This window comes from Manis javanica, chromosome 9 (genome assembly GCF_040802235.1).
Source record: "Manis javanica isolate MJ-LG chromosome 9, MJ_LKY, whole genome shotgun sequence".
NCBI lineage: Eukaryota > Metazoa > Chordata > Mammalia > Pholidota > Manidae > Manis > Manis javanica.
The window spans coordinates 31,148,336-31,292,514 of NC_133164.1; the positions used below are offsets into that span (position 1 = coordinate 31,148,336).

The following is a 144,179-nucleotide window of genomic DNA, read 5'->3' on the forward strand; positions in this document are numbered from 1 at the left end:
TTGATTTTTTTTCTGGTGGTGTTTTTGTGAGTCAGTATTTATTTTCATGGATGCATTTAAAGGCAACTGTCATCTAAAACATTAGATAGAATGCCATAAGTAGGTGATGCGACACATGTTTTATATGAACAGATCATGTGGTACAATTTCCTCCATCCTTCTAAAGTAGGTTTATGAATATGATCTGCAGCCAATGGGTTTTGTTTATTCCAATATTGAATATCATTATTTTTACATTCATTGGTTTTCTATTTTTCTTTGATTTCTCCTTCTGCCAAGTGATTATTTTATTAGTCACACCAGGTCAGAACTAAAAGTCTTTGTTCAAGTTTATGAACTTTACAATGACTTTTTCAGAAGCAACATCTGGCTATAAGAAGGACTTCACAGACAGCTGTAATGGATGCTGTACAAAGTGACAGCAGGTTATTGTGAGTTCAAACTGCTGTAGGGCTCTGCTAGTACTGTGATTTTCTCTTCTGTACTTGTGACCTACTCTTTAGCTGTCCTTCTGATAAGCTCTAAGCCATTCCTCTAATGATGATGGCTTACAATCGGAAAACACTTTCTGTGGCCTAATATGGTCTTATGCCAAAAAAATTTAATGTTGATAGTACCTCATTGATAAAAAGATGACTAGTATTTGTAACAGTTTATTGAAAATATATGCTTCTGGCTTTTGGTAATGGGAGACTAGCATATATCAGAATAATCCTCCTGCCACTGGCAATTATCATCTCTGGCTAAAATATAAAACACAACTGTTTGAGGTACTAAAGGTCAATCAAAAGCAGGCAGAGAATGGAGAAGATATGATCTTTGAAATAAGGGAAATAAATTGGGTAAGATATATAATTTTCTGGCTTTTCCTTTTTGGGCAGTCCCCTGTCCATGAGCATGTGGAGTCTAGAACTCAATCACAAATTAGAAGTCCTCCATGCTGAGAAGCCAGAGTCAGAGTTCAGGACTGACAAGGAACTGGGAATTAGAGGAAGAAATTCTGTAAATGAAGCCATCACCAATGAGAGCAGATTCTCAAATCTGCACACAGGCTACCTTCAGATTCTTAGCTAACTCCTAAACTGCACAAACGAGAAGTAAGAATATAATGTTTCCAGTGGGAATCAACTGCCGGATGTCTGAAAGAACTGAGCAGATTTCAACATCTACCTGAATATGACAATCAAATCCTACTGAGACGACAGGACTTAGTGGACATCTTGAATTTTCTATTAAACCCCAGAAGGGCTACCCCCCATAGGAAGAAGAATCACAAACTAGAACTAAGATTAAAACTGAAATAGATCCACCCTAACAAATATCAAAATGAAGACCAAATATTGGCAGAATCAAGACGATCCACCAGTGATTTAACTGCCTACTAAAAAAAGAAAACGCTCAATACTCTAAAGGCAGCTGCAGACTATAGACTCTCTATAATGTATCATTGTGCACAATGCCTAATATAATTGTTTTAATTATTAAATGTGCATTAAAAATTAAATAATTATTAATTATTAAGATTTATTAAACACAGGAAAATGTGACTCGTAGTCAAGAAAAAGATCAATCAATAGAAACAAACCTAAAGATCACTCAGGTGCTGAAATTGTTAATGAAAGGCTTGTTAGTCAAGATTAAAGGACCCTCAGGAAAACAGATGAAGAGATAGGTAATTTCAGGAAAGATGTGGCAACTCTGAAAAAAAAATGTACACCTAAAATTTAAAAATACAATATTTGGAGTTTAAAAAGCATATGGGATCAACAGCAGATAAAGCAATGCAGAATAAAGGATCCAAAACTTGAAAAGAGGTCAGTAGAAATTCGTAAAACTTAAGCATGACAGCAAAATATCAAAGAAAATTGAACAGTAATAATAAGTTACATGAAAGTGTCAAGTGATCAAACACATATGTACTTAGAGGCCCAGAAGGAAAGAAGGAAGAGATGAGGGAGAAAAAAATACATGAGGGATTATTAGGCAAAAATTACCAAATCCGATGAAAAACATTAACACATAGATCCAAAAAGTTCACCAAACCCCAAATGGAATGAATTACAAACTTAAGCATGTCTGTTGAAAAGCAATGACAGATTCTTGACAGCACCCAGAAAAAAAAAAGACATACTACATATACAGGGGAACAACAAAAAGAATGTATTTGACTTGTGACCAGAATCAGAGGAGGCTGGAAAGGAATGGAATGGTGTTTTGAAGTGCTGACATTAAAAAAAAAAAAAAACAATGTATAAACTTACAATTCTACATTCTATAAATATAACCTTCAAAAATAAAGGTAATGAAAAGAAAACTTCATGAGAATGTAAACTGCTGGAGCCACTATGGAAAACAATATGGAGATTACTCAAAAATTAAAAATAGGACAACATATGATCCAGCAATCCCACATCTGGATATATAACCAAAGGAAATTAAAAAGGACCTTGAAGAGATATCTGCACTCCCTTGTTTTCACTGCAGCAGCATTCATAATAGCCAAGATGTGGAATCAACCTAAGTGGCCATCCATGGATGTATAGACAATGGAATATTATTCAGATATGACAGAAGGAAATCCTGTCATCTGTGACAATGTGGATGGAACTTGAGAGCATTATGCTAAGTGAAATAAGCAAGACAGAGAAAGACAAATACTGCATGGTATCACTTATATGTGGAATCTTAAAAAAAAGTCAAATGTTTAGAAACATAATAGAAGAGTGACTGGGGCGTGGCAGAAATAGAGAGGTGGGTAAAAGGGTACAAACATCTAGCCATAAGCTAAGTAAGGTCTGAGGATATAATGCAAAAGATAGTGACTATAGCTGATTACACGGTATTATGTAATTAAAATTTGCTAAGAGAGTAGGACTTAAATGCGCACACATACACACGAAAAATGATAAAATGTGAGGTGATGGGTGTGTCAACTAGATGGTGGGAATCCCTTCACAGTGTATATGTGTATCAAATCACCATGATGTACACTTTAAATATCTCACAATTTTGTCAATCATACCTTAATAAAGTAAAAAAAAAAAGAGAAATTTTTTAAAAAACGAAAAGGGGAGAAAATTTGTTGCCAGCAGATCTATCTCACAAGAAAAGCTAATGGAGTTTTTCGGGCTGAAGAGTAATAACACCAGATGGAGATTTAGAATCACAGAAGGACCGAAGAATACATGAAATATAAGTTTGTGGGTCAATATAAGACTATTTTTCCTTTTTTCTAATTGTCTAATAGATAATAGGCCATTAAAATAAAAAATAATTATTTCTAGATTATAATTTATTGGGAGCTTACTTTGTACCAAGCACCACCCTGTTTTACAAATATTAATTTATATAATCCCCACAATAACATGACAAGATGCAGAGAAGTGTAGGAACTAGACCAAGGTCAGAGTTAGTAGGTATTTAAAAGTATAATGGTTAACATATGGGTTCTGGAATTAAATAGACTGGGATTCAAATGCTGTCTTTCCATTTACCAGTGTAGTATATTTGGAAAATTTACTTAATGCTCTCAACAGTTTCCCCTTGTAAAAATATGCATAACTCTGTCTTCTAAATTGTGAAAATCGAGTGAAATAATTCATGTAAAGAAAAGTATCCCAAAGCTAGACACCTAGGAAGCTCTCCACAAACGATAGCCATTATTATTATGTGATCTGAGATTGGAACTCAGCACTGTGGGCCCTAAAACGCCCATGTGACCTTACCCAGTGCACATATACCTCTTTTTCTTAGTGGACAACTCTACAGCATGAAAAATGAAAGCAAAACAAAAACCCTTCCCTATCAGGGAATCGAGATACAGAAAACACAAATGTCCCTGCCAAGTTAAAGAAAGAAAAAGATCTGCTACTTTTGTTGATAGAAGACATCTGTTTTGAAAATTGCTAAACTCAAGGGTGGAAATATTTATTTTAAATACCTTTAGATACTCAAGATTCCATCTCACACAGACTTTCATGATTTGTTACAGCAGCACATTTTTCTGTACCAACAAAAACACACACACCATCACCAACGATGTGCATCTCAGAACATGAACATTGATATCAAGCACTTGGAACTGTTTGGGGTGAAAGAATTTTCCTTGCTCTGGCTATTTACGTTTAATTTTTTTTAAGCCAAATCACTCTGATGATCCAATAAAATTACCGTTTTGATGTATAGGTTATTATTTTGCTTTCTTTCCGTCCTTTTGAAAGGGTCATAAGCAGCAAGAAAGCTTCCTATCTATGAAATGCATATCTCCGTATCAGGCTCCTAAAAATTTCTTTCTTGCTATTTGTGAGATTTTTTTAAATGGCTGAATTTCAGGTCCTTAAATAATTAAGACCTTAATTTGTTCATTCATTTGTTTACTGAAAAGTTTTAGTGAGAATCTACTATAAGCCAGGCACTGTGTAAGCTGTTATGGGACATACACAAAAGATGAGACATCCAGAAATGACCATCTGGGAAAAGGACTCAGAAGAGTCTGCAAGTAATGATATATATTCGTGTGACAACTTCTGTGATAAGATAAGGACAAAAAGCAATTGAAGGACAGAGAAGAATTCTAGATTGGCCTCACAGTGGACTGAGTATTGAAGAATATAGAGTTAATCAGACCTTTATTCAAAAAATAGTTAAGAAATTCAAAATATAAACACACTAAGATCCTTAAGGAGCACATGGGATAATGTCATAAACCTAAAGCAACATTAAAAGTGTCTAGACAATGGACTTGACAATGATTTTTTTGGATGGATAACAAAATCAGATACTTTTCATCAAAAAAGATACACAAACAGCTAACAGATAGATGCAAAGGTGATCCACATCACTAATCATCAGTGACACAAATCAAAACCACAAGGAGGTGTCACCCCACACTTGTTAGAGTGGGTGTTAAAAAGAGCAATAGCATAGAAGTGTTGGTGAGGATACAGAGAAAACTGTTGGTAGGAAGGTAAATTGATCTAGCCACTGTGGAAAACAGTCTGGAGGTCCCTCAAATATATTAAAATAGAATTATTGTTTGATCCAGCAATCCTACTCCTGGGTATTTAAGAGGAATTGAAATCAGGACCTTGAAATGATTTCTGCACACCCATATTCATTGCGGCATTGTTCACAATAGCCAAACTATGTAAGAAACATAAACGTTCATCAAAGGATGAATGGGTAAAGAAAATGTGATATACAAATCTCTAGTTATAACATAAATACTAGGCATGCAATGTACATGGTGACTATAGTTAACACTGATATATATGATACATATGAAACTTAAGAAAATAGACCCTAAGATTTCTCATCACAAGGAAAAAAATACATACATACATATATTTGTATCTTTATGAGATGACAGATGTCAACTAAACTTACTGTGATAATCATTTCCTTTTATTATGCAAGTCTAATCATTACTATATACCCTAAACTTACACAATGTTGTATGTCAATTATATCTCAATAACTGGAAAAAAAATAGAACTACTATATGATCCAGCAGTTCCACTTCTGGGCATTTTTCCAAAGAAAAGGCAAATAATAACTGGAAAATATATCTGACCTTATATTGGCAGTGTTATTTACAATAGCCAAGAAATGGAAGAAACCTAAGTGTCCATTGGTGGATGGATGGAGAAAGAAATAGTGGTATAGAAATAGAAATATGTAGGGCTATTATTCAGCCATAGAAGAGATGGAAATCCTGCCATTTGTGACAGTGTGGATAGATCTTGAGGGCATTATGCTAAGTGAAATAAGACAGAGAAAGACAAATACTGTATGACCTCACATGTGGAATCTAAAACAAAACAAACAAACAAAGAAAATTCTAAAACTAAAATAAACTCACAGATACAGAGAACAACACACTGGTGATTGCCAGAAGTAGGGAGTGGGTGTGGATAATATGGTGAAGGTGGTCAAAAGGTATAAACTTTAAGTTACAAAATAAATAAGTCCTGGGGATGTAATGTACATCAGTATGACTATAGTTAATAATACTGTATTGCATGTTTGAAAGTTGCTAAGAAAGTAAATCTTAAAAGCTCTCAAGACAAGAAAAAAAAGTCAAACAACATATGGTAATGGACATTAACTAGACTCACTGTGGTGATCATTTCATAATATACACAAATATCAGACTGTTATATTGCATACTGAGAGCTAACATAATGCTATATGTCAATTAAGTGATACAATGCAACATTATTCAGCCTTAAAAAAGGAGGAAATCCTACCATTTTTGACATAGACATGGAAGACAATGCTGAGTAAAATAAGCCAGTGACAGAAGGACAAAATGTTGCATGATCCCACTCTTGCGAATAATCGAAAATAGTCAAACTTACAGAACCAGAGAACTGTGGTTTCCAGGGACTATGGGGAAGAGAGAGATGGAGAGGCATTGGTCAAAGGGTACAAAGCTTTCAGTTATGTAAAATGAGCTAAGTTCTAGAGATCTACGGTACAACACAGAGACTAGTTAACAACACTATACTGCATACTTACAAATTTGCTAGGAAGTTAGATCTTATGTTAAGTGTTCTACCACAAAAGAAAAAAAATACGACTAATAAGTAAATCAAGGGAGAGGGAGGAAATTTTTGGAGGTAATGAATTTGTTTAAGGCCTTGATCATGGTGAAAATTTCACAGGGTATTCTGATCACCAGTGCGATCAGGTTGTATATATTAAATATGAATATATTTTTGTAGGTCAATCTGCCCTCAATGTTTAAAAAAATAAAATGCAAAATATAAAAGTAACATAACTTATATTAGATGTTAAACACAGCAGTCTTAAAATTTAGCCTTTTCTGTGTTCATAATATTTTGCCATAGCAGTCAATAAATACATAAGCCAAAAATAACAATAATACTGATATGTTTAATGTATATTTTCTGTCTGAATTTCTTCCAATATTAAAAAAATAGAGTACATCATGAAGTAGCTTTTGGCATCAACTCAGTAACATACATTTCATAAGACCAGATTAAATCAAACAGCTTTAGACAAATAGAGATAACCTGAATTAACAGTGTAGTTACTAGTAGACAAACCTGTCACATATTTCTGTTTTCCTTTTGTTTAACGTAGAAGGTACTTTCTGGTTTTACCTTGGCACCAAATATAAAATGGCCTCATGTCCTATTTACTTACTTGGAATCTATTTCTCACAAAGGACATGCTGCTTAAGAAAACAGGTGTTTCAGCACAACGCCTGGGAGGCATTATTTAAGTTTAATGTGATTTGCTTAAAGAATTAGGAAAAGTATGAACACCTTGTTCTGACACAGGTTAGTAGATGATATTTACTTGGATTTAAATAAATGATGATTTGTCATAAAAAATACCCATGACTCTTACATGAATCCGTTTAAACTTGCTAACTCTTTGAAACCACAAATGACATCAAACTATGCTTTGGAGTTTGGGGGCTTTGAGAATACAGGATAAAATGTAAAGAAAATCATCTGGATCTTCTTAGAGTAGAATTCATTTCTCACATAATAATAATACTAATTATAATAAACGGCATGGGTATTTGGAGTGTTGCTTTTTTTTTTCTAAGGAAGAATGAGAAAGAAAAAGCAACAGTTTGGTAGAAAATATTTTTGCCCCTTCCAAAGCAGGTGGGAAGCAGCGATACTGCCAAAAAGTGCAAATCTCAATGTTCTGCTTAGTTCATCTTGCTGTGAACCCAACTAGAAAACTCAAGACAGTGTCATTAACCTCTGGATTATCCAGTGTGGAGTGCACTTCAGGGAGAAACCTTAAAAGAAAAACAAGCCTCTCTTGCTCTTTTTTTAAGTAACAAAGAAAAATCAAGCACTGTGCTAGGACTAAGCTGAAATGATAGGTAACAATTTAACAGCCTGAAGATCTGAAAGGCGGACAATGGCGCGTTCAGGCTGCCGGAGCTCACTTCTGTGGCAGAGGACCGCACTGATCCTTGTTTGATGCTCAGTGTGAGAGGAGGTGCTAAGCTTAACTGTAAATCCTGATGACTTGGAAGATCGCCTTCCTTGCTGGGCATCTTCTCAACTACTATGATTAACCCTGAAATGGACCCTCTTAACTCCAGAACAGGGGCGCCAATGGGACTGCCTGCCCCCAGGCCCCTCCCAGCCCACATGTGGACTTGAGCAGCTTCAGGAACAGGGCTCTCTGTTTTGAAGCACCCTCTTTCTGATAAGGCCAGTGACGTTTAAAGTGTGTCTCATTTACTGTCAGGCTTTACTATCTCCTGTTTTTCTTTTTTGGTTGGTTGGATTTTTACTAAAGCTCAGATCTTTAAAAATAAATGCTCAAGTGGCTAGAAACATATTAAACAATTGGTTACATTCTTACAAATATAATGGGTAATAGCAATAATGACTGATCAGCAAAAAGAAATGTGGAATAATTTTTATTTGCTCTGAGTAAAACTGTCTGATGTTAGGATTTGGCATTTCCTTGTGGGAAACCAATTCTGGGGATGTTCTGCCAAGATAAAGGAAGGAGGAAATAAGCACCACACCCCAGTAAAACTATATGGAGATTTAAAAACATTTTTAAAAATAGCCTGTCTGATGATAATCAATTGAACTTGACTATTTCCTAATCCTACTGCCGTGAGGTGTAAGTTTCCAAATTTATACAACTATCATTCTGACAATAGCCCCATTTCTTTCCTTCGAGGTTTCCCCAGTCCTGCTCCTCGCTCTGCTGTGAGAGGCAGGATCACCCCAAGGAGTCCCACAAAGCTGCTCTGAATCAGGGTCGCAAGTGTACGAAGAGCGCCAGTCCTGTCTTCCGAACCCTTCCCTAGAAGTCTCTCTTATTTGAGCCTCATACTTAGTTTAAACTACTCTATGAGCACTATGGTAAGAAGAGATTTTTCCTTCTGCAGAAGAATCACTTATAATTTTGAGAAGATTTCCTAGTTAAAGCCACAATTACTAGTCTTTACATCAGCAGAGAAGTGATATCCTGAGTCTCAACTGGTAACAACCCATCCTGTCACAAATGTAAATCACAGATGAAGGGCAAGGGGAACACTGATTACCGAATTTGCCGTTGCCAGTTTCCCTGGACCGATGTTGATGGGCCAAAATTATATTCTGAAATTTTGCAAAGCCTCTCAGGATTGCTTTGCAGTCCTAGTCTCAGGTGTACACCTTTATAACAGGTCTAAAAGTACTAGGTAGTTTGAAAGCTGATTGATTACCAAGGAAGGCACATATCTTTTCTGATCAAAATTTCTTACAATTCTTTGTGAACAGAGTGAGAAAAGGTATATTACATGATTTTGATAAAATGGGAGAAAGAAATGGAATAAAAGGGTTTGATATTTTTCTCTTATATAAATGTAAATGAAAGCCTAGCTTATCAATTGGGCCTTGGTAGTAAGTCATTACCAACAGGGGCCTATTTGACTGAATTGGACCCAGTCTCTTGGTCAGCACAGAATTTTTCTTGCGGCTGCTCCATGTATATATTCACGTACTGAATATTTGAACATACATTATGTGTGAATCAGTGTGGGTTTTCCAGGAGTAGGGAATACCAAGATGAAAGAGAGAGTGTGTTTGTCCCCAGCCAAAACTTAAAAATCTATCAGAGTTATAGAGTAAATGATATTCATAAGATTTCTATTACAACACCGTACCTAGTCTGAGTTCTTGCCTCAACTTTCATAAGCTAGTCCTTCACAGAAATATGTTAATTAGGCATATGTTTAGAAGTAGATTATTATATTAATCATCTGTAAGAGAAAATTTATTTTGCACATGGAATAAACATGAGCTAATTCAGTTTCTTATGCATTAGGCTTAAGGAATAAAAACAGTTTAAAAGCAGGATGAATTCTAAAAGAACATAATGATGTATTCATATAATATTTTTTCAATAAAGTAAATATTACTTGAAACGTACACTTTATCTCCACTGACTCTAGCATAGAAATCTTATATTCTACATTTATTGGTGCTCATTATTCATGGAACAATCTTTTCTATCAACTTGACGATTTGGCAATCATATCATGTGCCAGAACCATGCTGGGTGTTTCAAGGTACAGAAAGGCAAGTTAACACATAGTCTCTTACACACGGAACCAGGACGACCATAGGGAAGGATAGCCCTGGGAATGATTACAACAGGAAAATACAGTTTAGAGCAGGGAATTTTTGAAATAAAAACTGAACATTGGATAAGGTTTATAAAGAAGAAACTAAGCCACAGGAAACCAAACTCTAGCAAAATCTTGAAGGTAGGAAATTGAGGGAAAAAATTGTCCAGGTTTGCTAGAACTAAGGCTTTTAGAAATTTACATCTACTTGTAAACATCAAGAAAGCTCACTCCCCACCTAACATGGTAATGATTGTAGTTATAGTAATTTTCATAGAAAATAATACATGAAAACAAAGTTACTCTAAATTCTCTCTGGAATACACTTACCATAGCATCTCTATATATTTGAACAATACAGAGGTTAGAAGTACAAGCCAAGGTATTTATTCAGTTTTATATGAAGGTATATACATGGATTCATGGATCAACTGGCACAATAATTTGGTACCCCAGGGCATGTCTCTTTGGCTCTCTGTTTAGAAACCACTGGTGTTACATATGGTGGTAACAGAGGGCAAGGCTGGAAATGTAGACTAGGATATTATTATAGGAGGATGTTGAACAGAGGACTATAAAGTTTGTTCTTGATTTAGAAGAAGGTATTTAAAAAATTTAAGCACATAGTGACATGATCTCAAGTGTGGATTAGGAAAATTAATTCAGTTTGATATTAGCTCAAGGACCAAGAGCTTCTCTGTCATATTCACCACTGGACACACAATGCCTAACAGAGCCTGGATCCTAACAGGTGTTAGTTTTCAAATTTATATGACTATCAGCTGACAGATATTTGTTAAATAAATGAATAAACAAATGAATGAAATCAATCCTGATGGCAGTTTCAAAAAGTACAGGGAGGTAAAATATGTCAAGAGCCACAAAGCAACCAAGGAGGCTGAGAATAGAAAATCTCAACATCAGAGTGTGAATAGTAAGCCGTCTGATATGAACTTCAAAGGACCCTTCCTCCAAAAGGCCAGAAATAATGGCCAGTCTGAGTAAGCTTAAAAAAAGACACATAATGAAGAAGGTGGAGGACACAAAATTATTTCAGGAAATCTGATATCCCCTTTAAAGAAGACTTTGACATTGTCTATCCTATGATAGACATTCATCCTACAGCTCAGCAGTTCCAACGGCAGAACTAGGGAGAAGGGGTTTCTCACAACCAGGAATACAGAGATGAACATTATCAAGGTTTCTGTCCCAAATCATACTTAGGGGGTGATAGGGAGAGTTACTTTCAAATGTTCTAGGAAGAAAAATTATTTTGTACTATTTGCCCGTTTTCTGAGAGGCTGGGATTGTTCCAATTTTTTAAAAAATACCATTAAAAATGTTTTTAAATAAAAAAGGAAGTTGTAAAAAGTATTATGATATCAATAAAAAATACCTAGAGAAGGGCAAGTACCTGAATGGGAGGCATTGTTAAATGTGAGGTTTTGTTGTGCTTTTCGTCTTGGTTCTGGTTTTTAGAATTAGGAGAATGTTGGTACATTTATAGGCAGGGAGACAAAGATCAAGTTAGAAGAGAAATACAACCGGAACCTGGTCTAATAAATCCATCAATCCAGTACACTAAATTTTGAAGAATAGTAGAAACAAAGTAATTGGCAGAGTCCTATAGTCTCCTCTTTTGCCATCAGGAAAATGTAGTGCAAATGACTCAGATCAGGAACATACACCCTTTCACCTCAGAGAGTCTCTAGAATGTATTAGTAGGCAGACTGCAGGTCTGGACACAACAGCTGCTAGAATTTCTTGGGCCAGTGTCGTCAGTACTCCTGCACCTCCTTGGCTTCTACAGGAAGCTCTGGTTTAGCCTTCCTCCCAGTTACCAACACACCAAGGCAGGTCTTAGTGGCAGAACCATTGTTATGTATATCAATAGCATCGTGTTTATGCTCATCAGTGTGTTATTACTACTTATCACACTGTGTTCCTGTGAAAAGTTCCACAGTAATTAGGGGCCTGCTACTACGTGTTATCTAAATAGGGCTCAGGGAGATGGGGGAGGTCTGTGCCTATGGGGTACAATAAACAAAGCTACATAAGAAGTGTCTCTAACTGATTAAAGGATGAGTGCCATCTCAGGAGATGAAATGAGCAGGGCTGTAAGCTCTTTAAGGAAAAGATTAATATTTTTTGGTCCATCATAACCTCCAAAACTATTGTGGCTGAGTAAATAATATCATTCCTATCACTGGTATACAACCATTAATGGTGGGGTTCTGTGTAACTCCGTTTGATAAAACAAGTTGGCAAAGCAGCATAACAAGTAGACTAGGGAACCCACTCCATAGATGACATAAATAACATTTTATTTTTCTGGAAAAGATACATAATATTACATTATAATTATAGTCTTTAATTATCACAAAGAAAATCTGAGATGACGGAGAGGGCAATTTCCAGGTCTTTCTTAAAAGAGAGACAACATGTAGAGGGAAGATCATGGGGCTTGGATTGAGACAGAGCTTCTCTTTCATCCCAACTTTGTGACCTGAAGCCCTCTAGTAACCTCATTTTCTTCTTCTGTAAAATGGAGCTAATGGTACCTTACAGGGTTTTTATAAGGATTAAAGAGAATATATGTAGAATATTACTCTTACTTGCTTACCCACACCCAAGTATACTGCTCATTAGCTAATTCTGTTCTTTATATTTACTATATGAAAACTACATTCTAATTTACTAAGTCCCTAATAGAGTCTTACAAACATTTCACAACCATCCCAAACAAGCAAACATACAGATGAAAAAAACAAACAAACACAGGCTTAAAAGCTGTTTAAGGTGGAGGTTTCTTTCTATAGTTTTTTTTCCCGCCATTCCTTAACCTCATAAAAAAAAAGGAACTATATTTTATTGGGAATGGAGACTAGGAAGCTTTAATTTCAGTGAAAGATAACCAGATTAAAGAGTTAGGTATAGAATCTATCTCCTCCTTCCTTAAGATATTAGAGCATTAAGAAGTGTCTAAATAAGCAATCAGAAAAAGATTTATATTCAATTATGACAACATACCCATATTTTGTAATTCTATTTCTATTATATTTTATATACATATTTGTATAGAGTGATTTTTTTCTTTTTCTTTTTTTTGCCATTGCCCATTAAGACTTTATTTAGAGATTTAGAGTTTTAAAGAAAGAAAATAGGAGATGCCAGAGAGTTGTGGTGTGGGCAGACCTAGAAGGAGTTGCCAGCAGGGTGATTTTTTTTGTCCTGCTTTACCTGGGACACTTTCAGTTTATTCTTGTTATTCTGGTTTAATTATTAATAGTCCCTACAATCTTTTCACTTTTAAAGGTTCTAATTTGGACAATAAAAACAGTCATCCTATGAAAAGCATTTTACACTTGAATTTTCCTGAGACCCTAGGTTAGATGCAATGCAATAGAAGGTTTGAATATTTTACCTTCAACTCCCATAAATTCTATACATCACCACCTATGCTGTAAGACGTTCTCCCGGGAAATTTTCAAGTTAAGATTTTGTTAACTTGACCTTAATGAGGTCATAATATACCAAAAGAGATGAAGCAAAAAAAATTTCACAGGACCAAGGCACCCGTGCCAAGTGCCAGGTAGGCAGGGCTCCTGGTGGCCAGGGCAGTACAGACAGCTTGGGACATGAAGTACACTCATACCATGCCAAGGACTTTTTGGAGGCTCCTTCCAAAACTGATAAAAAAGATGAGAGGAATTTGATTGACTGCAAAGTTATTTTTTTTAATCTAAATATTATGGATTTTTCCCCCCAAAATGCTGTCAGAATTAAAAATTTGGCTTATCAGAGTTAGAAATCTAGCTTAGTTTGAGCATTTTGAATTCTGAAGTCCTGCATCCTGGAGATGAGTTCACTGCATAGAATTAAAAAATGATGTGACATGGAAAATACCCAGTGTCTAGACTGTTCTTCCTTTTCCCTCTACGTCCCTCCTCTTCTCCCCTCACAAGTGTATCTAAAAAATTTATAATATTTCCAAGAAAGGGAGAGAAACTAGCATTATGCTTTTGGCCACTAAATACTGATATTCCTAGACTAATTCTAGCCAGTGAGAAAATTCAAATCAAGTATTTTTGTAACTTAAGTAAGTTATAGAAACAATAATTAAGGTAATTGAAATATTAGTTTATGAAGTGTAAATACACTAGTTTTTGTTATGATGTCACTGTATCACTTCAAATGGAGTTTTAAGCATTATGATTTTCAATATTATTTATTTACTCAACCTTACCTCTACTGTACTTATAACTCACCAGGAAGACAAAATGACTACCTTGGCATGGAATAAAGACAGAAAGAATAGGTGGCTGTCAATGCCAAATACGAGAATGTAGATTGTTAAGTCTAATGAGTCATAGGAAATTATAATCACAAAATAATTGTGAATTGCAGATTTTTTTGTCTTTTGTCAACTTGCCACAAGTAAATCCCCATGAATAAAAAATTTTGAAAATTCTATGCTTAAAAAATATTCAGCCTCAAGTCCTCTAGTAGTTCAGAGACCATTCTGTTATTAATCTATTAATATTTTCCATTACTGAGGGTACAAGGAGGGTAGTGCATATTTATTTCTTCTTAAAAAATAGTTTAGAAGGCCTGACTGAACATGACACACAAAGGCAGAAATCATTATGAAAAAGATCGATAGGTTTGACTACATAAGAATGAATTCTTCAGGAGAACAAAATCCACCATAAACAAAACCCAGACACAGAATATGTAAATATAAGGTGGACAAAAGTTCACTACACTTCATACATGAGTTCTCAAAAATTAATTAAAAAATGGACAAAATATTGAAAAGGGAATTTACATCCAAATAGAAAATAAGAAAAGATATTACCTCATTGATAATGAAAGAAAATCAAATTAATATAACAATGGGATACAGTGGTTTCACATAGCAGATTGAGAAAGGATTTTTAGAGTGATAGTATCTATACTGATGAGGATGAAGAAAACAAGTCCCTTTTATACAAGGATGTTGAGAATGTAAAGCAGAAAAACTGTTGTAGAGAGAAATATGGCAGTATGTATTAAGAACCTTAGCGATGTACAAATCATTTGACATGGAAATTCTCCTTCTAAGGATTATTCCTTAGGAATTGATTGGAGAAGAGCACAGGGTATTATATATAAAGATATTCGCCACTGGGATCCACACATTGTTAGAAATTAGAGTCAACTGTCTATCATTAGCTAAATAAATATGATGCATTTGTAGATGGAATATCATCCATTTATTAAGGATATAAATTTATATTTATTGACAAAAAGGCTGATGTGCATTTAATTGAAAAAAGCTAGTTATAAAAAAAATGTTTATAGTAAGATCCCATTTTTAAAAAGAATATACACCAAAATTATATCAACAATCATCTTCCAGTGGTAGGATTATATAGAATTTTTACTTTTTCCTTTATATGTCTATATTCCCTAAATTACTTACAACCAGAATAAAAATAATAAAGCTATTTCCCACTATGAAGGGGGAAAGGTCATTGTAAGTAATTTCTGGCCATTTTCAATTAGGTGGATGTGAAATTCTCTATCCAGAAAACAGACATATTTATATCCTAATGAAAACCTAAAATGGAAAGTGTGCTTCACACCTGAAATTTACAATGATAGGGGAAAATTTTTACAAACAGAGGTTGTGACCTTTACCAACAGAGAAGGGTCATGTGAAATGAAAAGTCACATTTGTTAAGGTGTAAAGTGGCTTCGGGGGTGGGGCAGTCCCTATGAAGCAGTCCTTTTGGAGGGGAGGTTTCCTAGTATAGCAGTGCTGTTATTCCAAAAGTTGGTACCTCTTGATTTTATTCTCAGCCCTATTTCTTCTTGCATACCAGCACAAAGTGAGTCAGAACCAGGAGAGTAATTGGAAGGAATTGGGAAAGAGGGAAATGGTAGGGACCATGAGAAGACCTTCCTGACCACAGCTTGGACAACAATGCTATCAGGTCCATAAATTTGGTGCTAACTTTGTCTATTGAAAAATCATAAAAATGAGCCCAAATGTCTTTCCTTTTGCTCCAAGTACAAATTTTAAGTAAAAATTTAACCAGGAGGGGAGAAAAATGAGCAAAATAAATACATGTAACTAGCTAACTCCCTCACAAAGGAGCCTTCAGTGTTCCTACTCAGCTTAAACATAACTCCTGGCTCTTCTACTGAAATGATTCATTAAAAAAAAAAGCTAAATATGTTTTCTTAAGAAGCAAGTCAATGTGTCAGAAAAATATGATTGTCCTAATCCAGTTTAACTTTTAACCTCAATAAATAAGCAAAAGAAGTTTGCAACCTGAACATTTCTTAGCAGTGAATGTTTCTCTTCCTTCTTACCCTGAAGAGTTTTTCTTTTTTATCCTGGGGATAAAGGGATATTATAATTCATCAAAATTTCATCCCTACAGGAATCTGGACACCCCAAAAATATGAGCTAGTGAAAGAAGTTATGAAACTCACTTTCACAAATATTTTTTAAAAAGGGGCAGGCACCCATTTGGACATAACCTGGGGTGAGTGCAAAAGAATAAAGCAGGCCCTCTGGAAGGCTCTCTGTCCCAGAACAAGAAACAGTGGACCGGGGGTCAGGACTCAGGACTCCACCAGTATCAACCAGTTATGCAATCCACAGCGAGTCCCTTCACTGTTCCAGGACTCTATAAGAAATAGAGAACAGACTGGTGTTTGCCAGAGGCAGGGTATTGTGGGTGTGTAAAAGGGCTGATGGGGGGTCAAAAGGTACAAACTTCCAGTTATAAAATAAATAAGTCATGGAATGAAATGTACAGCATGGTGACTATAGTTAACAATTCTATGCCCCATACTTGAAAGTTACTAAGAGAGTATGTCTTAAAAGTTTTCATCATAAGAAAAAAAACGTTCTAACTATGTATGGTGACAGATGCTAACAAACCTTATTTTGGTGGTCATTTCATAATATATACATATATCGAGTAATTATGCTGTACAACTAAAACTAATATAATACTGTATGTCAATTACATTTCAAAAAAAACCCCAACAAACTCATAATGGCATTGACATAAAAAAATGGTAGACTGAATAGTTTTATTTATGTCTTATAGTTCAAATATATGATTACTTGTGATACATTACTAATAAGAGTAGGGGGATTGGTACAAATCAACATGTATGGAATGATACCATTTTTGTAAAATAAAGCAGAAATGCACTAATAAAACACAAACTTATATAGATAAGGCAAAGGCTGGAATTAAATTCAACAAAAATCACAAGATTGTAGCTTACTATAACTCTTCATACAAGACCTTGGTCAATATAATATTGCAGGTAGTGTCTTCTACCAATCTGTGACTTGATTTTTTTAGTCTTCTAATGTTGCTTTTTGATGAACAGCTATTAATTTTAATGCGGATCAGTTTACTATTTTTTTTTATTTGAATTACAGTTTCTTTCTGTCCTGTTTAAAAAATCTTTGCTTACACCAAGAAATGAAGCTATTTTTATATTCATCTTTTTGCATCAAGTCATTCAACCAGTGGACCAAGGGAAGTATAAACTCAAAGAGTCATAAGGTGACTTGCCTTGCTTTAAAATACAATGTCCATGAAGGAAGTCAGGAAAAATTAAAGACCTGTGTTCCATTTTTTCTCTGCAGATGACAACCGATAAGACCCCTGAGAAGTTGATTCTGTCTTTCTAGTAAACTCTCTGAATTGCACCCTGAGTCAATGGCAAATTCCCCTATTTGTCAACCTTTTTTCTATATGCTCTCTTGACTCTCTTAAACCAACTGCCACCCTACCTATCAAGGGGATGGGTATTTATTAGGTTTTATAGAGTCCTGAAATGTATACAATTTAGGAAGCCCATTTAAAGAAAAGAAAATAAGTAAAATAACATCATACAAAATAACTGGGGCAATGGGTGTAAAATGACAAATATAAAATGCCCAAGCTTTTGTGCAAAAAAGATGACAGTGTGAGAAGTAAGGCAGAAACCTCCTCCTCCCAAAACCACATATAACATGAAAATACAGTAAATACAACTAATCCTGAAAGAGTGACCTGAAGACTGAAGAACAGAATGCCTACATCTAGGAAAAGAGAAGAGATCATAGAAAAGGGTAAAGTAGCAAAGCCACAATCAGGTGGGAAAAGGCCCTCATTCCACCCCAGCTCACAGGTGGCAGGAAGAGAAACAGAGCAGGGAGGGAGTAGAAGCCCAGGACTGCCAAACACCAAACCCAGCCCTGGAGATCTGTGCTGGGAGCACAAACCCACATTACATGGTGCTCTGCAGATTAGTGGGGTTGGAAAGCAAAGAAAGGCAAAATACTTGGAGAGACTGAGATTCCAGCTGCTTGTGGAGAACAGGTACCTGCAAGCAGTGGCTCCAGAACAAAAGAAAGGTGGGAACTCTGAAAGACTTCCCAACAGTAAGAGGGGTGCTAAAGGGACAAAGATTACACAGAGCTTGCGGCTCAGGAGAAAGGACAGGTGGACAAAATCATCCTGGCACACTCAGTCCAGTAGGTTGGAAACTTTTCAGGAGTTTCAGCCACTCCATCCCCCTGGCTGGCAATGCAGCCCCAAGGCCCCCCACTGTGACACACAGCCTGCCGCTCCTTCCTCCCAGCAGGCACTGGTCCACACTCCTGCTGCCCCCTGCCATCATGTCAGGCCAGCTGGAGGGAGGCCCTGCATAGGGCAGCTACAGGGGCATAATGCAGAGGCTCCTCCCTCCATGCTTGGCCCACTGAACCTGGCAGTGGAGGCAGGCACTGCAGTCAGAAAACAGGAAAGAGCTCTTTACTCCTGGAAAGTGCCAACACCACTTGCCTGTGATCCCCGCCATTGCTACAGGTACTCTGCAGCTCCAGAGAGTATATCTTTTGTGCACTAGAGGACACTGCATACACAAAGTTGTTGTTCCATATGAATCATTAGAAATATGAAATGGCAAAAAAATTTTGTACAAACAAGAATCCAACAGACACCAACAGAAAGAGGGCTAAGTGAAAATGAAATCACCAATCTCCTTGATAAATATTTCAAAATAAAAATCACAAATATGCTCACGGAACTACAGAAAAATATTCAAGATCTCAGGGAGGACTTCAAGAAAGAGAGAGAAACTTTGAAAAATACAGTATCTTAAATGAAGCAAAAAGTGGAGGGATTTAAAAGTAGATTAGATAGGTAGAGGAGATGGTAAATGAAACAGAAATTAGAGAACAGCAGAACAAAGAAGCTGAGGCACAGAGAGAAAAAAAGACCTCTAGGAATGAAACAATAATAAGAGAACTGTGTGACCAATCCAAACAGAACAGTATTCTCATTACAGGGGTACCAGAAGAAGAAAAGAAATAAAAAGAGATAGAAATACTCTTTGAGAAAATAACTGTTAAAAATTTCCCCAATATAGGAGTAATAGGAGTACCTAAGTACATGAAACAAATATTATCAGAATTAAAGGGGGAAATGCAATGCATTTCCTTTTAGGAGACTTCAACACTCCACTCACTCCACAGGACAGATTAACCAGACAGAAAATAAGCAAGGATACAGAGGTACTGAACAATTCATTGTAACAGATGGACCTAATAGACATCTACAGAACACTCCACTCAAAAGCAGCTGGATACACACTCTTCTCAAATGCACATGGAATATTTTCTAGAATAGATCATATAATAGGCCACAAAAAGAGCCTCAGTAAATTCAAAAGGATTGAAATTATGCCAACAAGTTTCTCAGACCACAAAGGTATGAAACTAGAAATAAATTATGCAAAGAAAACAAAAAAGCCCACAACGCATGGAGGCTTAGCAACATGCTCCTAAATAATCAATGGATAATGACCCAATAAAAACAGAGATCAAGCAATATATGGAGACAAGTGACAACAATAACTCAATACTGCAATATCTGTGGGATGCAGCAAAGGCCATGCTAAGAGAGAAGTATATTGCAATATAGGCTTACCTCAGGAAAGGAGAACAATCCCATATGAACAGTCTAAACTCACAATTACAGAAACTAGACAAAGAAGAACAAAGCCCAAAGTCAGCAGAAGGAGGGACATAATAAAGATCAGAGCAGAAATAAATAAAATTGAGAAGAATAAAACAATAGAAAGAATCAGTGAAACCAAGAACTGGTTCTTTGAGAAAATAAATAAAACAGATAAATACTTAGCCAGACTTATCAAGAAAAGAAGTGTATACACATAAACAGAGTCAGAAATGAGAAAGGAAAAAATGACTACAGACACCACAGAAATATAAAGAATTATTAGAGAATACTATGAAAAATTATATGCTAATAAATTGTATAACCTAGAAGAAATGGACAACTTTCTAGAAAAATATAACCTCCCAAGACAAACAAAGGAAGACACAGAAAATCTGAACAGACCAGTTATGAGCAATGCATTTGAACTGGTAATCAAAAAACTACTGAAGAACAAATCTCTGGACCAGATGGCTTCACTGCTGAATTTTATCAAACATTTAAAGAAGACCTAATGCCCATCCTCTTTAAAGTTTTCCAAAAAATAGAAGAGGAGAGAATACTTCCAAACTCATTCTATGAGGCCAGCATCTAATACCAAAACCAGGCAAAGACACCACACACACACACACACAAAATACAGACCAATATCCCTGATGAACATAGATACAAAAATACTCAACAAAATTTTAGCAAACAGAATTAAAAAATTCATCAAAGAGATCATCATCATGACCAAGAGGGATTTATTCCAGGGATGCAAGGATGGTACAATATTAAAAAACAATCGACATCATAAACCACACCAACAAAAAGGACAAAAACCATATGATCATCTCAACAGATGCTGAAAAAACATTTGAAAAAATTCAACATGCATTCTTGACAAAAACTCTCAACAAAATGGATATAGAGAGCAAGTACCTCACATAATAAAGGCCATATATGACAAACCCACACCCAACATCGTACTTAACAGCAAAAAGCTGAACACTTTTCCTCTAAGATTGGGAACAAGACAAGGATGCCCACTCTCACCACTTTTATTCAACAAAGTACTGGAGATCCTACCAATGGCAATCAGACAACACAAAGAAATAAAAGGCATCCAGATTGGTTAGAAGAAGTTAAACTGTCACTCTTTGCAGATGACATGATATTGTACATAAAAAAACTCTAAAGAATCCACCCAAAACTACTAGAACTAATAACTGAATTCAGCAAAGTTGTAGAATACCAAATTAGTACACATAAATCTGTGGCATTCCTATACACTGATGAACTAGCAGAAAAGAAATCAGGAAAACAACTCTATTCACAATTGCATCAAAAAGAATAAAATCCCTAGGAATAAGCCTAACCAAGGAGGTGAAAGACCTATACCCTGAAAACTACAAGACACTTATGAGAGAAATTAAAGAGGACATCAATAAATGGAAATACATCCCATGCTCATGGATAGGAAGAATTAATATTGTCAAAATGTCATCCTGCCTAAAGTAATCTACAGATTCAATGCAATCTGTATCAAAATACCAACAGCAATCTGCAATGAACTGGAACAAATAGTTCTAAAATACATATGGAACCACAAAAAGACCCAAATTGCCAAAGCAATCCTGAGAAAGAAGAACAAAGCTGGGGGAATTACACTCCCTCACTTCAAGCTCTACTACAAAGCCATAGTAATCAAGACGTTAGTACTGGCACAAGAACAGACCCATAGATCAATGGAATAGAACAGAGAGCCTTGATATAAACCCACACATATATGGTCAATTAATACACAATAATGGAGCCATGGATATACAATGGGAAATGACAGCCTCCTCAACAACTGGTGTTGGCAAAACTGGATAGCTACATGTAAGAGTATGATACTGGATTATTGTCTAACTCCATACACAAAAGTAAACTTGAAATTGATCAGACCTGAATGTAAGTCATGAAACCATAAAACTCTTAGAAGAAAACATAGGCAAAAATCTCTTGAATATAAAGATGAGCAACTTTTTACTGAACTCATCTCCTCAGAAAAGGGAAGGCAAGGGAAACAAAAGCAAAATGAACAAATGGGACTACATCAAGCTAAAAAGTTTCTGTACAGCAAAGGACACCATCAGCAGAACAAAAAGCATCCGACAGTATGGGACAATATATCGGACATATCTGATAAAGGGTTAACATCTAAAATATATAAATAATTCACATGCCTCAACACCCAAAAACCAAATAACTCAATTAAAAAATGGGTGGAGATCTGAAAAGACACTTCTCCAAAGAAGAAATTCAGATGGCAAACAGGCACAGGAAAAGATGCTGCACATTGCTAATTATCAGAGAAATGCAAATAAAAATCACAATGCGGTAGCACCTCACCCCAGTTAGGATGGCCAGCATCCAAAGGAACAACAAATGCTGGTGAGGATGCAGAGAAAGGGGAATGCTTCTACACTGTTGGTGGGAGTGTAAACTAGTTTAACCACTGTGGAAAGCAGTATGGAGGTTCCTCAAAAAACTAAAAATAGAAACAAAATTTGACCCTGTAATTTCACTCCTAGGAATTTACCCAAAGAAAACAAAATTCCTGATTCAAAAAAACAAGTCTACCCTCACCCCTCTGCAAACAGAAGTGGTATTCTCTAGTCAATACTGAGTATCGTTTCCAAAATCAGAGATATATCTTTTTCTTCATTTTACTCGTTGTCTGAGCCTATGTCCACTCCCTCTTAAGAAAAAAAAAAAAAAGCTTTATTTTCTTGGTTTCCATGACACTTCTCTCTCTTTGTTTCCTCCTGCCTCCATGGCCATTTATTCTCTCATTCTCCTTTGGAGACTTCTCCCCTTCTGCTCATTCTCTAAATATGACAGCACTCAGGCCTCATCCTGCTTCCTGAGCCTTATTCTACTGAAGTGATTTCCTCCAAACATATGACTCTGAATGTCACTTATATGCATATGATCACAAAATGTGTGTCTCCATCATTTCTTTTTTTTCCTTGGTATCATTAATATACAATTACATGAGCAACATTGTGGTTACTAGATTTCCCCCATTATCAAGTCCCCACCACATACCCCATTACAGCCACTGTCCATCAGCAAAGTAAGATGCTATAGAATCACTACTTGTCTTCTCTGTGCTATACTGCCTTCCCTGTGCTCCCCCCAACTATTATGTGTGCTAATCATAATGCCCCTTCCCCCCTTATCCCTCCCTTCCCACCCATCCTCCCCAGTCCCTTTCCCTTTGGGAACTGTTAGTCCATTCCTGGGTTCTGTGATTCTGCTGCTGTTTTGTTCCTTCAGTTTTTCTTTGTTCTTATACTCCACATATGAGTGAAATCATTTGGTATTTGTCTTTCTCTGCCTGGCTTATTTCACTGAGCATAATACCCTCTAGCTCCATCCATGTTGTTGCAAATGGTAGGCTTTGTTTTCTTCTTATGTCTGAATAATATTCCATTGTGTATATGTACCACATCTTCTTTATTCATTCATCTACTGATGGACACTTAGGTTGCTTCCATTTCTTGGCTATTGTGAATAGTGCTGCAATATTTACAATATCATGCATTTGTCTTTTTCAAACTGGGCTCCTGCATTCTTAGGGTCCACCATTTTTTATTCCAAATCTCCAGATGCATATTTATCTGTATTAGTTTCATGGAGCTTCTGTAACAAAGTACCACAAACTGGATGGCTTAAAAAATAGAAATTTGTTGTCTCACAGTTCTGGAGGTGAGAAGTCCAAAGTTACAGTGTCAGCAGGGTTGATGCCTTCTGAGGGCTGTGAGGAAGAATATGTTCCATTTCTCTTTCCTATATTCTCACAGCTTTAGGCATTATTTGGCTTGTAGATAACATTCTTCCTGTGTCTTCGTATCATCTCCCCTCTGTTTTTGCCTTTATGTCCAAATTTCTCCTTTTAATAAGGACACATTCATATTGAATAGGGTGGGCCCTAATACCTCATCTTTACTTGATCCTCTGTAAAGACCCTGTTTCCAAATAAGGTTATATTCACAAGTGCTGGCACTTAGGACTTCAGCATCTTTTGGGGGTACACAATTCAATCCACCACAACATCTAACTGCTGCCCTGATACTCCTCCTGGATGGGAATGTCAAACTTAATATGTGCAAAACAAAAATCTTGATTGATGCTTTGGCCAACAGAGTTTTCTTTAGGCTTATTTACTTTAACAAGTAGTACCACCGTCTACTATCTTAGATAACATTCTTCATGATTCTCTTTTCCTCATGCCACACAGCCAATACCTCAGTAAAGTAAGATAGCTCCATCACATGCTCTGAATCTGTCCACTTCTCTCTACACTACCATTTTGTTCCAAGCCACTGTCATCTCTTACCTGCACCATGGAAATAGCCACCAATTTCCATTCTTGCCTCTCTACAATCTAGAATCCATCCTGTCACAAGGAAGTTTTGTCTTAAATTTCATTTATTTTTGGTCAAAGTAAAATATACACATAATTTTTAAATATATGATAGTTTAAAAACTTCAGTGAAAAATAGCAATTCCTGATCTCTCCTCTTCTTATTCCTAACTTCCTTGTTTCCTTTGAGTTTGCATCCATATTTCTAAATAATATGATTGTTATTTCTTGATTTATGGATTTATTATCTATTGGCTTCCTTTCATGGTTGATGAAAACTTACCTCTCCTATACCACCATTGCCCACTTCTCTTCCCTTATTTATCTCAGAATAGGAATACTACTATTTTCTTATTCAATTTATCAGGGTTTTCATTATTTTGTTGTTTAAGTGTATATTAATTCTAGAGCTAGGTAGTCCCTTTTCATGTGTTTTGTGTTTTACTTGTGGATGTAATTTTTATGAGAGCTTGGATAATTCAAATGTCAGACAATAGTTTTTATTTTATCTTCAAACTTAATCATTTGAATGGGTATAAAATTCTAGGTGAAAATAACTTTCTTTGGTACTCTGTAAGCAGTCTTCCATTGCCTTTTGTCAGTAGCATCATTACTTTAGAATAGTTTAATGGTATGTTAAACATTGTTCCTTTGTGACCTGTTTTTTTTCTCTCTAGAAGCTTCTAGAAGCCTCATTTCCATGGTGCTCTTCTATATCATAATAAGGTCTTGAAGTAGGTCTCTTATTCATTCTCCTGGGAATTCTGTAAACTTCCAATCTAAAGATTCATATCCTCTAATTGGAGGAAGTGTTTTTATATTATTTCTTAATGTCTTCTCCTAATTCTTAGATCTCTCAAATACTCTGAGTTAAATGATATACACCCTGATCTTCCAAGTCTTGTTTTTCCTCTTCTTTTTTTCCATCATTTTTTTTGGTCTACTTTTTGGAAGATTTCTTCAACTTTATTTCCCAACTATTTTCTTGTGTTTTTCATTTCATCTAATCTTTTATTTGTTCCTTTCTTGTTTCCTTTCTTGTATTAGATATGCAATATTTTATCTTCTTAATGACAGTAAAGATTAAAAGGTAATAATTATGGTGTTCTTTGATTTACCTGTTTCTTCCAGGATTTTCTTCCATGTTTGTCTTTAGCTCTCTTTCTACTGGAGAAGTAAATTGGAGGTCTTTCTCAAATGTCTGATTATTACTATTATTATTAATAATAAATATAATGTATTATTATATAAACTAGATATGGTTTATATTTAATAGTGCTTAGAAACCATATATAGTCCATGATCAGGACTGATCAAGTGGTGGGCTTCACTAAAGGGCAGATAATCAGGGAAGTATGTGAATGTATGTTCTGTGGGAATTTTCAGGTCCTTTTGAGAAAAGTTTCCTACAGTTTCTTGCCTGTTGGCATATAGACCAACATTCATACCATAAGCAAGTAAAAAGGAATGGGAATCACACTTTACTCAATTTGCAGGCTTTAAATTTATATTCATCCCCACACTGCACATACCTGTCCTTCACTCTGCTATGTGCCGCTGATTTCTTTGCTCCTCAAGTTCAGATTCATAAAATGCACACTCTTTGCTTGCTACAGAGGACATCATCTTGATGCATGACTGGGCATGGGCATCTTGGAGACTAACAGTTTCATATATTAACTTTCATCCAATCCCTTTATTTCCAGACCTTTGCCTTATTCCACCCTCTGTGCTACCTCACGACTTCAAGTCCTAGAAGTAGGAATTGACGCACTCCTCTTTGGTATTCTCTTCACACACACTTTACATTATAAATACCTGCTTCTATCTAAGTCACTTATCATTCCTCTGTCCATCTGTTTCCATTTTCCAAAAATATGTGGTAATGTTTTAGCTCCTGCTGTCTCCTCTTCTTCTATCATTGTTCTTATGCCTTTTTTATTCCTTTATTATTATTTCAGCAAAGTCTTTAAAATAAAAGGAGAAAAAAACATGTGGTCAATCATTCATCCTTAACATTTTTAACCAAATTAATGTTTGAATTCTCCAATTTAAAATTGTTTAAAATTCTCCAGTTAATTTTTATCACATTCAAAATAAAATCCAAATACATCACTATGGCCTTCAAGGCTCCGTGTGATCTGATTCCTTGTATCTTTCTGCCCCATCATTTACCCACCCCCTTTTATTTACTACACTCCCACCACACTGACCTCCTGTCTGTAGTTTAAAGGCTTTGTCCTCAAGTCTTCACATGGCTTGCTTCTTTTTGTTATTCAGAGTTCAGCTTAATATCACATCTTTAGAGAAACCTTCCTGACTTTCCTTACCCAAAGTATTGCCCCTTTGGCACACTATTATATCAATTTATCTTGTTTTTAGAATATAATTTTTCTCATATATTATGTGTAAATCAGTTTATTGCCTATATCTTCACCACTAGAATGTAAGTACAAAGGCTTTACCAAGCTTGCCTACTGCAGTGTCTCCAGTGCATGACATGCCATTAGATACCCAATACATATCTACTAAATTACAAACACTGAGTGTTACTATCTTCATATACCAAATTGGGCAAAACACATATATCTCCTCTGACACAAGAAAGGAATTTTGGAGAATCTTTGAAGAATTTATTCTAGAAGATTCACTCTAAAATACAAGATACTGCAAACAGGAGAAAACTAGAGATGCAGGACAGGCACTCAATATTTGGAAAAAGAATCACGTTAGTGTCATGTAAACCAAGGGAGAAGTGAAGAGAGAGAGCTATGAAACACTGCCAACATATCAAAGCTGTAGGATGGAGAACAGATCTATAGATTCAGTGACTTTTTAAAAAGAGAATTTCAGGAGCAAGGTGAATATAGGAGGCAGAATTTGGAGAGTTAAGGAATGTGAGCTAGTTAAGAGGTGAAGGCTGGGGTGCAGGGGACCATAGGGCATTGGGCTGTAGTACATGATTAGTCATTCAAAATCATTAGCTGGGAGGGAAGGTGAGGCATAAACTGAGTGTTGTCAGTCTGCTCTCTCTAGCCCCACTCCATTGCCTGAGTCAGATATTTTCTGGTGAGAAGAAAATCTCCATTTTCATTGCAGCCTTCTCAAATACTGCTTTGCTCTTTGTCTTTCCCCATCTTTTTCTGTCTCTTCTCCCTGCCTCCTCTCCCTCCATTCCTCCTTTTATCCATTGTTGGTCTCACTGTACTTATCTTCAGCTGTATGTCTGCAGGTGACTTCCATAAGCTGGTGATTCTCACAGTGTGGGGCCCAGACCAGTGGCACCCACATTACCTGAGAGCTCTGAGAAATGCTGGCATTGGGCCCCACTCCAAAACTAATGAATGGGAAGCTCAGGAGTGGAGCCCAGCTATGCGTTAACAAGCTCAAAGTTGATTTTGATGCACGTTAAAATTTGATAACCACTGCCATAAGCTACAACCTGCTTTCTGAGCCTTCCTCTAAGCTCAGGATCTGCTTTTTTCTCTTTTTAAAAAGTCACTGAATCTATAGATCTGTTCTCCATCCTACAGCTTTGATATGTTGGCAGTGTTTCATAGCTCTCTCTCTTCACTTCTCCCTTGGTTTACATGACACTAACGTGATTCTTTTTCCAAATATTGAGTGCCTGTCCTGCATCTCTAGTTTTCTCCTGTTTGCAGTATCTTGTATTTTAGAGTGAATCTTCTAGAATAAATTCTTCAAAGATTCTCCAAAAGCTCAGGTCCCTGTGAGCCAAAAGTGGTGGCCCAACAGTCATGCTCAGAATCGTCTCCTGCTATTTTCCAAAAGCCCCCAACTTGTCTTTCCCTGGTAGCCTTTCTGCTCACCAGTCCTCATTCGAAATGCTTTCAAATCTCTTTATCATTCTAACAGGTCTGCAGCATATTTTATTTTCTTATATCCTTTTTATATTGTGATTAGTTTACATAACTAATTTTAACACTCTGTGGCTGTTCAGTACAAATTTATTCACTGTTAATTGTATTTCCTCTTGTGCAAATCATCTTTGCCAGTTTAGCTCTTTGAGATCTTGATATTTTAATAAATATTGAAGTTCTTTATACACTGGAGGTATGAATTCTGTTAATCAAATTTATCCCCAATATTTTCTTGTTCTGTTGGCTTTTAAAGTTTTATCCTATTGCTTTTAATTGGAATGAATTTTAAAGTCAATACTATAATATGTAATAAATTGTAGACAAATGTGTGACTTTGTCTCAGTATTTTGTATTTTCAATAATTAGAAAATTATCATTCCTACAGAATTGAGATAAATGTTACACTGTCATTTCTAGTGGTTTTCCACAGCTTAAAAAGTATGTAACACTTTCCCTGGTTCACTTGGGCTTATGGTATAAAATATCATAAGGCTAATTATATCCCAAATACTTATTAGTTAATGATTACTTTCCCAACTGCTTCATTAAACTTCATTTTTCAGAGGCAGTAGAGTGTAAAGGTTAAGATACGGCTTTGAAGACCAATGGCCTGAATTTAATGGTAGCTCCAGCTCTAGCTGACCTCAGAAAAGGTACCCTAACTTTCAGCTTCTTTATCTTCTAATAGCATGCTCACCAGCTTCACTGTGACAATGAAATGAGTCAGTTCAGCATCCAGCACACAGCAAGTGATTAGTAAATGTTAGCTATATAATAATACTTCAAAATTCATTAGATTCCCTTTCTGGCCTCTTTCTTATTAATCTTATTAATCATATTATTTTTTGTCTATTAATCATATTATTTTAGTTATGGTTATTTCCAGGTATAGGCTGTTTTGAGGCTTGTCTCAATACCCCCTTTTCAGAACATCGCATATGAAATGCATATGGTGTAACGACTGACTTGACCAAGCAGCAAAGAAGCTTAGTAGGTAGAACCTGAGTTGACTTGAAAGAGGAAATGAGGAAGAGTTTGAAAGATGCCACTGCAGTCAGATGGGCCTTGGCAGGTAGGCAAAACACATGTGATGCTTTCCTAGAGGAAACCAGCCTTGGAACAGAGGTAGGGCTTTAGACAGGGAGGAGGAGGTTTCACAGGACAGGATCTGTGTGAGAAGAAAGCGAGGAGGGAAGAAAGGCAAAGAACCGAAAACAGTCAGTCCCGTCAATGAGAACTGCACTGCTCCATCCACACAGCTCGGTTACCTCTGTGACGGGAAACGGGTCTAAGCACATCCCTCAGCACTCACTCAGCAGGCTTTGCTCATACATAGCCAGTGGCATGAAGTAAAACATGGATCTACGTTTATTGCTAAGGTCTAGTCTATTTTGCTTAGGTGTTTAAATGCAAAGTTACTGATTTTTTTTATTGGCTGGATATTCAAGATACTAAGTTTTGCTCTAAAACTTTGGAACTGCTTTTTATTGGTGCCTCCAGATATTCCTCAGTATGTATTTACATGAATTTTTAAAATCATTTATATCATTTCAAACTTACCTAAAGCCCCTTGACCATTATTTCAGCATGCTCAATCGTTTTGGCCTTATTCCACATTTGAAATTATGATTTGTATTTCCCAATAGATTTCTGCTCAAATGACATCTTGACTCCTAAGCTTTGTTTTACATTACCTAAGAGCACACGGCGTTACCTTCAGAGAGGGTAGGTGCATATTACACTGGAAAGCTGTGCTGGGCCTGATCCGTGAGTCTGCCTTACGACCGATTTATGCCACTTAAAGTAATCTAGTATGCACTTGGTAATTGAAATCCTTCCATTACCCTCACTCCAGACCATTTAAATATTTCTCTTTCAGATGCAATTATGTCAGGAGGTGAGCCAAATGGTTTGGGAAAGACATGGGCATTTCCAACAAGAAGGCTTTTGGCTGCCCACCAAAAAGTTGGTTGGTGTTCATAATTCCAAGTGAGCTCTCCTCTCTGCAAGATGCCCATTTATAAAGAGCATTGGCAGTCCTTCTTATTCTAGGAGAATGCTTGAGATCTGGGTTGACCAATGTTAATGGTGGCAGTCACTAGGAGAAGGCTACCTTATATTTCTTCACGGCTTGATTTTTTTTGTTACCCCAAAATTCCCCCCATTGCTTCTTGTCTTCAGCCCTGAATTGAAGCTTTTCACATCATGTGAAGCAGTGCCATGTCTTTTTAATATCTTACCCCTCAGAGATGCATTTTTAGCTTCAGTGCAAGCTTGCCCCATAATTGTAAGTTTGAAAAGAAAGGTTTGGGATATTAACAGAACTAGCAAATTCTAGGCTAAAGCATCAATAATGTGCTTAGACAGATGCTTGCTCTGTATTTATGTATAAGAATGCTGCTGAACCACAGCATGCAAACTAAATAATTCAGTGGAATGCATAGAGAACACTAATCATTCTATATTCTAATAACTGTTTTATGAAAAGCTTTTCATTTAACTCTCAAAACTGACTCATAAATCGACACTTGGATAATGCAGTGGAGTTATATTTAACTCTAGAACTCTCCTCACATGTCAGGTTTCGAATCTGCTTCTAAGTAAATGTCCTTTTTGGGGCTCATTATGACTATTCCTGTCTTCACTCAAAACAAACCTATTATGTATGTTCATTTCCCTTCTCTTGACTTCTGGCTGTCAGATTTATACCTCTTCCAATCCATGTTATCTTGGCCTGTAGCAGCAATATCACACCCAAGGACTGGGAGCCCAAGCTGGTCAGATGTTGCCAGAGAGTACCTAACGAATGTTGTCCCATGGGTCCATTCCACTCAAGAAATGGCCTAAAGTAGTATTACAGATGAGGCTTATAATGAGCCACTGGAAGAATTATTAATAAATGGCTGATTGAAATCCACGATTAATAATAGACCAACTTTACTGAAACACAGAACAAATACATCCAGCCAAATCACACAGACAGGTGTACCCCAGTGCCAGCCCAAGGATTTGAAATCAGAGGGATGAAGTTGGCAAAGTATAAAAGATGAACAAATAGGCTTGTCATATAAAGCTACTGTTGTAACAGTCATCTCAGCTTCTGTGCCCAGGGAGGATCTAGTTAAAAATTCTACTCAAAGTACATTAATTTCTTAGTCCAATTCTCCTCAAAAGATGCACTTTACTAAAACACAATCTTCTACACAGAGGGTACCAAAATGTCTCAAGTACCCTTGATTTTACCAGAAAAAAATGTAGTAGCAGGACCTGAATAACCATTCTGTTGATAAATGGAGGAAATGGGTTATTTTATCAGTTTATCTGATATCTTTTATGGATACTGACATCACCATTAAAATTACCCTTTAATCTTTAGAAAAATAGTCTTAAATGCTCTGTGAATTTTACATTCCTGGGTACTTTGACATTTAAAAATATAAAGTTAGCATTTTTAGTTCAGCTTATAATAAGTGTGTCCTTATTGTGTACAACATAATGTGTGTGTGTGTGTGTGTGTGTGTGAAGAGAGAGAAAGAAAAATCTGTTTGAGCTTATATACCCCATTAATGAGCACACAAATCTCAGTCCAAAACTCTAAGGTTTAACAGTGATAAAGATTCACTTAGTGGCTTTGGACAAGTTATTGAATTTTTGGTTACTTCAGTCACAGGTTGGAAATCCTATACTAACACACCTTTCAGAGTGCATGTTCTCTAACTCAGTTGTAAACATTTCTGAAAATATGGCCTAATATCTTCACGTCTCAACAGAGCAGTGGTAAGCAGAGCATGAGATTTTGACTGAAATGCAAAAAGCAAGCAGCTGTGTTCCAGAGTTTGGTCCAAGAGAATGATTTCCTCATTGTAGTCCACGAATAGATTTAATATTAAATAGATTTAATATTAAAATCTTTATGAACTTGTGGTATTGTTAGGCCCAGAGCTCAAATAAGTGGAATAACATCAAAGTAGGAAATTTTACCCAATAAAACAAGACAGTTGGAAAAGGAGGCCCATGGCCTGGCGTTCGGTCCCTTGGACCCTTTGCACCACACCCACGAGCAGCAGCCACCTCTCCTGAGCCCTGGGGGCCACCTGGCTCCGCAAGCTGCTGGCTGGGAAGCAGATGAGGGGGCCCCACTGCCCAGAGCTCCAGACCAGTTTGCCACCAGCTGTGAATCCAGGTTCTTAGAACATGGTGGAAATGGTTAGGTATTGATCTCTTTTACTTTAAATTCTGCTAATCACAATTCATTTTTTTTTGGCATTATTTGGAGAGAGGATGTCTTTTCATGGAAATTCATCCAAAAGAAATTCAAATGCACTCTCAAAACTTAAAAAAGAAATTGCTTATTTTAGGAGGATATTTGTTTTGTGACCTATGGAATAATTTAAATCTCAATTCCCAGAACATCAAACTGCCCTCCTCTTTGGCAGTTTTATACAGAGAATGAAATACTGTGTTTGATCATTAAACATAAGCATTATGTATAAAGAAAAAAGCCCACATTATTTTTTTCCTTTATTCTATCTTCTTATTCCATGGCTAAAGCTCCTAATGTGGAGATGGGAATTTTGTAAACTCCCTCAACGACAATCACTTCAGGGAAAATTTGGAAAGATAATTAGGGAAATTGACCCTTTCTCAGAAAGCTGAACTGAAATGAAAATATAAACTATTCAGGTCAGGCCAAAAACACGTGGAGCTAATTTGCAGAGGATAATTCTGATCTGGGTATGAGGAATTGGCAACAACGTGAATCAGATGTGGAAGCTGTACCAAAATCCAGACTCCGTAAGTGAAGAGCACTGAACAGTTAGGTGCAAACCACATCATCTCACGTGCTCCGTCTGGGTCCGCAGCAGGGTCCTGCAGGAGAGATGAATGCACTGCAAATACTCTTCCCCCATTCATTCACTCACTCACTCCTTTAGCCTTTCCTTCATTTTCCATGTGTAGATATATTGAACAAGACCTAAACCAGGCCCTACATTCTGTGCTTCAGATACAGAGATGACTACAAGATAATCTTCATCTTTAAGGTATGCACAGCCTACAGCAAGAATCATATGAGCAAATACCACACAGAGAGGTGAGTACAGTAAGGAAGAAAGGTACAGAGTGATAAAGCAGGACAGAGAACTTAATTCAGTTTAAGGGAAAGAGGTGATATCCAAGCTAAGTCCTGAAGGCTGAGTTGGGATGACAGGCAGACCAAGTCGGATGGGGTAGGACTCCAAATAATGGAAACCTGTGGACATGAGACACTGTGATATACGATGTGAATGATCACAGCATTCCATATGGCCATAGTATTACCATATGGCTACGAAATAGACAAAGTCCATATCCTGAAGAGATTTCCATGCCATTCTAAATGGTCTTTTCTTAGTACTGAAGGTATAACAGTAGACCCGAGAAATATTTTAAGCAGAGCAATGGCATCATTCGTTATATCATTTTTTTAGCTTTCCCTTTAATTTTTCTCATTTTTATGTATTATGTGCTATATTATATAAAATTACACAGAAATACATAAAATAGTTTGTAATATTTTTACATTTTTGAGTAATTTTTTAATTTTAATTTTTCTATTTAGTGCATTTACAGTTTCAAAAATCAAAACCATCAAAATATCTGCAATGAATTGTCTCATAATCCATCCCCACCCCAAAACATCCATCTCAAATGCCCCTATCCAACAGATGGCCACTTTTCTAAATTGCTGAAAATTTTAAATAAATATAAATATGTATTTTATTTTTCTCCTTTCTTACATAAAGTTTAACATCTATGTCTGGTTCTGCGCCTTTTTAAAAAATGTAGTACTATATCTCAGAGATTTTTTTCCATACCAACATGTAAAAGGCTTCTTGTCTTTTGTAACTGCTTGGCATTTATAAAGGAATACTCTCATCGCAAAGCAAAAGGATTGGGGACCTGGGAAACTGCAGAAATCTAGGCAAGAAATGATAAGAGCCTTGTGAAAGAGCAGATCTGAGAGACTGGAGATATATCAAGGAGACAATCAACAAAATTTGAAGATAAATTGAGGAGGAGGTGAGGTCAAGAAAAGAATCAAAGATGACTCTGGAATTCTGGCCAGGGCAACTGGAACAGTGTTAGAATATGAAGGTCTTACTGAGAAAAGGAACTCACTAAAGAAGCAGGTTGGGACACGCAGGACTGGAGGGAGATGATGAGTTGAGGTGTCAACACGTGGAATTTGTGTATCCAGGGAGAGCTGTTCAGTAGTAAGTATGGAGTTCAGGAGAGAGGTGAGAGGCACAGTGTTTGGAATTATTAGAATATAGTCAGTGATTAAAGCCACAGATATGGATAAAATCATGCAGCAAAAATACGAAACAAGAAACTAAAAGGAGGTGAAGGTAGAATCCACTACATTTAAGAGGCAGGTGGAGGGAGTGGAATAAACACTACATGACATTAGGATTAGAACAGGTTTTTCTAAACCCTGTCCTACAGAGGTGTTCAACACATGCACATACACACACACACACACACACACACATACACACGTGTTCCATGGTCAGAGATCCTGGAGATTCATAATATACATTACCATATTAAAGGCTGGTAATACCTAATAACTCATTTTGGAAAATACCGCATCAAAGTCTTTCTCCATAAAGACTGGAAAGTATTACCTTTAGATCTGGAGAAGACTGTGTCAGCCCCGGGCTCTGCTTCTGAGGACCCTGCCTTGGCTCTCTCATAACCTTTGCCTTTGCCATGGAATGAAAAGCCCACAAAACCAGCCATGTATGTCCACAGGGTGTTTGTCCTACCCCTATCCCCACAGCTAGACCATGCTCTGGGTATCTGGGATCCTAGAATTTGCTGCCCTCATGGCCCTAAATCTGCACTCAGGACCTAGGTGGTCCTTGATATGGTCTATTCTCCTGAGGTAGGAGTATCCGCCCTCTGATGTAAATGGCAGTGAGCCCAACTTGTGGTCCAGAAGTGCTCATGGGGAGTGTGGAAGAAGCTTGGATAGGGAAGCTGAGGTATCCATACAGGTATGCATAAGAATCCTCATAAAGTTGGTGGGACCTGGGGGTCGGAGGAAAAAGCTGACAGACCAATGGCCAAAGGCTGGGGCCCACTCTGCTCACTTCATCACATCAGCCAAAGAGTCTGGGAATTCTAAACTCAAACTAGCCTTCCAGGCCACTGTGACTGTAAATTAATCAAGTTGGAAGACAGCATATATTTAATTTAGCAGCGTGTTAGCTGGATTTATAGCTTGTAAATATTTAGACATATGGTATATGGGCCTCTATTTGTATTCCTGAGCTGGCCCCACAGTTTATGGGCTTATCTGGGAAGGAATAACAAGAGGCCAGGACAATTGACAGCCATGAAGAAGGGTGGGGTAACATTTACAGGAAATAAACTTTTTGAAACAAATTTGAAGAGAAGTTGGTTACTCAGTCATCAGCACGTTTCATTCCTAGAGCCACGAGTCTCGCATTAGCTCTTTCAGTCCTTAAGACCTCTGAGTTTAAAAATTCATAAACTGAGATTCATGGAAATGAGTAATGTGCCCAAGTTCACACAGTTAGTAGTTGCTAGAGATTATTGCTCAGGCTACCAACTCCCAAACCAATGTTATTTTCACCATATCCTGTGACCTCAAACTTTGAGAATGCCAAAATCTTTTTTTTTTTTTTTGGTAGAATGAAAAAGAAGCATTCCACTAAGACAAATGTGTGGTGTCCAACTCAGGGTGCATTTGAAATTCATGATGCAGTCTTGACAAGTAATCAGTTATGTTGGCCTTATGCACTATTGCTCAGGTGTATGTAGTTTGGAAATTAGCAGCTATGCTCTGTGTTACTTCTGTTTTTTTTTTAATTTTTTATTAACGTATGATTGATATATTCTTATGAAGGATTCACATGAAAAAACAATGTGGTTACTACATTTACCCATATTATCAGGTCCCCACCCATACCCCAATGCAGTCACTGTCCATCAGTGCAGCAAGTTGCCAGAGATCCACTATGTCCCTTTTCTGTGATATCTGTGTCACTTCTTACATAGCATTCTCTCACCAGAAAACCTTAGTGTACCATGAAAATCACTGTTTAACATTGACATTGTCGATCAGCATTTAATAACTTATTACTACACTCATTTGATTTAGTCCATATTTTAAAAAAGGAAAACTGTATGTATAGTAAATTATCTATATAGATTTTTTAATATATAGACCCAAGGAAACTAAAAATATGCAATACAGAATTAACAATATTGTGTGTTTATTTCAGAAAAGGGTTATTTTCATGCCATCTTGAGTCAGTGATGATTCACCAGGAAATGTTAAAAACAAATTTTTAAAGAAGTTGTATAAATGAGAAACAATCCATTATAGTAGGCTTATAGCTTTTGAAGAGTTTATAAATCATATTTCAGAAGACAGAATGCCTGCACTGATGTTGATTCCTGAGTAAATCCCTGATTTGACTGGATTAGGAAATAAGAGATCACTGCCTACTTGGTTTCCCTGAGATGATTGTTTTGTGAAAAGGTTTAAAAAACAAAAAGTTACTTAGTAAAAAATCAAGGAAAAATTATGTGATACAAATTAGGAGCCAATTAGCATGGTACAAAAAAGAAGTCTCCCAAAGTTAAATATTTAACAGAGACATTTGCTCATACTCCTGAAATGCCAGCCAAGCACTCCTTTCACTGTCACTGCCACATCAGAAAACAGACACCACCATCACCTCCATGTCCCTCGTGTGTACTAGGCAGTCAGGCTTCATAACCACTGTCACACCTCATTTTATTATGCTTCAGTTGATTGCACTTTGCAAATGCTGTTTTTTTCTAAATCGAAGATTTGTGGTAACCCTGCATCAAGTCTCTCAATGCCATTTTTCCAACAGCATTTGCTCATTTTGTGTCTCTGTATCATTTTTTGGCAATTCTCCCAATATTTCAAACTTTCAATTGTTATTATATTTGCTGTGGTGATCTGTGATCAGTGGTCTTTGATGTTACCTCTGTAATTGTTTGGGACACCATGAACTGTGCCAATACAGGACAGTAAATTTAATCAGTAACTGCTGTGTGTGCTCTGACTGCTCCACCCACTGGCTGTTCCCCCATCTCTCTCCCTCTCTTTGGGCCTCCCTATTTCCTGAGACACAACAGTATTGAAATTAGGTCAATTAAAAACCCAACAGTGGCCTCTAAGTGTCCCCCTCCTGGGGATCCGAGGTCAAGAGACTTGTCTAACACCAAGGAGGCAGGGGGGACACTTGTCTCACACACAGCACACCTCAGATTTCCCAGAGATATTTAGGGAGGGAACCTGTGGAAATACCTATCATCAGTAGGTGAGCTCAGAGCATTGAGATGTGAGCATTCACTGCAAATGGGATCATATAATCATCAACTGAAGAAGCCAGGAACACATAAAACTACATAATATGCATACATGCACACTGCATAATGAATGCATACAATTCACATATTATGGTGCATTTTTGCCATTTGATCTATTATTACTCAAATGGAAATTATAATTGCTCTTGAAATACGTCCTTTACTTAATTGTAATGCCACCTCAAGGTAAATGTACCCCATATGTGTGCTATAAGACATTCATTCAGTGTATTGCTAAATGATTACATAGTAAGTATGTGTCAGGCACTATACAAAGAACTAGGTGAGCATGTCAGATATCGCTCTCTACTCTCATGCACTTTATAATCAAGGCCCATTCCAGATGCAATTTTCACCCAGAATATTTCACCAAAATGCCAAGTTTAAAGCATATTTTATTAAAAAATAAACAGTTTAAACCTGTTTATTTTTTACATGTAAGAGGAAATATTTTCAGATTTCATTGTAGCAAAACACACCATACCAAATGATAAGAACAGGGCCAGCTTCATGGGCATATGATCTATGCAGTCACTCATGGCCCACAATTAGAAGGGCCTCATACTTAATTTAATTCCCTGCTGTCATCTTTTTAAAGTGTGTAATAATTTTTGAGCAAGGAGACCCCTCCTCTCCATTTTCATTTTGCACCAGGTCTTAGAAATTTTGCAGCCAATTTGGGGTCAGAACAGTTTTGCTGCTTTGTGTATAGATAGTGTGTTGCTCGGGTAATTGGGTAAAGAGTTAGGGGAGAGGGTTTGCTTTGGCAAATAAACCTACAGACACCCAGTTATAGTATAAGTCCCAAGTATGGCAGAGGACCTACTTAAGCTAAAAAACTATCCATTGCCTGTAAAATTCAAACTAGGTGTTCTGAATTTTATCTGGCAATTCTTCTCAGTGGGTAAAGGTGGTTGCCAGTGTAGAGTGCCAGTGTAATCACTATTACGTACTCTTTCACTCTCCAGTGTCTTGGTTTATGAAATAAACCTCATGGGCACTCTGGGTAAAGGGGCCTAAAGCCTGATGCCTATGACAGCTCAGTGGCCCAGAGCACTGGGAGAGCTCTTGTTGAAGACTGGGGTTCCTGTGCTCTGACCATTTAGAAAGATGGACGGTGGTCAGAGGCTTAGGAGGGTAATGGGAGAAGTGGGCAGGTAAATGTGGGTAGCACCAAAGGAGCTTGAAAGAGTTACATGGACTCTCTGAATTTTATCATCTTGAAAATCCTTTCCTATGTGGGATTAAATACACACACAAAAATTGCCTCAGGTAGCATGTCTAACTGCTCACAGATAAGCCTTGAGGGAGCTCTCTGGAATGGGCAAATTCAAGAAATGGAGGTGAAAGTCACTGAAGCATCTCAGACCAGCTGAGTGGCAGAGAATTCACCAAAATCTTTGTTGGAGAATTTTTAACTTTGCTTTTTGAATTAATTTGTATGTTTATTTTAATTCTCTACTGTTTTTCCTTTAGATAGCGAAACTGTATGACTTTGACCTTATAAATATAAATCCATAGATCACTGACTCAATTCTTCATCCCTCATTTTCTGACTTCTATCACTACCAATTTCCTAAAGCTGTTCTCTTAAAATGCCCAAATTTCTTTTAATTGCTGAACTCAGCAGTAGTTCTTAGTCATGGTATTCATTTTCCTCCTTTGGCTTCTACTTGCTCATCTCGAGCTCCCGTTTCCTTATGTTTATCTCCTCTCCTGGCTCTGCCTCCCCATTGCTTCACTGTGTCTTGGCCTTTTTGTTTGTTCCCTTTCTTTTTCTATTTCTACTCTGCTTTTGCAGTGGCCTCCCCTCTCACAGCTCCAACTGACACCTAACCATAGGTCTCATTCCAGCTCACAAAAGTTGAATGTTAGCATCTCTTCCCCGTTCCGCATACAGTGGCCTCACCTGGGGACGGACTCAGCAAACACTGCAAATCAGCGGCCCTTCCTCCCACCGCACATCTGGTTACACAACACAGAGCAGGTTGCCCTGGCCTATCTACAGGATTCAAGGCCTTGTCCAACCTGGTTCCAACCTGCCCTGCAGCCTGCTCTTCCAACTGTTCCCTTTTATGTTCTCTTCTCCTCTGATCAAATGAGGCTGCTGTGTTCTCCCGATGTCTCTAAGCCACCCTACCCCTCTGACTTTGTTCATACCATCTTCTTGACCTTCTCCATGGTGTCTTCCATCCTACTCCGGCCTTGCCTTCCAAACTTCTGTCCCAATGTTAGGGGCGATTTCCTGACATTTTTTGTATCCTAACTTGCATCACAGTTATTAGTATACTTGTCTTTTCTCCTTTACAAAGTCAGAAAGACATCAAAACATGAACCAATCTTTTCTTGTCTTACTGTCCATTTTTTAAATACGTTTGTCTCCTCCTCTAGCCCACTAACTTAAATAACCCATACATCAAATGTAGGTTCTTCAATCACTGGATTTATTCAAATGGAAAAGAATTCAGACTTACAGAATGTCTTTACAGGATGAGAAAATAATTTGGCTCAGAACAATTAACTTTGAATCTCTTCAATTGCATAAGTCTTTGAGAGAGAAGCCAACATTTCTAGTAAAACTATATCTTGTTTTATTGAAAACCAAAGATTTTTTAAAATGTGAATGGCAATAGAAGAATCCTTTTAAGCTGGAAATATAGGAAGTCATTACCTACTCGCTTTAGTCATAGCTAACATATCACACTGAAATTGTTTCAACAAAGATTGAGTCCTTCCTGTATGGAAGATGCAATATTATGTGAAACACTTCATAAAATACTTTGAATTGCCAGAAAATAGAAACCCTTCCTCAATTTTTGTGTGCTAATGGTGCTGAAAACAAAGAGGGTAATTCATGTAGAGCAATCCATATTAAAATTTAAAATGCATTAAAATTAAATAAAGGGCATGCTTCAAGAGCACATATAATTTACATTTGGGTAATAAGAGAATAGATACTTCCTTTTCAGAATTTTCCCTTGGATTCTATGAGCAATGTCAACTACTGATGCCTTCAGCTTATAAATGTAGTGCAGTCATAGAAACAGAATTTTAAAGTCTATTTGCCTGGTCTCATTCTCTTCAAAAAAAAAAAAAAAGTCCCTATTGTATGCCTCTTTCTCTATTTCCTGATAGCTTCTCTCATTTAATTTTACTGGTACTGACAGTGGTTGGTGTGTGTGTGTGTCTGAGCTAGGAAATGTACAGGCGAGCAATGTGGTAATTCTTGAGCTGTCACACTCTCAAATTACACACATACAAAAGAGGACTGCATTAAGACATGGAACATTCCACAAAGTCAATGAGATCCAACTTAATTTCATGGAAGTGTTGTGTGATAACACTGGAACCTGGATTTCTTATGAGCTAAAGTGTTCGCACTGTGAGAGAGCAGCTCTAAGTCTCAGCTCTATGTTTTTGCAGTCCTTTTGGAACAGACTTTTAAACTACAACCCTAATTCAGGTGGCAGGATGCAGGAGACTAGCCTTCAGGGGAAATTTACTCTGCAATTTCTCAGCAGGGCTGACTCTGTTCAGTAATTATTCTAGCTCTGGGGAAATCTTGGTTCTTGACAATTCTCCAGGAAAAGGAGGTGGGTGGAGTAACAACACTCTACAACCCCCAGATTTGCCTGTAACTTGGAATCACTGAAGTGTGCCCAGCTTGCTTGGAGAAAGAACATCGACCCTAGCTGGAATCAATCCCTGCCACTAGCAGTCAGACAGCCTTTCCTGCATCTTAGCTGTCAGGCCTGTCTTCTTTTCCATGGGCCTGACACAGCTTTCAAAAATCTGCTTTGGGGATACAAGTGTGCCAGTGCCAGAGCCACCCCATATAGCACCTTTGTGAAAATATGAAAAAGGCCCCCTCTCTGGGCATGTGTAGCTGATCTCAGGGTGAATGGCCCAGGGAGCATGGTGCAACCTGGATTTTACCCCCACCCAACTATCTTCTCTGTTGGGTACCCTTATTCAGGGCAGAGCTACATGCAATAACTGATTTTCACTGTGCATTTGCTGTTTTCACTTCAAATATTATGGACAAAACAGCAACCATCAGGTTTTTCAAGCTCTATATTTGCAATTTTCAGAAGTACCTTGGTAACATTCCATTAAGTAAGATCTGCTGATAATAAGACCCTGATTATACCCCTGGCTTCCCAGTTTGCCATATCCTGTCTGCTTCAGACACATCATTACTAAGGTTATAAGCAGATATATCAAAGATACAGCCTTACTTTAAGGTGACTCTGGCCGTGGTTTATCTGTAAGACATGTCATAAAATCTCTCTACATTATCAAATTATTTTAAGCCTGTCTTGGGTGACTTTGTGTTACAATCTCTATCTGTTCCAATCATCAGGCCATTAAATAACCTTGCAAAAGAATTGTTAATATGCTGTAATTTAATCCTAGGAAATTTCTCTTAAGGTCCATGATGGTTACAAGAAGAAAAGAAAAGTTAATGCAGCACCATGCTAGAAATACATTAGTTTTTAGCTAAGCCACCAACATAACCCACACCTTTTCCTGTGTCCTTCGCAGGGATAGCCTCATTGAAGGCACAAGGCCCAGAGAAGGTCATCTCCTTGGAAGCAGGGGCCACCTCACATGAGGGTAAAGAAGGAACCCAGAGCATCTTGTTGCTGATTAAAGAGGGTTAAACGAGGAGCAGAGAAGGGGAAATGACTAGGTAAGACCCCTCGCTCTCCATGCTCCACATTTCCACGAGGCCTGGAATAGCATGGGCACTCAATGGGAATTCCCTGATTGACTTGGGGGTCTGATGCACAAAGACCTGTGATATGTATCACCATCAGACTGACTTCTTTCAGATGTGGAAAATCACTCCAGAGTTTTAGATCAGGTTCTATCTGTTTCCTTAGATTCCCAGGTGCTGGCACTATTTTAGATATTCCCAAATGGGTTATATTTTTCTGCATATTTGACACAATGGAAATGGCCTATGATCACATGTGCATCACTGCATAAGCATATCCTGACAGGTTTTTAAAAAAATTAAGAGCTATTTAATTTACAAAGAATGTTGCTATTATTATGGACATGTCAGTTCCAATGGATTAGGGCAGCTCATCACATTTTATAAACTGCCAACATGTAGTGACACTTTCCACTTCAGCAGGAGTTTCATCAAACTGAAGTGCTGGTTTCTGGTTTATAATTCAATCCATTTCACTGACTCACAGAGGGTGGAGTAAAATGACAAAGTCCTTTGGTCCTTCAGTCTCAGTTTTTCATATTACTGGGTGATTATACATTTATCTTCTTACCACATGAGGTGCTATGTAAAACCATGGTCAATAATTACCACCCTGCAACTGACTTTTATGTGTTCTAGAACGGCCCTCACATAAACATGTCGGATCAGAGGAAACAAATAAAACATAAGACTGTCATTAAACCGAAGAGGACGGGGAGGGAGAAATATCATGGCTGTGCCAGCTAGAATCCTGCCCGAAAGGAGACTCCAGCAACTTTTCACCCCCAGGTACATTACGTACTTGCTACAATTACAGCCTGTTGCAAGGGGATGCAGAACACCGCCAGACACAGCGTAACAAAGCTTACATTGTACACACAAGGATACAGGAATATAAATAGAGAAAAACCACTCTCACTGTTGGAAGAAGATACTAACTCATTTGTGCTGGCAATTTTCTGAACCAGTTAATGCATTTTAGACTTTGGCCTTTCTCTCTTCTCCTACACCCCTATTTTTTCTTGGAATCGTGTTCTCTTATACTTTAGACCAAGAGGGTTCATACAGCTGTTGAGGTGTGTTACAGAATTAAGGCCCTTTTGGAGTGGCTGAAGGAATCCAGAGAGCACTGAGGTCATGTAACAGTTGGGAATTCTATAAAAAGGTACAATGATTTAACTAAATTACAAACTACAGTGCTTTTTATATTTAATATATATTCTTTTCTAGTTAAGCCCATTTAAAATGGAAGAGTTACATTTTGAATGGATTGTTGATTTGGTTTTTGAACACATGCACAAACCAAGTATAGCCCATTCTGGAGCATCTGTGTCAATAAAGGAGAATGGAAGTATAATGGTTGAAAATGAAGGTATTAGAACAATCCTAGATATTTCTCCTTAAAAAGTGTTTCTGGGTTTGTATTTAACTGTATATATGTTCGAGTTCTGGGTATTCAAAATGCTTCAAAGAAAATAACAAAGCTCCATTTCTGAAAAAGGGAGGACCAGCCAGCCTCCCCATCCCATTGACTTACTGCATGACTCCTCCCTGCTCCTCACTTCACGTGAGAAATGGATGACGCTGCCAGCCAGTGTGGCATGGGCATTAACCTGAGCAAAAGCAAACGAGAAAGTGACCATGGACAGCTGACCTACAGACAGTCAAAACTTTATTGTCTGCATGTATACATACAAATACACACACAATAAGACCATCCTCTTTTTCAGAGGCAGAGTCTCCCTCTTATCTATTCCTTTTCACCCTGGGAGTGGGAGAGCAGGAAGAATAAAATTTCTACCAAGACAGTGTCCGATCTTGGTTATTCTAACTTAAGCTCTTCTGTCCATATTCTTTTTTTTTTTTTTTGGTATCATTAATCTACAATTACATGAGGAACATTATGTTTACTAGACTCCCCCATCACCAAGTCCCCCTCACATTCCCCATTACAGTCACTGTCCATCTGCGTAGTAAGATGCTATAGAATCACTACTTGTCTTCTCTGTGTTGCACAGCCCTCTCTGTGCCCCCCACATATTATACATGCTAACTGTAATACCCACTTTCTACCCCAACTTTATCCCTCCCTTCCCACCCATCCTCCCCAGTCCCTTTCCCTTTGGTAACTGTTAGTCCATTCTTAGGTTCTGTGAGTCTGTTGCTGTTTTGCTCCTTCAGTTTTTTCTTTGTTTTGTACTCCACAGATCGGTGAAATCATTTGGTACTTGTGTTTCTCTGCCTGGCTTATTTCACTGAGCATAATACCCTCTAGCTCCATCCATGTTGTTGCAAATGGTAGGATTTGTTTTCTTCTTATGGCTGAATAATATTCCATTGTGTATATGTACCACATCTTCTTTATCCATTCATCTACTGATGGACACTTAGGTTGCTTCCATTTCTTGGCTATTGTAAATAGTGCTGTGATAAACATAGGGGTGCATATATCTTTTTCAAACTGGGCTGCTACATTCTTAGGGTAAATTCCTAGGACTGGAATTCCTGGGTCAAATGGTATTTCTATTTTTAGTTTTTTGAGGAACCTCCATACTGCTTCCCACAGTGGTTGAACTAATTTACATTCCCAACAGCAGTGTGGGAGGGTTCCCTTTCTCCACCACCTCGCCAACATGTGTTGTTGTTTGTCTTTTGGATATTGGCCATCCTAACTGGTGTGAGGTGATATCTCACTGTGGTTTTAATGTCTATATTCATTTTGAAAAGCAACAAAACACAAGGTAACAGGTCTGCCATTTGTCCCATTTTGATTCTCCTTAATCCTAAAGAAGGCTCCTTCAGAATGTCAGAACCCATGAAGATACTAAATATAACCCACAAAGATACTAAATATAAACAAGTCATTTTTGTCCATTAGCGCAAAGCAGGATTTCTTAAGCCCCTTTGCTCAGAAAACTAGTTCTAAGAGATATTAATAAATACACCACAAAATCAAGATTTTTCAAACGAAATAAGTTTGGAGGCATTTCCTTTTGAGTAACCTTCTTAAAAAACGTTTTATGAACATTCTCCTAACAAAGGCTTATGAAGGTATTATATAAAGCATCTGCTTTGTTGTACTCATGGTTTTCTAAACTTCTTGGACAAACTTCTTTTGAGAAATACCCACAAGCATCTTGTAGAATGAATGTTAACAAAACATATTTTTGGAAAGCACTGTTGTTTAAAGAACAACAGGAGTAGGAGAACTATTATAACTACATGCAAAACAAAAAAAACCACACAAAAAGCAGTGTTTCAATAATACTTCAATACTCATATTGAAAAAAACTCATTAAAAGTCACTAGAAAAGTGAACTTGTGAGCAAGCAATATTATGATTATAGTTTTGAATGAAAATGTAATACAGGCTTCCCAGTTTCCCTCACTATCCAGAAGTAGAGTCTCGTTCCTATGAGACCTTGCCTAAGCTGAAACGGCAAAAAGCACAGAAGCAGTTCCCACTCATTTATATGGAAGCAATTTTTAGGGTTCCTAGAACCAAAATCAACCTGTCTCAGGATTTTCTGACACGTTAGGACACCTCATGCTAGCCAATGCACAAAATAACCAAGATAAATCACAGACTCTCAAAGCCATGGTGGCTGATGCGGAAATGCTGAGTCCGGTTCTTGCGGGAGGGGCTGGGTGGGGTGGGGGGCACTGTCACTGCTCCGGGAATGCACTGCTTCTGTAATGACTCACTGCCAAACAAACACTAAACGCAAGTTGCATTTTTTTTTGCCTTTTTTTGTAAAAAAGACAATCTTTGGATTTCCTTCACTTAGTGAAAACAGGTGCTAATGCAGGTCTTTCATAAGAGCAAAGTGATAGAAATCAAACTTAACGAAATACGAGCAATACCCAAATATAAAGATCTCTTCATATACTTTATTCTCTTCTTAGAATGATAACATGATAAAAATAGTTTTTCTTTTTTAAATTTACACTTGGATTTACCATACTGAGTACAAACAGTACTTAAAAAATTAAGAAACTACAATACTGAATTTAATTTGTGATGCTGTGAAATTACACACCAGGCCAATATTCTTCCATTGATTTTCATTCTGTGACCTAGTAAAATAGTTCAGATTGAAAAAAATCGCTTTTCTTCTAAATTCTCATGATTGAAATACAGATGTTCCATGAGCATATTGCCCTAAATTCTTTTGGAGTTTGAAATTTTCCCAGGATCTCCACCAGAGTCATGCTTACTTCATTCAGAATAAAGATGTTTGAATACATCAACTGCAACTCTAGGAGGAACTGAGAGTCTGACACCTGCAACACAATGATTTCTGCACAAAGAGATTTTAGATATGTATTGACCATCATCCCAATAACAGAAACTTTTGCTTTCTCATGATGAGTCCTTCTAACCTGCAAATTGTTCCTGGTTTATTACACAAGTGAGGAGAGACTTTTGCTTCTCTTCACCCTGCTTTGTGTTCCTGCCCCTTGGGCTAGCTGGGCTCTTCTGATCACTTTACCCCTCCAATACCCACCCATGGGCTCCAGCTTCCACTCTCATCTCTGCTCACCTGAGTCCTCCTACATATCTCCCTGCCAGCTCATTCCTCTAGGACAGAGCTTGCCTCTCATTAAATGTCTTGTACCTACAGTGTCTCAGATCACAAGTACAAGAGTAAATTAATAATATTAACTGGGGTCGATTTTAAAGGAACATTGGTTTAAAAAAACATGATTAATAACACTGCACTATTTGCAATAGCCAAGACAAGGAAGCAAACTAGGTGTCCATCAATAGATGAATGGATAAAGAAGATGTGGTACATATACACAATGGAATACTATTCCCCCATAAAAAGAAAAGAAATCATGCCATTTGTAACAACATGGATATATCTAGAGGGTATTACGCTCAGTGAAATAAGCCAGGTGGAGAAAGACAAATACCCTATGATTTCACTTATTTGTGGAATATAAAAACAAAGCAAAACAGAAGGAACAAAACAGCAGTAGACTCATAGACACTGAGAAGTGACTAGTGATTACCAAGGGGGAGGGGAAGGAGCAGGTTGGGGGGATAAAGAGACACAATAATTCATAATCACAATATAAGTTGGTCACAGGGATGGTAGTACAGCATGGAGAACATAGTCAATGATTTTGTAACATCTTTCTATGTTAATAGATAGTAACTTCACTAGAGGGGGTGAGGATTTAATAATGTGGGTAACTATTGAATCACTGTGTTGTATATTTGACCCAACATCACATTGTGCATCAGTGATAGGTCAATTTAAATAAATAAATATGCAAGATAAATAAAGCTAAAAAGAAAAAATAAAGGGCTAGAGCTTGAGGGGAACTATGTACGCTTACCTGCCAACTAATTTAAACTCTCTAAGAATCATCAACACATATTTTAATTTGTCTTTCCTTAGCAATAATCTCTTGGCATTTGCCCACCATGATACATTTTGCCTGGAGATTTTGATAAAAAATACCCAACAGAAAAGGACTCAATTCCCTGTTTCTTATGTCTCCTTCTTAGCACTTCTATTAGGGCTTCTCCCTGGCCAACAGGTTCAGATGTTTTGCCTAGCCTAGTGACAATCAAAGATTGGTGTGGGGAACCCTAGAAAAGGGGAAGCTGAAGCTCTTGCAGGAGACCATGAAGTCAAGACTATTTTCATAATAATATTAAAATGATCATCATTAACTGCTTTTTTTCTCTCACATTTTTTCATGAGCTCACATTTGGAAACCCACCACAGGTTTCTATCAATAGAAATCTCTGATGGTAGGAACCAGTGGTCCAGGTTCAATTAATGGAAGTTGCCAGGCAATGTGCAACATAATTTCATATATACCAACACTTAATTGTTACCACCACCATAGGAGACAGATACTATATCAGTTTTGCCAATGAGTAAACAAATTCAGAGAGGCAAGTACGTTGGTGATCTGCAGGGCACCATATTTCTCACAGCCAGAATTAGAACCTATGTATTATCACCAATGGTTTTACCCCTAACATTTGCCAGAATAATTACACTATTTTCCTTTTAAGAAAGGGATAGCAGCTATATAAACAACTTTCTCTTTACATCATGTGATAATGAGGTTTCCCTCTAAATTGTGTTATAATACTATGTGAGTCTTTACAGATAGGGAATTGGATGTGGTACCCTTCCGGTTGGTAGAAGCAATAATTTTCTAGTAATTTATGTGCAAGTCACCAATTAGAATACTATCTTCTTCTGATCAGAAGGATTTTTTTTTAAGAAAGTCAGAATTTCCAAGACTGAATGCTCTCAAAATATGAGGTCCACTCTGTAACACTGGCATCTGGCATATATGCTCAAGTGGGGAATGTCTCTGAATAAGGTTATTTTTACATGGTCTTTGACATTTTAAGAAAGATTGGTGAGAATGCAGTTTTCTCTGTAGGGAGAGATCCTTTGTATAAAGATATTTTTATACCTTGTATACTACTCTCGTAAATGCAATCAGAGGCTGCTAAACAATGGGGCGCCAAAAAACAGACACAAGGTTCAAATGTGCTGTCCAAGCATTTCATGAAGATCAAAAAGCTCAGTGGTATTTTTGCTGGGCTTGTGTTCTATCATATCACAGTGTTTCTACCTTATTGATCATTCATCTGGGCCTGCCAATCAGCCAATATTGGTAAGATGTCTCTAAGACCCCTTCCCCCACAAAAAAAGCAGTTACTGATTACATGGCACCACCCAATAACTGATAAAATCCATTCTCTTTGCTCAGTTGCCCGGCTGCCAATGGACTTCACAGTTGTGTATATTAGCTTGCTAATTAGCCCTTTAATTAGTTTTATCTGCATGGGTAATTATTATTTTAAGGTAGTGATGATTATGGCACCTGTTCTTTGACCATTGCTTTTGTTGACAGTAAGACCTGTTGTACAGATGTTTTTAGCCAGGCACTATGGAAGTCTTCTAATTCTGTATCATGGTTTCCTTTAATAACAAACAAATCTAAAAGGCTTCTATCATATTAGGAATGGATAGCTTGAATTCTCTTTTCTAAAAATGTGCATTACAGAATGCAACAGACCCATTTGAATAACTCACTCTATGGCCTTTATAAGAAAGTTCACTGGGGCCCATTGTTTGGGATATTATTGACTTAACATTCATTAGGAGACTCATAAAAACACTTCCTGCATGTTCGAGGCATGGTGTTTAAGCTGTAAATATGGCAATAGGGGTGTAAATATTGGCTTAGAACTCTTCTTTGAGTCATTGATTTTCTTTATCTTATTGTCTACATGGCCATTCTCTTCTGTTTAGGCTGGCCCTTTCCCAGTCTCCAAATGTGCTTTCTGACTTCCCAGTGGCAGTTTCACTGGGATTCTTCCCAAAAGAGTCAGGGGGCATGGAACTAGGATGATTTTTGTTCTCACTCTGTTCCAGACACTCCGTAGCAGCCGAACATGAAGACGGCACTCCGCTGGGGTGACCTTTGATTCTTGGCACAGGAGAGTGATTTCACTGAGGGAATTCACTCCAGTCGGTGAGTCTCTAGTGTTTGTGGAGATCTCTGTGGAAACAAACATTCAGGGTTCTTTGTGGAATAGTCCAGAAATAATTGAGTAAGCCAAGAGACCCTTACCCCACCCCTTCCTCCCTGTTACACTTTATTTTAAGGACTCCCTCACTGATGCCCTTGTATAAATAATTGCTATTTCCCAGCACTTTCCCTTTTCCTGAGAAAAATACAAAAGAAAGTCAACCAAATCAAGACATAAATTCATTTTTACAGCTGAATAAGCTTTATCTTTGGTTGTTTTAAAAATGAAACAAATGGGAAAATATTTGTTAGAGAATAATAAACACACCCAGGTATTTGCTGCTCTGCTCAGGCCAGGCTAAGATTGAAGTGGCTCCCTAAGACCACCTGTGTTTCTTGGTGCAAGCCCAGCAGAGCTTCAGAATTTGTATAGTTGGTTTCAGTCCAGCGACCTGGCTACATTCTTGGATCTCTTACTCAACATGAGGCATCAAGATCACTGGAAACTTTAACAAAAACATCAACAACTGGAAGAGCCAGTTAGCCTATGGTTTGACCCCCAGCCTTCACACCCTTACATCAATCTATTTCTAATCTTCTGGGAAATTAGTTCAGCCTTCAAGGCAGGGGAAGGGGCAACCTGAGGGTACAGCTGCTAGGTCTCCCATAGGAGATGAAGAATCTACAATCACCCCAAAGCACACATTGAGATGATTGCTTTTTAATCTGCTTTCCACTTGGCCAAGTGGATGCCTCCATAATAACTCTAAAAGCTTCAAAGAAGCAGCAGCACACTCTGTAGCATTCCACGATGGAATCCAATAAAAGAAACAGAACTCAAAAGCATTTCAGAAGCAATTAATAAATTGCTGCTCAGAAGCAGCTCCTCAAGAAAGCTTGCTCTTCAGCTCAAAAATCAAAAACACATCCTAAAAACAGTAGCTGCAGAGGAAGGAAAAAGATAACAAATCTTATTTCCACTTGTCCTTTGGTAGATTTCAAAATCATTTGGCTTTTTCTGAAGCAGCTATTTTGAATGTTTTTAGTCAAGTTCCCAAAGGTCTGCTTAATTTTCCAACCTTTATCTACAGAAGATGACAAAATGGCCATATCAATTTTAATAGTATGAAGAGTGAGCTATAGAATCATCACAACTACTGAGTAAGCCAGTCCTGGTCTCAGAATCCAGTCTTCAGGTACCCATCTGTGTGACCTTGGGCAGGTGATTTAACCCCTGCCAGCTTCAAGGTTCTCACGTAAAAATGAAAAGATAGGATAAGATCCTGGTTCTCCACAGTGACTTTCATGAACACACTGGATTCGTAGGTATTATGTGAAGAAAGAGTTTTACTTTTATTTATGTTTCAGAAATGCTGTTTTAAACAAAATTAAATGACAAGATTCCTTATATCTTTTAATATACTAATTACTATCTAAAATTGGGGAGTTGGAATGTGTAGCAATATCTAAACTTATTTGACCACAGGACCCTTATTCATAGACCATCTTGGGAATAGTATAATCTAAGGTGGCTTCCAGCTGTAACATTCCATTTTTCAATCCAAAGCAGGTAATTGCAAATTGGCATGTACACAAAGGTCATCATCACAGCAATTATTAATCATCATTGAATGATATACTTCACAGGTGGATATGTGGGAACATGGAACAGAGCAGGCATATATAAAATTCTACTAAGTGGGAGGGTTTTCTTTATGTCTACCTATTGTCCTCACCCTCAGGGGGCTGATCTCCCATGCATACATGCACAGCCTTGGTCATAGAGATAAAGTTCCAGACTCATCAAAATGTAAACTGGAATTACTCATCACTGGTATTACTCATTGCACCCTATTACTCTGCTTGCCTTCCCTGTGGGGCAATATAAAGGTCTTAGTAATCGAAAAGCTCTGTTTCTGTACCCAGCATTGTATCTACTACATATATTTTCATTTCTTTTCCAGAAAATAAAATACATTTCATTTTTAAATATTTTAAAACTATAGCCTCAGTTACAAGCTTATACTTTAACTAGAATAGTTTACTCAACCAAATACTCATGTATGACTGACCCATGCTCAATATTGAATTTTGTTTCTCTTTATTATGACTATAACTTAGCATCAAAGGTTAGGAAAGCAAAAATGATAACAAGTATGAAGTTTAGTAAAAATGAATCGTCTTTGTAGTGACAATTTGATTAGTGTGTTTTCCTATCTCAATTGTCTTCTTTTCCCAAAACTGTAGAAGGTATAAAAATGATCTGTGATTACTTCATGCATATGATCAATATAAAGTTAATTAAAATCTTAAGCAAATTAATATGGTAAGTATGTATTTAAACACATAATTATGAATAAAAGTAAATCATAAGCACTTTTCCTTGTCAATAATTACTCACGTACTCCACCTTAGTGATTAAACCCTTGCGTGGTTGTTCCAAAACTTAACACATGGTGGCCCTGAAAATGCTCCTCTCAAACCTCTTATTGCATAGAGTATAATTGACTGACGGCTTCAGCTGCTGCTGTCTGAACTCACCACTGAATTTGAGCAAAGGTCACATTTCCTATAAGCATTCCTAAGAGATGCAGGACTTCTCTGACAGGCAACTTTGGCTTGGAGATTCTTTACCGATCTTGCCAAACTGTTCAACTGCGCCAATCTAAGACTCTTCACCCAGACTTCCTTCCCTCTCTCTTTCACAAAGGTGAGACATGGATTGTAGTGAGATGCTCTCCCTCCCCATTTTCCCTCACTGGAATTTACCCAAATAAATCTCTTGTATTGCTAATTTTATCTTGGCTTCTGTTTTTTGGAGGACCTGAGCTAACAAAAAAGGATTCCCTATTTTTGGACAGTTAGGTCATTTCAAGTCTTTTGCATTTGTTTGTTTTTAGTAAATAGCACGGCAATGAAATTTTTGAGAGATCTGATACATGGTCATTATTAATCAGTTCCATAGTATTTCATCTTAGATATGTAATTACTGGTGACACAGAAAATACATTTTTAGGGCTTTGATACACATTGAAAAATTGGCCTCCAGAAGTTATTCCAACTTATATAAGCAAAACAAATTACTTTTGTCATTTGGATTGTTTATACTTTTCCTTAGAGACTTGTAAGAAAGTTTCACATACTAAAGGCAATAATCTTAATGAAATAATTTTAAATGTCAGCAATTATTGACACTTCAATCTCAAGTCAAATAACTGTATTAAGTGAATTCTACCTATTGTAATAAAACTTAACCTCCACCCCCCACCTCACATTCATGGATATACACATAAACTCACAATATCTGGAAAATATTGAACATAGTATTATTAATTGAGCAAGGCAAAATAGAAAAAGGTGTCTCCTGGAAGCATTCTTATAGAGCCAATAATTTTAAGGAGCAGCTCAGTCTCATATTGCTGGTAAATTATCTTGGTGAGCAGCTAACAGAATCTGGCCAGAGATAGCAGAGGAATTTTGTGTGGGCATGTGCATTAGTTTACTTTCCAAAATAATCCCATCTGGATGCATGAGAAATGTTCTATCTGTTTCAGCTCATTAGGAGACAAGATTCAAGCAAACACGCTCATTGATTTAACATGCTGGATCTGTGAGAAATGAGTCATCCATTGCAATTTGCTACGAAGTTTGGAAATGGAAGATGACCCACACACATTTTTTGAGTTGCCGATTAATTTACAGCTTAGAAAACCATAATGTGTTGTTGGCTGTCTCTAAATCAGGCACCTAAAGCAATTAGAAACTTGGGGAGTGGGAGGGAATTAATGGTTTCAAGATCAATTCAAACTTAATTGATTCTTTTACCATTGGAGTCAAAGAGACAACATCACTAATTTTACATAAGAAGATCCTGTACAAAGGTATCTTATGGAACTCTTAGTTTTCTGTACTCTGAGTCTCAACTCAAAAATAGGCTTCAAAAATGTACTTTAAGTAAATAGCTTAGAAGTTGCATCATTTCCACATGCAAACAATGTTTATTCCTTATTCATTTCTATAGACAACTACTGGCCAACTACTGTATTCCCAAGTGAGTAACAAAAATCCTACTAAGCCCACAATGGACTGTACAGGAGCTGTGAGGAGTTACAATGAAGGCATGACTCCCACCCTTAGGGTCTCCCTGGCTAGTAGAAAACAGAAATGAAAATGCCTAAAAACCATTTAGGTCCATTTAAAAGCTCCAAAGTATCAACTTACTTTTAAGGGGCACTAATAGAGAGAGGGAGCTTAGTATTTGCATTACTGCCTGGAGCAAAACAAAGGAAATGAAGCCCTGAGCCTATTAGAAGGACCAATGAAAGATGCAGCCCTTCAGAATGTTACATATTCATTTTCCCCGAAAATACTTGCTATTTTAACTTTCAGTGTATCTCTTGAAGCAATAATCCATGATGATTAGTGTGTTAATATCTTTACAATAAATCTCTCCATTTTGACTCTGATATCTAGACCATTAACAATAGGGCAGATTGTGGTTGTGTATATATGTGTGTGTTATCACTTTAATTGTATGGTGTATACTCCTACTAGGCTTCCTTTCAGTGTAGGTATAATGACACTAATGACTTTATTTAATTTTGAGATATTTTACTCTGTTTATATGTCAAAATGAGACTTCTGCATATCAAGTGTATGCATCAGTTATGCGAGACATGAGAAAATGGCCATGAAGCTTTGCTAGAAAGCTGTAAAATATGTTGCATAGCATGATTCAGTGCCATACTTTTTTTTTTCCAACTAACATTTTTTTTTTTATTAAGGTACCATTGATACACCATTTGCAACAACATGGATGGAGTTAGAGGGTATTATGCTCAGTGAAATAAGTCAGGCAGAGAAAAACAAATACCAAATGATTTCCCTCATTTGTGGAGTATAACAACAAAGCAAAACTGAAGGAACAAAATAGCAGCATATTCACAGACTCCAAGAAGGGACTAGTGGGTACCAAGGGGGAGGGGTGGAGGAGGGCAGGTGAGGAGGGAGGGAGAGGGGGTTGTGGGGTACCATGATTAGTGCACATGGTGTGTGTGGGGTCACGGGGAAGACAATGTAGCTCAAAGAAGACAAGTCGGGACTCTGGCATCTTACCACACTGATGGACAGTGACTGCAGTGGGGTATGGGGGGGACTCAATAATAAGGGTGCATGTAATAACCACACTGTTTTTTTTTGTGAAACCTTCTTAAGAGTGTATATCAATGATACCTTATTAAAAAAACTAATGACTTTATTTTAAATCAATTATATGAAATAAACCTGTAAGCAGAACCACTTGAAACAGCATGAAGAATATGAAAACATTTATTTCTATATAATTGACAAACCACTAATATTGAGATCTTTTAGGACCAAGTGATTGAAAATAATGTGTCCTTCATTTAAATTATGATGACAGAAATGTATCTGTTTCTATCAATGCCAAGGAAGCTGATAAAGAGGAGACAAATGCAGGGCCCCAACTGCCCATTTGCCGATTTAAATTGCCTCTCAGGTTTGGGTTGGAGGAATTACTGTTCACTTTCTGTCCTAAACTGTTAAACTGATAGTTTCAGTGTTCGAAGTTAAAGATTGTCATATCTATTCCAAAACAGTAGACTGCAGGGGAAGGAAGAGTTCCTGCATATGTGGCTGAATAATGGCACCCCAAAGAGGTCCATGTCCTAATCTCTGGAACCTGTGACTATGTTATATGACATGGCGAAGGGGAATCAAATATGCAGATGGAGTTAAGGTTGCTAATCAGCAGATTTTAAAATAAGGAGATTATCCTGGATTAAATGGGTGGGCCCAATGTAATCACAAGGGTCCTTAAATGGGGAACAGGGGAACAAAAGAGCCAAATCCAGGGAGATGGCATCATGAGAAAGATTCAACTGGCCATTGCTGGCTTTGAAAATGGAAGGGTCCCATGAGCCAAAGAATGCAAGCAGGTTTCAAAAGCTGAAAAAGGCAAAGAGTGTATTCTCCCCTAGGGCTTTCAGAAAGGAATGCAGCCATGCCTGCACCTTGACTTCTACCCACTGAAAGCCATGTCAAACATCTGCCCTCCAGAACTGTGAGATAATAAGTTTGTGTTGTTTTAAGCCATGAAGTTTGTGTTAATTGGTTACAGCTGCAATAGGAAGATAATACACTGTGTAACTGGTCAGTCCTTTGGCATTTTCAAAGGCAAAGGGGTGTGTGTGTGTATGAACTTGCACTGTTATTAAATCTGAGTTTTTAATCATGATTGTAGGTTAAATTCTCTAAATTCAGATAGGTTCTAATGGATAGTTCTTTTCAGGGGAGTATAATCAAGGAATAATATTAAATTACCTGGAAAATCTCAGATCTTAAAAAGTCACTCACTTCTATTAACTTTGAGAAACGCTATATGGCTAGAGACTCATCTCTGGGAAAAATAAAGTCTGATGCCTCCAGCCTAAGTGTTTTAGGCAGGGAGCTGCTAGAGGATGCCCTCCATGTAAAGAACAATGGAGGCCTAGTGTCCAGGAAGGAAGGGACTCAACACAAGAATGACAGAAGGGGATCCTTGGGATTTATAATGCAGAGAGAGACCAAAATGAGTGGAGCACCAGAAATGCAGGAGGCCGGTCTGTCTTGGGAGGTCAATCATACCCAAGAAAGACATCTTCTAAAAATGAAACTGATAGAATAAGCTGATGCACTAAAGGCACAAGTTTGGGCTTGAATTAATGACAATTATTAATTCATTGGAAACCCAAAAAGTAGTGCAGAAAAGGAACAGTAGTTACATTACACTACAGAATTCAATCTTATAAGATTGTATATCAGTGATACTTCAACAACAAAAAAAGATAATCTCCCTAAAGCAGTAAAGGAAGCCATCATAGGAACACTGAAAAACAACTGAAAATAATATTAATGAGAATTTTGAAAAATGAACAATCCTGGCAGCAAAAACATAGATTGTTATGTCAGTTCTATTTCAGTGATGTTATACTATAGATTTCATGTGGTTCCTACTTAACTCAAGGCTATATGAGATTCTCATAGTCACTGAACTTCATAAGGGCAAGTGATAGAATATATGTTTTAAAATCTTAAGTGAAATTAACCAATGATAGTGATGCTTATCTCTGGGGATATTAGATATTAACATTGCTTATTCATGTTAAGTGCCAAATGCTTTTCAAATCTTAGAGTTGTACTTAAATTAACACTATCCATTAATTCTATCCTTAACACTAATTTCTACAGGTTAATTATATATCTTAGCTTGTTTCCTTGTTATCAGTTCTATTTGTCTTTAATCAGCGCTTCTTTTGTTTGAAAAGAGGCCTGATTATTCTCATTAGATTCATTGCCTTCTTTAATTAGTTTAGCTGACTACTAAATCTACTACATTATCAATTCCAGGATCTCCCCTGGACCTAATACCATATTTGAAGCTACATTCCTCAAGTAGGATTAGGATACACTTTCACCAATAATGTGGTAGGAAATTGTGGCATTTCCATTCCCTTTCCATTAATCTGCCTTTCTTACCGAAGATATCCTCTTCCTCTTCCATCACCCCTGACACCAGATCAATCATCACCACCTCTGCCATCATTTGTCCTCTACAAATGTAGTTTCTGGCAGTTTGACCACTACAAGTATATACTGAGTCCTCATAAAGCAATCTTGCCAGACATGGATGCTGGTTTCCAGAAGAAGTTTAAACCCTCTCTAACTTCATTCCTCACTTCTTTGCTTCAAATTTCTTCCATTCAAACTGGCCTACTTGCTGTTTCCTTCTGTAACCTGATCCCACCTCCTGATATTTGTATGAATCTTTCTACATAAGTTTCTTTCCCTTCCCCACTCATAAAGGTCGAGGAAAAATGTCACATTCCCCATGAAACCCTCTCTGTTCTCTTCTCTGTCATTTCTGTCTCTTGTGAAGCTCCTCATCTGTACATCCTTCAAGTTAGTTATCAGTCTTTCATTCTAACATTTTATGTCTTCCGCATAATAAACCTTAACAAATGTTTGTTGATGGATTAGATGAATAAGTGAATTTATAGTGTTCATCTAGGTTTGGCTTGCAAGAGTTACATTTCTTTCTCCTCCACAGGAAAGACAACAGAGATGCCAATATGCATTTTTAGATCCTCTGGCTCCTTTTAGAGCAAATCCCACAAAACAGACACTCAGTGCATGTCTATTAATTTGAAATGAAGATAATTTGAAATATTTTGACAGAGACTAAGTGAATGATTCCTGTGAAAAAGGTGAAGAGTGAGAATATTGCTTTAGCAAGATCTGTTAAAGAATATACAAATATCTTCTAAGATATAATTGATCAACTGCCCTGACCTTTCCACCTCAATTTGTTATTTGAACCGAATTAAAAAAAAAAAATGTGTCCACATAGATTTGAAAGGGAGATGATGAGCCTTTGTTCTGAGAATATGAAGAGGTCATATTTCTTTACTTCCCATTTTCCTGACCCTGTAAACTGGTCTGAGAGATGTGGCAACAGACAGATTTCTACACCATTGTTCTCTCGTGTTCTCTTTGCCTTCCCAGCATCTGTAAGCCTGTGCAGGGTAATGGGGCAGAGCTGTCTGCCCTGGTAGGCACCCTGCAGTCAGTTCCCAGTGGTCCCAGTAGTCTCTACAATTATGGAGTGGGAAGAAGTAAGGGCATAATGTCATGGCAAGAACTTGATTTGAAGAATCAGATTATCTCAATTTGAATCTTGAATCTAGTACTTGCTAAAAATCACTCCATTTCTTGGAGTCTCAGCTTCCTCATCTGAAAAAAATATGGGGATAATATCTTCTATGCTGCAAGATCATTAAAAGATTTGAGGATAAGCAATAGATACACAGACAGACATTCTCTAGAACGACATCAAGCATTCCAGATAAAAAAAAAGACATAGTGTTTTCAACTTTGTCAGGAATTTTAATTGGACTGGATCCCATACTTACCAAATTTAGAACCTAAAGTAACTTGGGATCTTAACTCCTAAGACTAGTATAGATACATCAAAATCTGAGACTACCCAGACGTTGTGTTAACTTAAATCAGATCAGGGTAGTAAATATTTACAGCAAATACAAGCAATAGAAAGCTCCATTGTGTCTTAGAAGTGCTGAGTGACTCGTGTTGCTGCATGTTCAGACAAGGCGAGAGTTGAGGGGAAAAAATCACTTTTTTCCCACTCAGCAAAGCTTTGGGAAAGGGGTGAAAATAGGGAAGGAAGAAGCCTCGTTCAGTTGAGAATAGGTGGTATTCCCAGGAATAAGAATTAAAAGAGAATAAGGAGTTGATTAACTCATTTAAAAAGAGAACTCTCTGGGTCTGTATAACAGAAAGAAACACTTGAGTTTCTTTTCCTGTTGTGTGCTTGCACAATCTCTCTGAGACTCATTCCATCATTTACTCACTCATTTGTTCGTTCATCTATTCCATCATTTAACAGGTATTTAGTAGGAACTATGTGCTAGGCGATAAGTGCTGAGACCACAATAAAGAACACTATGAACCCCACAGAGTGGAGAGGTAAACAATCTCTTGAGAGTCTAATTATAAAAGAATAGGTATATATATATAAGAAAACCCTCCTCAGTTGCGGCTCCATATAATTAAGGATTTGACTAGATAGTTATGTGTGTCTCCCATCTCCAAAACCATGATTGTGAGTGATAAAAACTCACTTCACCCATTTTCAGTTCTCAGTTTGGCAAAGGTCATGAAACATCAAACATTGTCCATTTCCAACATTCAGCATCTCTGACATCCCTAATGAGCTGGCTATTACCCAGCATGCACGTGTATGTACACTTGTCCACACAAGTAAACCGAGCTAATCACACACACACATGCCTGAGGTGGCACAAAGCACTCAGGAAAATATGGACATAAGTAAATTATCTAGATAAATATCATGGGATTCAGATCATACGTTCGGGTCAATATGCAAATAATTCCATCAAGTATTTGCCCTTTTTTAATGAGGTAACAATAGTAAGATATTATATTTTAGGGACTAAATTTTTTAGCATTTATGTCCAATTGTTAATTTTCCTCTAAATCTGTAAAATAAATTTTCATATGTTTTAGATATGGAAATGAGTTGTTATGATTTTTTTTTAATCTCAAGTAACTCAGAACTGTTTAAACACTAAAACTACAAGTATCTTCCCCTTCTCATGTTTTGAATCATCATCTCAGATGTATTAGTCACATTCCTTAGGGCAGAACCTTACTTTAAGAATTTCCGAATATTTCTCCTCATATAAAGATATGTGGAGTTCTGCAAAAGCATTAGAACAGGATCAGTCTGTTCTTAACGTGACAAATCGTTTGGTTTCTATGTGAACATTGCCCTGCTTCATTCAGAGTCAGATAACATGAGAATTGAGATGACTCACAGTTTCCCGACACTGGTGGAACTAGTTTGATTCTCCAGCCCCTTAAATACCATAAGAGATGAACTTGATTCTTCCCAAGTACAAACAGCTTTTAGAAGATCACATTCTAGATAAGTGATAAACCATTAATAATACACAACCTCAGTATGAGTGTAGCAATAGAATTAAATCAGTGAAAATCAGAAAAGGAACTGAGAAAGCATTTGTTAACTCCCATGTTGTCCCCAGACAAATGAATATTTAAACTTTCTTACACAGATGTTTATACATCAGAGCAGCTTGGGAATCTTAATTTTGATTAACATTAACATCTTGATATTGCAAAAGAACATGTAGAGACATATTTCAAATCACAAAAGAAGTCTTAGGTAGATGCAGCAATAGCCTGCCGATGCTCAGACGTATGGTGAAGCCCAAGAAGCCAGGCTGCATTTTTCTACTTGGTTGAAATATTGCCATTTTCCTCAGTGTTCTCACATTCTTAAACTGCTCTATGCATTTTTCTTTTTTAAAAAAGACTGTGGGTGTCAGAACCATGGTCCAACATATCTCAATGTTTGCATAGTTAAAAGTAGAATGAGCACATAGAGTGGTAGAAAGAAAAGAGAATTTAAATAGAATTGCATTAGGACCCTGCTATGTAAGTTACTGAATATTCCTCAACCCAAATTTCTTCATTTGTTAAAAAAAAAAAAAGGATAATGGTATTTATTCTCAGGGATTTGTAAAGATTAGACAAGATAATAGATTTTAAATGCTACTCCACAGATCTTAGTTACCATCGTCTTCCCTTCTTGAAACTGATTGAATAAGGATATAACTAACATTTTTCAAAAGAAATATAAAGAGTAAGTAATTTTCCAAGGAAAAATAATCACCAAAGGATGAATGAAAGCTCTAGATCAAAGACCTGTTAACATAGTGTTTACCAAACTAAATTCACCAAGCTGAGCTTGGAATTGCCTAAGAGCAAACACCCCCAACACTGCCCTTGGGAGAAATATCCCAGATTCTGTTGCCAGTCACCACCCTTGGTAGCTACTGTTGAGTTGTGGTGGCAGGATTAACTTACTCCAACACTCCACCTCTATCTAGTCCATGCCATTCTTCCCAACCTCCTAGGCTTAGACAGTGTGGTGGCAGAAGCCAGAGTTTAGAAAAAATAGCACTAGTATCACCTCCTTCACATCCTTTCTGAAAAAGAGTGTGTAAATGTAGAAATAAATAAAATCACAACCATAGAGTATTATGAAAAGTAGGAAGAGTGTGGGTTTTGGAGTCAGATAGATGTGCTCTCTGCCACTTCCTAGCTGTGTGCTCTCCAGTAATTTTCTTAAGCTTCCAGAGCCTCAATTTTCTCACTGTTCTAAGAAGCAATAATAGCTCCTAAAGAGGATACTCTGGGAATGAAAAGAAAAGATATATGTAAAATGACTTGGCCAGATTCCCAGAACCTGGGCTACCCTACAGATATAATAAGTATTCTTCCAATGTGCACAAATACACTAACCTCAAAATAAGATTTGTTCTATTGGCAGAGGTGGAGAGAGAAGAAAGAAGTTGCACACAGCAAAATAATTGAAGTACTAGTAGTAGCAGTAAGAAGTTGAAAGGATGGGCAAGTTAACCCACCAGCCTAATAATACAGGCAATACCTCAGAGACACTGCAGTTCAGTTCCAGACCACCACAATAAAGGGAATATTGCAATGAAGTCAGTCAAACGAATTTTTTTGGTTTCCCATAGTATATAAAAGTTACATTGCACTAAATTTTTTTGGTTTCCCAAAGCATATAAAAGACCGTTTTACTGCAGTCTACTAAATGTGCAATAACATTATGTCTAAAAAATGTACAAACATTAACTTAAAAACACTTTATTGCTAAAAAATGCTAAGCATCATCTAAGCTTTCAGTGAGCCATATCTTTTTGCTGGTGAAGGCTCGTGCCTCAATGGTGATGCCTGCTAACTGATCAGGCTGCTGAAGTTGGGGTGGCTGTGGCAATTTCTTAAAAATAAGAGAACAATAAAGTTTGCTACATCAATTGACTCTTCCTTTCATGAACGATTTCTTTCTAGCATGTGATGCTGTTTGATAGCATTCTACCCACAGTAGAACATCTTTCAAAATTGGAGGCAATCCTCTTAAACCCTGCTGCTGCTTTATCTACCAGGTTTATGTTATATTCTCAATCCTTTGTTGTCATTTCAACAATCTTCACAGCATCTTTACCATAGAACCCATTTCAAGAAGCCACTTTCTCTGCTCATCCATAAGAAGCAACTCATCATTCCTTCAAGTTGTATCATGAGATTGCAGCAATTCGGTCTCATCTTCATGTCCCACTTCTAATTCTCCTTGCTATTTCTACTACATCTGCAGTTACTTCCTCCACTGAAGTCTTAAACCCCCACAAAGTAATCCATGAGGGTTGGAAGCAACTTCTTCCAAACTCCTGTGTTTGTTGGTACTTTTACCTCTTCCATGAATTATGAATGTTCTTAATGACATCTAAAATGGAGAATCCTTTCCAGAAGGTTTTCAATTTATTTTGCCCAGATCCATCAGTGGAATCACTGTCTGTGGCAGTTACAGCCTTACAAAATGTATTTCTTCGGTAAGAAAGCTTGAAAGTCAAAATTACTCCTTGATCCATGGGCAGCAGAATGGATGTTGTGTTGGCAGCCATGAAAACATCATGAATCTCATTGTACTTCTTCACGAGAGCTCTTGGGTGATGAGGTACATTGTCAATGTGCAGTAATAATTTGGAAGAAATCTTTATTTTTGAGCAGCAGGTCTCAACAGTGGGTTTAAAATATTCAGCAAACCATGTTGTAAGCAGATATGCTGTCATCCAGGCTTTGTTGTTCCATTTATAGAGCACAGAGTAGATATAGCATAATTCTTATGGGCTATAAGATTTTGAGAATGGTCAATGAGTACTGGCTTCGACTTAAAATCACCAGCTGTAACTAGGTATTACCCCATAACAAGAGAATTGGCCTGTCCGCTGAAGCTTTGAAGCCAGGAATTGACTTCTCCCTGGCTATGAAAGTCCTAGATGACATCATCTTCCAATAGTAGGCTGTTTTATCTACATTGAAAATCCGTTGTTGAGTGTAGCCACCTTAATTACCGGTCTAAGCTAGAGCTTCTGGACAACTTGCTGCAGCTTCTACATCAGCACTTGCTGCTTCACCACGCATGTCTATTGTGGAGACAGCTTCTCTCCTTAAAACTTAATGAACCAACCTCTGCTATCTTCAAACCTTTCTTCTGTGGCTTCCTCACCAATCTCATCCTTCACAGAATTGAAGAGAGTTAGGGCCTTGCTCTGGGTTAGGTTTTGACATAAGGGAATGTTACAGTTGGCTGGATCTTTTCTCCAGACCACTAAAACTTTCTCCACATCAGCAATAAGGTTTTTCAGTTTCTTATCATTCATGTATTCACTGGGAGAGCACTTTTAATCTCCTTCAAGAACTTTTCCTTTGCATTCACAACCTGGTTGACTGGCACAAGAGGCCTATTTTCAGCCTTTCTTAGCTTTTGACATGCCTTCCTCACTAAACTTAATCATTCCTAGATTTTAATTTAAAATGAGAGACTGGAATTCTTTTTTTCTCTTGAATATTTAGAGACCATTATAGTGTTGTTAACTGACCTAATTTCAATATTGTTATCTCTCAGAGAATAGGGAGGCCTGAGGAGGGAGAGAGAGAAGGGAACACCCAGTGGGTGCAGCAGTCAGAACACACACAATATTTATTAATGAAATTTGCCACCTTACATGGTTGCAGTTCATGAAACCCAAAAACAATTATAGTAATAACATCAATGACTGCTGATCACAGATCACCATAACAAACATAATAATAATGAAAAATTCAAAATTTTGTGAGAATTACCAAAATGTGACACAGAGACATGAAATGAGGAAAGTTTTTAGAAAAATGGCACTGATAAGAAATGTTTGATGCAAGGTAATTTTATTCAACTTGTAAAAAGTGCATTATCTACAAAGCACTATATAGCGAAGCACAATAAAATGAGGTATGCCTGTATAATATTTTTCAATGATGCTATGAAAAAGAGGAAATAATAGCTAATGAAAGGAAAAGAACTTCATCCTTGATCAAGTTGATTTGGACTTTATAGTGCTCAATGCAAGACAAAATATAGAAAAGACTGGAAGATCATGCAAATTAGCCCTTTAATACCACCAATTACCAAGTTAAAAATAAAAAGAATAACATTTATAGTGGGCTTTTTTTGATAGTAAGAGTAGAAAAAAAAACTTTTTTAAAAATGTAAGTATAAAAGTATATAAACAAGGAATTAAAAAGCATCAAACTTATGTAGATATTTCACCCATTTGTCAATTTGTTTATTTATTCAACAAATAAGCCAGGCACTGTTCTAAGTAATGGAGCTCCAATAGTGAGCAAAAAGAAAAAGTTGCCATCTCTCAGGGAGTTTACATTCTACGGGGAAGAAAGAGTGAACAAGGAAAGTATAAGTGAGTCATTGGTGGTAAGGTGCTATTTTCAAGGCTATCTAAAGGAGTAAAGAGATTGGGGTAAGGCTTGGGGGTCTTTTAACATGACTAGTCACATGGAAAGATGGCTCATAAGCAAAGCCCTAGAGGAAGCAATGGCACTAGCCATACAGATCCATGTAGGAGGTATAAAAGGAGGTGGGAAAGCCTGGTGGGAAGGAAGGGTGTCTGGAGGGTATTAGGAACACAAGGGGCTATCATGGCCAAAATGAAAAGTTTGAGAAGAGTGGTACAGAATAAATTCAAAAAGAGCACAGAAATGCCAATCAGGAAGGCCTCTGGTAGGCCGACACAGAGATCTAGCTTTTTACTTGGTGGCTTTGAGCAATGGAGTGACATGACTGGACAAATTTTAAGGGCTCACTCTGGCTACTGTACTGAAAAAAGAGCACACCGGGCAGACAGGCTGATACAAGAACCCCAGTTAAGAGACCTCCATACTGATGCAGCCAGTGGTGAAAGAGGCTCCCACCAGAGAAGCAGCAGCTGGAGATGGTGGTAAATGGTTAGATTCAGGATCGCTTGAAAGGAGAGGTGAATGCATTTACTGTTGGATCGGCTGTGGGTATGAGAGAGTGTTCAGAACCAATCCACCTGAAGAACTGTAAGGATGGAATTTCCTTGTATTGAGATGAGGAAGATTAGAAGAGAGACTTAACTATTGGTGGCTGGGAATAAAACTATCTGGATATAGACAGGTCAAGTTTGAGAGGCCTATTGGTTATCCCTGTGGAAATATCTAAAAGACATTACTAATACATGTATATAAAACATGTTAGTAACAAAATGAGATCATATACTCTATTCAGTTTTGTAACATCATAGAAGTATTTTTACTAGCCTTAAGTGTTCTTTGAGAACACTGCAGTTGACCCTTGAACAACACAAGTTTGAACTGCACAGGTCCACATATATGCAGATTTTTTTTCAATAAATATATTGGAAAATATTTTGGAGATTTAAGAAAACTAGAAAAATTCTTTTCTCTTTCTTACAGTATAATATAATATATAATACATATATAAAATATGTTTTAATCAACTGTTTGTTATCAGTGAGCCTTCCAGTCAACAGCAGGCTATTAGTAGTCAAGTTTTTGGGGAGTCAAAAATTATGCTCGGGTTTTTGACTGCATGGGGGTCATGTTGTTCAAGGGTCAATGGTATTTTAAAACTTCACAATATTCCATTGGTATATATTACCATTCATCTATTTACACACATTAGCTTCACATTTTTTGACAGACTTCACAATCTTTGACAGACTCACTGACTACCTTTTTAAGGGACATATCCAATTATAGGGTCAAAGAGTACAAAAACTTTAAAAATCCCTGAGACATATTAAGGTGCCTTCCTAAAAGGTGACACCAATTTTCAGTTTCAGTTTCACTCTTAGGTCTGCCTGTTTGACTATACTTTTGCCTAAAGAGAATATTATAGTTTTCAGCAGCCTTTTCCAATCCTATAGTAAAAAATTATCTATTAGTGTTTAATTTGTATTTATCTAATTGTTAATAAATTTGAACATTTCTTCATAAGTTTATGTGCCTTTTGAATTTTTTCTTTGGTAAATTGTACACTCACATCCTTTAAATTGATTTTTGAAGTCAACATTTAACACTGAACTAATGATGACTGTAATGTAATAGCAGCTAACATGAATTGTGTTAGGCAGTGCACTGAGCAACTGACATGTATTAATCTCCACAACCTTATTATTAATACTCAGTTTACAGATGAGGAAATTTAGGATTACAAAGATGAGATGACCTGCTTTAAGTTACACAGCTAGTCAGTTCTTGAACTGGGAATTTGAACCTACCTTTGACTCCAAGCCGATCAAAAGTAATATTTAGTAATTTGAGAAGAGAACAAGTTCAGAGGCCATAGAAAAGTTTGAAATGTAAGATCTGAAATTACTCAAGTGAGAATATACTAGGAAAAATAAGTCCAGTGCAGAAATGTTATTTTAGCAATTCACTTTACCCTACTTAATTGAATATCTGTTAGGGGCAAAGGCTCAAGATGCTGGGAAGACACAAAGAGTGCTTGATGAGCTCATTTCTAGAATATGAACATACATTGTCACTGCAAATATGACTGACTTGTTTTCAGATAAAATGTTCTGCTGATGTTCAATTTACATGAATTATATGTAAATTTTAATTACTTGATTTTATGAAGAAATGTTGGAAAGAAAGTATGAGGTGCCTAAAAAGATGCTTTCGAAGGATAATTTCTTTTCCTCACAATGGACACCCTCAAGAAATAAATGGTACTTAGACTTTTCTGTAGAAAAGATAGTGAGGACCCCTCCCTCCTTCCCCGTCATCAGTTTCTGACCTCAGAGTGAAGACGAACCAGAGAACGACAGTCCCTACAAACTTACATTGCCTATAAAATTAACAAATATATTGTCACCTGATATCTGTGTTGACCATCAATATCTTGAGTCGTCACAGGTACAGCCCTTGAAAAGCTGAAAGTGACAAGGAGACACCTGAAGTCTCGCAGGAACCTGGATATAGCCCTAAAGTCCAGTCAGGGGTGTCCTTGAGAGATCCTGCTCTGTGCTTAAGAAGAAAACAGACTCGAATGATGTCCTGTGCTTCATGGATTGCTGGACTCATGTCTCTTCCAATCTTCAAAAGGATATGTGTTTTTAAAAGGCAACTGGATCTCAATAAAGCTGTTAAGAAAAAAAAACTGGGAACTCTTCCATTCAATCATAAGTTTATGGGAATTAATATAATAACTATTATTATAATAAAAAGTTACCATTTGATAAATTTTACTGTGTGAAGGCATCATGCTAAAGATGTCACAGAAGATTGCTATCTTCTTTAATACTCAAGGGTAACTCTTTGATGTAGTATTATATCCATTTTATAATGTAGATACCAAGTAGTGTGCCCGAAGTGACATAGCTAGTAAATGGCAGAGCCAAGATGTGCACCCAGATCTGTCTTGTGGCAAAGAACAAGAGTTTAATCATTACCCCGAATTTGGCAAGAATTGTTTTGTTACATTGTGTATTATAGGTTAGCTATAATATATGCTATAAGATACTTTGATATATATCTACACACACACACATATACACATGCATACATATATATATACACACACACATCTGTTTTCTCACTCCCATCCTGCCTTACTTTCTCAGCTGCATTTTCTTCTTGCCTCAGTTTTCTTATTTATTAATTTGTTTGCTTCTATTTATTAGTCCTTTCTAGATGCTCTAGAGAGCATAAAGAGATGAAATAAACAAGTTACCTCACTTATATATATTGATTTAAAATCTAAAGATTTAACAAACTCAAAAAAATAAACAAGAATAAATTTTCTCACTGCCAGGTGAATAACTAGATCTGAAGCAAAATGCCATGAGTACTTAAAACCATATTCTACATTTTAACGTCGGGTAAAGATAGTAAGTAGAGCATATCACATGCCTAAAATGGTATAACCATTAACTGTTATTACCACAATAAAATCGATTCCTCCATTTTGAAATTCCAAAGCCATTGCATAGAGCATTTTCTCTGAAAGCTCTTTGGTCAGCACAGTGATTAAGACCTTTACCATACATCTTATTCACAAGCATCCCGGAGAGCACAGTGCCCACTCACAGTGATGAGTTAGTGGGTCAGCCTGAATCATAAGAAAGAATGCACCTGACTGAATCACCAATTCCACTTCCTGTAGCACCTGGTTTTCCTTGGAGCACTGCCATTCACAAACTGCCTCAGCCAAGGCCTATTTAGCTTATGAAATCTGATAAGGTCACAGCCAGAGGCAGTGTGGTAGTGAGATTCACTACAGTGCTCGTGCAAGTCAGGAAATCCACAACCATCTGAAACCAATAGACGTGTGTCTGTGCAGTTTTATGATAGATGGCACCATATAGTTTCCAGTCACCTAGACAAAGCCATTCTACTGGAGAAGCAGAAAGCATGCTGAAAAGGGCTGACCTATGACTGAGTAAATACTGGGGCTATTTTATTTCAAAACAGTTGAGGTACAAGTGTCTGTTAAATATGCCTGCTGAACTTGTGAGTCATCTATCGCACCACAGTTCTGGCATGAGAATTATCCTACTTGTTAGACAGCCCGAGAGTCTCTAAGTGCCCTCCTTCCCCCGAGTCTTAACCCAGTCTCCTCACTTCCACCCTCCAGGACCAGTGACGGAGCTCTCTTCTGTATGAACTAGAGGATAGTCACTTGCATGAAAATATTGTTAGATTATATTTTTGTTTCAGCTTGAGGAAGGCAAATAATGAGGGGTTGAGGGGGGAGAGACTGCTCGAATCCCTACATGTTTGCATTTACCTTAGTGAATATAGCAGGGTATGAAACCTACAGACTCAGACCACTAATATCAGCATGTTAACAGTGAGTCATCTCTCCTGAGTAGATTTAACATTGATTCAGTTTAAAGGGACTGATTTATAAGTCATTTACAATGAAAAATTCAACTGTCGGGAAGGTTGGAATGACTGAGTTAGCAGATCAATACACTTTCTCCTGTCGTCCAGCGATGTGGAAAGCTAATCATCTGAAAGTGGTTTGGTGAGCATGGATGCAATCAGAACACGAGGACTGGGAATCCAGGTAGCATGAGACACTCAGCCAACTCAGGAGAGTCCTACCAAGTCTCCTCTGAGAATTTTGGCTTCTGTGACTCCACAGTTAATGAGCCTGATTTTATTTACAGAGGCTTTTCCCAAGACAGGATAGGAAGCAAATGTTTACATGTACACATAGTGAGTTATAAAGTTACAACCGCAGGAAGGCTCTCCTTTCTGACATTCCTCCTCAGTTGACCTTGATTGAAGTGTTACTTGTTCCCAAAGTCTCCATTCACCATAGACAGATGGCTAATCATACCCACTGTGTAAGAATGTTCCAATTTCAACTTTAAGGAAAGTTAACAAAAATGTAAATAACGTTAACTTTATTTCCAAAATCTTGTGGTACACCTCACCATCACTCCCAGATATGAACATCAGCTTTTAATTTCAATTTAAGATCTACCATTAGAAAACTATCAAAAAGTAATTGATGAAGTTGTGTCTATCTCAAACAAGTTTATCTAAAATATTGTATTTATTATTAACATGAATTATCTTTTAGATATACAGAAACACACACACACATGCACACACAAAGTAGTCACAAATTTCTGCACAAATGGAAAGTGGTGATATATTCTTTGCTACTCAAGGTGACCCTATCCATAAGGCTAAAAAAATGAGTGCCTGACCTGGAACTTCCAAGGTGTTCACCAGATTTTGGCTATAACATTGTAACTCTGCTTCAAAATTGAGATTTCCAAAATCTTTGCTCAGGGTAGCAACCACATTGCTAAATGGGTCATGCCTGATTGTTCTGTCTGTTTCTCTTCCTGTTCTGTGTACAAATTCTTATTTACGTAATCATGGCATTTAAGTACTAGATGAGACCTAAAGAAATTCCAGTTAAGCCTTCTGCTTCAACCCTATACCACATCAGATTACCCAGGGCTTACCTCCTCAATTCTTAAAGATTTCCTGAAGAATAGACCCACAGTTTCCCTTCCTAGTAAGTTCTAGAGTTTAATCAAGAAGTTCTTTATTCCATGTAAACAAAAGCTTTCTTACAACAACTTAGGCCTCTATTTATGGTCTCTATTGACACTGAGAACAAATACTTAGTTCTTTAATGAATAACATTCCATAGACTTGAAAACACTTCAGTTATCCCTAATTGCTTTTTTCCCCCCCAGATGAAATTCCCCACAGTCCTTTAATTTTTCTTCATCTATTCTATTTCCCAACATTTTAATTATCTTTGTTTCTCCCTAGATACTTAACAAATTTGTAAATCCCATATAAAATATTGAGAGACCCAAGCATACTTTAAAATGCTGTAATGTATCTCCAATAATTTCCCCAAATATGTAGTATCCCACCTCACACATCATTAAATTGTGACTATACCTTCTAATATTTTGATTTAGGGAAGAAAAGAAACTGCTGCTGGCCTTCCTATGGCTCTGTCTCCTAGTCATCTTCATTTTGGCGTTGGTAGTGCTCAGAGAAGTCCTCTAACATTTCCTCTTCCCTTTAGTCTATTTGCCTCTCTTAGGAATCATCAGGCAAACCAACACACTGTGTCCCACCCTTCAACCTAAATCCCGATTCTTCCAATGAGTCTGAAGTCATTGCCTCGGCAGCTGGTGCCAATTTAATTTCATAATAAGCACCAAGTCTTTTCTTGATCACCTCTGTCAACATTCCCATGAGCAGCTTCGAGAGAGTGGACAAATTATCATTAGCACTGCACATCTTTGTATCAGGAGTTGAATAGTGACTTTAAAATCATGTTGAGACAGAACCTTGAAATGAGAAATTTGTAAACAATAGCAGGGAGATGCTTAGGAATGGCTCTCAAAATTATAGGGAAAGTAAAAAGAGAAATGCTCCATGATCATCATAATCTGGGGGAATTACTGCTATTTTCATGACAATTCTTGCCTCAACAATTGGATGAAGCTAAGGAATTGGGGAATGATTAGAAATCCAAGATAGGAATAGAAAAAAATAAGATGGAAAAGGCTAGACTTGATTTAATTGAAATATCAAATCATCATCAGCAAATAAGAACCCAAACACATGTCCTCATTGGTGCCTCTAGTTTGTATTTCCATCATATAGTCACATATCAAGAGGCAGCATAGCTTAGCGCTAAAGAGAATGGGCACTGGAGGTACAGCCAGTCTGTATTCAACTCCTAACTGCCTCTCGAAGAGTTCTGTGACTAACTTTTGTAAACTTCAGCTTCCTCATCCATTCTTTTCTTTTTTTAAATCTATCTCACAAATACCTATTATATGTCAAGCATTTCTGTAAGCCCATTACAAATACAGACTCATTTAATCCTCGTAACAACCCAGTGAGACAAAAGTTATTACAGACCTTGTTTTACAGATGGAGAAATGGAGATCCAGAGAGATTAAGTTAACTGCCTGAGGCCACACCCCTAGAAAATGGCAGATTCAGGATCTGCTTTTAACCCCAGCTGCTCGAGTTGTCATTAGGATTAATGGAAATAACTTTCAATTGCCTGACAAATAATAACTATTCAATAAATGATATGGTTTGTACGTTTGTCTGTGTGTGCTATGGGGAGGGTAGAGTCGTGTTCCTAACACTTTGTATTATGTTTACTTCCAAGGGTGTGGTAGGAAGTGGTACTGCTGATCAGTAGGTGGAGCTCTTTCCTCTGATTATCTATGTACCCCCTGCCCTGCCACCTACCTCAACACTGTTGTGAGGTAGCCGGGGAATGCCAAATGGGTCAGATATTAAGCCGAGACTCCATCCATGCTCCATCGTAAGACTTTATAAAAAATCAGATAATATTAAACTTTTTCATATTTTATCAAACTGCATTTGTAAGGAATTTATACAGAGTCTAATATGCTTATTTTGATGACTCTCGTAGCTAAATACAGTTAATTGTACTTGTTACGTCAAGATTTGTTGTGAATAACAGATAAAACACACCATGCCCTGTATATGAGCTCTCAAAATCTTCAGCTTACATAGTCACAGCACTTTTTACCTCATTCAATTCAAATTGTGTTCACATAAATTTACAACTCTGAGTAAAGTAGTTCTAGAATAATTAGACCCACTTAGCAGATTAGGGAGTCCAGAGACATTAGATGAAATTAAGTGAATCAGGAAAAATTATTCCTGGCCATAGGATTTGGGGATTTTTCTCAGTGCTTTCTCCACATAGTATGTTGGTTGTCACTAATGCTCCGCTAGTAACCCTTCTTCTCCTCTTTCCTCCTGTGCTATATACTGCATGGCTGTATCAAAAGCCAGTGTAGGTCAATGATAAAGATTGCTGGGTTTGAATCCTGTTTCTACCACTTCTCAACTATGTGAGCCTGGACAAATTACTTTCTCTGTGCTTCGGTTTTGTTAAATAGGGATAATAGACTGGATCTACCTTATGGAATTATAGAGGGGAATCAATGATACGATACAGGTAAGACATATAGGGCTCTTCCTGGCCCTTAGACATGCACAATTGTTAAGCATGAGCATGATGCTTAATTCACTTGCTCTCTCTCCTTCTGCCTTTCCTTACTCTCTTCATCCCACAAACATTTTTGCAGTGCCTGTGCAGAACCACGTAGCTACTGAAGAAGAAATATGCAGCCCAGAATTGGAAGTCAGGCTTTCAGTGACGCTATTCCACTAGCAATAGAAAAGACCCAGCCACAGCCGTCAGGGTGCTCAGGGAGCAGATAATCTACTGTCAGTAATGTGTTCCTGTATTATTTTTCCCAGTGCAGGTAACCATTTATTCATCCGACAAATGTTTATTGAGCACATACTCTGTTCAGTGAGCAGTGTTAAGTGACTAGGAGATTTAAAATAAAGGTGAATCAGGCATGATTTTACCACTAAACCACTAAGACTTCATTCAGAAAATAGGAAATGTAATAAATAAATGATGAAAGGCAGAGAATATGTGTCACAAGGAAGGGTAAAATTCTTTTATAATTCATTCATACAGTTAGTAATGACAATCATTCAACATTTATTAGACACAAGGCATCTGAACTCATTTTTAAAATTTTATATGAGCATAGAAGATTATCTAGAAACTGGGTGAGAGAGATGAGATGTGTTTTTCTTTCTTTTCTTTGTAATGTTATAATAAAATATTTTAATTAGAGCAAGTTTTACTGAAAAAAATGTATCATGCATCTTTCAACATTTTGCTGAAAAGCTCAAATAGTCCTTCCTTACAGGGAAGTTGCATGAAAAGAAAATGAATGGGGCAGCCAGGAGACTTTGCTTGAGTTTGAACAACTGACTTAACTTCTCAAGAACTTCAGCTTGTTGTCTATAAAACGGAGACAATAATAACTGCACTGCTTTAATCACAAGGATGTTAAAAGGATTCAGTGAAAAACAGTCAATGGCAAAGTTCTACAGATTGTACTAAAAGTGGGAGGCTGTATAAACCAAAGCTATTGATTGGATAATACAGAAAAATGATGTCATTGGTAAAAGATATTAGGGCTCCACAGCACATACTGCATGTTGGCACCACTGCTCAGAGTAATTCCTTGGATTCTTATTTCTGGATCCTCTCAGCACCTGGGACCATGCTTTGCATACGATAAAGATTCAGTTATTATCATTCATAGACTAGCTCTTAGAAGTTATAGTAATTTTCAGGAGCTTTGGAAAATTTCTAAATTTTTATTATATTAGAAGTAATGTTGAATTTTATTCCAATTAGGGATAACTAAGTTACTCCATTCCCATTATCTGAGGACTTATTGGACATCACATTGCTCTCCACACTCTTTTTTCTAAGTGTAATACACAATACACTGAAAAGTATATAACTAAATGATCACAATTTTAAAAGCCAAAATCAGTGGCCTGAAAACTAACCTTGATTTAAGTCCTATTCTCTTTTCCCACCTATCCTACAATTTTTAACTAGCCTGGTGGTGGCACATGGTTGAGAACTCCTTGTTTGTTGCACTGACCTGAATTCAAATTCTTAGGTAAAGAACTTCAAGTTAGACTTCCAGTTACTAGTTAGGCTACCAATGTTTCGGGGTTTAGGTAATAAACATTAATATCACTATTTCTTTCTCTAACAAATGAAGCCTATAATCCAAGCCATCTATGTAATTCAAAAAGATGTTAAGAGGATTCCATTACTGTTAAATACTTTGGTATTTTCAGATCGTAGAAGATGTAAGAGCACAAAGTGTGATAACCACTGATTAAAACTTTGCCTCTGGGTTTACCTATCAATCAGCTCTGGGAAGAAAAGGGAAATATTTGCATAGTCTCAACTTGGCCACCTCTGTGTTCTCCTTTTATTCGTCATTTCCACCTAAGCCTAGACTATTTTTCTATGATCCCTTGCCTCTTTTACACTGAAGTTAATAGCTCAAACAAGGAAAGGAAGGTAATAGCCTGCCAGAGGAAAAAGTCTACAGAAATAGACATCTATACTTATAAAATGCTAGAAATGCTTTGCCTCTTGTGCTCAATGTCATTGCTAACCATTTACTTCAGAAAGAAAATAAAAAGAAGAGCTGCATGTTAAAATCTCATTGTTCTAATAGAACAAAGCATTTAACTAAATAGAGGACGTTGATTTATTGACTGTTTTACTTAGAATATCCAAACTGTCTTGAAGTAATTCCTCTAAGGGGAAGTGGGTGTAGAGGTAGAACAACTAGGCCTACCCATGTGAGCTGATCTTCCTGCTCACAGGGTCAGTTTGGGGCTTTAAAGGAAAGGAGAAACTTGTTTCTTCTCCTTATCTTATTAATATTCAACCCACAGTACAAATTCCATTTATAACCTTTCAAAGACCCTAGTATGCACTGAGAGATAAACAGAGTAATGGAGAGCGCTATGGTTAATTTCCTATGCAAATAATAGCAGGGAATCATTTTCATATGGTGAGCTAACGTGTGTCAAGGAAACAAGATGACAAGGCAGCAGAATAAATATCAGGAGTGGCAAGGAAGGCCATAAGTGAGCGTTTTCAGCAGCAGAGCCCAGTACACCCTCCTTAGGTCAGCTGTGCCTGAAGCTGAGGACACAGCAGGGCCTGTGATGACTTGGTAACTATATGACTCCAAGAAAGTCTTTGATCACTGCCCCCAGTCCTCACCTTTTTCATCTCAATAATAGGACTGGTCTATTTCACTAGCTCACAGTGATCTCTGAAGAATATGCCATTTTCTTCACTTACAACCACCATACAAATGGAAGTATTGCTACATTCAAGATTTATTTGATATGGATGCTTCACTTCAGAATTTTTTCTTTCAAAAAAAAATTGATGAAACAATCCAAAGTGTATGATGGTGTGACAACTTCTATAGGAAGGAAGGCTATCTAAGAAAAGAGAAAAGGCCATCTTGAAAACTCAGTCAAGCACTCATCTGTTTTGTTTTGTGATGCCCATTTAATCAAAGAGATGATACAAGCTTAAAACACATAAAAATGCTAGAAATTCTTAATTAATGAGGGTGATTAAGAATCAATGTGTTGTTTTAATTAGATGTTTTTGTTCAACCAGGGTTACTACACATTTTACCTGTGGTTGACAATTTTCATCATAAATAAAAATACACAACCTTGAAACCTTGATGGAGATAGTTGAGTCTCTGAAAATGCAGTAAGCACTTTGGAATCTTCAGGACCTCAGTGTCCTTTTGAGAAATAATAGTCATCAATGTCTGGATCACAGGCTTAGAATGTAAAAAATGGGTGGAATCTTGATTACTACTGACCTAATGACATGGACATTTTTTTTTTCAATTTAAAATCCTCAACATTAGCTTATTTTTCATTTGTCTTTAGTAAAAGAGGATTTCAGAAAAGTCAAGACAAAATTACATTGGTGGTTTTAGTTACTGGGAGTCTGATTAATAGATCAAATATGATTCTGAAATAGTAAAAGAAAAGGGAAAAGAAGAGATTCCAGATCTTTGTTTTCCAGTAACTCTTCATAGGACCTTGAGCAATTTCCTTAAATTCCCTGAATATTGGATTCTTTACTGATTAAAAGAAGAAGATCAACAAAAGTGACCTCCTTACAATTTTTATATCCTATGAGTCCTATAATAGAGTATAAAAAGGCACCCATGAAAAATTTTCAAAATGGAATTTGGTGGGAAGATGGACCACTGAGCATCAGGAGCCTAGATTCTACACAGCGATACCACTAACTAGCTGAGTGAGGCAAATCAAACCCCTTCTGAAACAGGAGAAAGTATAAGGAAATTACATCAAGGTTTTAAAAGCTCAATGATTTCATGCACAATTTTCTTATCTGAAATATGAAAGTGCTTGACTAAACAATCTCTGGAATCTTTTAGCTCTAAATTTCAATGTGTCTGTATCAATATTACAAAATTGGCTATTTCTATTTTCTAGATTTTCTCTATCATTATGATGGTTAAATAGCCATTTTCTGCACTAATCATTGTGAAGATTCATTCATTAGCAGTAGATAATTTCTGATCAATTCATTAATCTTAAAAATGATTAATATGGTCCAGGTGTTCACTGCCAGGTTAACCAAATCTTGTTGATAGGCCATTTCATTCATTTATATTTATTTTGTTTCATTCAGTAAATACTCATTGAGTTTCTCTGCCTTCTTAAATGATGACTAAATCTTTGGACTAAAACATATTCTACCTTAAAAAACAAAAACACTTACCTCCTCTGTGCTTTTTTAACTCTAAAATTGTGACCATGGATAACTTAACCTCCATGATAGAAGGGCTTTGATGACTCACGACATTTGTAAGGTGCACTGAGGTCCTTGATGGAAGGCACTCCATCTGTTGCAGAGTGTAATTAACATTATGAGTTTACCAAAAGAAACATAAGAGTCATTGTTAAAGAGCATCATGGGGGCTGTCTTGTTCTTTAGTCATAAGACACCTCTGATGTGGAGGAAGGTAATCATTTATAAAAGCTACTAAAAGTAACCTGAACATGAAAAGAGTTAGTTGTTTTTAAACTCAACACAGTCTTTATTAATTAGAGGAGTAGCCCTGGCAATGTATTCAACAGGATTTACTTTTGAACTAATAAGAAAAACAATTAAGTACCATGCTCTAGAGAACACGTTGGATTCTATAAATGTTATCTAAGGTAATACAGTATTCATATGATTTAGGCATGCTATTCTTCAGAGAGTTCAGTTGCTACAGAGCTGGGACATTCCTATTCTTTTGATCAAGAATAAAGAGATGCTGCCTCTGCCATCTTTTATACATCCTTTAATTCTACAACATAGTACAGCAATGTTGGGAGAAAGGGAACCCATTCCAGGGCTCTAGGCCTGACTGCTTGTTGATGCCAAGTGTAACATTTCCCTAATCCTAGTACCCTGTAGTAGGCAGGGAAAGCTCTGGCAAGTCTCAGGGATCCAGGGAATGACTGTCAAATAGTTCCTTCTGATAGGTCAAGCCTAAGAGTATCACACACACGTAGGTGTTTAATAAAGATTCTTGATGATGTGATGCTGAAGATGGTGTTACTGATAGGGGTGCATGATGATTTTGACAACTTGGGGATAGAGGTAATTGAACTCACAAATGAACCATGTACAATTTTGTGCCTTTCAACTTTAATAAAAGAGAAAGAGAAGGAAGGAAGAAAATTTCTATTCTTATTCCAGGCGAGTCCTTTTTGTGTGGGGGGAGGGGTCCAACATTAGAGACAAAAATAGATGAAAAGAATTAATTGATAAGCTTTCTGAGAAATTAAATTCTTATTATCCATTCAAAAGCAGAACTTGGAGTAATAAGATGAAAATAATAACAGAATGAGAATAAAATATTATATATGCTCCTTTAGTTTTTATCATGTTTCTAGAGTTACTCTATGTTGCTATTAGAAGAATGTGATTCTACTTCTAATAATGTTAAATAATTGAGGGGTATTGTGGAGGGAAGGAAGAGTGAATAGATAAAGCACAGGAAATTTTTAGGGTAGTGAAACTATTCTGTAGTTTCTGTAATGGTGGATACATGGCATTAGACATGAATTAAAACCCATAGAACTGGTAACACAAAGAATGAGACCTAATGTAAACTATGGCCTTTATTTAATAATCATCTATCAATATTGGTCCATCAATTATAAACATGTACACTAATGTAAGATGTTAATAATAAGGGAAACTGAGGAGTAGAGGAGAGAGAAAGTAATGAAAACTCTGTACCTTCTGCTGAAACTTAAAAATTTTTCTGAAAACCTAAAAATGCTTTTAAAAGTAGCCTTTAAAAAATTAAATCACTGTCTGTTCCAAAAAAAAAGGAGAGTGTTCATATTGCTATATACACATTCAATTTACACAAAAGGAGGCCAAGGAAGTTATATTTTTGGAGAACACTATATCTCCATGTTACAGAAGCAGTACATTGAAACCAAGCCTGATTATAACTACTGCTTTAACCTATAAGTGCATGTAATATGTCTAAAAGAAGCAATATTAACACAGGGTTTTAAGTTTATTCTGAGCCAAGAAATTAATTTAAGTACCAGTTTTTAAAGTAAGGATCAGTGACGGTCACCATGAAACCCATATCTCTATCCATCAACCCCAAAACCAAGATAAAATATTTTGCCTCATGTAAGATTTCTGTATTTTGACTGATGTAGATATCAGGTAAACGGGTAGCTAGATCACATAGACAACTGAATTCTATGTTCTTCTCAATTTTTTTGTACTCTCTATTCCAGGAATCTCATGAGCCAAGATTTAAATGTTATGGGAAAGTGGAAGAGAATATATTGTTCTTTAAGGTAAGTCATGAGGAATCAAATGGTTACGGTGTAGCAATAATATTTCATATTTGTGCAATGCCTTTATGTCCTGAGTCATCACATGAATGGGTAGTCCAATTAAATCATAAAAGACAATGCCAGTTACAAGGAACTATTGTGTTAAGATTTTGTGGATTACCAGGGTCCAAAACCTACAAACTCCATAATGACTAATCTATATTTAAAGAAACATTCTCATGGTCCTTCTTTAGATATCACTGTCTTTTGAGGTTGTCGGGTGACACTGCAGTAATCACTTAGTGCATTCTGATGTGGCCAACCCTGGAAAATAAAGAAATACATCAAATTTGACTTTGGAATACTTCCAGGGATAACTGATTTCCTTTCTTCTCTGAAACAGGTTCTTGGTACCGCCACTACTCAGGGATTTTTTTCTTCCTGCCCCTAGAACATTTGTTGCTCCTCGCCCCACCTCAACTTGATTACTTGTTGGACAGGGCCCCATTCAAGGTTGCCTTAGTGCCTACCCTCTTTAGTAGTGTTCCTGCTGCTCCAGCAATACCATCCATTAATTCTTTCACCCCTCATTCACTCATTTTCTTTCCAGCACTCGTCCATTCACCCACTTAATCACTTATATATTCAACAAGAATGTTTTGAATACCTATTATAAACTAGACACCAGGCTAGGGCTCCAGGATATTGCAAACAGTAAGATGTGAGCCCTGTTTTCATAGAGTTTATAGTCTCTCTAGACAGACAAACATTAGACACATACTACTCAATTGAATATTTAATTAAAATACCGATAAGAGCTACAAAGGAAAATGCAGAGTTCTGAGAACATGTAAAATACAGGGGCCTAACCTGAAGATGTCTGAAGATGTCTGAGTAGGAGTTGACCAAGAAGTTTAAGGTTCTGATGTTTTTTATTTGGCCTAGCCTATCATCAACATGCTGAAACCTGCCAGTCTTGTATCTTGCCCCTTTAGGACAGAGCTCCCTATTCCTTTTAAAATTCAATTAGCTAATCTGATTCACCATAGTAGAGGTTATAGTATTGATATGCTGTGGAAAAAGCTCCTGGAGGTACCTTCAGAGGAACCTCTTCTTTGACCATTCCCATATTTTCATGTTAAAGGACACATCAAGCCCCTTTGGTGTCCATAGACCAGTATATCTAAGTGGGGGAATGTGAGGTCAATTATACTGGCATTGCAGATGGATGAGCTCATTTGGACAGAGTGGCTCAGGCTGCCTCCTTTACCTTCACCTAGGGTTGGAACTGATAGTGAGCCTCAGGTAGATTTCACTGAGACAAAGATGGCTGTCACTGGTGCTTCCCAAGACCACCCTGCCCACAACAGAAAAAAGTCCCTGAGAAAAATCATAGTGACCCACCTTGATGATGGTGCCTCCCCAGGTCACCTTTTGTGGAGCCTCCTGGAAGGACTTCACAGTTATCTTTTGGCCCTGGGCTAGCAAATGAGATAGTCTTTATTGGAGCCATAAGAGCTAGAGGGATCCGGCATGATACTGATCAGCTAGCAAGCAGGATGTTTCCAGGATGGTGAGATAAATACCAATGTCTCCCTACAATGTCCTGTGTCTCTCCATTGTAACCACACCATTATACAGGTAACCACCCCCTTGGTATTACCAGTTTGATGTCTAAAAGTCTACATTGTTAGGTCCCACTAGCCAAAACAATACCCCTACCTCCTAATTAAAAATGTGTCTATCCTCTACCATTCTTTCAAACCTACTAACTCTATAGTACCATTAGTTGTCACATCAATTTAGAAGTCACCCAATATAAATAAATATATAGATATATACTTGAAACAGATCAGTGATATAAATACATTCAATGTAAATATATTGAATGATTGAATAAATTATATCCCAATATCCTTCTTCAAAATGCCCTACCTTTTCTTTACAGTTTAACTTCTCTGGGCCTCGTTTTTCTGTGACAAAAATGAAGGTGCTGGAGTAGATGACCTTTGGGTTCCTTTTCAGCTCCTACAATCTATTTGTATAAAAGGGTTGTAAAGGTTTACTCAAACATTACTACTCTCACTGATATGTTTTTTCCTTGCAGAAATTATAATGCTCCTAGGCCTACAACTCCATCCAGCTGTGGGTCAGGTAGGAAGGTATTCACGGTCTGCCTTTCTTCTACCGCCCCCTTCTCCAGAACCTTCTTCCATTACGAGAAGCCTTTGCTGTTTCTCCAAAATCCTCAAGGATGCATTCCATTTCACCAGGCCTCACAGATATATATATTCTGTCACTTTGGTCTGCAAGAAGGTTGGTTGCCATTTTTTTCTTCAATTAAGAAATATTTCAAACATACACAATATAGAGAATAATCAACAGGCATCCATTTAGCCACACTCTGAATTAACATGTGTTCATTTTACTGTATTTTCTAAAAACCTCTTTTAATAAAGAAATGTGTTGTAGATCCAGTGGAACACCCTATTTTTACCCAGTTTTATTCCCTAGAAGACAGCACTATTCTGCATCGTATCTTCTATTTTGGCCTTATATGTATATACTTATAAACATTACTTAGAATTGTTTTGTGGCATTGTTACATTTACATATATGGAATGCTGTTATGCTGATTTATTTGCTTTTTTCCGGTGAACAAATTTTCAGACATAATCTATGTTAACAAGAAGAGCCAGTGCATTCACTAAAGCTTCTTTTTCCATTATGTGAACAGACCATAATTTAATGACTCATTCATTTACTGAGTGTACATTTAGGCTATTTCCAGGTCTGTGCCTTTACAAATAGCCCCACAAGACCAATCCTCTTAAACGTTTCTTTCGCCACATACAAGAGTTTCTCCAAAGGGTGTAAGCCTAAGTATGGAATTACTGGGTCATAGATTATACATATCTTTGAATTTACTGGGCCTTACAAGTCACATAGATGACTTAGAATTAGTATGCAGAATATATAAAGAATTCCTAAAAATATGTAAGTAAAAAGTAATCCAATAAAAAATGGACAAATGATATAAATAGGAAACTGAATAAAGAAAAAACCCACTTGGCCAATAAATATTAGAAACATGCTCAAATCAGTAGGAGTCAGGGAAATGCACATTAAAACAAACTAAAAAATGGGTTCCTATTTCATACATTTCAAAGGGGCAAAAATTTTAAACCTGAGAAAAGAGGATACTGGGACAGAGCATACAGCAGTCACCTTATGGAAAGGTAATCAAGTCACTTACTCTCTATGGGCCTTTGTTATTCCATTTAGAGAATGAGGATGATCTCTCAGAATCCTCAAAGCCCTAACATTTCCTTCACCTCCTCTCTGTACAATTAAATACGTTTCTACTAGCACTGGATTCAGGAATGAAGGAGACGTATTTGTCTCACCCAGTGAGTCAGGATCTGCTGGTACAGATGGGCCCTGTTTTGATGTATTCTTTTGTTTTTTTTCCCAGATATTCATTAACTACCTACTACATATTGGACATTTGGCAAGTCAGTGTCCTCACACTGGAGGGAGAGTGAAAAACAGAATCTCCTAAGGAGATCATATAGACAGAGATAAACATCATGATGTGCAGGAGGGTAGAAGGGCAATAGAAGAGTTGAAACATTAGAGGATTCCTAGACGCAGCCACCTCCAAAGACTTCAAGGTCGACTGGCTTCATCCATGTTTACGGAGGAGCAACATAACCAGGCAAAATGCAACAAACAGAATGAAGGGAGATGGAAAAGTAAAAGAGAGGATCTGAAGTATGGCATTCAAGAGGTGAAGGGTGAAGAGGTAAAGCCAGGGGGGCATGCAGAGTCCAGGAACATACAGACTTTGTAAGCTATTTTAAAAGACTTAGCTTTTATCCTAACAGCAAGGGGAAGCCATTGATAACTTCAAGGCAGGAGTTAGCAGGTTGGTTATAGTTTAAAAAGGTCATTCTCTAAGGCTGAGGGCAAGGAACCCAGCTAATAACCCAGGCAGGAAATAGTGTGGAGCTGTGCACTGAAAATGCCGGAGGGGACAGAGTGAAATGGGCAGATCTAAGAGATTTGGGAGGTGGAATCAATAGGGCCTGGCTTGACTGCATGTGCAAAGTAAGGGAAGGGGGAGAATCAGGACTCCTGGGTTTATGGCTTGAACAAATGTGGCAAAGGTGATGCTAGTCACTGACATGCAGGTTATAGGTCACAGGACAGAAGGGGGTGTGTATGATGACAGTTCTGGACAAGTTGAGTTTGATGTATCTGAGGGACATCCAAGAGCTGTCTAGTAATTAGTTGGATAGGTGACTCTGAAACTATAATGAGCTGGGTTGCTTTGAGATTTAGATTGGAGAATCACTACATAGTAGGCAATTGAAACTTTATTAGTAGATAATGTTACCTAGCTGGAACATCTAGAATGAGGAGAAAAAGCAAAGGAGACTGAAAACAAGCTGTCAGAGGGGTAGGAGAAAAAAACAGGAAGAGCGCAGTTCTACACATACACACAAGAACAGAGTAAGCAACAAGTGTCAGCAGCTGCTGAGAGCCACAAGAATTTTCTCTCTCTAAATGTAGTTATCTGCTCTTCTTAAAGCGTGGTCTTTGCAACCGTAACTTTTCCAGGAAGTCCCATGACGGTTTGTGGACTTACCCTATCCTAGAGTTGGCTTTAAGAGATGGATGTATGGCTCCCCTGGGGACTTTGGGGCTACTAGGGGAGAAACTGCCTTGCAATCTCTGCAGGCTCTTAGGAGGGTCAGCCCTGGAAAGCATCATTCCTGGCTTCACCACACCTGTCACTCACACCGGTGTGGTCCCCGTGGGAGAGGCAACCCTCAGTCCACTTGCCCTGCAGAGCTCTGCAGAGCCGAACAAGAGTTAACAGACAGCCACCAGATGAGGCTGTAGGGAAAGTAAGAAGAACATCCTGTTAACAGGAGTACAAACTCCTGAGGCATGGCATGTGATGGCAAATTTAGAAATGTAGCCCAAATGATAGGGCTATCACTCGAATTTTAGAAAGAACAAAGTTAACCAACAATTGCGTTATGCCCTAGTTCAGGATGTACCAAAACTGTTGCCTCTACAAGGGTGCCTTCCACAAAGGCTGTGCCAGCACAGCTAATTCTGAACTCCTCCAAAGAGAAGTGGGGCTGACAAAGTGCCCCCTTTAACCCCTTCTGAGCCACGGTGTGTCCTCAGACATATTCTGTCCATACTCTGTTAGTCTCCTCAGCAACTCACCCACCAAGATGCAAGTCAGTGTTCAAATAAAGTCCTTGACATCGTGGCTCAATTATCTTTTAAAAAACACAAAATAATCTCTGATTTTTGTTTGTTGCTTCTATACTACAAACTGCACAAATTATAAAGGCAAACATGTATGGCAATTCAAATAATCCTGCCTCAGTGAAGTCAATCAGACGGTGGCATCAACGAAGTAAGAAATGTTTGACAAGGTGACGAAGAACGTGAGCTTCCAGGGAACAGGAAGTAGAGACCTTGATCTCCTACAAATATTTCCCAAGTAATAAAAAAGAGAGAGAGAGAATACATGGTGACAATGTATGTCAAAACATTGTCATTTGAAGTGTATCTTTCAAAAGGTTAAGAGGAAGAATAGGGCAGCACTGTATGTAGAAATTTTCAGTCATGTTTTCAAATCACTCACGGTTTGAGGTGCTGAAAGGCCTGTAGGCCGGGGATTTATGCATAATTGGATCATTCAAAAACACAGAAATGGCTGCCAGGGCAAAGTACAATGTTCACTTTTGAAATCACAAAAAAAGCTTTGTTTTAAGCAGGCTGAATTGACTAAAGTTTAGTTTCAGTGAAGCATGTTTTTGCTTTGGGTGTCATTATTTAGTTTGGCATCCTTGCCAAGGAAACCTTTTTCTTACTTTTGACTGTTGTTTTTCTTCTGCCGCTACACTGAGGCAAGATCCCAATGCTACATATTTAAATGAGAGCTGGCTCCCTGTTTACCTTTGATTCTGATGAAGGGAGTGGGGAGCATGGGGTCCTGATGGCTTGCCAGGACTTGTAAAGCTGAGAGATGTGTGCCTTGTCTCTTGAATAATCTGGAAAATCAAGTTTAGCTGGTTTGATCAAAGGGTTTGCAAGTCAGTTGAGAACACTTGCATGCAAACGATAGATACTGTATACATCGACCAGCCAAAGGCCAAAAAGCTAGTAGCTTTGCCAGAGATAAAGGATTATGTATGTTATGCTTGTGAATACCAAAGGAAGGAATTCTCCATTTTAATATCGATGGCTAAGGTTTGTACTGGGTAGACATTCAGACAAATAAAATACCCTAAATCTTAGGGACTTAAGTCATGATGAAGAACTTTTAAAATCCAGCTGCTATCTGCCCATTTAAATCCGGTGCGGAGTGAGGGAATAAACAACACACTTCCTACTCACAGTTCAGCAGGAAAGAGGAGAGTGGCTTGAAGAGTTGTGAGCTGAGGTTACCTCATGTGTTTTTGGAGTCCTTGTTCCTCTGAAGCTTCTAGCAGCAACACCTGTGGAGACAAGCTGACTCTGAGATTGATGCAGAAAGGGCGTCCCATGCATTCTTTTTCAGACATCCTCCTTTTGGGCACATTGGGCACATGGGAAAAACTTGATTTCTCTGCCGAGAAATGATTCCCTGAATCAAAAAACTGTATGCCATGATGTGAGAAATTACGAAAATGAAAATCAAAGATTTGTTAGATCATCTGAAGCTGATCTATTCTACAAATTAACCATCTGAGAGGATCTCATAAGTTTATTTGAAGTCCTCTGCTTTTATTTTGAATTAATTCACTTAAAAGACAGCACCTTTCTTGGCAAAAGTATGGACATCTCACTGACGACACCTTCAGCCAGTATTTCCCCTTGTTTAAGATAATTTAAATAATTCTCTAAAAAGTGAGCCACTCAATGCCCTAGTGTGAACGAAGAATATTGTGGATACCTGAAAGGGACAGTCACTTCAACTGATTATGGTTTCCTAATACAGACACTGTTTCAGTTATTACAGGGAAGCCCCACGGAACTGTTGGAAAAGCTTTAAAAACACACAGACACACACATTTGGCACACTGACCCGGCATTAAACTAAATTACAGGTACAGCAGTGACATATGTAAACGAATCTGCCAGAACAAGTTGCCGAATGTTATGTGCTGTGCACAATAATAGGCAGTGCATTATTCAAGTTTTGTACTAATTAAAGAACAACCTTGTTGCTAAGAATCAGTGTATTAAAAACATACATTCTTACTAACTACGTTCCCAAGAGTTAGAAAGATGAGAGGTGGATCTCAGGTTTCAGGGACCTATTATTAGGTTCTCAAAGTATTTTCTTAATCGCATGCTTTTTTTAAGAGAAAGCTTTGAGTCCATATCACACAAACAAGGTCTGATTGTGGGGTTTTAAATGGCTATCTTGGGGTTTTCTCTTTGCATGTTGTTTTTACTTCTCATTCCACCAAATTTCACTTCTCGGAATCAGGACCTGATTACTAAAGTTAAACATCATAAAGAAATTTACTCAGTAAAACAGGACTTTTATTGGCTGAAAAGCATTTTTACAGTGTAATCTGCATTTTTGTAAGTCCTTGTGGAAAATCCCTTCTGATTGAGTGGTGCTTAAAAACTTAAAAATACACATTGACCATGAAGCTTTCATGAATTGAAGAAAAGGGACAGAGTGGGGGGAAACTGGTGTATCTGACCCACTGGTCTGTCATCCAGAGAACAAAAAGACTGCTTTCATGGAGCCCCCTGATGAAGAAATTGGTCAAAGAAATGACTCTTGGCAAGTAAAAAATTTGGTAAAAAGAAAAACCTTGGGTGGGGGTTCTCTGTCGCCCAGAGAACAAAAAGACTGCTTTCATGGAACCCCCTGCAACCGGCCCTCGGGACCTGGCCTGGCCCCTAGATCTTGGGGGATACCTGCTCTCCACCCAACAGGGAGGGGTACGCTGACAGACCGGCACACTGTCCACCTCTGCGCAAAGCCCCCTCCCCGTGTCAGCTTCCCTTCCTCTTCAGCATTTCTTCCCTGAAGCACCGCCTGGCTTTCTGTTCCTACTCTCTCCATCTTTTCAATCCTTCCCAGTTTTCAGCTCCTCACCCCCACCCAAGCTTTTTCTTTTTACCAAATTTTTTACTTGCCAAGAGTCATTTCTTTGACCGATTTCTTCATCAGAGGTTCTCATGAGCCCAGGGTCTCAAAGGGCCCTTCCCTTTCTCATCCTGAAGCAGCGGAGACACAAAAGCCCCCCGTCCATTTCCCTGATAGCACATTATTCCTTAATCCGCAGCTCTGGACCTTCTTTCTGTCGCCTCCTGGCTCATGCACTGGAGGGAGCCATCTAAATGAGCGGGGACTCAGCGTCACCCTTTCTCATTTGTTCTTTGATCGGCTTTTGAGTGGGTGAGAACGAGGTGAAATTACAATGAATCTGCTGGAAGTCATATACTCTCATGACTGTAGAATATGTGAACATTCTCAACCATGTGTGTCCAGTGGAAAAATTTTGAGGGCCATTGCTGAGCATACTACAATGGCTGATTTTCATTAAATTTGCTCTATATTTTAAGTTGTAATTTCTTATTTAAGGCAGTTTGCTTGGTCTTCTTTTCAGGCGATTTTGGTTCCTCTAAGGCTACCTGACAGCCTTCGGCGAATGATCTGTGATGTCAACCAGGCTGAAACAAAAGGAAGCCCAACACAACCAGCGTTTAAGCCCATTGCTCTATTTTCAACTAGTCTCTTCTCTTGCTCACCCCAGCTGCTTCTTTTCCTTTGACCACCTCCAATCTTCATCCTGTCCCATTATTTTAAAAACTCTGCTGGTCACATAATCAAATTCTCTGTTTGTACCTGTGCCTTTTTTAAATTTTCTTTGTGTTTTTTTGCTATCTTCCTCATCATCCCAAGAGATTAATACATTCCATGAATATGGGTGGGAAATGTCTAACAGTAACATCCCCTTGGACGCTGTTAACTGCTTTCTCTCTACTTTTGTTTTTCTAGCAGTCACTTGTACTGTTTTCTTTTCCAAATAGCCTTCTGCCTCTGTGCTTATTCCTTTAGTACCTGAGTGGCCCTCGGCCCTTTGTTCCCAATACTATTAGCTTCTTGAACTTTGTGATGAGTTTTTCTTTTCCAGGTTTCATTTTTCACTCTCTCGTCTTCCCTTCCTCTATTGTAGGATCTGATTTATATCTCCATATCCCCCAAACCTTCCTTCTCTCACCTTTTACATAGAATTCAACATGGAAAGAGATCCTAACTCCAAACATGTCAGTACTTGGAACAGCAAGTCACAAAAGCAAAAACACAGCTTTTTTTTTTTTTAGAAAAAGTCATGTCTGAACAGCTTCCCCAACAGAATTGGCAGCAAAATACGTTCTATATATTTTTTTCTTTAAATTGTAACTTTGAGTAAGTTGTGAGGCATCACAATTTTTCTTCCATATACTCACCAACTGTGTCTTCTAGACTATCATTTTACATTAATCTTTGCCCTTTTCCTGAGCTGACTTAGTCATGTGACATTGGGTGTAAGATGGTGCTTTCCACACACATCTGGGTTTATCTTATAACAGGATTTATTCAGTCATGAATTAATGTACATTTGAAAGTAAATTGTTGATGTTCACGTAAGGAGCATCTTTCTGCTATTAATTGTAACCTATGCTTCCTAAGTTGTATATGCCTCAACGAGGCATTCAATTATCTTAGTAAACTATTGACATCTAGAATTTTTTAGAAAAGGTTTTAGTTTTTATTAATAATACTTTCAATTATCATGTCTTAAATTTCTATAATAAAAACCTTGAGTCTGCAGCAAACAACGTGCTTCATTTTTGGTTATACATTTCTAGATTGTAAGTTCATCAATACGTAAACCCATGGCTTGTACTGAGATTAAAAAATAAAATATGAATACCTTACAGACTTCTGAAATTCTACATGTACTAAAACTAGGTCTTTATTCTTTTCCCTAAGTTTTACCTAACTCTATGGCCATTTTATGGAAATTCTTCCCAAATTTACCTTAAACCCTATATTTTTCCTGAGCCGCAGATGGGGACTCCAGCTGCCTGCTGCCCACCTCCACCTCAAACTACCCTTGCCAACAATGGATCCGAAATAGAGCTCTCCTCCTAATCTGCTGCTCACATGCAATGCAGTCTCTAAAAAACTCCAAGTGTGGTTTGATCCAAAGGCTGTGGAGGCACCAAGGATGGAGACACATATGCCATCTAGGATAGCGGAGCAAGGCTTCTGCAACTGTTTACTGGAGCTGACTTTTGAAGGATGAGCAGAAAGCCCTGAGGAGGTAATTTCAGGCACAAAAAAAGGACATGATCAAGAGAGAATCACAAGTCCTCTGACCCTTGCCCATTCCCACCAGCAATACTGTACTTCTGGTCTCCGTCACGTCTCCACTGGCTTTCAGAATGGTCTCCTCAGCTCCAGCCTCTTCCATCTCCAACCCATCCCCCACATAGCTCCTTTCTTCAGCAAGACTCCAGTTCTGGCCAAACTTAAATACTCTCCATCATATCACTCCTCTACTTGGAATGCCCTTTATTTTCTCTGCCTATAGAAGTTTCTACTCACTGTTCCCCTCTGTGAGGCTCCCTGAATCCTCCAGGCAAATTAAAGGCACTTTCTTCTATACTACCATATCACATAGCACTCGTTACAGCCAGGCCTATGTTTAACTTCATTGTGTACTTGTCTATCTCCCCTACTAGACTACAGACTCCTTGAGAACAGGGACCATATGGCATCTGTGTCCCTCTACTGGTACCTAATGCAGTGCTTTGTATGTGGTTGCCTCTCCATTATTACCTTTGAATTGAACTGAATAAATGGTTACTGAATGAAAAAAACTTAATTTTTTATCTACCTAATTAAAGGCGGGTACTATGCAATTCTTTTTGTTTCCGAGTCTTAACCTGATGTTGAATCATTTGTAGATTTCCTGACAGGTTATTTTTCCCATTACTAGGATTTAGTGGTGTAAAATGGTGATCTAACAATTTGACCTACTGTAAAAGTGTTCCTTAGTTTTGTAATCTTTGAACAGTAAAGGCTGTAGCTTTGCACTACTCAGCTATCTTAACAAGTAAAGCAATAAGGTTCGTTTGCCTCTTGATATCAGGCTTTAAACACAAAAGGAACAATTTAATTCCTATGCAGGTGATAAAAATTACATCGAGGATGAATTCTGTGCTGCATCTATTTTATGGCCCACACCAAAATAGTTTCAATAGTCTCTGCAGGTAAACTGAATGATTTGATACAGATGATCATATCCGGCACTAAATCTCCAACAACTTAACCATTTCTGCAATTAATAGTCATAATAGTAACACTGTTTCTCTGTGGCTGCAGCTGATTGGAAATGAAATATTAGGGAAGTTTGATTTAGGTAGGACCATTTCCATGGTAGAGATGGTGATGACCTAGATTTCTCAGCTCTCTAATTTGGGGACATCTTAATGGGTTTGGGTCATTTGAGCCAAAAGAACATTTTCAGCCACTGACTCTCTAACTTCCACCTTACAGGTAAATCCTATGTTGTCCCTAAGTCACGTAGATGGCAATTTCACCTATCAGATCAGCCCTATACTTCAGTGAAGACCTAAAGATGATATTTATCTTCACACTGTATTGTATAGAACTGCTTTTGGTATTTCAAAACAAAACATATGCAACTAATTCCAAACAGAAATCTAAAAAATTAATAAGCAATTTTTTCTCAACTATACATCAATTAAAATACAGTCTTTAATTTGGAAGTCTTTTCTCAGTTTCAAAGATTTAAGAAGATCCTTTCGCTCACTGAATTATGCCAAAAACTAATGATCAAAATGCCTGGCAAATTAACCAGACAATTTAATAGAGTCAAGTGAAGACCTATACTACAGGCTTTTGAAATAGAATTCATGTGTTTCAATCATAGATCTTATTGATATAAATAAAATATATCCATCTCTACTAATGCAGTCATACATAACACAGTTCCATTCTGCTTAAAGTATTGAATTTTTTTGTTTATGAATAAAAATAAATACGTTGTTAAAAACAAGTCTCCTCAAGTCTCTTCTGTGCTTGGGGTTAATCCTGATGTGTTCAAAAATCAAAGAAAAGAGCAATGGGACAGCATTACACGAGTTTCTGTTAAGAAGAGGTAGTGATGGACAGATTTGAGTGTGGGGAGTATGAACAGAAGGTGAAACTAGCTGACTGCAGAGTGGTGGGGAAAAAATCACTGGCTTTGCAAGTGGTTAGAATGAGGATTGACTCTGTCTTCTGAACTTCCACCGAGCTTGGTGCTTGGGTCTGTACTAAGACCTTAGGTGAATAATTCGAACTCTTGAGAACCTCCATTTATGAGATTCAGCACTTACAAACCATAAAGTATTTTGAAAATGCAAGATGATAAAATCATTATTTAAAATGTTATTAATGATCATATTAAAACTTTCTCCTGTTTAAAATCCTCCAGAGACTTCACTATGTACTTACAATAAAATCTCATCTGGGACCTGCCCACACTTCAGCACTAGTTATCTGTGTTGTTCACTTATTATAGCTACAAAGGCCTCTATCCCTACACCCCAAATGTTACAAAGGGAACTGGGTCACCTGAACTTGCTATTTCCCTTGCTAATCTCTCCCCACCCCACCCCATGACATTAAAAAATCTCAGATCTCAACTCAAACTAAAGTAAGATCCCAGTGTTTCTCTAGAGCCCACAGCATTTAGTTTCTTCACAGTCCTTGCTGCAATCTGAAATTCCTTTGCTTAGTTATTTCTTCAATAGAGACTGACTGTATCATCATTTTTTTCTGTTCTACTGCATCATTCCCATCCCCACTGAACAATAAAATAAAAACCTGCTGACCTTACATCTCTCTTCAGTTGTTCTTCCCTTTACTGAAAAACTCACTGGAAGGGCTTCTGTGCTTGCTAGCTTAATTTTCTCCCATTCTTTCTTGAACTTACTTAGGCTTTCAGCCCCACTGCTACATGAAACTGGCCTTATCAGTGTTGCAAGTGACCCCCCACATTGCCAAAACCAATGGACATTCTCAACCCTATCTCCTTTAATCAACAGTATTTGGCAACATTGATCAGTGCCTCCTCTATAACATGTTTTCATTCCTTGGCCTCCAGGACTTATTTTTTTGTTAGCTCTCCTTACACCCTCACAGGCTGCTCTCAGCCTCCTTTGTGAGGTCCTTACCATCTTGGAGGTCAAGCAGTTGGACTCAATCTTGGGACCTTGCCTCTATCTACACTCACTCCCTAAGTCACCTTCTTCAGTCCTACAGTTTTAATACCATCTATGTGCTTTTGCACTGGGCACGTGATCCCCTCTCATAGGAACTCCTTACTTTCTAGAAGGGCTCTGTCACCCACAGCCTAGTTGTTTCTGTACCTAGTGTTATTTGGCAAAAACAACCTGATTATTTAGGCTGCCAGTAGTGTGGTACCCCACCCTTCTAGAAACATAGATTTTTAAAAACTTAATAAAGACCTTACTGAGCACTTAACCTCTCTTAGTTACCTTACATAAGGAACTTGGGATGCAGAGAAGTCAAGTGACTTGTAAGCCACACAGCCACACAGAGCCAACAGTAGGATCCAAGACTTCTGATTCTCCTGATTTCTAAAGAAATGTTCTTTCTGATACCTGATAGTATTCGAATTCTTGCATGAGAATATGTGCCTAAACACCAACTATTACAGGATTTCAAAACTAGTACAACCTTAATCATCACCATTTCAACTCTGTCCCTTTGTAAATGGGGAAATTATTGCATAGGGCCTGGCTGACATATAAGGTAGAGGAAATAAATCCTGCTGCCAGTTACGGATTTGGACCTTCAGGCACAAAGACTGCATAGATGACAGGTTTCTTGAGATGCAGTGCATGTTCTTAAACCACTATTGATCTAAATTCCACGTTCTTTTATTTGTCTTTCTTTATCATCCCAGGGTATTTCTCTCTTCTCATTCATTATTAGTAAGGGTTATTTTACCTGATATTCTTTTGAAGCCTCACCATTCTGAAATGCCACATGTAATAGTATTTATTTTGGCTTGAGAGCAGTTTCCCTTCACAATGGCCTGTCCCACTCTGTAACATTTTGTTCAGTTAGTCGGGTTGTCAGCTTAGGATGTTTGGTGATAAAATGCTGACATACTGCCTGTTTATATGCTGTCATGTCACTTTCTAATTGGGTGGCTTGAAAATAGCAGTTTGTTATTCTCTGGATCACTTCCATGGTTTGTTTCAATGTTCTTTCCAGGCAATCCCTCTGCTTCTGGCTGACGTCAAAACACTCTAAGCTGTTGTATCTCACTGTGTTTTGTTTCTTGATTTCTCATAGCTCCACATGATCAGGAAGTGTCAGTTTTCCCGCCTTCACAAGACAGCACCGTCCATCACTGAAAGCAGTCTCTTTCCCTCTTACCCCTCTACCCTGAATTTGCCATGGCCCTCATTAATTTATTTAAAAATTCTACGATGAGGTGCTGATATCTTAATGAATTATGACAGGTTATTATAGTTATTTAGTTGAGCATGCTTTTATCAACTCCACAATATTGACACGATGTTTGTTTTTCTTCTATTATCCTAAAAATGGCCAAAATACCCTGATTCTTTCCTTAAAAAAACTTCCTTCAGTTTCTTTTCATTGGCTCCTGCTTTCTCAAAAGGTCCCAACTTGGAGACACTTCCAAATCTCATTTTTCAAGGTCAATGCAAGTTCCAATTGAGAAATTCTTGTTTTTTTATCTATCACTTTTTCCTACCTTCTTATCTAGTAGGTTAAGATATCCCAGTTCCTCGCCTTCTTTCCATTCTATCATCTTTTGCTCTAGGAACTTACTTCTATGAATCTCTGCCCCGTTAGCATGTTTAAGTGCCCCAATGAATCAATCTGTCTCTTCAGGCATCTAGAAGGCATCTTGAAAGCCCACCTGCCCTCCTGCCGCCCACACTTCACTTCTTTTTGCTCTCAAAATTTTCTACACTCCCCTCCACACACACACACACATGAAACTTCTCTCCCTACACACACACACACACACACACACACACACACATACACACACACACACACACATGAAACTTCTCTCCCTCCTGCTACCATCTCTTCCAATTCTGGTCTCTCTTCAACCCACACGTTTCTGAAATAGCCTCCTTGTAAATTCAGTGGCCTTGGTACATTCCTCAGGCAACTTTGTGTGCCAACCACAGCTTTGACCTTGCACCCCAAGCTGGAAGCTCCCTTCCCCATAGTGTATTGCTATGACATCCCTTGGTTTCTCCTTCTGCCCCTGCCAGTCTTTACCTGCCCTCTTCGCTCACTCGCCAAAGATGAGGTTCTCCCAGGTGTAGCCTGTGCCCTCTGGGCCTAATGATACCTCAACAACTTTATTTTACATCCTACCTACAAAACAATACATCTAAAACTAAACCCCACCCTACTTCTCTAAAGACTGGCTGCCCCTTCACACTTCTGCACTAATAGGATCACCATATCCTAAGTCACAGGATTTCAAAATTCCAGAATCACCTCTGCAGATTTCCTCTTTCCTTTACTCTCTTACCTGTGTTCAATCAGTCACAAAGTCCTATTTTCTTTCTGCACAAAATCCCTTAACTCTAACCTCCTATTGTTGTTTTTATCCCTATTATCACTATTATAGTTTGGACAGTCAATTATTCATGCTAGGTTTAATACAATAGCTTCCTTAGCACTCTCCTTGCTCATAGCTCCAGCCCTCCCCTGTCCATCTTTTACATTATTATCCTATCACACATTCTTATGGAAGTTTTTCATTATGTCACTGTCCATATCAGAACACCGGTTACCTATGGACACACATAGCTCACATTCCTTAATTTGCCATTTACTAAGCAGCACTACTAAGCATTTTACACATTGCATCATTTAATACATACATACACACACACACACACACACACACACACACACACACACACACACACACCTCTAAAGAATAATTAGCCACATTCTGTAGGTGAAGAATTGAGGATTTTTAGAAAGATGCTTTCGTGCCAAAGAAAAATAGTGAGTAGGTAACTGTTTTTGGATTTGAACCTGAGACCCAAAAGTGGCTCTTAATACCTAGGATATACTGTCTTTACCTTGAATGCCAATCTACTTTTCAGACTGCAATTCTCCATTTTTCCCTTTCCTTAAAAACGTAAGTGGCATGCGCCTATCTTTGGGTGCTCTTCTTCCTCCTCACCTGCACAGACTCTCCTGGGGCCCATCCTAGACCACTTGAGTCCACAGAACTTTCTTTCCCTCTCAGACATTTACTGTCACCATCATTCATCTGGTTCTCAACCACAGGTAGCTTGTAATGTGGTCTTGTGTTGCTATTCCACACTAGTCAATCAAATAATGTACACTGATGTGCATTGTCTCATCAACTACATTGTAAGGAAAGGAATTTTTCTTGTATGTTCTTGGACCCACCTCTCAATTTCTACCACCCTGACCCAATAATTTGCGCACAGCACATACTTATTATGTGGATAATGATACGCTTTTGTTTAATGCCTACCATTTGTGTGCCAATCTATGTTATTTTTTTCCTTTAAAATTTATTGTTACTTTTGTGATTTATTCACATGCAGTTATGCATTTTGTCAGGCATTTATGGTACATAATGTAGCCTCTGATGATGTTATTGCTTTATTCCCCAGCTTTACTGAGGTATACTAAACAAATTTAAATGGTGTATATTTAAGGTACACAGCATGATGTTCTGATATATGAAGAATTATGAAATGGTTACCACAATTAAGTTAATTAACATATCTATTACCTCACATAGTTACATTTGTGTGTGTGTGTGTCTGTGTGTGCAGTGAGAACATTTATAACCAACTCTCTTGGCAAATTTAAAGTATATAATACAATAGTATAAATTATAGCCACCATACTACACATAAGCTCTCCAAAAATTATTCATTCCATAAAACTGAACCTTTGTACCCTTTGACTAACATCTCCCCATGTCCCCGAGCAGTCTGTGTTCTTCATATGTGACACGGCTCCTGCATTTGCAATTCAGTGGCTCAAGAGGGTGTAAAGTAGGAAGTGTAAATACTTCCTAAAGAGGACACAAGGTAAAAAACATCCAGAATATACACAATTCCACGCCAAGCCTACCAGATCTATTTTAATATCCTATAAATTTTATAATTTAGAAAATGTACTACGAGTATTGAATCTTTCCACTTAAATCTCCTCTGTTCTTTCCTGATATGAAAGTAACCAATGAGATGAACTCTATTACAAGCATTAAAAATATTCTGGGCTAAAAGAAATCATTATGATTCAGGGGATCAAACAGTGGAAGTAAAATAAATACACATTTTATCTCTCTTAATTTTCCTTTGGTTGGTTTTAATAAAATTTGATATTTCCATGGAGAATCTCCTAAAAAGCAATTCTGATGGTCACTAAAGCAGTGTTTTGAAGATGAATGGCAACGCAGCTTTGTCCAGGGGCTACAGAGTGTCCACAACCAAACTGAAACTCTCGATAAATATTACATAAAAATGTTTCTTTTCTTTCTAGATTTATGGTATAATTGACAAATATAATTGTATTTATTTTTTTTTATTAAGGTATTATTGATATACACTCTTATGAAGGTTTCACTTGAAAAAACAATGTGTTACTACATTTACCCATATTATCAAGTCCCCACCCATACCCCAATGCAGTCACTGTCCATCAGTGTAGTAAGATGCCACAGAGTCACTGTTTGCTTTCTCTATGCTACACTGTTTTCCCCATGATCCCTCTCACCATGTGTACTAAACATAATACTCCTCAATCCCCATCTCCCTCCCTCCTGACCCACCCTCCCACACCCCTCCCCTTTGGTAACCACTAGGTTCATTCTTGGAGTCTCTGAGTCTGCTGCTATTTTATTCCTTCAATTTTGCTTTGTTGTTATACTCCACAAATGAGGGAAATTATTTGGCACTTGTCTTTCTCCACCTGGCTTATTTCACTGAGCATAATGTCCTCCAGCTCCATCCATGTTGTTGTAAATGGTAGAATTTGTTTCTTTCTTATGGCTGAATAGTATTCCATTGTCTATATGTACAACACCTTCTTTATCCATTCATCTACTGATGGACACTTAAATTGCTTCCATATCTTGGCTATTGTAAATAGTGCTGTAATAAACATAGGGGTGCACAGGTCTTTTTGAGTTGAGAAGTTGTATTCTTTGGGTAATTTCCAAGGAGTGGGATTCCTGGGTCAAATGGTATTTCTATTTTTAGTTCTTTGAGGAACCTCCATATTGCTTTTCACAATGGTTGAACTAGCTTACATTCCCACCAGCAGTGCAGGAGGGTTCTCCTTTCACCGCATCCTTGCCAGCATTCATTGTTCTTAGTCTTTTTGATGCTGGCCATCCTTACTGTTGCGAGGTGATAGCTCACTATGGTTTTAATTTGCATTTCCCTGATGATTGTGATGTGGAGCATCTTTTCCTGTGTCTGTTGGCCATCTGAATTTCTTCTTTGGAAAAGTCTCTTCATATCCTCTGCCCATTTTTGAATCAGGTTATTTGTTTTTTGGGTGTTAAGGCATATGAGTTCTTTATAGATTTTGGATGTTAACCCCTTGTCGGATATGTTGTTTACAAATACATTCTCCCATACTGTAGGATGTCTTTTTGTTCTGTTGATGGTGTTCTTTGCCGTACAGAAGCTTTTTAGTTTGATGTAGTCCCATGTGTTCATTTTGCTTTTGTTTCCTTGGCTCATGTAGATGCATTCAGGAAGAAGTTGCTCATGCTTATATTCAGGAGATTTTTGCCTATGTTGTCTTCTAAGAGTTTTAAGGTTTAATGACTTACATTCAGGTCTTTGATCCATTTCAAGTTTACTTTTGTGTATGGGGTTAAACAATAATCCAGTTTCATTCTCTTGCATGTAGCTTTCCATTTTTGCCAACACCAGCTGTTAAAGAGGCTGTCATTTACCCATTGTATGTCCATGGCTCCTTTATCGTATATTAATTGATCATATATGGTTGGGTTTATATCAAGGCTCTCATCTGTTCCACTGGTCTATGGTTCTGTTCTTGCACCAATATCAAATTGTCTTGATTACTGTGGCTTTGTAGTAGAGCTTGAAGTTGGGGAGTGAGGTCCCCTCTACTTTATTCTTCCTTCTCAGGATTGCTATTTGGGGTCTTTTGTGGTTCCATATGAATTTTAGAACTATTTACTCTAGTTCATTGAAGAATGCTGTAAGTATTTTGATAGGGATTGCATTGAATCTGTAGATTGCTTTAGGCAGATGGCCATTTTGACAATATTAACTCTTCCTATTCATGAGCACAGGATGTGTTTCCATTTATTGGTATCTTCTTTAATTTCTCTCATAAGTGTCTTGTAGTTTTCAGAGTAGAGGTCTGTCACTTCCTTGGTTAGGTTTATTCCTAGGTATTTCATTCTTTTTGATGAAACTGTGAATGGAACTGTTTTCCTGATTTCTCTTTCTGTGAGTTCATCATTGGTGTAGAGGAATGTAACAGATTCCTGTGTATTAATTTTGTATCCCATACAATTGTACTATTTAAAGTCCACAACATGATGATTTGATATATGTATACATTGTGAAATGATCACCACAGACAATTAACACATCTATCACCTCCTGCAGTTACTTTTTGTGTGTGTGGTGAGAATGCTGAAGATCTACTTTCTCAGCAAATTTCAAGCACACAATACAGTATTATTAACTATGGTCACTATGCTATATATTAGATCCTCAGAAGTTACTTATCTTATTACTGAATGATTGTACCCTTTACCAACATCTCCCCATTTCCCCCACCCATCAGCCATTGGCAACCCCCACTTCTACTCTGTGTTTCTATGAGTTCAACTTTTTTTTTTAATTCCACATATAAGTGATACTGTGGAGCATTTCTCTTTCTGTCTGGCTTCTATCATTTAACATAATGTCCTCCACATTCATCCACATCACAGATTTCCAAATGGCAGGTTTTCCTTCATTTATGTGGCTAAAAAATATTCCATTTTATACCATATTTCTTTATCCATTCATCCATCAGTGTATACTTAAGTTCTTTCCATGCTTTGGCTATTGTGAATAATGCTGCAGTGAATGGGGGAGTGCAGATACTGATTTGAGATAATCATCTCATTTACTTTGGATATATACCCAGAAGTGCAAAAAAATCAGATGGTAGTTCTACTTTTCTCTTTTTGAGGAACTCTGTATTGTTTTCCACAGTGGCTGCACCAATGTACAGTCCCACCAACAGTACACACTAAGGTAGCCTTTTCTCCATATCCTTGATTATAGCCATTCTAACAAGTATGCGGTGATATCTCATTGCAGTTTTCACTTGCATTTACCTCATGATCACTGATGAGCATCTTTTCATGTACCTGTTAGCCACTTTGTATGTCTCCTTTGAAAAAGTATCTTTCAGGTCTTCTTCCAACTTTTAAATATGATTATTTATTTTTTTACTTTTGCATTGTATGAGTTTCTTAAATATTTTGGACATTAATCCCTTATCTGATATACACGGTTTGCAAATATTTTCTCCCATTCCATAGGTTCCCTCTTCATTCTGTTAACTATTTCTTTTGCAGTGCAGAAGTTTATTTGATGTCTTCCTTCCCACTTGTTTATTTTTGCTTTTGTTGCCTTTGCTTTTGGTGTCAAATATCTGTGTTCTTTTGTAGTTCATTGAGCTTTCTTCAAACACTGAGCTTCCTTCAAACAAATAGGTTCTACTTCTTTGAGGTCAGTTACTGAAAACTTTGTTCTTTTGGTGATGTTTGTTTCCTTGATTTGTCATGTAACCTTGTGCTGATGATGTCTACACATTTGGGGGGCCGTTACCTCTTCCCAACTTTATGGACTGGTGGTGGTGGGTAGAGACCTTCACTGGTGAGAGGGTGCAGAGGAGCTGACTGAGTGGGTTGTGGCCATTCTGATCTGTGGAAGGCCCAGTGGTGTTGTCTCTGTTCAGATGGGTCAGCTGATAGCAGTGTCGGTATGACTGCAGGGGTCTTCCATGGCTAAGACTGCTGGGGTCCACAGCAGTGGCAAGTGGTCTTTCGTTATAAAGGCTGCTAGGGACAATTCAATCTTTATCTCCCACAGGAGATGTCATGGTCAAGGGGATCCCTCTTGGTGTTGTGTCTGGCTCACAGACACCCTAGCAGTGGTGGGGGCACTAGTGTCTGATGCACTGTACCCACAGAGCAGCCCCAGAGCTGGGGTTTGGAGCACAAGCACTCATGGAGCAACACCGTCTCCAGGGGCCGGGGCGCCAGCTCACCTGCAGCAACATTAGCTCTGACTCCAAGGCAAGGGGAACACAGAGCGGCTAAAGACCCTGCAGTGTCTGTGCACAAGGAGCAGCGACAGAGTCACAGTCTGAAATGGGGGTGCTCACAGGGCAGCTGTGGCTCTGGGGTCCTGCATGTACACCAGGTTTGGGGAGGCAGCCCTGGTCCCAGGGTGGCAGAAGAGCAGCTCCTTCTGCGGGATACACAGCAGCATCTCCCTCTCTGGGAAGTCTGTGACAGCAGGGGTTGTTGGCTACATCAGCGGCCAGAGTGCCCATGTCCTTTGAGGAGAGGCCACTGGGGGCTGTGCTAAAGAAGTTCCAGCTTCTCCTCTGTGAAAGCTGTGGGGAGTCTGGCTGCTGTCGGGGTGGCTGAGGTCTTCCATGTCAAAGGATGCCAGGGGCCTTTACAGAGCAGGCACCTGGAACCATGAGGGCACCTGCTGTGTGGCGGATACTGACTCCCACCCCCTTCTTGGTTCTCAGCTGTCTCCACATAGCTCAGCTAAGTGGACCTCCCAATGATTCTTTCTGTGTGCCTAGTCTCCATTTTTTGCTCCATTATGTTGCCAATGCATTCTTAGCCAGACCCTTGAGCCTTAGGGCTATTTCCATTTGTGGATAGCTACCTAATTGTTGTTTTTTCTTTGTAGGGAGATGAAGGGTGGTGTCTCCTATGCTACCATCTTGTTGTTGAAACCAACTATAGAAATGTTTCTTTCAACACAATCTAATCGATTGATTGGTTAAGAAATAGTCTAACCAAACAAGTGACTTAACCATATCTTCCAATTGCCATTATTTCATTACCACTGTTTCTTCATTCTTTCACCTAAACCTGTCCTAATCGCTCTCTCCCCACTACCATGGCCTTACTTCAAGATTTCCTCTTTCTTCACTGGAATTTCTCCACAACTATCCACTTGGTCTCCCTGCCATCAGGTTTCATCCTTAAATCAAACTTCCCAATCAAACAAAGCCCCAAGAGGGACCTTCCTAAAATATATGTCTGAAAATACCATTTCTTGGCTTACGAACCTACCATGGTTGCCCCTTATCCTACTGAAGTTTCTTTACAATAAAATGTAAACCTTTGAGGTTGGCAGACAAAGCACTTTGCTATTTGACTCCTGCTTTTCTCTCCAGCCTCATCTCTCCACGTGAAATTCTCCCTCCTCGTGCTTTGGCCTTTAATGTTTTGGAGAGTACTAGGTATTTAATGCCATTGCCCTTTCTCATGCCATAGTTGGAATGAAAGGCAATATTATACCTAAACTGTAGAGCTCCATTAAATGTTAGCACAGGTAAGCCTTCTCACATGTAGGTGGCTGAACCTCCAATATGCAATGCTGCTTGCTAACACAGTGGTATTGGAGTCTGGTATTTCCCATGAACATTATTCCCCTCTATAAACCTTCTCCTTAGGAAAGAAAGGTGCCTGGCTCACAGCAAAGTCGCTGGCAGGAAATCAACAAACTCTTTAGGGATTTGCCCATCTCCACAGGACAGAGAACAAATTCCTACTGTCTGTCAGGTTTCTGTCACTTTATAAAAACAAGTTTCCCAGACATTAAGGTACAAAACTCAGAGGCAGTGGGAGAAAAACATCATAGTACAAAAAGGCATTCAATTCTCTTGGAAACACTGTGCTTATTAAAGGCATAAACACTAGGTACAGAAAGTTCAGTAATCCTTTTCCTAAGGGCAATAATAGTTTTTACATTACAAAATCAAATGGCTGCTCTTTACTTGAGGGCTGAAAATAAAGTGCCAGTTTGGAGAGGAAACAAAATGTAACCAAGTCAAACACTTGCATCTGAATGGAGAGTTGGTGCTTTTCCCCCGCTCAGCAGCTTTCATCCAAATGCACATATAATATAGCCGGCTTTTACTCTTATTTCTCCCGGGTTGTGTATCTTTACCATTGGTTGAGACTCTGGCATAATCACAGAAACCCGTCAGATCACTTAATCATTGGCTACTCTCAGCTCTCCCTAAATGCCTTAAAGGGAAGCCAAACCTCGGCACCCAACTTAGCACTATGGCGAGCCTTCAGCACAGAACTCTCACCCTTCTATGTTCTCATGACAACTGCAATATTGGTAAGCAGTGAAGTTATACTTGCCAACTACTTCCTCAGAAAAGAAAAGAGAGGAAGTACAGAAACCAAGCTTTGAGTTACCTTATATAAGTAATCTCCCATGTAAATAATACTCAAAAGTAGTTATTTTCTAAAGCAGTGGATTACTACCACCATATTGCAGGTGAAGACACCAAGCCCAGAATTGAGGTGTTTTGCCCAAGCTCTTGCAATTAGTAAGCAGCTGAACCAGGATACAAACTGATATTTAAAGAACATGTTCCTTCCCTTCCAAGCCAGCTGCTTCCCAGAAGAGAAGGGTAGACCTATTGTGATGCTGGTAATTTCTAGCAAACCAGAAATCTAAATACAGAAATTGATTCTCAGCAACTCCTATGGCTTCCCTATATCTTCAATAATGACATGGATCATGCAGAGAATAGGCCCTACATCTCACGGTTTCCATTTCCATTCCCTAATGTGCATTGTTATGATGATACTGATCCCCTATATTCCAGGTTTGATTTTTTTAAAAGGTGTTTATAACTCAACAAATATCACCAGGACAAATGGAGGCAATGATAAGAAGATATCAAAGTATAGAAAAGTGATTACCTTAAAAGTAAAGCCACTCTGGTTTCTCCATTGCATAAAATCTCTAACTTCAAATGAAATCTTTAAAGTATTGCATTGTGATGACAGTGAAATACAGAAGAATAAGAATAACCTCCTACTACCTCCAACTAATATTACAAGTCTAGGCTACAGTCTATATTAGCATCCTTCATGAACTCAACAACTACTGGTAAATTCAAAAGTCAGTATGTCATGGCACCCCAAAGGTCAATGCATCATTAGCCTTTCATTGTTGATTAGATATATCTCCCCTAATGGCCCTCTCCAAAGGTTCATTCACTCAATCAAGTATCTGTTGTGTATGTCACACTGTGCGAGAAAATATAAAAGACAAACACAGGCTATACCTCAATAATCAACCACTTCTTATATCTCCACTAATCTCATCATTGTATAAACAAACATCATATCCTACCTAGGACACTGCAACAGCCTCTGACTAGTCTCCGAAGTCTTTTGAAAGTGCAAATCAAATGACAGCATACCTTTATTTAAGATCTTCCAATGACTGCCCATCCTAATTACAAAACACAAAGGCTTTGCCTTGCCCTACAAAACCTGCATGATGAGACCCCTGCTGTGCTGCAGCCAGACTAGAACTTTACCCTACATGCTTCCTCTGCCTGGCATGCTCTTGCTCCAAGTCTTCACTGGTCTGGGTTTTTCCCCTATCATTTAGGTTCCCCTGATATGTTACCTGCTCAGAGCTCTCTCCTGAAGATTCCATCTTAAATAAAAATAAATTATCTACAATATTTTTCTCTTTAAACATTCTTTTAATATTTGTTACTAAATGAAATCATTTTTAAATTATTTAGTACTTATGCCCATCACTAGAATGTCAATCCCTTGAGGACAGGGAACTTAATTTTACTTACCACTGATCCCAGGCCTAAGCCAAATCTGGCTCAACCAGGTGCTCAAGAAATTCACATATTTAAAGTATACAAGTCAATGACTTTTTGTATATTTGGAGTCATGTAGCCATCACCAGTCACTTTTAGAAAATTTTTGTCTCTCCAAAAAGAAATTATATTTCCATAATTGGTCATTCCCTATTTTCCTCCAGGTGCAACCATTAGCTTTAAAAACAAACACAAGAATATGTAGAAACTAAGAAAAGTAATGTTGGGGAACAAAAGATGGGAAGAAACTAAAGGAAGAAACTGCAACTGCCAGGGAGGGGTAGGAAATCCCCAGCAAAGCCATGTGTGGATTGAGATAAACAAATGGTCATTCTGTTCACTCCAAACCCATATTTCTGCAAGCATCTCAGGGATGCTAGCTCCAGTATGGCTCACTTCCCTAAAGGATAGCTGCACTCTTGTAAAGATAGAAGCTAAAGAATACAATATCATGACCAGTTTTAACACAACTTGCCAGAATATGATGAATTGAAGCTAAATTACAACACTATTGTCCACAATTCTGTTGGTTAAAGCCACAGAGTATTTTAGAACTTAAGAAGTTATCAAGATTTTTCAAGATGGCGACTTGAGTAGGGTGACAGAAATCTCCTCCCAAAACCATATATATTTTGAGAATACAGCAAATACAACTATTCCTAAGAGTGACTGGAAGATACAGTACACAAGCCAGGCTACATCTGCAGAGCCCAACATCTCACAGAAAAGGGTAGGATACAAAGCCATGACCTGGCAGGACCCGAGCACTACCCCCACCCCAGCTCACCAGCAGGAGGAAGGGAATCAGCGTGGGGAGGGAGTGGAAGCACAGGAATGCTAAATAACCAGTCCTGGTGGTCTGCCCCAGGAGCACAGACACACACTGCATGGTGCACTGGATATTGGAGCGGAAAAGCAAGGTCCAAGATTGAGACTGCAAACAGGTTCCCACAGCCAGCTGCCCTGGGACAAAAGAAGAGCAGGTGCTTTAAAAGTCTTAAAGGGACAAGGGTTTAACAGGTGGACAAAATTGACCTCGCACACTCAGCCCAGCAGGCTGGGAACTTTAAGGAACTTCAGGAGCCCTAACACCCTGGGTGGCAATGCAAGCAAACCAGCTGACCCGCCATTGCTGCTTAACAGCCAGGAAGTAACCCCGCCTGCAGCAACCACACAGCTTAGCACAGAGGCTTCTACCTGTGCACAGCTAACTGGCCTAGACCCAGAGGCTGCTCCCTGTGCACAGTTGATCGGCACAGACAGCGGAGACAGGCACAGACTCCAGGAGGCAAAAAGAGGCTTTGTTCTTGCGGCAGAACACGCACTGCTAGGTGGCAACCCAGCTAGTGCCCTAGGCCATCCTGAGGGCCTCCCCGCCCATGGCAGCTTAGGGGATTAACCCAAAGGATGCTCCCTGTGCACAGTTGACTGGCACAGACCGCGGAGATGGGTACAGAGTCTGAGAAGCATGAAGGGGCTCTGTTCTTGAGGCTGAATACAAGCCACTTGCCTGTGACCCCCTCCAGGGCCCTAGGGCATCCTGAGGGCTGCCCCGCACACAGCAGCTTAGGGGTTAACCCAGAAGCTGATCCCTGTGTACAGTTGACCAGCACAGACAGCAGAGACAGGCAAGGCGACCGGCAAGCAGGAAGGGACTTTATTCTCCCAGCTGACACATGTGCCATTCACCAGCAACCACTCCCATTGCCATGAAAAGGCAGAAGAAACTTGTTCAGTCCAAAATCCCTCAAACACCAGAGAGAGGGCTTAGTGAGACTGAAATCACCAATCTTTCTGAAAAATAATTCAAAATAAAAGTCATAATCATGCTGGTGGAGCTACAGAAAAATATTCAAGAGCTAAGGGATGAATTCAGGAGGGAGATAACAGAAACGAAACAAATGGAAGGATTTTAGAGCAGAATGGATGAGGTGGAAGAGACTGTTAATGGAATAGAAATCAGAGAACAGGAACACAGAGAAGCTGAGGCAGAGAGAGATAAAAGGATCTCCAGGAATGAAAGAATATTGAGAGAACTGTGTGACCAATCCAAACAGAACAATATTCTCATTATAGGGGTACAAGAAGAAGGAGAGAGAGAGAAAAGGATATAAAGTGTCTTTGAAGAAATAATTGCTGAGAACTTCCCCAAGCTGAGGAAGGAAATAGTCTCTCAGATCATGGAACTCCACAGATCTCCTAACACAAGGGGCCCATGGAGGACAACACCAAGACATATAATAACTAAAATGGCAAAGATCAAAGACAGGATAGAGTATTAAAAGCAGCCAGAAAGAGCAAAAAGATCACCTACAAAGGAAAACCTATCAGGCTATAAATAGACTTCTGAGTAGAAACCTTACAGGCCAGAAGGGAAAGGCATGATATATTCAATGCAATGAAACAAAAGAGCCTTGAACCAAGAATACTGTATCCAGCAAGATTAACATTTAAATTAAATTAAATTCCTAGATAAGCAAAAGTTGAGGGAATTTACCTCCCACAAACCATCTCTACAATGTATTGTAAAGGGACTGCACTAGAGAAGTATTCTTAAGGCTAAATAAAGGGCACCAGAGAAAATAAAACCACAGCTAAGAAAACAGACCAACCAAATACTAACAAAATGCAAAATAAAATCAACTATCCACAAAATCAGTCAAGGGAAACAGAAAGAGTACAGAATAAAATGCCTAACATATAAAGAGTGAAGGGAAATAAAGAATCATCAGACTGTGTTTATAATAGCGTAACTAGTGACTTAAGTTAGATGGTTAGATAATAAAGAAGCTTCCCTTGAACCTCTGATAACCACGAATCCAAAGCCTGCAAAGGCAGTAAGTACATATCTATCGATAATCACCCTAAATGTAAATGGACCACAGAATGGACAAAAAAGCAAGACCCATCTGTATGCTGCCTACAAGAGACTAACTTCAAACCCAAAGACATACACAGACTAAAAGTGAAGGGATGGAAAATAATATTTCATACAAACAATAGGGAGAAAAAAGCACTTGTTGCAATACTAGTATCAGAGAAAATAGACTTCAAAACAAAAAAAGTAATAAGAGACAAAGAAGGACATTACATAATGATAAAGGGGTCAGTCCAATAAGAGGATATAACCATTATAAATATCTGTGCACAGAATACAGGACCACCTACATATGTCAAACAAATAGTAACAGAATTAAAGGAGGAAATAGAATGCAATGCATTCATTTTAGGAAACTTCAACACACCACTCACTCCAAAGGACAGATCAACCAGACAGAAAGTAAGTAAGGACACAGAGGCACTGAACAACACACTAGAACAGATGGACCTCACAGACATCTACAGAACTCTACACCCAAAAGCAGCAGGATACGCATTCTTCCCAAATACACATGGAACATTTTCCAGAATAGACCATATACTAGGCCACAAAAAGAGCCTCAGTAAATTGAAAAAGACTGAAATTGTACCAACCAACTTCTCAGATCACAAAGGTATAAAACTAGAAATAAATTGTACAAAGAAGACAAAAAGGCTCACAAACACATGGAGGCTTAACAAAGTGCTCCTAAATAATCAATGGATCAATGATCAAATTAAAACAGAGCTCAAGCAATATATGAAGACAAATGAAAACAACAGCACAATGCCCCAACTTCTGTGGGATGCAGCAAAGGCAGTTCTAAGAGGAAAGTATATAGCAATCTAGGACTATCTAAGGAAGGAAGAACGATCCCAAGTGAATAGTCTAATGTCACAATTATTGAAACTGGAAAAAGAAGAACAAATAAGGCCCAAAGTCAGCAGAAGGAGGGACATAATAAAGATCAGAGAAGAAATAAATAAAATTGAGCAGAATTAAACAATAGAAAAAATCAATTAAACCAAGAGCTGGTTCTTTGAGAAAATAAACAAAACAGATAAACCCTTCGTCAGACTTACTAAGAGAAAAAGAGAATCTATACACATAAACAGAATCGAAATGAGAAAGGAAAAATCACGACAGACATCACAGAAATACAAAGAATTATTAGAGAATACTATGAAAATCTATATGCTAACAAGCTGTATCAGAAGAAATGGACAACTTTCAAGAAAAATACAATCTTCCAAGACTGACCCAGGAAGAAACAGAAAATCTAAACAGACCAATTACCAGCAACGAAATTGAAGCGGTAATAAAAAAACTATGCAAGAACAAAACTCCCAGACCAGATAGACTCACCACTAAATTTTATCAGGCATTTAGAGAAGACATAATACCCTTTCTCCTTAAATTTTTCCAAAAAATAGAAGAGGAGGGAATACTTTCAACTCATTCTATGAAGCCACCATCACTCTAATACCAAAACCAAAGACACCAAAAAAAAAAAAAAGAAAACTACAGACCAATATCCCTGATGAACAGAAATGCAAAAATACTCAACAAAATATTAGCAAACCAAATTCAAAAATACATCAAGAGGATCATACAACATGACCAAGTGGGATTCATTCCAAGGATGCAAGGATGGTACAACATTCGAAAATCCATCAACATCGTCCACCAAATCAACAAAAAGAAGGACAGAAACCACATGATCATTTCCACAGATGCTGAAAAAGCATTTGACAAAATTCAACATCCATTCATGATAAAAACTTTCAACAGAATGGGTATATAGAGGGCAAGTACCTCCACATAATAAAGGCCATATATGATAAACCCACAGCCAACATCGTACTTAACAGCAAGAAGCTGAAAGCTTTTCCTCTAAGATCAGCAACAAGACAAGGATGCCCACTCTCCCCGCTTTATCCAACATAGTACTGGTGGTCCTAGCCATAGCAATCAGACAACACAAAGAAATAAAAAGCATCCAGATTGGTAAGAAAGAAGTCAAACCGTCACTGTTTGCAAATGACATGATATTCTACATAAAAAACTCTAAAGAATCCACTCCAAAACCACTAGAACTAATATCTGAATTCAGCAAAGTTGCGGGATACAAAATTAATACACAGAAATCAGTTGCATTCCTATACACTAATGATGAACTAGCAGAAAGAGAGATCACAAAAAAATTCCATTCACAATTGCATCAAAAAGTATAAAATACCTAGGAATAAACCTAACCAAGGAAGGAAAGACCTATACCCTGAAAACTACAAGACACTCTTAAGAGTAATTAAAGAGGACACTAATAAATGGAAATTCATCCCATGCTCTTGGCTAGGAAGAATTAATATTGTCAAAATGGCCATCCTGCCTAAAGCAATCTAGAGATTCAATGCAATCCCTATCAAAATACCAACAGCATTCTTCAACAAACTGGAACAAATAGTTCTAAAATTCATATGGAACCACAAAAGACCCCAAATAGCCAAAGCAATCCTGAGAAGGAAGAACAAAGCAGGGGGGATCTCGCTTCCCAATTTCAAGCTCTACTACAAAGCCACAGTAATCAAGACAGTTTGGTACTGGCAGAAGAATAGACCTACAGATCAATGGAACAGAATAGAAAGTCTAGATATAAACCCAAGCATATATGGTCAATTAATATATGATAAAGGAGCTATGGATATACAATGGGGAAATGACAGCCTCTTCAACAACTGCTGTTGGCAAAACTGGACAGCTACATGTAAGAGAATGAAACTGGATTACTGTCTAACTCCATACACAAAAGTGAACTCGAAATGGATCAAAGACCTGAATGTAAGTCATGAAACCATAAAACTTTTAGAAGAAAACATAGGCAAAACTCTCTTGAATATAAACATGAACAACTTCTTCATGAACATATTTCCACGGGTGAGGGAAACAAAAGCAAAAATGAACAAGTGGGACTATATCAAACTAAAAGCTTCTGTACAGCAAAGTACACCATCAGTAGAACAAAAAGGCATCCTACAGTATGGGAGAATATATTCATAAATGACATATCCAAGAAAGGATTGATATCCAAAATACACAAAGAGCTCACTCACCTCAACAAATAATCCAATTAAAAAAATGGGCAGAGGATCTCAACAGACAGTTCTCCAAAGAAGAAATTCAGATGGCCAACAGACACAGGAAAAGATGCTCCACATCACTAATTATCAGAGAAATGCACATTAAAACCACACTGACATATCACCTCACACCAGTTAGGATGGCCACCATCCAAAAGACAAACAACAACAAATGCTGGCGAGGATGTGGAGAAAAGGGAATCCTCCTACACTGCTGGTGGGAATGTAAATTAGTTCAAGCATTGTGCAAAGTAGTATGAGGTTCCTCAAAAAACTAAAAATAGAAATACCATTTGACCCAGGAATTCCACTCCTAGGAATTTACCCTCAGAATGCAGGAGCCCAGTTTCAAAAAGACAAATGCACCCCTATGTTTATCACAGCACTATTTACAACAGACAAGAAATAGACACAACCTAAGTGTCCATCAGTAGATGAATGGATAAAGAAGGTGTGGTACATATACACAATGGAATATTATTCAGCCATAAGAAGAAAAAAAATCCTACCATTTGCAACAACATAGATGGAGCTAGAGGGTATTATGCCCAGTGAAATAAGCCAGGCGGAGAAAGACAGGTACCAAATGATTTCACTCATTTGTGGAGTATAAGAACAAATCAAAAACTGAAGGAACAAAACAGCAGCAGACTCACACAACCCAAGAATGGACTAACAGTTACCAAAGGGAAAGGGACTGGGGAGGGTGGGAAGGGAGGGATAAGGGGAAAGGGGGCATTATGATTAGCATGTATAATGTGTGGGGGGGGGCACGGGGAGGGCTGTACAACACAGAGAAGACAAGTAGTGATTCTATAGCATCTTACTACGCTGATGGACAGTGACTGTAATGGGGTATGTGGTGGGGACTTGATAATGGGGGAAATCTAGTAACCACAATGTTGCTCATGTAATCGTATATTAATGATACCAAAAAAAAAAAGTTATCAAGAGGGCAAAATTTACAAGTTGAGAATTCTTCTCAACAGCCCAAAAGGAGTCTCTATTCCTGATTTTCTGCAATGTTAAAATGAGTTATACAACATTTTCCATCATATTGACAGTAATAATGTCTCACACCATTCAAACATCTGAGACAGTTTCCACTCACTTTTCCATCTTCTCCTACATCTGATTCAATAATTAAGAAAAGTCACTCTTGGACAAAGGGGTCACGGAATACTGTTCCGGTATCTTGGCCTTCTACCCTCACATGTTGAAGAAGCACGTTAGAGTTAATGCTAGCCCACCCAAGTTGAAAGCTATGACTGAGATTCTGGCAGCTGCAATCAAATGCTGCTTCATCTAAACTTCTGCCCTTTCAAGACCACAGAAGCCTAACTCTTTGGAGATAAGGCAAAAACACCTAGAAGTAAATTTTCCATGAGCCTGACTTTCTCACGTTTTGAGTTAATTGCCACTGGTTGGAAAAGTAGTTCATGTGTAGCTGGAAAAATCTACACAATACTGGAGAAATGCATGTACAGTACCAATTGTTAGGGAGGGATCCGTTAAAGACTGTGTTGCTAGGTGGTTGATAAATAAAAACAAACAAGCTTAACTGCCGAGGAACCGTGTCTGAACATGACTTCTTAGGGATATCAACAAAATGCCAGTTAGTGAGGTAAGAAGAATGAGATTAAACATGCAAAGTTTACTTGCATTTTTTAAAGGAAGTACTTACACAAAGACAGGTGTAGCGAGAAATCACTGGCGTAGAAAGCGGGACACTAGGAAGATGAGACGAAGTTTGTTTTAGAGGTGGGGCTCAAAGGAAAGGGAGGAACCAGTGACCAACCAGCCACGTATTTGTTCCTCTGAAGTTTGTGCAATGGCCTTAGGCCCTTGGTACACAAACCAACTTGTTTGTAGGAAAACTGTATCTTGGAGGCCGAGCCAGATTTCTCAGCTTCCTACAAGACGCCAGGGCAACATATCTGGGAACAAACAAGGCGGCCTGGGTTACTGCGCGCCGACGCAAGGTTCACGCAGGCGCACAGTGACGCCGCTCCTGCCCGCACTGACTGCCGGGAAGAGCCCAACCCAAGGCTGCCTGGCGCTCGGGGCTCTGCACTCGGCTGTCACATGCCAACTTGTCCGTGGAGCTACTGCTACTCCCTGATGCAAACAAGTTGCTTCCTTCGCCCGAACTGGCCGCTCCACTATCGCCTCCCCCAATCTCAAAACACACACTGCACTTGCCCTTCCAGAAAGCCTTCCTTGTCCTTTGCCGCCTTTCCAAATTTCATCTATCCTCAGAAATTTCTCAAGGCTCATCTCCATGAGACTGCCTGGCTCGCCGCCGCCTGCAGACATCTCTCCTCCTGTAACCTCCAGCGTATCTTGCCTGTGGTCTGAGTGATAGCATCCCTGTACACTTAATTTTATTCCGATGTGCTTTGTCTGTCCCACTGACTATAAACTCCTTGAAGACAGAGACTAAGCATCACTCATTCGTGTGTTTACTCCGGCTCCATATGAGGGCCTAACACACAGGCGGTGTTCAGTAAGTGTTTGATGGTAGATTTACGTGGATGGCAGAGGCAAGGCCCCTGAGGAACCTATCTAAGAGCTGCTAGCAAAGGCCGGGCGGTGGCTGGCACGATCCGCCCTGCTCCCCGCCAGCGCGCAGGGAGAGTCAGGTGACGCGGCACCGCCGGTGACGCGGCACCGCCGCCGCCTCAGCGAACTGCTCCCAAGGTCAGTTTAATGGCCTCTATCCCAGCCAGTAGGAAGAGAAGGACAAGGGAGATGCAGTGCCAGAGACGTTCCCTCAGGAAATGAGTGAGAAGTTGCACACAAAAATTTTGAGCACATTTCTTTGCCTAAAACCCAGCTGTAGAGGGAGCTGGGAACTGCAGTCCCGAGTTAACAGCCACGTCCCAGCTGCAACTCTAATAGTAAAGAAGGGGAGGCATCCTCAACCCAGACACTCTGGGCACCTTTCCCATCTGCAACAGCTAGTGAACTTTTTTATTTAATGACAGAGTGTCCTCCTCTATTCTGGAATCAGGCTTTCCATGAAATGTCAACCTCTTGTAATCCAGGGATGAATCTCAATACTCCCTGCCCAAATCTCACCACAGTGTGGCCAAGAGCCACATTTCAGGACTGTGTGCCAAGCAGAAGTAGCTTTCCCTATCTCTGTCCTCTAGTAGAGAAGGAAACTCCTGACCCCGAAGCTCTCCACTGTAAATTCAAGTGAAAGATGACTCTTGCCCACCAGCTCACATCCCATCCACTGTCTCTTGTCAAGGGTCTGGGACAGGTGAGGTCTCCCTAGACTGAAAACTGTCAAAGAGATTGGGAAGCCCTGTGCCTTTCACTGTACTGTACTCTTTATGTCAGGAGACCCACACTTACCTACTAAATTTTCTAGTAAATGTACCCAGACCAGCAATTCCAGCCCACTTACAGTTATCTAGAAGCTATCCATGTTACCTAACTTTAATTCAATTCTGAAACATGTATCACTCACATAGTAAGAATAAAGCCCTATGTGGACACTGAGATTTTTTAAAAGCCACAGTTCTTGCCCTGAAGTTGTTTAGAAAGGGAGACAGATATGAGCAACCAACTCTGTTATAAACACAATTGGGCAAGTCTAACAGGAGGTACAAGAAAAGTGCTCTGAGACTCTGACCAAAAGAGTAATCAGTTCTAACTAGATGGCTGGGGAAGACTTCAAAATATATTTAGATAAAAAAGGTTTCCTGTCCCTCATATGCTACATCTATAGCTTTTCTTCTTCCTTCCTAATTACAACCCTTAAATAGAATTCGTGCCTCATATCGAATTTACCGAGTATCATAATTCCTCCAGGTGGTAAAGATACCTCGAGACAAGTGCTGGGCATAGAAGCCACAGGGCATAAATCTGCAAAGAAGTAAAAAGCTAACCTTTGCAAACAATATGGCTTCTCTCTCACTTACCAACTTTACATTTCCCTGTATGGCCCCGGAAGATGACTGGTTAGCCAGAGACGGGTAAGATTCCTCAAGGGAGGAACAACCTAAGACAGGCACAGTCGCAGGGGGGCCATCAGGTGAGAATTTGGGGATCAACAGAGGTGAGGCTCAGAACCTCACCCCCCCTGCTTTGAGAGAAATCTTTTGCATCCGTGGATGTCTTGCTGCCCTTGTCTAGCCTGGATTAAAACTTAGTCCATAGGCACACACCTGATCATCTGATCATCTACATTTGCCCTCTTACAGCACCAAACTATGTTTTCTACCTTTATCTTGCATCTACCTACCACTTCAGCATTTTATTAAAAATAAAAATAATAATAATAATAGGAGAAATGTGGGATCAACATATAAATCAAGTACAAAAATCAAACGAATATTCATATTTGACCTGATTGTTTATAGGTCATATTGCATGATCAAAACCGAAAGTTTCTGTGATGACTGCCCCTGTACTGTTCACCATGTAAGAATTTATTCACTATGTAAGAATTCGTTCACCATGTAAGAACTTGTTTGTTATGCTTCAGAAGATTGGAGACTGACGAGAATTAGGCTTGAGATGGATTAATGATTGTACATTGAGTGTTGACCCCCCTATACTGAATTTTATTGTTGTTAACAACCATTTGATCAATAAATATGAGAGATGCCCTCTCAAAAAAAAAAAAAAAAAAAAAAAAACAAATGCTAGCTGTATCACTTTCTAGCTGGGTGACCTTTGACAAGGGTTAAGGATGGAGGGTGGGAATAATACTTATTGCATGCTTATTTTGTTCCAGGTATTTTACACATATCTATTTAATACAATAACCCTGCAAGATAAATTCTTTTACCTCTAAAAAAAAAAAAAAAAAGGTTTCCTGGAGGTAGCACATGCATAGGGCCTGGAGGGATAAATAAAATTTGAACAAGTAGCAGAGAAAGAAGTGACATTTCAGGTGGAGCATGAGCAAAGGCAGAGAGGTATGAGGGTGAACTGGGCAGGGCCAGCATCTGGTAGGGCTGGGATGAAGGGCACAGAGAAGACTTGGGTGTGAAGTAGGTATGGCAGGAATGGCTTTGAGGGCATGCAAACCTCAGCCATCAGGACTAGCAATGACCTGGGATATCTGAGGAGTGCAGCTACTTGATCTATTCCAGGTGAACGGAAGACAGCTCTACTGATTGTTTGAAGGTGAGGTAGCGAGGCAGGAAGATTAGTGGATACTCATAATAACTAACATTTATTGAGCACTCAGTTTCCAAGCACCAGGCTAAGTATGTCATTTGCATACTCCTATTTAAGTACCATTCTTGCACGTTCTTATTGTCATTCCCATATTACAGCTGGGTAGTGGCAGAAATCATACACTAAGTGCACAGGCAGGCTTTGACCCCAGGCTATTCTAACTGCAGAGCCTGAGTGCTTAGCCAGGGTGACCATTGTACTAGAGTCCTGTCCACATGGCAATAGTTCAGCCTAGAAATACAGAGGTGCTGCATGAAGACAAGCGCCGTGGATGGAGGGCACAGAATGGATACATTAGGATCAAAAGAAGACTCAGGGCTGTGACTTGGAGAAGTGTAAGACTGGAAGTAAGGAAGGATAATAAATTCTGCTTAGACCCATCGCACTCCGAGTGGTTAGAAAGGAAAACTCCTGGGACCGTAAACAGTCACTGAGTGCTGGTGTCCAGGGATTGAAAGGACCACACACGGACATGTGTTGATTCTTGCACAAGAAAATCAGGCAGTATATGAACAAACAAGGCAAAAAAGCAAGTAGCTGCCTGGGTGAGCTCTAATGAACTGACTTGGAAGAAAAAGTCAACTTGATTGACTGGTCTGCATTATATTGATAGCAGTAAATCCCTTTGGCCAAACAGAATGTGGTTCAATTTTTAAAGTATGGCATGCATTATCACTTTGCATACCAAAATATTCATATATCTTGGGAGAGTATAAAAAATATGTTTTTCCTTTCAGAGTGGAATGTAAAATACCCACCAAATCCTCCAGGATGGTGCCTGGGTAAATGTATTCCTTGTTATTTCATTCAAGCTGCTAAATATCTATTAGAGTAAAATTATGGGCTCTTCGCATGTGGAGTTTCCACTTGTAGTTCCTGAGTACCAAAGAAATGAACGCGCTTTGGAACTCTCTGTTCTGTAAGGCAGATCTGCCTCATGCCTCTGACTGCCTAGCAAGTGGTCAAAGGTCTACAAGAAACTGTTTCCTCTGTGTCCTAAACCAGAGGGATTCACAGAGCCTAAAAGGTAGCTCAGATCTTGGGTGGATATAATGAAAACCAAAGCCATCTGCTGATGTTAGACTTTCTTTGGAAAACCTCAAGACACTGACATTTAAAACTGTCTAAGCATGTCACCCTGTGACCTTCACTCTGACAAAGGGTCTGCTCTCTCCAGAAATGACCTGCCTACTTTATGACTCCTTTCCAAGTAAGCTCCTTCCACTTGCTTACCATGAGTATTTCAAGTAGTTCAGGAGAGTCTCCTGCATCCTTTGCTAAGCAATGAAGAGAAGTGGAAGGGGGTACAATTCAAATGCTTAAAAAAAAAACTCCTCTTCTCTTTATTCAGCTGTACACTTTCTCACCACATACAGTGAACAAATACAAGTAAGACGTTAAGATCAGCAGCTATATCAAAGCACAGAGCTGTCAGGTTAAGGGGGAAGATTTTTGCCAAATCAGAACACATAAACTTTTAGTATAGAAACTAGAATATGAATTAAGCTCATATCACTCAAAAAGAGCTGAATGCATATGAAACCAAAGTACACTGTCAGCCACCTCCACTTGCTCCAGGCGCTGATGCCTCGATTAGCTATGCAAGAAGCTACCTGCTATTTTAGAATTATATGAAGTCACCTCAGGGTATCTACAAGCTTCTCACGCACAAGATACTGACTTTTTTTTTCCTGTTGCTTCTTGGCTTAGAGCACAGTCGTTGCTACATCCAGGTAAGTACTATATCATGGATTGTTATTGCATAAACTGTCATTAAGGCAGCTTGCCTTCTCACAAAAGAATCGGTCTGCAAACAATAATGGTTTGTTGCTAAACCCCCCTAAGACTAAAAGACACTTAGCATTATTTTTCAGGTAGTAAGTATTCCCCTAAAAGATTAGAGAGCCCAGAGCTTAATTTCTAAAGAGGATTTTTCTTTTTTTTAAATAATAGAGAACATTCCCTCCACCCCATTTTTTTTTCAAATAAATTACCTTCCCTCCTGAAATAGTAACTAAATTTATAGGAACAAAAGAATAGCTCACATGATAGGTATCTAACCAAAGAAGCTGCCAGTGTACATAGTATTACAGGGACCGTGCAGTTTGACATGTTTCTACCTGAGATACATAGATTCCGTTTTTTGATACAGGACTACTGCTTAAAAACATTTTTAGATGAAAATGTGGTCATGAAAGTGAGCAACAAACAACCCAGTCTTCAAAGGCCAAGGTTAATAAGGGCTTTGGTATACTTTCCCAAATAAATACATTAGCACAGTTAACCTTTGACCTGTAATGCCCTTAATCTTTCAGCCCCAAGCTTCTCTCCTGGGAAGGGTGTGACAATCCTACCAAACAGCCCTGCCAAAGAGTGCTGAGCATTCACTACGGTTTACACCGAAACCACCTTACTCACTCACCCTTCATCTTGCCAGGTTTCCTGAGCATAACTACTGAAACTGTTCTTAGATTTCTCAGGCTTAATCTTCCCCACAAGAAGTGAAAAAAAAAAGCCATATTCCATATAAAAAAGAGGAGCCCCAGGTTTCTGCTGCTGCTCTTTTAGCTCAGAGGCATTTCTCAGCTCTAAAGCCTGGTACCGCCATACAAGGCATTGCTGTGAATCTGAATGCCCACCTACTCTAAACTCAGATTGTAATCCCTTTCAACTAGCCCCTGAGCTTGCTCCTCACTGGGCCTGGCATGTGTGGCCTCTAAATCCAATCTTCCCTGAGGCCTTAATAAAACTTCCTTTACCACACATGCAATTATTCAGCATGCAATTTATATTTCCAGGTGCACAAATTTCTCATGCAAATCTCTTTGACCTGAAGTAACCGAATGCACCTCAGACACATGAATCCACTCTTTACTCAACAGATCCACAGGACATGCCGTCAACCAATCTCCCTGGCTTACTTAAACATATCTGAAACCAAGGCTCACTTCTCAGGGGTCTATCATGGATGAACTGAACCATTCAGGATTAGCCTTTGTCTTTGTGGTTTATACAATTAAAGAAGGTGACTAAACTCCAAGAGTTCCACATGCACAATATGAAGACTATTTGGCTACTTAATGGCTCTGACCTATGCTGTTCTGATCACATAAACTGTAAACAAATGGCTATAATACTGATTGCTAATGTCTATTTTGAAACTAAGCCAAATGCTCTCAAACACAACTCTGAAGTCAAATTTCCAGTGGATTAGGGAACCTTTGGCGGAAGGAGAGGAGGAACTGGAGACTTCTGGCCCATAGACCAGCACAGGCAGTTGAGAGTCCCAGAAAGATTACAGTTCCGACTCTTGGCCCTCTATTTCCAGCTGTGATCACTGCTGTGATCAGTTCGCCACAGGGTGCAGGAAGATGGGAGGGCACCAGAGAAGCCACCCACGGAAGGCCCAGGGGAACTTCCCCCATTGTTATCAGTATCAACACCAGGGAACAATAGGTGAATGCACCTGAAAGGCTCCCCTGGTCCCAGCAATCAAAGAGAACACTTTGCCATCGGCTAATTACTTATTTATTCAGTCAACAAATATTTATTCACAGTATGCTAAGTTCTTGGTACATGCATCATTACACCAGAAACACTGTAGCTGGAAACCCAAGCTAAATAAATGCTCGTTTCCTTCTTTCTTCTCTCTGGGTAAGTAGTTCTAATTGAAAACAAAGATCGGACAGCGACTCTTTGAGGGCTGCCTTTAACTGAATTCAAGCTCTAACTGTTAGGGGAGGCTCCAAAGTGTTCATTCTTTTTCAAATTACTTCATCTCCACATGGACACTGATAACTAGAATTAAGGTAGGACGGCCTTCTGTATGAGAGAAGTAAAGCTCATTATACTCTCTGAAGTTTCCCTACAGTATTTCTTGACAGAGAGTATCATTAAGTTTAAAAACAAATTACGACCGTTTTTTTCTCTTTAGTCTTTAAAGGTAATTTGGCACATATAAATTGTTTCTTTCTTAGTAATGTAAAGAGTGACATGGACCTGATAGATTTGATCATGAGCATTTTATTACAAAATCAACAGGTAATAATTACCTAGGTGACTCATGATGAGGTGTAGCACTCTTCTTAGCCTATCTAAAAAGGAAGAAAAGTTCATTAAAGTTCAGATGGTGCAGAACACAAATCTGAAAGCTTAGGTTTTTAAAACTTGTCCAATTTCATGAAACATATGTTCCCTTAAAATCTGATTCTCACCAAGTCTTTGTGAATACACAACTTAAATTAGCCATGTGAAGGGGAGCAGATTAGTTCCCAGATGGGAATCACGCCATCCTTCTCTGTTTACCACAAACTAACAAGGGTTCGGTTACCAGTGTTTATTATTACTGAAGACAGGCTATCACATAAACATAAACATGAAAATCTCCAAGTGGACACTGCCTAAGAACAAGGACCCTCAGAAGGGTACTGAGGAGTAAGCCTTACTGGAGACTCATCTTTCCCCACGGCAGCCCCTGACATACGATGTCACTTCCTTACTGCAGATGAAGTGGGAGGACCTAAAGGGAGGATCTGATAGGAGAATGAAGGGTCACTAGGTAAACCCATGCTAGCAGAGGTCCTTTCTGAAATGGATCGAGTATCTTTAATCCTATATTCTGGCCTCCAGATGATTTATGGCTCTTATTTTCTTTTCTCTCTTTCCTTGTAAGGCTTGCCAAAGTAGACTTTAACTCTGCCTTGAAGCATGCAAACACAGAGTTCTATCTTCCTTGATGAATCAGATTCCTGCCAAGTGAAAGCTTTAAAGACAAAATTATGCTCTAAAGAAAGGACAAGGTGATAGTCTAACAGACTGAGAGAAGCACCACTCAGTGTTCCCTCAATTGTTAGTTCAGAAAACTCAGAGCTGGGCACTGATCCTCCCTCCAGACCCCATTTCCGTCCCCCACCCTGCTTGCACAGTGTCCAGCACATGGAATATGTTAGCTGTTATTGTCATTATCATTTTTCTGTGACCTTCAATAGACTATGAACATCTTAATAGCTGACAGTTTTGTTTTCTTTTATTACAGTACCTAGGACTCATGAGTACATCATTATGCCCAATACATGATGCTTGAAGGAATAGAGCAAAGAAGGAAAACGTTTAAGGGTACTTCTTAAACCAAAAGATTGAATTCTGATGAAATTTCAAATACAATAGCACTTAGGACAAAAGATTTTGCCAGAAGGTCCTCCCTGAAGCCTCTGGGAACACATTCCCTGGGTGACCACCTAGTACCAATATTCACACTCAGGGCCTTAAGTTGGGAAGAGCTGCACCACAGCAGAGCTCGGGCTGGTCTCTGCCTACAATTTCCTTTCCCTTAATTTATCTTACCAGGGTTTGTGAGTCAAATCCATTTCTCCCAAAGACAACTCTCTCAAGAATAGCACTTAACTACTGACATCTAGACTAGAAGGACATGACTGACCAAGGCCAAGGTGATCAATGCCTTCTTACTTCTTGGTTGTGTTTGTGAAATGGTTGTATCTCTGGAAGTAGAAACAATGACTGTTTCAGCAGAACGCATTGACGACACCAGACTGTCTCTCAATTGACAGAAAAGTGAACTGTAACTCAGAGTTATGTTATTGTTCTATATTAGATGGTTAAGTAGGCAGGTAGAGGGAGCACATGCCTCCTGAGCATTCCATATGTGAGATACGACCCAACATTATACTATTAAATGTCATTGTAATTTTATGGAATAACTATTAATATTAGCATATATTTAAGAATTTATGGAACAAAGATAGGGACTCCAGTCCTTCTGATCCAAATGAGTGCTTTTTCCCCTGCACCATGCTAAAAACTAAGGTAGAGAATCTACCATGAGTAGAAAGAAGAAAGGAATGTGCCCAGGGGAACTTTGGGGGGAAGAAACCACGAGACTCTCTGCTTTTGCCACCTGGAGCTTCTTAGAATGTCCAGGATTAGACTCTTCTTCTGAGTTTCCATTTGGGCACTCTAATTTAAAGGAAAATCTCAACTAGATCATTAAAACCAAAGGTATCATCGCCAAAGATACCTACAACTTTTCCCTCACATCAGTGTTACCAACTTGCTTGCTTTCAATGTTTTCTCTGCAACCGACATGGCACTTTTAACTTCTTTGTGTGATGGGGTAAGAAGAAAAGACAGAAAAAAATCAATGACACCAGTGTTCAGAGTGCCCTGTATAGGGAGCAGTGAACTGGAACCCGACTAATAACCTTTCAGTAATTAATTCTGTTGGCTTAGTTTTGATTCTTATGCCCCACTTTGCAGAGAAAAGAGGTCACTAGGAAACAAGTGTATAGCAGAGATTTAACCACTGAATCAAAAAGGCAATTTCTAGAGTAAATCCCAGTCTCTATGCATTCAGGGTTCAATTAGCTATACCTTCTGTATCTACACTTACTGGGCTGCACAATGAGAATTCTTATCTTTAATCATAACCTGGGGGCACTGCAAGATAATCATTAAATGTATTCACTAAACTGTACTTACTAGGGCAGAACATTGGAATAACATACTATGGAAAGGTTTTTTAAACAAAGGTTACAATTTTAAAATGGTTTTCTAGTTAATCTTCAGTTAATTAAAAAAATTTTACTCTATCATACCACTGCAGTTTGTGATAAGAGATAAGATAAAATGAAAATCACTGGTCTCCATATGATTCATTTTAGCAAACATTCATTCAGTGCCAGTTAGCAGCCAGCCTTGTATGAAAATAAATGTGAAATAGCCCTACCATTTAGAACAGGGCTAGCAAACTACAGCCCTTGGGCCAAGCCTGTTAAGGTCCACAAGCTATGAATAGTTTCTATATTTTTTAATGGTTGAGCAAAAAAAAATCGAAAGAAGAAAAATACTTCATGATGCGAAATTACACGAAATTCAAATTTTTGTCTGTAAAGTTTTATAGGAGTATAAACATACTCATTGTTTTACATTTTCTCTATGGATTCTTCAGCACTTAGATGCTTGAGTAGTTCACACAGAGATGATTCGGCCTGCAAAGTCCTCTACAGAAAAAAATTTGCCCACCCTGCTTGAGAAGCTCGCAAGAGGTACACATATGCACTTAGTTTTTAGAACGTGACTAATGCTGTAATAGAATGGGAAAAATTATTCCTTCTATCTGCAGAAGTCTGAATGTAATGAGTACATTTAATGGGAAGGAAGGCAGTGAAGATGGTGAAAGGGATTCTAAGCAAGGACCTAGGGAATGGGAACAAAGCATAGGGACAGAGATCAGAAACCCATATTATGTCTGGGATAAGTTCTGTAATTGCTGTAGAATGAAGTAGGAGATAAGATTAAGAAAGGACATGAAATCAGATTAGGATTTCTCATCCATTCAAAGATTAGGTGTCTCCTATAGATGGTCTTTAAAGATTTTAAAGCAGAAGTACTTGATCTGATCTGTGTTTTGCAAAGATAACCTAGCAGAAGGGTGGAGGCAGGAGAGGGACTGAGAGAGAGAGAATAAAGGCAGAGAAACCAGATAAACGGTATTGCAACAACCAGTGTGAGAGATGGTGATCTGCCTCAACACAATCTATTCTAGGAGGGTGAGGTGGAGCCCGGAGGTGCAAAAGCAATTCAGACCAACTGAATTGGTGACCGACTAGATTTGAAAACAAAGAGAAGAGCATCAAGGTGATATGATACTTGACTGAATTTCTGAATTGAGAAAAATATCTGAACACAAGTTCTTTGGAGAAAAGGTCCTGATCTGTCCCTTTCATTGCTCTACTCCATTATGTCAAACAATGACTGGCTCTTAGTACACATTCAGTAAGTATTTGCAGAATGAATAAATCAGTGAATGCCATGAGGCAAGACAGGAAACCAAGAGAAAAAGTTGCCTTGGTATAAATGATTCCCTGTACCCACTTTCAGTGAAAATTAGGTAACAAGCTCTATTTTGGATAAGATAGGCTCAAGGTGCCTGCAGACATCTGGGTAAGAGTGGTGTAGTAAGACGTTCAGAAGATAGGCCCAATACTTAGCTAAGAGAGCCTGACGACATTGGAGACCAGCAGTATAAAGGCACTCTGAGCCTATGGAATAGATAAGAATATTCCAGTTAATTTTATTGTAAAACACCATATGTGAGTGCCTTTTCCCTTGTTAAACTACAAAATATCCATCCTGTTTGATTGAATAAGCACTGCTCATTTTCACAGCCTGGGTTCGTTGCACCTTGTAAAGGTTTAGCAACCATCCTGCTGCTACAGTCTTTTCAAAGCCATAAATATAACAGGCAAGAAGGAAAGAAAGATATTAACTATATTCAGAACCATCTTTAAATGATTTAGTGTCTTCCACTATAATACTACAAAAAGCAAAATTTTTGTTATCTTAGCATTCAAACAGTAATACCAACATCAAATTATAAACTGACTTAAAATGAGTGTATATGTTGGGTAGGGTACCTAGAATCTGCTTTAAGTATGATGGTAAGCATTCAGCAAACAGAAATACTTGATTGTATTGCAACTCTGTGCACAAAGGCTGTTGCACCCTACTGTGATTGAAAGGTGAAGCAGAACTCCAATTGCTCAGGGCAAAGTTGGTTGGATGTGGGTCATCCACAGGGTGAAACCACAAGGCACAAGACTGGTAGGATTCGGTTTTATATGACAGTTGGGGGTGTTTGGCAAACACAGCATTATGGAAAGTGAAACATATTTTGATACTGCCAGACTTCCTGATCTTTGATCCAATAGGGTGTCTTATATATTTTCAAGGGAAGGGTACTTACTATTGGATGCATTTTCTAAAGTTTTTTGACCACAAAGTAATTTAATTCAACCTATCTAATAGAACTAGTCCACCAAGGAACCCACTTTAGGAAACAATACACTAATTATTTCCAAGAGCTTTGTACCTCTTCATAGGCAATTCACTCATGGCCATCTTTCAATAACCATTTATTTGCTGATATGAGCAAATTTATATCTCCAGTCAAGTTCTTTCCATCCTTAGCTCCAGACATGTGTCTTATGGACATTAGCTTTTGAATGTCCTGTAAACACCAAAAAAAATCTTTATGTCAAAATTTGAAATCAACATTCCCATTTATGCTTTCCCACAGCATTTCCCACAACATTTCCCACCATACATGCACACACATATACATACACATTCACATATAGCTTACTGAGAACTCACAAGCTCAGGAAATAGTATACCATATGGCCAGTTGCTTAGACAAGAAATCTGGGAGAAATCTTCAAGTTACTTTTCTTCCTCATCACTGACAACCATTCACCAAAGCCTGATGCAATCACTCTGAAATATCTCTTAATTCAAGTCCCCTCTCACAAGCCCCACCATCTTAATTCAAGCAATGGCCTCTAAGTAATGTCTGCAGCCTTCCTTCCACTTCATTCTCTCGGACATAGATAGAGGTTACATAGATTTATACAACAGTCAAAACTCTTGGCACTGAAACACTCAAGGTGTATACATTCTATTTTTATGTAAATTATACTTCAATACCTATAAACATTTAAGTAGCTTAATACCAAGTAATTCAGGGACCCTTAAATTAGAGAAGTTAGATGCTGGTTCTCTAATGGAAATGATTGCTGAAATAATCATTTTGATTAATGAATTGAATGAATCACTTAAAATTCTGCTCTCATGAATCAGTGATCATCTCTTAGTTGTAAGTGCCAATAAAACTCAAACAAGTCAGATCAGTACATGCCTAATAAAAAGTAAACACACATGTAAACCTCAACACTGTTAGGTAAGATTACTCAGAATAAATATTTCATCTCTAAGGCAGAGCCAGAATTGGCTCAAGGACCACAATGTGGTGCTCCTGTAGCTGCTTTCTCATCAGTTTAAGAAGGAATGATCTAGGAATTACAGAATGCCGCCCCTGTGTCACATTCTATTATGTATTTAGCAAAATACCCTTACAGATGGTCTAAAAGACTATAAAGAAAACATAGGCCTTTTTTCCCACAGTTTTCTTTTTATCCATAACTTCAACCCTAATACTGCCACATATAAGAAAAAAGATCTACAACATATCCAAAAGAACTTAATATTTTCCCTTCTCTCTGAATTCCTCCAAACAGAGCCCATATATTCAAGAACCAAAAAGGCAAAATATAATTGAGGTATTAGTTAAAATAAGAATGGTTTAAACAAGCTATAAATATAGTTTCATCATGTAAGAATCCCCCTGCAAGCTTCCAGGACTAGCATAGCATGTCTGCTCCAGTGTCCTGAGAATCGGAATTTTGCAACTAAGGGCTCTGCCAGCTTTAACAGGTACCTTCCATCTGATGGTCCAATAACAAGTTTAACTCTCACCATCTGTGATGGTTAATTTTTGTGTCAACTTGACTGGGCCACAGAGTATCTGGATATTTGGTCAAACGTTATTCTGGGTATGTCTGTGAGGGAGTTTTTGAATGAGACTAACATTTGAATCCACAGACTGAGTAAAGCAGATAGCCCTCCCTAGGGTAGGTGGTTCTCGCCCAGTCACTTGAAGGCCTGAGTAGAGCAAAAAGGCTGACCCTTCCACAAATAAGAAAGAATTCCTCTTTATCTCTTTGAACTGGAACAACAGTCTTTTCCTGCCTTTGGAGTCAGACTTGGACTGCAACTTACAACATTGGCTGTCCTGCTTCTCGGGCCTTCAGATTCAGAATGGATTGATACCAGCAGCTCTCCTGGGTCTCCAGCTTGCCAACTACAGGTCTTGAGACATTTCAGCCTCCACAACTGCATGAACCAGTTACTTATAATTTCTCTCTCTCTCTCTCTCTCTCTCTTTCCCTCTCCACTCACACCCTATTGGTTCTGCTCTTCTGGAAAACCTAGACTTACAGTTTGGGTACCAAAAGTAGTTTTAGGTATTTTCAGGATGAGTATTTTAATTGTTTCTAGCATTTCTGGAATTGACTCTCTAATCAGATTCGATTTAAGGATGCTAATTACTCTATTTCTAGTAGTAAAGAAAGCACTGATTATACATGGAGTAATCTGGCAGTACAGATACATAAAATATCTCCATTGGATATTCCAAATCAACCACATGTAAGAAACAAGGAGCTAAGTAACTATGTACATGACACTTTTGAACATTTTCGGAAAATTAACAAATATAATGAGAGTGCCTGGTTGCTCCTCATATCAGTGGACAAAGTGGTGAAAGAAAAAGTTAAGCTCAGGAATTCAAATTCCCAGCCCAAGCATTGCATGAATGACTTGAAAACGTCTATGCATGCCCTTAAGGAACTTCATCCCCTGAAGCCACAGGGTGAAGATGGCTGAAAATCGATTGCAGAATCTTCTCTGTGACTGGCTGAATCACATGCAAGTTGAACTCCCAGCCTCACAGGGTGTCTACTGTTAAACTGAGGGCATTGATTGGGAAAGAATGGGATTCTGTAAACTGGGGTGGGGATGTGTGGGAACACCCTGACAAAGCTGGGGACACTGAGCCTCTAAATTCTGATGAGTCTTCTTTGTCTGTGGAAGCAGCTTTCCCACCCCCAATGGCAGGGCCCTCCCCATCTCCCTGGGAGTGGCACCCTCACCCCTGTCTGAGAGGATCAACCCTGCTCGCCTGAAGAAACTGTAATGGACTCTTCTGAGGCAGTTGCCATAAAAGACAATCCTAATTCTCTTCAGAGCCCACCCATACCACTCTTCTTTTCTCTAGATCTGTAAGTAGACTTAAGTCATAGCAGACCCCCTAGAGGTGAGCTACAAAGTGTGGCCTGCCGGAGACCAAAGGGCCCCCTACCCACAAAATGGCGAACTCCCTGCTTCTCTTCCGGGTCCTCTGCTCCCGCCGGCGCCAACCAAGGCCCAATCACCCCTCTACACGTTCCTGCCGGCGCCACCTAAGGTCCAATTATCTCCTGACCCACCCCTTACTTGCTAACCTGTATAAATTGAGCCTGCAAACAATAAACTGTGCCAGCTTGATCAGACACCCTGTCTTGCTGGTCGTTCTTTGTGTCCCTTGCTTGTTTCATTTCTGCAGGCGTCTCCGGCTACACTCCACGTTCGTCCCGCAGGTCGGGGCAGACTGGTGCCCATATAGCAAAACAACAAACTTGACTGCTTCTGTATTATCTGAACTCAACCAAAAACTGAGAGAATTGCGAGCTGCAGTGCTTCAGAATCGCGCTGCTGTGGACTGTCTGATATTAAAAGAGCATGTAAGATGTGATCAGTTTCCAAGAATGTGCTGTTTCAATTTCTCAAACTACTCAAAATCAATTAGATGATATCCCTCATATTGGCAATAAGTTTTTACAAATGCCTAAGCTATTTAACTAGTTTTTTAGTTTCATTAGAGATAACTAGTAATTGTAAGTCTGCCTTTGTTATGTATCTGTATTCCTATTCTGTTAATGTATGTAAGCAATTTAACTAGTAGTTTGTTAAAACCTATATATATATATATATATATATATATATATATATATATATATATATATATATATATTCAAGTTATGCCTGTCCACTATCACAGACTTGCTCGTGATAGCAATGATGAGGAAGCTCCCTCCTCCAGCAGATATGAACGTCAGTATGACTCCTCTAAGAGTCCTTGAGTAAGCTGGCTGAATATCCAGTGTAACGGCAGCGAAAAACCTGCCTTGAGGGACATGTCTGATTGCATAGAGGTTTGTGTCCAGCGTCTTCCTCTCCTCAAAAAATAAGGACATTTCGTGCGTAATTAAGCAACTCCCTTCTCTTCAGCACAGTCTGTAAGACTAAAAGAGCTCTTCTCGCGCGTCAGGTACCCATATGCCAGGTACCCACTGAAGATCAGACCCCTGTACCCCCCACTGAAAAATATTAATTCTTACAACAAATCAAGTCAAGACTGGTAGTCAATGATGGGTAATTAAGAGGATATACCTGCAAAGATACAGGACTGATATAAGACCTCTGGTTAAGAGGGGCCGATCTAATACTGGGGCAAGCTCCTGTAAGTACAGGCCGATCCAGTATTAGGGCAAGCTCCCCTGAATATACCAGGCCGACTCTGAAAGGAGGCAAGCTCCTGGAAACAGTCCAGGTATAAGACCTCTAAACCTAAGACAGGCACCGTCTACCCAGAAGATAAGTGGCTCAAAGCACCCTAAGTAGTGCTCCAACCCCTCCTAAAAGTACAGAAAGGGAGGACATGCCAGAGACCAAAGGGCCCCCACCCACAAAATGGCAAACTCCCTGCTTCTCTTCCGGGTCCTCTGCTCCCGCCGGCGCCAACCAAGGCCCAATCACCCCTCTACACGTTCCTGCCGGCACCACCTAAGGTCCAATTATCTCCTGACCCACCCCTTACTTGCTAACCTGTATAAATTGAGCCTGCAAACAATAAACTGTGCCAGCTTGATCAGACACCCTGTCTTGCTGGTCGTTCTTTGTGTCCCTTGCTTGTTTCATTTCTGCAGGCGTCTCCAGCTACACTCCACGTTCGTCCCGCAGGTTGGGGCAGTGGCCCATGAGCAGGTGAGCTATAGTCCAAAAGAACTACTTGAGTTTTCTAATTGATACAAACAGAAAGCTGAAGAACATGTGTGGGAATGCACATTGAGGGGGTGAGATAGTGGTGGAAGGAATATAAAGTTGGATTGGTTAAATTTATTGATATGGGCTCATTACATTAGATTCTGCATTTAGAGTTGCAACTCAGGGAGTTAGGAAGGCTTCTAAACAGTACAGTTGTTTGGCTGAAACATGGGCCAAAATGTGGCCCACAGTGAGAGAATTAGGAATGCCCAACCTGCCTTGGTTTAATAAAGAGGAAGGAATTCAAAGGCTCAGGGAGGTTGGAATGTTAGGATGGATTTGTCATTTAGGGCCTACTCTCCCCTCCTGAAACTAGAAAACATACCATTTACCACAACTGTGACAAATAAATTTGTGTGGGGAACCCTGGCATCCTTGAAGAGCTCTGTGGTCACTCTTTTCTCTAAGCGGTCACTCTTTTCTCTAAGCCAGACCTTAGAGACCACAGTCACTGAATTGGGAAACCTAAATGCAATGGGAGTAAGGGGCCAAATGTCAGGACAGGTGCAGTCACCATGACGGACAGCAGAGTCTAAGCAGCGAACAGGGTAATCTGACTTGAGCGTGTCTTTGGCCTTGGCTGGTTGATCATGGTGTTTCTAGAAGTGAAGTAGGTAGGAAGCCTACTCAATTCTTCCTCAATTTATATGACCAGAAAAGTTCCAGGTCACGTGAACAAAAGTATAATCCAAATTATAAAACCAAAGAGTCACAGCCTCTCAATCAGTTCCCAGACTTGAGCCAGTTTATACCCCCAGAACACTTTACAGAAGGACCAAGGTACACTGACAAAAATTTACACATTAACTTTTTTCTCAGCCTTCCCCAAGGGACCTGTGCCTTAGGGGGAATACTGGACACTGACTCTGAACAGACCCTGATTCCAAAAGACCCAAAACATCACTGTGGCCCACCACCCAAAGAGACTCATAGAGGTCAAATCAGTTGTGCTTTAGCTCAGGTCTATCTCACAGTAGGTCCAGTGGATCTCTGAAACCATACTGTGATTATTTCCTCATTTCAGAACACATAATTGAAGTAGATATAGTTAGCAGCTGACAGAATCCCCATATCAGTTCCCTGACCTATGGAGTGAGGGTTACTATAGTGGGAAAGTGGGAAAGGCCAAGTGGAAGCCAATAACTGCCTTTACCTAGGAAAAGAGTAAACCAAAAGCAATATTGCATTCCTAGAGAGATTGTAGGAGAGGTTGGTAACACCATCAAGGACTTGGAAGATGCACAGGTGGTGATTTCCCAACCAATCCCCATTTAAGTCACCTGTCTGCACAGAAGACAGAACGATCTTGGAGAATGACAGTGAATTATAATAAGCTTGACCAGGTAGAAACTGTAATTGCAGCTACTGTGTACCATATGTGGTTTCATTGCTTGAGCAGGTTAATACATTTCCTGGTACCTGATATGCAGCTATGGCTCTGACAGGTGCTTTTTTCTCAATACCTGTTAGTGAAGACCACCAAAAGCAGTTCACTTTCACCTGGCAAGACCAGCAATACACCTTCACTGCCCTACCTTAGGGGTATGTCAAGTCTCCAGCTTTATGTCATAATTAAGCCTTGGGAGTGGCCTCTTCCTGGTTTACTACAGAGAACCATCTTCTTGCTGTGTCTTCACATGTAGGGAAAAAAGCTAGCTAGTTCTCTGACCTCTACTTATAAGGGTATGAATCTCATACACAAAGGTTCCATCTTCACGACCTAATTACATCCCAAAGACCTTACCTGTGATATCACATTGGGATAAGAGTTTCAGCATATGAATTTGTGGGGGACACAAACATTCAGTCATTATATTGTTTTAAATAGTATCTTTTTTATTTCAATTTCTGATTTCTTATTGTTTCTATTACATAGAAATAAAATCATACAGAAGTAAATATTGATGTTTATATGTTAATCTTTTATCCTTTAACCTTGCTAAACTCACTTATTGGTTCTGGTAGCTTATTCATCGAATCTGCCACTGGATCTTCTACATAGACAATCATGTCATCTGTGAATAAAAACAGTTTTATTTCTTCCTTTCCAGTCAGGATGCTCTTTATTTTTCCCTTACTTTATTGCACTGATGAGAACTTCCAACACAATATTGAATATAAGTCATAAAAGTAATGTCACAAAAACAGTCATCCTTCTGTCTGGTTCCTGATTTTAGGAGAAAATTATTCAGTCTCACTGTTAAATATGATGTTAGCTGTAAGGATTTTGTAGATGCTCTTTTAATAAAAAGTTGAAGTTCCTTTTTATTTTTAATTTGTTGACAGTTCTGTTATTGTTCCTGATCTTAGGAGGAAATTATTCAATCTCTCACCATTAAATATGATGTTAGCTGTAGGGATTTTGTAGATGCTGTTTTAATAAAAAGTTGAAGTCCCCTTTTATTTTTAATTTGTTGAGAGTTTTGTTAAGAATGGGTGTTGGATTTTGTCCAATGTTTTGCCTTCATTCATTTTGACAATCATATGCCTTTTCTTTTTAAGTGTCAATGTGATGTGTTACATTGATTGATTTTTGAATATTAAGTCAACCTTGCATTCCTGGGATAAACCTCACTTGGTTATGATGTATTATTTGATTTGCTAAAATTTTGTTTAGAATTCTTGCACTTTGTTACAACTGGGCGGAGCCTAGGTTGGCCTTGGATAGCCAATCCTCTGGACTGCCAGCCACACCCCACTTGGCCTGGCATGCCCCACCCAAAGTGGGACCAGGCTGGTGGGGGCATGCTCCTCATGGGAAACAGCGTAACCAGAAAGGGGATCTCCCTGTCACCTGTCAGGCAACACATGTGTGTGGGGAACCTGGTGCTGAACCATTCCTAGACACAAGCTTCCAGGTTGGGGTTTTGGGGTTTCATTTGGTATGTAGCAAAGCAGCAACCTCACAGTAATCTATTGAAAGTCAGACAAAATAGTTTATGTAAAGAACAAAAAAGGGGGGCAATTCTGCATATATGTTCATGAGAGATCTAGTCTCTAGTTTTTATATAATGCCTGTCTGGTTTTGGAAATCAGGATAGGCTGGCCTCATAAAATGAGTTGGGAAATATTCACTCCTCTGCTATTTTCTGAATGACTTTGTGTAGAATTAGTATTCTTTCTTAAATATTTGGTGGAATATGCCAATGAAGCCATCCAGGCCTATTATTTTTCTTTGTAGCTGGGGGGTTAACTATAAACAACTTCAATTTTTAAAAATCGATATAAAATTATTCAGTTTAACTATTTCTTCCTCAGTGAGCTTTGGTAGTTTGTGTCATTGAAGGAATTTATATGTTTCACCTAAACTGTTAAATTTATTGATAAAGTTATTTATTATATTCCTACTAATATCTAAAATCTCTACTGATGTTACCTTTCTCCTTCCTGATATTAGTAATTTATGTCATCTCTTTTTTCTGATCAGTGTGACTAGAGATTAATTGAAATTTTTTATCTAAAAAAAGCTCTGGGTTTGAGTGATATTCTCTGTTGTTTTTCTGTTTTCTAGATGATTTATTTCTACTCTGATCTTTAGTATTTCTTTTCTTCTACTTACTGTATGCATAATCTGCCCTTGTTTTTCTAGTTTCTTAAGGTGGAAGCTGAGATAATTGATTTTAGACCTTTCTTCTTTTCTAAAATAAGTAGTTAGTGCTATAATTTTCCCCTAAACACTGCTTTAGTGTCATCCCATGAATTCTGACGTGCCGTGTTTGCATTTTCATTCAGTTTCCTTTTGATTTCTTTTACCCACATTACAAGTGTGTTGTTTAGTTTTCAAGTGTTTGAGTGGTTTTCCAGAGGGCTTTCTGTTATTGATGCTGGTAGATATTTTGAAGATATTACCTAGTTTGACATTTTTGTTTTCCTATAAACATCCCTGAGCTTTCTTCTAGGACACAGTTTGCCCACAAATTTTCTTTTAAGATTTGCTTTGTGGGCTTGGAGTGGTGCTCAGTCTAGGACTAATTATTCACCAATACGATGGGAGGCCTTTTTGTGTATTCTACCTAATCTTCCATGAATCATGAGGTTCTCCACTCTGGCTAATGGAACAAGTACTATTCTCTGTCCCATGTAAGCTTAATGCACTGTCACCTCTAATCCTTTAAGGCAGTTCTTTCCCAAGCTTCAAGTCATTTCCCAATCAGTACTCAGATGCATACTCATGGGAGATCCTTCGTAGGGCTCTGGAATTCTCCTTTTGTGTTGGTCTCCCCTCTCTGATTACTCTTCTGTGCTGAGAACTCCAGCCACGTGGTGTCCCTGACTCTCAGTGATGTGTCCTCAACTCAGGAAGTCATATGGGCTCCACCTTGGTTCTCCCTCCCTGTTCAACAGCCTGAAAATAGTCCCCAGGCAGTATGGTGGGACGATCATAGGCTCATCTCATTTGTTGCTTGTCTCTAAGGAATCACTGTCATTACTTGCTCAATGTTCAGTGTCTTGAAAAGTGTGGTCTCATGTATTTTGTCCTTTCTTGGTTGTGTCGCACAAAAGAGCAAATCTCATTTGAAAGCAGAAGTTCCTAATAAGAATTTGATTAAACTATTATAGGAACACAGAGAATGGAAAGACAACATGGGAAGTTTTATAATACTTGGCAAAGGAAGTAAAATTGGGTTATTTTCCAAGGTAGAGAAGGTGGAATAATGGAAGCATGTGGTTGATTCTGGAAATGATGAGTAGCTCAAGACAGCTGAACAGATATATAGATTAGAATGGTAGATGATTACTCTGGAAAAGAAATAATATGAGAAATGGAAGAGGAACATTACCAAAGATGAAGCAGGAAGTTTTTAAATCAATTAGAAGACAATACTACAATCATTTTAATTCCAAAGGATCCCAAATGCTACTAGGGAGAGAGGAAAATGGTACAGCTTATGTTCATAGCTTATATAATCAGGCAACCAAAGACCAGATTATCAGATATTCCTGCAAAGATTTTAAATTAAAGTATCACTGATCTACAATCTTATACTGGTTTCAAATGTAAAATACAGTGGTTTAAAACCCATATTATTAAATCCTCACCACCTTCAGTGCAGTTACTATCTATCAATGTAGAAAGATGTTATAGAATCATTGACTATATTCTCCACCGGCAAACAAATTTGAATGGAATCCTACAGATCACAGCGATGGTCAATATTCACTTTCACACAGTTAGTAATTTCTCAAAAGCAAACCCAACCTTCCCCTATTTTATCAATGTCATGACTGCCAGAAAGAAAACCAAAGGAAAACATGCCCTTCTCTTAAGAGTTATCAGATTGATGAGGCAGCAACACTGCAATGACGGCCATTATTCTACTTACAGATACACAGATAGAGATGGACTTGGAGATAGACATTGAGAGACACTTATTTTTATTATTTCTGTCCATTTTTTCTCTGTTTTTTTTCTGACTTGACAGCTACATTCTAGAGCCAAAACGAATTTATAATTAATACAATCCTATCCTGAAGGAAATAGTTAAAATAACAACTCTGTTTATACCTACTCTTCTCCAGAAAAATAGGTCACTATTTAAGCTATATTTCCTTCTAAACAAAGAATTGTGAAGTTCTTCGTTAACTTTTTATTAGGTTAAAAACCCATTATCCATTTAAAAAGTACACAATTAAGTCTTTTGTAGAAACGAATAAACTTTAAATACTGAAAGCTGAAGAAAAAAGACCATGGGTTTACAGAGAGCCTTTCACCTAATAAACTTATTTTAGAAGTTTATACACATTCATCTTGGCAAAAATTTAACCTTCTTCCTTTCAGATGAAAGTCTACTGTTGTAGCTATGGGGAGAGTTTCTATGGTATCTGATATAAAGAAGGTCGGATTTAGCTCAGTTCACAGATTAAAGTGAACAGAGCATGGAAGCAGGTGAGATAAAGAGGGACAGAAGCCACAGCATAGCTGTACCCAGGAACACAGTATTACATTAAGGACATGGCCAGGAATCAGAGTTCAATGCCTGGCTATGTTTCTAACTACATGCTTGACCATGGACAAGCTCCTTAACCTTATTATGTCTCAGTTCCCCCTTCTGTAAAATGAGGATGAAAATAGTACTTGCCATATAAAGTATTGAAAGGACCAAATGACATTGACCTATAAATCATTTAGCATAGTGTGCAATACGGTGAGCATTCAGTAAGTATCTTCCCTTACTATTATTAATAGCCTTAAGATCATCTTGTACAGCAGTCTGGACCTGGCAGATGTTCACATGGCAAGTATCACAGAAATGGGCCATACCTGATTAGCTGTGTCCCTCATATTCTCAGTGGAATACACCTTATCTCAGTGACTATAAAGACTATGCATTAAAATAGCATATTTCTGAGCATAATCTTTCTCTAAAGACTTTTTATTATGAAGGGGTGAGATTCTTCTTACTATAACCTAGTCTAGAAGATGATACTTTTAGAGGGAGGCCATTAGATGACACCTGATGTTCCAAACTTAGCATCCTTCTGCTAAGGCTGTCTGCCAGGTCACCAGTGTGCAGGGTCAATTGAGAAATTCACACGGATACAAGGATATGGGAAATACAATGCATCTCATCTGACAACCTTGACAGAAATGGTACAGAACTGCAAAGAATTCCAAATGAAATTTCAACAAGAGCAAAATACCTATGAATAAATGGAGATAATAAAGCTAACAAGCTGTAGAGCCAAGTAATTCAAGACTTCCTTCTTTTTCACACAAGAAAAAAACATCTTAATGCTGGAGTAACTTCTTCCCCACCTTTGTCACCACTGCACACAGCTCCCCAGGAGGACTAGCCCAAGACTGTATGAGAGGTTTAGTATCTGCGATGAAACGCCTATGGCCAGCCACAGTCTTTGATATCTCAGGTGTCAAATGACAGATATATTCTTAGATGCATTTAATATATCCACCTACTGCAGAATCAATCATTCTATCCACTGTGCGGAGGTGGCTGAGAAGTGGTGCCATAGAATGCTCTGGAAGAGAAACGTGCTACTCCAAAGGTTACGTTTGCTCCACAGGACCTGCGCCTGGAGGGCAGTAAACTGGGTGTCATGACAGGGAATGTACAGGTATGACAGAGGAGCAAAGGGGGGAGCATGTACATCAGACTAGGAAACTTGGGTAGTGGAGCTGGGTCAGAAAAAACTGATGAGGAAAAACAGTCTTTGCTGAAGCTATCAACTCTAATACTAACCCCGAAGCAGTGCCTATGAATGCCCTTCCTTCAACTCAGTCCTTGAGGAATCACTCCCCAGTCCCAGAAGCTCCCCAAATGCTGCCCTCTGCCTATCATTACAGCCTGGAAAGTACTGTTTTCCCTTCCTCAACTTCTAGGCCTAAATTAAGTTTTCACTCCCACATATACTATTGCCACACACCAGGCTCTGTGTTAGCTGGGATTATCATGAAATCCTGGTAAGGACTTGATATATATATGCAATGCCCAGACAAATTGATACTTGAATTTCAATTATTGGAGAAAGCAAGTAGTATATCTTACTACTTAAAGTTCTCTCCATTGCATATTTCTTCCTAAGGTGAGAAAAATGGTATTACAGAAATTTCAAAATCATTACGACTCATAAAAACATTAGAAAGTCTCTAATATAAAACAACCTTGGCCCAACATCTGTTACATGTGGCCCTCCACTTAGGAAGTCAAGAAAACTCCAAGTCTAAGCTTCAATACTTTCTTGCAAGTGAGTCAAAGAAGAATTTATTTTCACTTCAACTTTTTTATGCTTTTAAACAAGAGTTTTTCTATGCAACTTAGATGAATAAGGTAAAAGATCATAGACATTGTTTCCTAAAAACTCCATTTTTTTGAAAAACATATAGTATGATGAAAACAGCATCATTATAGTCAGAACATTTTTCTTAGCACAGTTTCCTCAAACCTAGGTGTAATGAGAAAGAAACCATTATTAGCTTTGGTTTTCTTTGGACATTTTACCAAAAAACCTTGTTTTCTTTTTCCTATTCACAAATTACCAGGGAGGAAGGTACATGCAGGGGAGGCTAGAGGAGCAATTCTACCAACATTTATTTTATTTCAGGCCTGTCTCTGGGTGAGGATGGATGACATTCCTTGCATTACATTTCTGCATAATTATAAAGGCTGTTGCTAATTTTTTTTATGATCTTCCATATCTGGTTGTAATTTAAGAAGGACAGTGAGATTTGATTTGCCTGAAAAAAATCAGGAGTTTGTGTATTGTTACTTAACTCCAGAATTTTACACTTCAAAAGCTAGTGCTATTTTTATTTTCCAAAAAGTGTTCTAACAGTGTATACAATTTATACCTAGTACCAAAAGATAAGATTGTCACGAACTATACAAATTAATTTCAGGGGGTTCAAGGTTGTATTTGATTAGACTGGATAAGCTCAATACTTCAAAACATGTAGCTCCCCAGAAAATTCTCCCAATAAGCCCTTAGCATATACTCAGAAACAAAATATGCAAATTGGGAGAGTACATTATTTAAAATAAGTGGGTCTAGAAATCTATGAGTATATTTTTATTTTAAGTCATGGAAAATGTTTCATTAAAAATTTAAAGACACATCATCAGGATGTCTATTGTAAAAAAATAAGAAGAAGATAAAAAGACAGAAAAGAAAAGACAAGTATTGGCAGGGATGTGGAATAATGAGAACCCTTGTCCATTGTCATCAGGATGTAAAATAGTACAACTACTGTGAAAACAGTTTGGAGGATCCTTAGAAAGTTAAAGAATTACTATATGATCCAGCCGTTCCACTTCTGGGTATATACCCAAGGGAACTGAAAGCAGGGACTCAAACAGACACCTGTACACCAATGTTCATAGCAGAATTATTCAGGAACTGTAGCCAAAAGACGTCCATCAATAGATGAGTAAACAAAATGTGATTTACTACAACAAAATATTCCACCTTAAAAAGTAATGGAATTCTGATGCATGCTACACATGGATGAATCCTGAAAACATTATGCTAGGTGAAACAAGCCAGCTACAAAAGGTCATATTTATATGATTCTACTTACATAGGGTACCTAACAGAGTCAAATTCATATTGACAGAGAACGGAATGCAGGTTACCAGATGCTGCAGGGAAATAGGAATGGGGAGTACCCTTTAATGGGTATCGAATTTTTATCTGAGATAATGAAAAAGTTCTGAAACTAGATGGTGGTGAGGGTTGCACGACATTGTGAATGCACTTAATTCCATTGAATTGGGTAGTTAAAAATGGCTGAAGTGGTAAATTGAGTGTTATGTATATTTTAAACAATAAAAAAATTAAATGGCTGTAGTATTTTAAAGAAATCCAATGCAACTTACCCAAAATTAAGCAAAATGCCACATACTTAATTAGTCTCTTCATCTGTTGCATAAAAAAAGGACACAGAAGGAAGCTGGAGAACCTCACGGCCAGAGATAGGCTAGCCTATGGCCACGGACTCTGCAGAGTCAAAATAGCTCAGAAGATCAGGGAAAGCCACAACATCACATAGAAATATTTTTTTGACTGATCCAATATTTCACTTTCCAGGCAATTGTTGCATTGTCTTGAATAATAAACAACCAAAGAATTAAGAAATGTATGCTCTTATTCTGAGGCCCAACAAATCATTTCACCTTACAGTTCTCCTTCACAGTGGTTCAGTTGGAGAACACTAAAGCTCATTTATGAACCTGTTTTATTTTCATCACTTAAATGCACAAATATGACTACTTGAGTTGATAAACAAATATTCTTTGCAGAGAATTACCAGATTATAGAGGCCTACTTATGAGCTATGTAATCTTGGACAACTCCACCTCCCTAGAGCTGCAGTTTCCTAATCTATAAAATGGGAATAAATACACTGACACGACAGAACCGACCTACGAAAGAAATGAGACCATGTGAAAACACCTGGTATACTATGATGACCCAAATAATTTTTGATTATGTGAGTGGGGAATATAAATAAAGCAACTGGAAGAAAAGAAGGAAAGAGGAATGTTAGAACTTCCTTCAAGTAACCATATTCATGCAAGTCGTCAAACATGATTTATCTGATCTGTGGAAGCTTTTATGCAAAATGGGTGTGGAGATTGACAAGATTGGGCCTGAAATTAACTGGTGCACTCAGACATACTATATGTTGTATTAATTCTAAAATAATCAAAGCAAAAATAAACAAAATGACACCCGTAAAATACACAGACAAGACGATACAGGAGAAACCACATATAATTGGATAATAACCACCGTAACTGTGAATAGTATGCAATGTGAATCACAAAACATTTGCTTGCTGTGGTTTCTTTTCTTTTCTTTTTTATTTTTTTTTGATCCCCTTTGTGGAAAAAAAACCTTTGTTTTTCTACAAAATAAAAACACTGATTTGCGGGTTTGGATTGATTTTTTTTTCACTCTTTGTGTATAAAGGTCAGAGTGACTATCAACCCAAATATGAAAGGGTAATAGTTTCCGGCTCTGGAAAGTTTATTGTTGAACAGAAGAAAAAGGAGACCACCTTGTATCACTGAAGATGAAATAAAGAAAACATTACACATTTCCAACTTGCATGTTAGAGGAATTTTGATCACTTTGGCATTCACATCAGAGAAAACATTGTTAATGTTTGTTTTCCTGACACTTGCAAAGTTATTTCTTATATATCCTGATAAGAAAGGAATATATATATATATTTTTTTTCTGACAAAAAATTTTAATACAACCATAAATTGTTGGGTTTTTTACAGGAGCTTCACTAAACTCTGATGTTTTTCTAATTTAAACTATATGAAAAAACATTAAGGTTGCATAATGGTAATGATAACTTGGGCAATGCCCAAGAAACAACATTTTGCTCGGATCCGTGGCAATGTCACAGTTGCATGTATGGAACAAACCTTCAGCACATGAGGTCCTCCTATCTACCTCATCAGATAAAGGTCAGAAAACATAATTGCCGATTATTAGAGTATAGGAGTTAACTAGTTGATTTTTAACTCCCTTCTTACTCCTCTAAATAATTAATATTTAGCCCTAATCATTAAGTTTCATTTTCTCAATAATCTATGGGGGGCCGGGGAGGGAGGTGGTTAAAATATATACTTGCAGGGATAAATCATGTCAGTTCATTCTGAAGTGATGAAATAGCTTCATTTTCTTTGTGTAAATGTTATCTACCTTAGATTAGACTTTGTGGAGGAAATAAATATTTCTTGCCTGATTCCTACAAGGTTTTCTTCATAAAACCAATTCACCCATATCTGCTCAAGATAAATATTAAAAGATAACATCTACGTAGAGAAGCACACAGGCCATTAGTTTCAACAATATTATTTAGATGGCTAAAATTATAATCCTGTTTGCCTAACTAAAAATAAAGACAAAATTTTTAGATGCCAACTTTTAAGAGAAAATCCTTAAAGCAAGTTTCTCTGTTAAGCCACTCTTTTTTTTTTTTAATGGTAGAAGCATTAGGGATTTCATATATATAAGGCTAAATAAGTTATGATGTGAAAAGAAAAATACTTGTAATATAATTATGGTCATAATACTTATAGAGAAACAGAATCAGCTAATTGAAGAGTTTAGAAAGGGGGAGAGGTTCACATTCTCAGAGAGAACTGAGTTCTGATTGAAATACTATCTTTCTCATTCACTAAATTTCTTAATGGAGATAGTTCTACACACTGGCCTCAAGCTATAGCAGAGGGGAAACTAATAATAAACTAATAATAGTGACAGTATCTTGCATTTTCACAACTACAACTTTTCCTGTAGTAGAAAATTAAAATTATTCCATTTATTTGGGCTTGAAATCATGGTAGCACTTAATGATAATGAGGGCAGGAGCGACTTCTTATGAAGCACGAGGTTTTTTTAAGGTATTTTTAGTCAAGAGATGGAGATCAGTAATATTCTACCCCTTTTAACAACTGAAAGCAGAGAGGTAAACTATCAGGACAGCAGAATAGATCACTTTGAAAGAATACTCTAGTGGAAAGCTTCCTAATGCAAGAGATCTTTACGCCATGGAGAAGGTACAGACTCCTCACTGGTCTAGCCAAGAAGACAGACCTATCTACTTAGTATACTGGCTCTCAACCAGGACGATTGGGAATATCTGGAGGCCTTTTTGATTGTCACTACTGTGGTGGAGTGAGAGGTCTTCTGGCATCTGGTGAGTAGAGGGGGACAAAGAGCCTTCTAAACATCCTTCAGTGCACAAGACGGGCTCCACAAGAAAGAGTGTCTGGCCTGAAAGGTCAGTGGCACTGAGGTTGAGATGATTTCAATTAGAATGACACAGAATTGTGGTAGGTAAACCTTTTCTGTAAAAGGCCAGACATTTATATTTTAGGTTTTGCTGCCTTTATAGTCTCTGTAGCAACTATTCAGCTCTGCTCCAGCACAAAGGCAGCCACAGGCAATAACAAGTGGATGCAGCTCTCCGCCAGTAAACTTGTATTTACAAAAGAGAGGCAGCAGGACCCATTTGGCATCCTGCTTTGGTTTGCTGACTCCTGATGGAAGTCCTTTCTCCTTTCTGCAATTAGAAAGAATTTCAATGATCATGATGCCTCTTTGATAGCAGGAGTCTACCTTTAGGAATCACATCCAATATAAGACAACACCTCTAAGTTCTAGCAGGAAAATTAAATCTGTGTAATGGCAGTCACAAATTTTTAAAACTTTATCCTGTATTTTGAAGCATGGAGAATATAGTCAATGACCCTGTATCATCTTACCATGCTGACAGATAGTAACAGCCCTAGAGGGAGTGAGGATTTAATAATATGAGTAACTGTTGAAACACTGTGCTGTATATTTGAAACCAACATGACATTGTATACCAACAACACTCCAATTTAAAAACTCTCTAGTTTGAAAGGAAATAATTTTTCCACTAAGATTTCATAAAACAAATTTAAAGATTAGATAACTTGGTCCCATCCACTCCTCCAAAAAAAAATGGCAAATGAACCAACAAGAGTAGATATGCACACAGGTTCTCTACCAGATTCTTATTCTATAGGTCATGGTACTGTGGAAAGTCCTCAAATGGATTCAGGGATTTATAAATTTGTTGAAATTGGCTGTCAAGTATTGTGGATAGGGATATATACATGTGCATTCTCATGACATCCCGGACCTCCTGAAAGTTTAAGATCCACTACTAGATCACACAAGGTCATTCAGAGAGTATGTTTTACAGAATGGACTACTTCTCTAAGGCTGCCAGCATAATTGAAAACCTCTGCACAATAGCAGATTTGGTTTTGTGTTTGACAGATTGAACTGGTTATTACAGATTCCCACACAGTTTATGATCAGCTACATGAAACTTGGCCTCCAATTTGTGTTCTCAATGTAGTCAGGTGGCAGAGGCATATTTCTGAATCTAAAGTTTGGTACCTGCTTAGGACTTACTCTTCTTTGCTGCCTTGTTCCAAAAACCATCTAAGAAGGCTTTCAAAGATAAGTATACACAGTGACATAATGTACATTTTTCAAAGATGAGAAAGGTAGAGGTGAAGGGAAACCTGCAGGGACAGAAAACAGAGCCAGTAATAGAAATGTTTCCACCACAAACTCCTTCACTTATTATATCAGACATTTCTTGATTTCTTGGTGCTTCTATTTCCTAATCTTTAGACCTGAAATAGATGATTTCTACATGACATTTTCCTTATACTTAGGATTTATCAGCGGTATAGTAATCAGTCAACAAACATTTGCTAAATCTCCATTGTGAACTTAACATTTTATTGGGTGGTACAATGAGTCAGAAGTAAGAGTTTCGCCTACTGAATCATTAACCTCACTTCCTGTATTAAGTGTGCCCTTTGAGAGGTCCTTCTGTCATCTGGTCCCACAGTAATCGGCTTATGAAATCAGACTTCAATTGTTCCCTAACTAAAGATAGTCCATGTGACTCTCCTCAGAATGAGAAAGCAAAGAATGGAAGAAAGAGTGACAAATGGGGAAAAGGATGGGAGAAACTGTGGCTATTTTGATGAAAAAAGTACAATGACTTGCAAACCCTGCTCCTTTGAGATATTATGAAACATTAGATTTGGAAAATAATATTAGAAAAAGATCTACAGTGGGAATGAAAATCTTCAGCACTTCAGCACAGCAACATAAGGAAAATAATATCCTTTTCCAAGGGGAAAGAGTGTAAAGGATAGCAGGCAAGAAGAAAGAGTGAAGAATTTCTCTCTTAAACTGTCAAGATAAACAGTACCGATCATGCTAACATGCATCCTTCCAATATTATAGATAGCTCTTCATTAAGGTGTTCCATCAAGTTTAAGGCTTCAGTAGGCTTGTTTGGGGCGTCCTTCCATCCACACCATGCTAAGTCAAAAACTGAATATCCTACTTATTTTTGCTTTCCTTGCATAAGATTAAGTTGCTGAATCATCATGATGTTCCTGGAGGATACAGGCATTCTTTAAATTAAGGAGCATAGCTACATCTTACTGCTATGCAGCAGGAAAGTACAACTGCTCCAAGCAATAAGCATTTAGTCTCTATTTTTATGGTTGTTACCATGTAGCCACAAACAAAAATTGATGATGAAAGAATTAAGTTAATCTATCTCATGCAATATCATTAGTCACTTCCTAGGTTCTGGAGCTCCCTAAAGCAAAGAGCGAATACAATTTCAAAATGTTACATTGCTAGACGGTTTTGCAGATATCAAGTTTGTACAGGCACATAAATCAGCATCTATTCAAAGTAAGCAGCAGATGTTTGAATTATTCCAACAAAGTAAAATCATCTTCTCTTACATGCTACAAATTCACAGCCTTTTCATAAGTATGAAAGCGATAAAAAAAAAAAAGACTGGGATTCATCATTTAAGTGATTTATATTCATTCACTTTGAGTTTTTGCACCAAAGTGGTGGGACCTAAGGACATCATGTTATTTCTGTCACCAGGCCTACCTGTGG

General features: G+C 38.2%; 1 long non-coding RNA gene across 2 annotated transcripts; it reads right to left on the reverse strand.

Annotated features, from left to right (window-relative positions):
* Positions 1-23,401: 23,401 nt before the first annotated feature.
* Positions 23,402-112,414, reverse strand: LOC108399267 (uncharacterized). 2 transcript variants are annotated; one of them, XR_001853614.3, is made up of 5 exons: positions 112,153-112,414; positions 85,892-85,941; positions 49,971-50,107; positions 44,097-44,172; positions 23,402-26,508 (listed from the first exon to the last, which is right to left on the reverse strand). It is a non-coding gene; the product is annotated as an uncharacterized lncRNA (long non-coding RNA). The 2 variants fall into 2 exon arrangements; XR_012121047.1 differs by having other exon boundaries at positions 85,841-85,941.
* Between the last annotated feature and the right edge of the window lie 31,765 nt (positions 112,415-144,179).